Source organism: Polypterus senegalus, chromosome 17 (assembly GCF_016835505.1).
Source record: "Polypterus senegalus isolate Bchr_013 chromosome 17, ASM1683550v1, whole genome shotgun sequence".
Lineage (NCBI taxonomy): Eukaryota > Metazoa > Chordata > Cladistia > Polypteriformes > Polypteridae > Polypterus > Polypterus senegalus.
In genome coordinates this window covers 26,460,028-26,581,923 of record NC_053170.1, presented here as the reverse complement: position 1 = coordinate 26,581,923, position 121,896 = coordinate 26,460,028, and the positions used below count along the sequence as shown (strand labels likewise).

The 121,896-nt window shown below is 40.5% G+C and overlaps 1 long non-coding RNA gene across 1 annotated transcript; it reads left to right on the top strand.

The window, feature by feature from the left end:
* The first annotated feature begins 3,066 nt into the window (after window positions 1-3,066).
* LOC120517755 lies at window positions 3,067-64,047 on the top strand. Its single transcript, XR_005631098.1, has 3 exons — window positions 3,067-3,389; window positions 16,808-16,918; window positions 63,392-64,047. It is a non-coding gene; the product is annotated as an uncharacterized LOC120517755 (long non-coding RNA).
* The last annotated feature ends 57,849 nt before the right edge of the window (window positions 64,048-121,896 follow it).

Below are 121,896 nucleotides of genomic sequence, written 5' to 3'. Positions count from 1 at the left end.
TCTTGTTTAGAGCAACAAGAAGCATGCTGCTGTTTGTTAGTCCATTGTGTAGGTTTTGGCTGAGGGCAATGGGGAGCTTGGAGCTCTTAAGGTCCTACCTGCTGCTCCAGCTTTCTGGTGCTGATAGTTTTGGTTAGGTGCTGGAAGCCAAGATTCAAAGAATGGAGATCCCTGTACTTTCTGCACACTTTGTGTTGTACATTTAATTTAAAAGGGACACATTTGCACCTCAATCTACACTCGACCCATATTGAGAAAGTGAAAACCTATTTTTGGAAAGGTTTGTAAATTTATTAACAAAAACCTGAGATCTCTTGTTCATGAAGTATTAAAACCCTTAATTCAGTACTTCATAAAAGCCTCCTTGTAAGCAATTCTAGCCTTTGAATCTTCTTGGTTAAGTCTCTAGAAGCTTTACACACCAGGATTTGGGCAGTTTATCCCGTTCTTCCTGGCAGATCCTTACAAGCTCTGTTAGATTGAAAATGAAGAATCTGTGAACTGCCATCTTCAGGTCTCTCTGCAGATGTCCTATGGGGTTTAAGTCTGGGCTTTGGCCCTGCCACTCAAGGGCACTCCAGCATTGTCTCATTTTATTCATGAATGGTGATCCTCTGCTCCAGGCTGAGGTTACATGCACTCTGGTGCAGGTGTTCATCAAGGGTCTCTTCTGTATTTGGCTGCATTCATCCTTCCCTCAGTTCTCACCAGTTTCCCTGTCCCTGATTCTGAGAAGCACCCCCATAGGATGATACTGCCCATCAACATGTTTCACTGTAGGGGTGGTAGTAGGCAGGTGATGAGCAGTGCTTGGGTTTTGCCAGACATTGTGCTTCGAGTTCAGTGCAAACAGTTCATCTTTTTCTCTGCTCTCCTGATGTTCAAAACAGTTTTCCTTAACCATTTGCTGCCAGTGGGGCACGGTATGCCTTTGTTGGTTTGCTGGTGGTTTGCCTAAGCATTGGGCAGCACTGTGGGGAAATGTCTCCCGATTGCTGCAGTTGGGTTGTCGGTAAACTTGAAAAGGCAAACGTGCATTGTGGGACTATAAAGGTTGAGAAACATTGCCTTAAATGGTGGCTGGCACTGGCCGCTCTACGATGAATACCTAAGTGAGGGAATGTTGCTGAGATGGTCATCCTTCCACCAGATTCTCTGATTTCGGCAGAGGTCTTCTGAAGCCCAGTTGAAAGACCATTGAGTTCTTGGTCACTTCCTTGCTCAGTTATTTAGTTTGGGTGGTGTGGATTGTGGGGCCTTGGTCTCTCTTTGTAAACTGTCTGTTTGTCTCAGGTAGCCTGCATAAGTGAAGTGGAGAATAGACATGATTTGAGAGAGAACAGTAGCTAAAGGTGACCAGCGCTGGGCAATTGCAAAAACGATATAAAAACAACCATCAGTAAATCACCTATTGTGTCATATAATCCACAAGACAAGTCATCCAGTGGCACACAAAATGCTTGGATGTTTTGCTATGTCATTGTTAACAGGAAGCCCCATCACAGGGGATTTGGAATTGAAGACCTGCCTCTCCTGCACAGACATTGGTTAAGAGGCTTGTCTTTAATTCAAAACTGACTTGGTGGGACGGAACTTCCTGTTTGTGAACTACTTTTATTTTCTAAATGTATTTATCTAACAGTATCATACCAAAACGAATACACACCAGCCAACTTAACGTGCCAGATTATGTAACATGACTAACGTCTGATTTTTCATGGACGTTTCTGATATTGTTTGCCGTTGTACAATATTGGTCGCCATTGGCTCCTGTTCTATCAAAATCTTTCTCTCTTCTCCTTTAAACCACAAGATTAAATTTTTTCTCACCCATCACTACAAACTAGAGGGGGTAAGTAACAAAATAAAAATATGGTTTTGGGTGAAATATTTCTTTAAATGGAAAATGGCAGCAAAGATTGGTGCCTTTTTCTTCCAAACAAGATGACTATCCTTTATTTCACTACACAATAATACACAAACTATCGCAGCAAGCTGAATTTAGTGGTCGCCCACCATTGCTGGCGAGAGGTTCTGTGAGGTCACCCATCAGAGTTGGGGCCGAGTCGCAAGTGTAAATCCGTTAATATGCGAGGTTCTTTGTGGACTTCACCTCCCAATGTCTGTGCGCCAAAAACTGAGGACAGACTGGCACACGCAACATTTGCTGAAACCTGTGACTCGCATTTTCAGTATTGACTCAATGTATAAAAAAGCTTCTAGTCTGTCCCAAGTACAATCCAGACGTTACTAGCTGTGTGGCCATTGTTTTAACTGCTGTTTGGCACTGTCTTTTAAATGTTATGTTTTCCAGTTCTTTGAGAGTAATTTTGCCCCATAAAAAAAATCCTAGTAAGCACTGAACCCTCAAACCAGAACAGACAATCCAGAATGGTAACTGCACAATAGGTGAAATGCGCACAGTCAGCCCAGCGGCCTCTGGAATAAGAAAACTAGTCCAACACAGCATCCCTCAAAATGGCAGAAGAGAAAGTCCATTTCTATGGAATCAGAATGTTGCTTGCTGCCTGCCTGCCTGCTTCTCCAGTCAGTCAGCACAGTCACCTTTACGCTGGCCGAGTGTGCAGCTTGCGAGCAGACCTTTGGGGCGACTCTGGATATCCTGAACACCCGGAAGGCCTGCCGCTTCCGTCACTTGCGATTGCGCTCATTTGTGCAGTTTAACGTGCGTCCGCATATACGGCACAAAGCACCTATGGCGACAGACCGACCTCTGTCTGTCGTCCGAAACAACACCGCCTTTATACAAACCCACACATACATACATACGTGGACCAATTTTGTTGAAATATGGCATGCTTATTCTTGAAAGAAATTTGTCCAACCTGTTCAATTTTTGTTGCGATATCTCAAAAACATCGTGTTGTATGCAGTTTTGATATTTCCCAGTCTACCTTTGTAAAGCAGGGGCAAATCTGCGAACTCGTCCATCTACAAATGAAGAAACATTCCGCGCAACATTAACCGGGAATTAGATTACTGCATCAGTTTTATCTTGACAGCGGTTTGGCCATCTTGTATATTTTGCTGTTGTATCACCTCAGATAGCGGGTACTGACTGCAAGCACCAGTCGGGGTCACTAGCGGATTGCGCAGAAAAGCACAAGGGCATCAGCACCTCAGTTTTCCCGATGCTTTACACTAACTTGTATATTTTGTTGTTTATCACATCCGATTGCTGCTGCTGACTGAAAACAGACTCCCAATACAAATTAACGAAGCACCAGCCGACTGCGTAAGGGAGTGGACAGCCGCTATCACGGGCTGCGCGGGACACATCCTGAGGTCGCGCTGCTTGGGCGCACACAGACGAGAAGCAGTGCGGTGCATGAACACCACAGTCCTCCGGAAGGTTTAAATTGTAACAGGTGAGTTAAATGGTCTTCTTAACAGTGAAAGTAAAAAAATACAAGCATGGAAAATAAAAGGTTATATAGATATGAATTAAGTCATTATGCACAGAGTACACAGACATTCACTGTGTTAACGTTACTCTAAGCCACCATCGCACCTCCGCTATCTGCAGATTGTGAAGATCGACTATTTAACTGACGCTGTAATTTACTCGGGTGACCTGACGGTCCCGATAAACAACTGAAAAATAGCATGATGTCCCGGTTTTAGCAGGCTACCCATCTAATAGTTTTTCAGAAAGTATACTTTTTTTCAGTGCTGCAGCCGTCGTCACGGCACGTTTACAACAGAACAGGAGCCCGGCTTGATAAGGAACTTGTGTTAAATTAAGACAACATCACGTGGAGGACCGATAAGCACACACACATGGACAAGTACGCTGCCATTTATTTGTTTCCACTTTAAGCCCACCGTGCAAACATACGTGTTTACTTGTGCCAATTTTGTTTTGTTCCCTGATCCCCCTCTAATGATGATAATGCGAGGCACTGAACAAACGAGGCTTTAGGACAGCGACGCGACACGACACGGCACGACACATGCTCCAGAGGACGCTCCTGCTACGCAAGCGTTGTACTGTTGATACTGGCGCGCGTACTTTACGTACATCTGGAAGAATCCACCAGGTGGCAGTGCGAGATGTCATCACGGTGAGAGCAGGTTCGGCTTCGCTGTGTTGTGAATTGCCTGAAACCCCCGTTAAATTCCGAGGACACCTTGCCGCGATATCTCTGAAAAGGATGTTTAATGATTACATCCATCAATCCAGGGATGTGCCCATTCCAGCTAGAATTGGGCACGAGACAGAAACAATCCCTGGACGGGTCATCATCTCATCGCAAGGTGCACTCACACACACACTGGCGTCATTTTAGTGTCACCAAATCTGCACATCATTGGAAGGAAACCAAAGCACACGGTGGAAACCCACCAGGTAAGCAGGCAGGGAACAGAACGGACGTGACCCCCTGCGAGGCCGACCGTGCGGCTACAACATGTGTAATTATTATCGGTATTCATTATGTAAATGACTGCGGCGGACAGGCGCCCTGCCCGGGGTTTGTTTCCTGCCTTGCGCCCTGTGTTGGCTGGGATTGGCTCCAGCAGACCCCCGTGACCCTGTAGTTAGTGGGTTGGATAATGGATGGATGGACGGATGGATTATTTAAATGAAGTTAATGATTTATCTGTAAAATGTAACATTCACACTTTGAAACTGATATCAAGTATAAATCTAAGGATCCTAAATGTGCAGGAGTTAGAATATCATACGTTTACTGTGTTCTGTGTGGTGGTCTATTGCTGCTGTCAGGTCAGGAGGAAGCCCCAGAGGCTCGTAGCGATTAACACCTGGGTCGGCTTTAAGATGAGCTTTAGGACGGTCTGCTTTAATAACAAAGTAAATTATGAGGTTAAAGTGGACATTTCGAGAGTGAAGCCGAAATTTCCACTTTAATCACAAAACAGACCTTTTCGCCATGTCCTTATTTTTTTTCTCTGTGGCTCAAATACTCTGCCATACATACTGATACTTATGTGAAGGTGCAAAACAAAAAAAGACGACACAGAAGATGGTATGTGAGACCTTTCAAATGTATTGTTACTTCTCCCAACCATCCAAGAACAGTTTGGTGACCAACAGTGCCTTTTCCAGCTTGATGGAGCACCGGCCATAAGGCAAAAGTGAGAACTAAGTGGCTCAGGGAACAAAACATCACAAGTCTAGGAAACTCCTCAAATGTTAATCTAATTAAAAACTTTTGGTCAATCCTCAAGAGGCGGTGGACAAACAAAAACCCACCAATTATACAAGAATGGGCTGCCATCATTTAGGATTTGGCCTAGAAGTTGATTGACACCATGCCAGGGAGAATTGCAGAAGTCTTGAAAATGAATGAAGGGCCAACTCTGCAGATATTGACTCTTTGTATAAACTTCATGTAATTGGCAATAAAAGCCTTTGAAACTTATGAAATGCTTGTAATTTATAGTTCAGTATACAGTGGAACCTCAGTTCACGACCATAATTCGGTCCAAAACTCTGGTCATAACCCGATTTGGTCGTGAACTGAAGTAGTTCCCCTCATAGGATTGTATATAAATACAATTAATCCGTTCCAGACCGTACGAACTGTGTGTAAATATATATTTTTTAAAGATTTTTAAGCACAAATATAGTTAATTATACCATAGAATGCACAGCGTAATAGTAAACTAAATTTAAAAACATTAAATAACACTGAGAAAACCTGGAACAACAGAGAAAACTAACACTGCAAGAGTTTGCGCTATAGTGATCCATCGCTATATCACGCTTCGACTTTCACAGCTTCACACTAAATGTAAGCATATCTAAATATATATCACGGATTTTTTGCTGGTTCGTGGATTTCTGCGGACAATGGGTCTTTTAATTTATGCTACACGCTTCCTCAGTTTGTTTGCCCAGTTGATTTCATACAAGGGATGCTATTGGCGGATGGCTGAGAAGCTACCCAATCAGAGCACGTATTACGTATTAACTAAAACTCCTCAATGATATAAGATATGCTTCCCGTGCGGTGCTTGATTGTTTGTTTGTCTCTGTCTCTCTCACTCTCTCTGCCTGACGGAAGGGGTGTGAGCAGAGGGGCTGTTTGCACATAAGATACGGACACTCCTCTAAAAAATGCTGAAAGACTACCTTCACATTGCTCCCTTCTTTGCGGCTGCTTTATCGCGGTGCTTCGGCATACTGAAAAGCACGTATTGATTTTTGATTGTTTGCTTTTCTCTCTCTCTCTCTCTCTGACATTCTCTGCTCCTGACGGCGCTCCTTTGAAGAGAAGATATGTTTGCATTCTTTTAATTGTGAGAAAGAACTGTCATCTCTGTCTTGTCATGGAGCACAGTTTAAACTTTTGACTAAAAGGTGTTATTTCATGTCTAGAGGGCTCTAATAATGTTAACAGTGTGGGAGAGTTTATAAGGGCTTAAAATATATAAAAATAACCATACAAACATATGGTTCCTACTTCGCGGATTTTCATCTATAGCAGGGAGTTCTGGAACGCAACCCCCACGATCGAGGAGGGATTACTGTATAGCGCTACAAACCGCTTGCTAAAAACACTTTTTTTATGAGTTTTAAGCACAGGACAAAAAAATGAACATTTGAAAAATCCGTAATTTAATAAACCACCAAGAAAAGTAACATTGCAACAATACACGCTACGAAGCGATCGCTGTAAACAGAAGTGAAAACCAAATCAAGCCCAGTGCATTCTTTAACTTCCTTCCTACCTTATGCGTCCGGCTCTCGCTCTCTCTCTCTCTCGCGCTGCTTGTGTGTGTGTGTGTGTGTCGCGCTCTCACGCCTGTGTGTGTTTCTCTTTCTCTCATGTGTGTCGCGCTCTCTCGCTCTCTCTCACGCCTGTGTGTGTGTCTCTCTCGAGTGTGTGTGTGTCTCTCTCTCACGCCTGTGTGTGTTTCTCTTTCTCTCATGTGTGTCGCGCTCTCTCTCATGCCTGTGTGTGTGTGTCTCTCTCTCACGCCTGTGTGTGTTTCTCTTTCTCTCGTGTGTGTCGCTCTCTCTCACGCCTGTGTGTGTCTCTCTCTCGTGTGTGTCGCGCTCTCTCATTCTCTCTCTCTTGCTCGCTACACAGGAAATGCACAGGGAGAGACTGAACACGTACAAACTGAAAGGGAAACTGACTTCTTCGTATACCGAGTGTGTGGTCCTGAACCGAGGCAAAAGATTGTTGAACTTTTTGCCCGTAAACCGAATTGTACGTGTACCGAGACGTTCATGAACCGAGGTACCACTGTACCATCAAAACATCTAACAAAAAGATCTAAAAACACTGAAGCAGCAAACTTTGTGAAAACCAATACTTGTGTCATTCTCAAACTTTTTGGCCGCCACTGTATCTATCACAGATGGCTGGATATTAGTTTGCAGCGCTGCGTTATAAATCGACTGATTTGTGGTCCCAGCAGTCCGACATTAAACCTTAATCATGTACAGTGGGACTGATATAAAGTGGACCGATGCCACCTCGGATAGCTGAAAACATGGATAAAACGGATGGCCACTCCAATGCTGAGAAAGCTGGGTGCTGATGTTACCAGAGAGAGTGCGTGGCTCGCAGCGAGACAGAGATGGGCTCTACGCGGCTAAGGGATGAAGGTCTCCATTTAACTGACCCCACACGGCACATGCCTTTGAGCTGCGGACAGCGGGTTCACAGCTCAGCGCCGGCAGTTCACTAAAGCACAAACCCTGGTGGTGTGAGTCCGCAGCAATCCAGTTGGTGTTAAGGGTGGGCTCTGCACTCTCGATGGGTGACGTAGTGATGATGCGGCACAGAGAAGGTAAAGGCCGACAGACAGAGAGAGAGAGATCAGCTGACGACACCAGGGAAGTGCATCGCTCACATTGTGTGGCCTCTCGATTTAGCAGATGCCACAGAGCGCTCACCTCTGAGCCAGAGAACACGGGTACTCAGTTCCCACCAGCAGTTCACCACGTCGCTCTGAGATGTACAAACACAGAAACTGTAAGCGAACAGAACAGTAGAGGATATGTACACAGTTGATGCTGGTGACACGCTGACAATAGCCGACTCCGAGGGGTGAGACACAACCACATTTGTACAGTCGCCAGTTCCTCTGCTGCTTGCTTAGTGCAGTTGAGGGTACAAGTAAAGCATTTACCTGCTTGGTTCAGCATCCACGGTAAAGCTTTTACATTTTATAAGAAAAGCAGTTTATAACACTTACTGTACAGGTTCACCTCGGTAAGTCGGGGCACAGATAATCAGGGATGTTCTGTACCTTCTGTGGGTTTCTTTTTCTTTGAACCCTTGCGGGGGGCACGCTCCTGCCACGCAGTTAGGAGACCCTGGGTTCGCTTCCTGGGTCCTCCCTGCGTGGAGTCTGCATGTTCTCCTGGTGTCTGCGCGGGTTTCCTTTCACAGTCCAAAGACATGCAGGTTAGGTGCATTGGCAATCCTAAACTGTCCCTAGTGTGTGCTTGGTGTGGGTGTGTGTGTGCCCTGCGGTGGGCTGGCGCCCTACCTGGGGTTTGTTTCCTGCCTTGCGCCCTGTGTTGGCTGGGATTGGCTCCAGCAGACCCTCGTGACCCTGTAGTTAGGATAATGGATGCATGGATGAACCCTTGTGCAGCAGCAATCTTGCCATCGCAAGGCCCCACGAGAGATAGTGAGACAGAAGCAGGCAAAGGAGGAAGGAGAATCCGTGTGCTTTCTCTCATCCGTCAAACCAACGCTGTTAAATAAGCCTACAATGAAATGAATCCTAAAGCCGACCACCACCGCTCCCGAGTGGTTCATTACAAGGCTATTCAGTGGTCTTGCCAGCTCATACAATGCTCTGTTTCTTTGGAAGTACAAAGTGAAGGGCTTGATAGAGCAGCATCTGCTGGCCAGAAGTGGAAGTGCAGTGGGGCTTTAAGAAAGTAAAACTGGAAATTTAAACCCCATAGAATGATTGGTTGTGTGATACACTAATATACATGCTTTGGGTGATGGACCCCACTACTCTCAATTGTCTGCATTTTAAGACAGCAGAAGCAAATAAGATCAGTGAAAAATACAAAAGAAATATAAAATCTTCTAGAACTTTCAGTCAAATTCATTCATAATTTAAACGGGTTTTGGAAATTTCTCACGTTTGGTACACCATGAAGTTAGAGTTAAAAAGTGACTTGAGCAGCGGCAGCCACTTGAACTCCGAGCAAGAAATGAGCTCCTCTTCAGATCCTTCAGCTGCGGTTCAATGTCTGTGTTTTCAGAGAGTCGCAAATGACAGGATGTGGACTTCTTATTCAAATGGGAGCTGCCTGGCAGGTACAACAAAACTTAGAAATCGATGGCAATAAATTGCTCCGGCCAGGATTGTGAATAAGTTTCGGAGGTTGAGAGGTCAACGCTGGAGCTAATGGGGTCTCTAAGTGTCTATTACACCTGTGCGGATGGGCAGCTCCGCCAGAGCACCATCAGGTTGTTGTGATCAGACGGGACTGGGCTGCTGACTACTTTTCATTTCAAGTAATTTATTTGAGAGGTCACCTTCTCCTCCTGATGTGATTTCTTTCATAAATCAATTTGGAACAATCTGAAATAAATGGCTCATGGACATATTGTAGCTCTGCCCTGTCCAAAGAAAATCCCCGAGGACACGAGGAGTCCTGTGACGGAGGACAGACTGTCAATTATATCCGTCCATTCCTTTTCATGTCACTTCTCATAGTAATGGACTCATTTGGGGTTTCTGTTATATGTAAATCAGGTCGACTCTGGTCCCCCATGAGTCTGAGTGGAAGAATGTTGTGCTATTATTAAAATGTAATTATCATTAATGACTATTATCATATATGCACTTCACGTGATTCATGTCTCTCAATGTGTTTGGCCGCTATGCTTCACTGTGGGAGTTGTATCGTGTAGGTGATGAGTCGGGCCTGCTTTCGTCCAGACGTGAGGCTGATCTTTGTTTCATGAATGAATTGCAACATTTTAGACCTCCCTGACTTTTTCTCATACGAAGTATAGAAAAAGTATTGGAATCCCAAAAATTCCATTTCAAGATTTTGATGAATCTCGATGTTTTAGACCTCTCTGACTTTCTCGCTTACAAAGTATAAGGAAAGTAGTGGAATCCTCCAAAAACCTCCCTGAGTCCTAAAATACAATTTCTGGAATTATGTCTGAGTGTCCATCTGTGTCTGCGTATGTAAACACGATAACTTGAGTACACTTTCACTTCGGTCAACCACATTTTGCATACAAGTATTAGGTACAAAACGTAGCTTTCTATCAACTTTTGGGCTTTTTCCGCTAACTGAAAGTGATACTTTACCTTTTATTCATGCAGCTGCAGAGTCTGATTTATTCAACTTTACTTTTATAATAATTGTTCAATATTTTATTGATTTGATTTGTTGTTGATGGTTCTTTAATGTACGTAATATAAAAATATAATCATTGCCTTGTAGTTTACTCCTCAAATATCCATCCGCATATCTAAGTATACGAGAAAGTCTCGGGGAGAGCACTCCCGATTTTTTTCTATGTATACGAGCGGCCTGTTTTATGCTCTCATGTAGTTTGTAGATGGTCCCCCAAGAGGCGGGACCACCTGTCAATCACTGCCAGTAACCGCCTTATAAATGTGAGGATTCGTAGAAGTTTCGAGTGCTCCCAGACAAAGACGTTTTCCAATGCAGACGAAATCACGTGAACAAGTGTGCACAGGACAGGAACATAAATCGAGAGAAACTGTAATCTGATGGGTGTAATTGTAATCCAGTTGTGCATTGAAACAATGAAACAAAGAAACACAAGACACAACCAATTGCTATTCCGCCAGCTTCTTATTGCCTGCTTTTAAAACTTGCTCCCTCAGTCCGTGTTTTAAACTAGCAGAGGTGCCCAGCGTTGACTTTTAAAACTAGCGCCCTCATCTTTCTGGCAGCGGCATTTGCAGCAACTACCATAGCTTCCCAATGATGCAGTACTCCCAGGGTTGCTGGGATTTGCAGTCCATTTAAGTAGCACTGCTACAGCGTCATCTGCAGTTTTCTGCAATACTCACAAAATAAGTTCCTTATGATTATTAATTACAAACCCACAAATAGCGCCAACCTGTATACACTTAACTATATAACATTAAGTTTGGCCAAACCTGGACAGTGTGCCAAGTTCATTACCTTCGGCTGAACCACTTTGACGTAATCTATCTATCTATCTATTATATAGTGCCTTTCACATCTATCTATCTATCTATTATATAGTGCCTTTCACATCTATCTATCTATCTATTATATAGTGCCTTTCACATCTATCTATCTATCTATCTATCTATTATATAGTGCCTTTCATATCTATCTATCTATCTATCTATCTATCTATCTATTATATAGTGCCTGCCTATCTATCTATCTATCTATCTATTATATAGTGCCTTTCATATCTATCTATCTATCTATCTATCTATCTATCCTTTCACATCTATCTATCTATCTATTATATAGTGCCTTTCACATCTATCTATCTATCTATCTATCTATTATATAGTGCCTTTCATCTATCTATCTATTATATAGTGCCTTTCATCTATCTATCTATCTATCTATCTATCTATCTATCTATCTATCTATCTATTATATAGTGCCTTTCACATCTATCTATCTATCTATCTATCTATCTATCTATCTATCTATCTATCTATCTATCTATCTATCTATCTATTATATAGTGCCTTTCTCTATCTATCTATCTATCTATCTATCTATCTATCTATCTATTATATAGTGCCTTTCACATCTATCTATCTATCTAATAACACAGTTCGGATTTTGCACATCACCTTCCGCCATTTTAACCCTGTTTCTTGAGTGAGCTTTTGATAGGCTTTTGATAAAATCTAGATTTGAAGTTGTATCAACAGTAAAAGGCGTTCTGTATTTCATGAACTTTGCATCAGAGTGATGCATTTTTTTGTCTAATTTCCATCCCCATGACAGAAGGAGTCACATCTTGCAGTCTTGCTGCAGGTAAGAAAACTTAAAAGATAGAAAAGGAAGCTTCACTTTTTAGAAAGTATAAACCCAAAGGAGGTAAACCCTCCATCACAGTAAGGAACACAACAAAAAAATGCAGAATTTATAACAAATGACAGACTTTGTTTCAAGGCTTTAAACCAGAAGCCAATAAATGTGGCATACAGCCACAGCGTTCTTTTTTATTTTTATTTTTCACAGTGATTAAATGGAGTTAGGTTACATTTGTCATTTTAGTAGTTGTGTGCACAAAAAGAAAGAAAAAAGTCATAAATACCAGCACTGTTGTCGTCGAAGGCCTGGGTGTGATGGCGCATCACTTAGGTTGGTGCTGGCAGTGCCAGTTTGCTTATTTCTTTGCTCTGCCATTGACTTCAATCAAGAAGAACTCTCCTTTGTACTTAATGGATGTTGGACTCGGACTGCAATGTGCAATAACAAGCAGCTCTAGTTTGTTTGCTTCTGCCTTCACAGCTTACACCAGTGTGAACATACATTGAGATGAATGAAGAAGAGACGATCAGGCCTGAGCTTTTTCAGATGGACAGGCCGTGCCTTCCTTGGAAAACAAACAGATTTTTACCTCCAGTGGACATGGTGCTTGTACTCCACTAACCCGACAACCCGCAGGATGGCCGTTCCAGCCGGGGTGTAAACATGGCAAGACGCCACACTGACGGATCTCTTTCAGTATAATAAGAACATAAGAAATTTGACAAATGAGAGGAAACCGTTCAGTCCATCAAACTCAGTTGTTTAGCTGATAGCTGACCTGCCCCAATATCTCATCCAGGTTCTTTTGAAAAGTTCTCAAAGCTTCTGCTGCAACTCCATGATTCAATAGTTTGTTCCAGAGTCCCACAACTCTTTGTATAAAGAAGTGCTTCCTGGCTTCAGTCTTATATGCACTTCCACTTAATTTACCCTGATGCCCTCGAGTACATGATTCACTCTTAAGACGAAGGAATGTTGCTGGATCTACTTTATCAGTGATGTTGAATCACAGACCACCTTAATGTGACATAAACTGCTCAAAAAATTTAAGGAACTCTTTGAAAACACATCAGAACTCAATAGGAAAGAAATCCTGCTGGCTGTCTCTACTCATATGGACGGTGTAATGTGTTAAAAACGACAGGATGCCACATCGTTTGATGGAAATGAAAATCCTCAACCTACAGAGTGTAGACTTCAAAGACACCCTGAAAATCAAAGTGAAAATATGATGCGGCAGGCTAGTGCATTTCACCGAAATTGCATTGCAGCAACTCAAAATCGTACTCAGTAGTATGTATGGCATCCACGTGCTTGTATGCATACCTGACAACATCCTAATGAGACGACGGATGGTGTCCTGGCGGATCTTCTCCCAGATCTGGACCAGGGCATCACGGAGCTCCTGGACGTCGGAGGTGTTGTATTGAATTAGGTCAGGTGACTAAGTGTGGGCACCAGTCAATGGTATCAGTTCCTGCATACTCTCGCCACATGGGGCCGGGCATTGTTGTGCACCATCAGGAACCCAGGACCCACTGCACCAGCATAGGGTCTAACAATAGGTCCAAGCATCCTGATACCTAATGGCAGTCAAGGTGCCATTGTCTAGCTTGTAGAGGTATGTGAGTCCCTCCATGAATATGCCTCCCCAGACCATCACTGACCCACTGCCAAACCGGTCGTGCTGAACGATGTTACAGACAGCATAATGTTCTCCACGGCTTCTCCAGACCCTTTCACGTCTGTCACATGTGCTCAGGGTGAACCTGCTTTCATCTGTGAAAAGTACACGGAGCTAGTAGTGGACCTGCCAATTCTAGTATTCTATGGCACATGCCAATTGAGCTCCATGGTGCTGGGCAGTGAGCACAGGGCCCACTAGAGGACGTTGGGCCATCAGGCCACCCTCAAGAAGTCTGTTTCTGATTGTTTGGTCTGAGACATTCACACCAGTGGCCTGCTGGAGGTCATTTTGTAGGACTCTGGCAATGCTCATCGTGTTCCTCTTTGCCCAAAGGAGCAGATACCAGTCCTGCTGATGGGTTAAGGACCTTCTACAGTCCTGTCCAGCTGTCCTAGAGTAACTGCCTGCCTCCTGGAATCTCCTCCATGCCTTTGAGACTGTGCTGGGAGACACAGCAAACCTTCTGGCAATGACATGTAGTAATGTGCCATCCTGGAGAAGTTGGACTGTCTGTGCCACCTCTGTAGGGTCCAGGTATCGCCTCATGACATCAGTAGTGACACTGACCGTAGCCAAATGAAAATCTAGTGAAAAAACAGATGAGGAGGGAAAAATGTCAGAGGCCTCCACCTTTTAAACCATTCATTCCTGTTTTGGGGGTCGTCTTGTTATTGGCCCTCTTGTGCACCAAAGCAGCTGAAACTGATTAACAGCCCCTCTTCTACTTAACTGACCAGATCAATAGCCCACAAGTCTCATTGACTTGATGCTGTACTCTGATTAAAAACTGTTCGTAGAATTTTTTTGAGCAGTTTATATTTTAATGGCCTGGTGTCCTGTGTTGTGCTCATCGTTGCCTTGATAGCCTTACGGATTCCATAACCTTGAGTGGAAAATTTCATCCACCCATTATCAAACTCACTTCACTCAATTCAGGGTTGTGATGCCTTTGTCGGCAGCTTTGCAGCTGAGGCAGGAACCAACCCTGGACAGAGGGCACCATTTCATTACGGGGCAGACCCAGACTGGGCCTTTTTAGACTAATATGTATGCCTTTGGGATGTGCGAGGAGAAACCAGAACACTCCGAGGTAAGTCCACGTCAACAAGTGAAGAACATGCAAAATCCAACACAGGCAAGGACCAAGTCCAAAGGTTTGAAGCTGCCAGGTAGTAGCGCCACCCACTATTTAAAGATTGGAAATAAATTGGCACTAATTTAGCTAATAGGGGTCGGAATACCAGAGATAGAAAGAAGACTAATAAAGGCCAGCCCTGACACAGACAGACGTAGGACACGGTTCAAAGCGCACAAGCGGTTTTTATGTTCTTTATCCCTTGTGGGAAACACCTTCCCCATTCCGCACAAGTATAACACACAGTTCCCAGCACAACACAATACTTTTCCTTCTCTTTTCTCTTTCTTTCTCCTCCACTCTCCCTCCAGCAGTCGTCCTAGTCGTCGTTGTCCTCGTCGTCGTCCTCCTCCTGACTCTGGCTCTCTGAGTAGTGGCTGCTGGCTCCTTTTATAACGCCCCCAGAAGTGCTCCAGGTGCTCATTGACCTACTCCTGGCAGCTGTTGCAGCACCCCCTGACCACACCCCTGACCACACCCCCTGACCGCACCCCTTGGTTCCAACAGGGCTCTAGATGACTCCAACTCCCATGAAGCCCTTTGGGAATCTGAGGCACCACTGCAACCCATGGGTGCTGCCATCTAACGTCCCGGGGGAGGTACTGTTCTGCCCACGCTTGCTCCTCTGGTCCTCTCCGTGAAGAGGCGTCCTGGCCAGATAAGGACCCTGGCCGTCTGTGACATCTATTATATCACAAAGTTTGTTATCTCTGTTTTGCATGAAAACATGAGATTAATTTTCTTCCATATGAAAAATAACATTTTAGGTGGAATGTTCCCTTAAAGAATATAAATTATTTTAATTTTTAACAGACTTTTTCCACATACAGTAGTTCCCTTTTGACGTAAATATTAATCAGCATATTTTATACATAAAAAAATTAAATTAAAAATTAAATTAAATGTGTGCCTAGCAACTGGGCAGATAGACATTTCCAAAAGGATTAAAATTAATAAGTAACAAATGAGTTCAAACTTTTATGTCAGTCTGGGCAGGAGTGTCCCAGCTGTCATCGACTCTTGAGGCTTCCTTCAGGACTGCACTGCCTGCCACCTTGTCAGACTCTCCGCTACAAGGATTGTGTGGTGCCAGGAGGTGCCCTGACCTGCCAGTCATTCACATAATCTTGTTTAAAGGCAAATCTGCAGCTGTGAAGTTAAAGGAGGAAAGACTGGGAAAAGTAAAGTCAAAAAAAGAAAAATGGGGTGCAGAACTGATGATTTGTTTGGTCATTGGATAGACTGATCAGGTTGCTTTTTTAAACAACATGTACTTCGATAGAACATTTTTAAGGCAGTGTTGTGTAGTGTTTAAGGCTTTGGACTTCAGCTCTTGATGACGTGGGTCCAAAACCTGCTACTAACACTAGGCGACTGTGAGCAACTCACTTAACCTGCCTGTTTTTCCAATTTTGTACCGTTTCAACGATGCTTTTTATGAATTCCATACCAAATGGCATATAACAGAGACCTATGGATTGCATTTGTCATTCCAACTGATGGTGCATCACAAACATTAACACTGCTTTTATGAATCCCATACCAAATGGTAAATAACAGAAATGTATGCATTGCATTTGTCATTGTAACAGATGGTGTAACACAAACATTTGTACTAATGCATTTTATTACTACAAATGTGATGCATGCCCTGTTGGAATGGCAAATACAATGCAGTTACTGTGTTTACTACCCACATTACAAGTACATTGCAATAGATGGTTCACCACAAATGTTAATGCTAAAGTCCACGTTGATTATTTAGCTATCAGCCCATCTTAGAAGGGTATCACAGCTAGTTAAGTAATAATAATTCAAAACATGTAGCTCAAAGTACTTTACAAGAATTTAAAAATGTATAAAGAAATACAAAAATAATAAAAATAAATACATGAAATCAGTTTGGTATGTTATGTTAATGATAAAGAACTTGGTAGAATGACAACGAAGGTAACTGCTAACAAACTCTGCTGTGTGCTTTTATTCCTTTTAGCAGCCTGAGGCCTGGAACTACAAATCACAGCGATGCCAATCATCTCTGCCACTGCCTCCCTGAATGAGCCACTGAAGCTGGCAGCTCACACTGCAGTGACATAGAGACACGGTAAGTCTACTGGACCCGGTGGTCTCAGGATTGAATGCTAAGTCCAAAGGTAATTCACTCCGATAGCCGTTACTTTTAAGGACAGTCAGAAGTATTACTATCTTCTACTAAATTTGTAGAAGTGGTCCCCTGAAAAGGAAATTTAAGAATGAAGTGTTATTAATCACCGAGTTTGTAAGAAAGTGTTGTAGCTCAGAAAACTCTTCACATGGAAGGCAGTGGTCTTTGAGTGCGGCACATACTGGATGGGGTTAAACGCTTGAGCAGTAGAAGCCCCTCAAGTATGGGAGGGGAGCGCATCCTCTAAATCCAAGAAAAAGATGGTGGAGACTTCCGTAGGAAATGTGATGATAAAGAGTGATGATGGTGATTGCTCATCTCGTGATTCTGACAGTATTCAGGATGGCTGGCCATGTCTTCTTCCCAGTTTGTATTTGTTGTTTTATTCTTTTCCATGAGGAAACAGGAAAGTGAAGTCCTCAGTCTCGCTGGGCTCTTCGGATGTGCTGTCACTCTTTGTTTTTGTAGTGGTGGCCACATACATCAGTGTTGTCATCTTTCCCAGTTGTTTGACTCCCCATTTGACTGTGTTTACTCACCCAAAGTGGAGGTTAAAATCCTGCTCCATTAATGGAGGACATGTGCTGAGGACTTTCAATTCAGAAGCTCGATCGTGACACCCGCTTCGATTCTCCCGATGGCTGTGTCTCTCTGTAGTTTGCATGTTCACCAAGCGTCTTCAGGAGTTTTCTCCAGGAATTTCAGTCCCCGTCATATCGTAATGATTTGCACATTAGTTTAATTGGTCACTCACTCCAAAGTGGTGGGGAAGTAACCCCTGAGGAAGACAGGAATAGTTCAATCAATCAGTCTTTATTCAGTCACAGATGAGAACGTGGATTCATGCTTTGCAAAGCAGAAGAGCCAAGTTTTCCGGTTTCAATTGGCTTTAATATTAATTTTTCTCCTTCCCTTTACTTATGAAACAGTATTTCATCAATTCGGCCAACCGTTTCTTTTTTGCGTTCGTATCAAGAGGGGCCCCAAAGAAGGAAAGGTCACCTTCCCATGTCTAACGGACGCGTTCTTACAGGAAGTTACCCAAATTCAGCTTACGTCACCTTATCTTATGACAGATGCCTGTATGAATAACCTGTCATTGTAATAAAACAGCTTTTAACCCTCAGTAGCTTGCAAGCAGTTACATTTTCTTTCACAGTGGTCCGAGGGGGTCTTGGTGACTATGCCCGGCAATGCCAGACCCCATCATTTGGGTCTGCTTATGTATGTGTGAATGTACTCTGCACTGTCACATCATGTGAAAATAAGCTGCTTTGATAAAATGGATGGATGAATCTATAGATGGATATGTGATTGAAATGATTTATTAGGCTTAGCCAGATGTGCGTTGGAAATAGAAAAGACAGTTCAAGGCGGATCATTTATATGCTGTCTGTCGGTGGTGCTGTTTACCTTGGAAAAGACGGAGAAGCTGCTGGAAGCTGATAAATTACTCAATGCAAAATCTCAACATTTCGTTTTTTTTTTAAGGCGCTCATAACAGCTAGAAAAGACAATCCATCAGTTTCGGGTTCTGGAAGAAAGAAATCAACATTTGTGTTAGTTACACTGCCTGACTGAAAAAACAAATAAGAGCTAAAGTCTGTTTATATGACAAGCAAGCAAAAAAAAGTCAGAAAATAAGACGATTGTGAATGTGTGCCCACTTTGACAAATGACTGCAGAATGTGTGCTGACCACACATAAGGGACAAGTGAAGTGATACATATATATCACTAAAAAATTATATACATATATATCTGTAAAAAATGAACAACTAGAAATGGTCTTCTAAACAGTGCGACAAAATGCGCTTCGCTGTTCATATCTGCCGTTTCTGACAAAGGCACATTATAAATTCTTCCTCTTCCTCTTCTTATTAAAATAGATTGCAAGTTTACAGCTTTGTAATTTTATTCGCACCAATCAAGCGCTCTTCTTCAACACCCTTAGGGTTACGTTTCACACTCATTAAGTTTTAAATTAGGTTTTATACCTGTTACCCTTAGTACATACAGTATGTTAACAGGTAACAGCTCTAAGTTTCTGGTTTTTTTTTGTCATTTATGACTATGAAAGTCCTCTCACTTTTTTCTTGATAGTCGGAAATTATCCAGTCCAATTACAGGTAGTCCCCAGGTTATGGACATCCGACCTACGACTTACGAACGAGGCCGCAGCTGCGACGCATGCGCCTCAGTAACTGCCGCTCCGTCATCTTCGGCCTTGGGACGCTGCAAGCGGTGGCTGGATGGGGGCGATTTCGCTGCTCGCACAGTGTAGTGTCCCTCGGGCGGCTCCTGGCGGCAAGCGGTGACCCGTGGTCCATAGTCACCGGGGCCACAGCTATCGCTCTTGTGCAGGACGCTGGTTCACTGCCCGCCCACTGCGCCAACGCAGCTGCTGCTCCTGACTGGATGCTGTCTGGATGGAGCGGAGGGGGGGTTTCACTGACTGCCCATCACGCACGGCTGGTAATGCTGCAAGCGGTGATCCTGTTGTGGCTGAATGGATGCCATTGAGGGTGAACGGGGCGGCGGGGGTAGCATTGTAGTGTGCCTCGGGTGGCTGTCTGTTGAATTGGGGTTGGGAGATTCACTACCCGCCATTGGCCATGGTGGGCAGACGCTGTAGGCAGCATACTGTAGTGGAGGTGACTGTGTGGTGGGCGAGTGATGAACCCCCCCTTGCCGCCCCCGTTCTATTCTCAATTGCAGGCCTGCTTGTACTGTTACGCACATAGCAGGAAATTCTCTTGTTAGTACATGAGACGTGTGGACGACGGGTGCCTTCCTGCTGTGATAGCGTGTACAGTGCTGTGCAGAAGAGTTTATCTTAACCGTTTGTCTTCACCCTTCAAGAATGTCTCTGAAACACAAATCTGATGCAAGTGCTAGTGATACAGTAAAGATGAGAAAAATCAACACCATTGTAAATAAAGTAGAGAGAGGTCAGAGAGAGGTGAAACTCCATCATTCATTGGCAGAGCACTTGGTTACAGTCGGTCAACAATAGCATTTTTAAAATAATGTACTGTTCTGACTTACATACAAATTCAACTTAAGTACAAACCTACAGTCCCTATCTCGTACGTAACCTGGGGACTGCCTGTATTTCTTTGTATCAGTATACTGCTGCTGGATTATGTGAATTTCCCCTTGGGATTAATAAAGTATCTATCTATCTATCTATCTATCTATCTATCTATCTATCTATCTATCTATCTATCTATCTATCTATCTATCTAATAGTGCTTTTCATATCTATCTATCTATCTATCTATCTATCTATCTATCTATCTATCTATTTAGAAATCCATCCATTCATCCATTATCCAACCCACTATATCCTAACTACAGGGTCACAGGGGTCTGCTGGAGCCAATCCCAGCCAACACAGGGTGCAAGGCAGGACACAAATGGGGTGCCAGCCCACCATTTGACATACACACACACACACACACACACACACACACAAGTACACACTAGGAACAATTTAGGATCGCCAATGCACCTAACCTGCATGTCTTTGGACTGTGGGAGGAAACCCACGCAGACACGCAACATGCAAACTCCACGCGGGGAAGACCCGGGAAGCAAACCCGGGTCTCCTAACTGCGAGGCAGCAGCGCTACCACTGCGCCACCGTGCCGCCAATATTTAAAAATTGTTCTCATTTTCAGGTAAAGAGCTATGAAGAGAGCCACAGAGTCAGCACCCCTGAGGCTAACGCTAGAGAGACTCAGCTCAGAGTGAGACTACAGTCACACTGCTACATTTTTGATCAAAAACGCCACCATTAGTCTCTGTTTTCGCCCTCCGTCCACACTTCTCCTGCATTTTTAACCCCTGAATAATAATGAAAGCGATGCCTTAGCGTCGCAAAGTGGATGTGTGAAAATGAACAGTTTTAAAGACGCAGACTCTAATTGGTTCATGGCCCTTCCCTGATTGGATCCTGCTTATTACAGCTTCTCAGTCCCTGATTGGTCACACTTCACAGAAGAAAGCTGTATTTCAACACAGAGGAGCTGCTTTCCATGGAGTTCGTTGTGTTGCTTATCGCCAGGCGTCTAAATTGTGTTTTGTAGTTTTTAAATGATTCTTATACACACAAAAAGCAAAGAACTTCCAGATTTCCTGCAGCCTTACCATCCCTTCAAGGCGATCACTACCTCTTCATGTTTCTGACAGTTTGCAGATGCCTGTCGTAGGTGAACGGTTATGTCACATGTGTTTTCGGGACTTTTAGTGTGGATGGAGATACTTTCATTAACAACAAGAAAATGCTAGTGAGGACAGAGATCATTTACGTTTAATTTTATTGTTAAATGAAAACATAGTAGTGTAAGTGTAGCTTGAAAGTGTTTACAAGTGAAGCCCCAGTCCTGCTACACTCCCCCCAGGACAAGTTCAAGTCAAGTCAAGTTGGGCATTATACACTGGTACAGCGCACTGCCACACCCACCACACGACAAACAGCTTGGGATCCTGGTTGGCAACCCCCCAGGCAGACACGCGGTTCACTCCCACCCTCCAGAAAAGACCCTCTATCTGCCGCAGCCAGGTGTTACGTGGGCGACCCCTTGGCCTGGTCCAGCCACTCGGGTTCCCAACAATGATCAATGATCACCCTCACATGGCCGTAGTGTCATAGCTGACGCTTCCTCACAATGCAGGTAATGTGCCTCATTAAGGACTCCACAAGAAGTGCTCATCTGACACAAAGTCAAACCAACGGTACCCAAGGATGTTCTGAAGAGACACAGTACTGAAGGAGTCCAGCCTTCGTCTCAGGTCACTGGATAGCGTCTATGTCTCTCAACCATATAACAAGACAGGCACCATCAGGACTCTAAAGACTTGTCCTTTTGCAGAGATAACTGGAGCACCACACACCCCTTCTAACGACCTCATGATCCCCCCAAGCTCTCCCAATCCGTTTACTGACTTCATAGGAAGAGTCACCAGAGACATGAATATCACTGCCCAGGACACTAGCTGTTATTTACTGCCCATCCTTGTTAAGGGTTTTCCTTTTTAAAACTGGGCTATCTTGACTTTGGCACAAATGTAACATGGATATTCATGCAAAACTTCAAAATAACATAACCTTCTCAGCCGTTCTTAGTCCAGTTCAGGGTCATGGTAAGGCAAAGCCTACCAACTGAAAAATATTTCCTTACAATAGACATACTAGACACATAGTCATAAAACTGGTCATGAAAAATAAGCTTAATTATGTTGGATACTGTGATGGCATGGTGCCTATTGACTTGTGGCCAAACCGCTATTAGTGTGGACTCTGCACAAGTGCCCGTGTATCCCTAGAGGTTTATATTTTCCAGTAATGTTGTCGTTAGTTTTGTCCCCTTCTTTTTAATTACCGTATGTACTCACGTATAAGTCTGGACTTAAAACTCGAAACATCGATCATAAAATCAGACCCTGACTTATACATCCGTTTAAAATGCGACACTTCATTTTTTTTTTTTTACATCTTCTTGCCTCCTTCAATCTCGCATCAGTTTCTCAGACACATCTAATTTTGTTGCAGCAGCACAGTTACCAATTTCTTTCACTACTTCAACGACTTTTAATTCGTTTATTAATTAATTTAATTCAGTCTCTTGGTCTGGAATCCCTACAGATTTTATTTTTTTTCTCCAGCCTCTGGAGTTTTTTTTTGTTTTTTTCTGTCCACCCTGGCCATCGGACCTTACTTATTCTATGTTAATTAATGTTGGCTTATTTTTATTTTTTATTGTGTCTTCTAATTTTCTATTCTTCATTTTGTAAAGCACTTTGAGCTACATTTTTTTTGTATGAAAGTGTGGTATATAAATAAATGTTGTTGTTAAAACCAGCGTCTGATTGAGACACATTTCTCTTAATATTACATATTTAGTATAAGACCTGTGAGGCCTGCATATTAACAAGTCATTTCACTATCATGTCAATTGGGGAAATTTGGCTTTGGAGGCTCCGGATTTAATACTTTTTATATTATACCAGTAACGGCGCACTGCATGATGACATGCAGTGAATACACTTCTGATCCCTGCATTTACCCCTCCCACTATGACCAGGACTGTTACCATATGGCCCGAGGAGGCTTCCAGAGAACCGGCTGGGAGGTTTTTGATCACCAAGACTTGGAGAACCACACTACGGCAGTCCTGGATGACATCGGGTTCTGTACGGACAATGTCACCAAGGACAGACGCATAAGGATTTATCCCAACAGGAGGCCCTGGATGACGAGGGAGGTCCAGAGTCTGCTGAAAATCAGGAATACTGCTTTCAGGTCTGGGGATGGGGCTCTTTACAGTGTAGCCAGAGCGAACCTCAAGAAGGGCATCTGAGAGGCCAAGGCAGCATACAGAAGGAGGATAGAGGACCATCTGAGGAGCAACAACACCAGGCAGGTGTGACAGGGTGTCCAGCACATCACCAGCTACAAATCCAGCAACTCCTGGGCGGCTGAGGGAGGCACATCTGTGGCAGAGGAGCTGAACATCTTCTTTGCCCGCTTTGAGGCAACACCAACAGCAGCTCCATCACAGCCGCCTGTTCACAACAGTAATATACTTATGGTGAAAGAGTGTGAGGTGAGGTGGGTGATGAGGAAGGTGAACCCAAGGAAGGCTGCAGGACCCGACAGTGTGGCTGGACGGGTGCTGAAAGACTGTGCGAATCAACTGGCCAGAATCTTCACTAGGATTTTCAACCAGTCCCTGTCCAAGGCCACTGTCCCATCCTGCCTCAAGTCCTCCACCATTGTTCCGCTGCTGAAAAAATCCATCACAAACAGTCTGAATGCTTTCCGCCCAGTGGCACTCACATCCATGAGATGGAGTGGCTGTCAGAGTGATGCAGAGTTAATAACCTGCTCCTCAACACCACAAAAACGAAGGAGCTTGTTATTGACTTTAGAAAAAACAAAACTGACATCCAGCCACTCATCATTGGTTGGGGCCTGTGTGGAGAGGGTCCGGGTGTTCATTGAACTGGAGGATGACCTGACTTGGAGTGCCAACACCAAGGAGGCACAGCAGAGACTGTATTTTCTGAGAATCTTCAGAAAGGACCATCTCCCCAAAAATCTGCTCCTTGCCTTTTATCACTGTTCCATTGAGGGTGTGCTTACGTACGGACTATGTGTGGTATGGTAGCCACACTTCCTCTGTAAGGAAAGCACGCCACAGGGTCATCAGGACAGCGGAGAGAACAATTGGTTGTACCATCCCCACGCTGGAACAAATCTACACCTCCCGATATCATCGCAAAAAAGCAATAGACATTTCACAGGATTCAGCACATCCTGGTCATTGCCTCTTTCAGCTTTTGCCATCGGGCAAGAGACACAGAGCAATGAAAACCAGGACAAACCGCCTTAAAAACAGCTTTTATCCAAAAGCAATCATGGCCATGAACTCAGAATAAAACTCAGCCATATCATTCTCCCAATGTGCAATATAGACCTTAAGTCAACCAGTGCAATTTGTATATTTTGCAAAGTACTTTTATTAGTATTCGGTTTGCTCCTTTGTTAAAGTGACAATGACAATAAAGATCTATCTATCTATCTATCTATCTATCTATCTATCTATCTATCTATCTATCTATCTATCTATCTATCTATCTATCTATCTATCTATCTATCTATCTATCTATCTAAGTGGTGAACATAGAGGATTTTGCAGTAAGTAAAAAACCTTCTGGGTTAAAATGGCACTGCTAGGTGTTACTGGGCATAGGAATTGAAAATGCCAAGGGCTCCGTGGGTGTAGAAACACCGAAAGTACAGGCTCTGTCACTTCAGCCCTTGTAAAAAGAACCAATATGGTGCTCCGCTGGATGATGACCCATGCCAAGTAACAACAGCGTTTCAGAGTTCTGTGCTCCTTCAAGTAATGAGTCGGTAGTGCAGTGCACTCAGGTACCACTAGTAGGCAGTGCAGTATATTAGCCTAGAGGAAACAGACCATTGCCTTTACATATAAATGGCCACCAAATCAGGAACTAAGTGTAATTACTTTGGGGAAAAGATCAATAATGGGGGCTGAAGAAGACCTGGCAGTGTATTGAACTGAGAGGGAGTTTTAAGATTTTTTTTGTATGTCTGGATGCAGTAATTGAGCAGATCAGGTGTAACAAGTAATTGTCATAAGAAATTTAAAACAACCTTAAAATGTACTTTTCTCTTTGTTAATCTCCTGTGGATGAGACTTGAGGTCATTGGCAGCTGCAGTACAAATGCAACAGTAAAACGTATGTTGCTGATGGCCGTTTGTCACCCATGGTTCATTTGTTTTTTATGTATCTAATGGATTAGCTGAAAGCTGTCAATGGTAGTTATCATGTCATTAGAAAGCCTGTTGGTTGCTTTGATTGATTAGGAATACAGGATACTTCTGAGATTCAACAGACTAATTGGAGGTAGTGGATGTCCGATATTATAGAATATCCTTTAAATCCCTTCAAGTGTCAGTGAAGTAGCATCCATATCAGGCCTCTTAAACAACAAATTAAATATTCTGAAGCACAATAGTAGAAAATGACCATTTTAACTATGTATGTGACATATGCTTTTGAAAACAATATGAAAATAAATAAATAATAATAACTTTCCCACCCTCTTTTTAAACATAGAAAACAAGCTGAACATCGGGTAGTCTGCTCAGTAGAGTAATCAGCCACTGTGCTGCTCTTTTACGTTTATTGCCAGTCAACTGTCATGTGGCTAGCGTGTTTGCCACAGATTTTAATTCTATGTCACGTACAATATCACTTCATTAAACATGTCATTTCAACATAGCGTCTACCAATGAGCACTTGGGTTCCATTTTCATGTTTTCTTTGGATTATCAAATCACTCATTAAAATAATCTCTTATTCTGCATTCAGGCCCTAAAGGTTTTGAACCTTATAAAAGCAATACCCCAGCCTCCAACTGAACTGCATTTAGACCTTGATACTGTATCTGATCAATAATCATGACCACCTGAAGGCAAGTTTCAAACTTGTGAGAAGAACTTAGCCAATCAATAACTAGAATCTATATACAGTACACCCCCAAAATTCATGGAGGTTACATTCCTAGAGCACCCGCAAATTGTGAAAAACAGCGAATTTTGGATGTGTTTAAAAAAATGCCTATTTTCATAGTTTAAACCCTAAATATGCCCCCAAAACACTTTAATTTAATTTCAAACTCGTCCTTTGACCAGCACCCTCAGGAGAAGACCAATAAGAGCCACTGCAGGGACTGCTGGGAGTTGCAGTTACAAATTCTATTGGCTACTTTCACCATCCCAAGTTGCGGTTTTCTCTACAGCTGCTTCCTGTTCTCTCTACAGTACAGTATTGCCACAAAAAAGCCGTAAAAATTGCGGAGGATATTTGCAGTTTCCGTTAACAATTATTAGTTAGGTTCTAAGAAAAAATACGCAAATGACTGAGGCCACAAACTCTGAACTGCGACTTCGCGGGGGTCTACTGTATCTCTCTATTATATAAAAAAAATCCTGGGACGAGACGAGACTTTTTAGTGACTTTTTCAGAGGGACACTTTCAAGTCCTGCGAAACTTTGTGCCAAGAGATTTAACCACACCTGGGGCCGGAAATAAAAGACAAAGAGTAGATGACAAAGTAGAATGTCGTAAAGAATTCAAAAACGTTGGCGTGATACACATGCAGAGCAGGTTAGAGATAATGAAAGTAATAAACTTCGAAAGTCTAAAAAAAATGATAGTAAAGATTGCATTTAGAGCAAATAAACGGAAATTATTACTCGGTAAAATAAGGAAACAGTGAAAGATCGAATATATTGTTCAGGTTTAAACTTTAAGTCGGAGACTCGTAGATCGTCTAATTCATGTTGCCATCAGGGACAAGCAGTGTTTCTTCCCAGTGAAGAGGCATATCTGTGAGAATTAAAAGATTTTTTGTTTGGTGAAAGTGAAATCCGCGTACGTGAGCGGCAGAGATGAGAAGTGGCTGGCGCGTAGCCCCCTTGTATATACTGTATATATATTGCTAAAATCTGTCCTTTTGTTGTGCTATTACCCGAGGATAACTCCGGCTAGAACCTTGGCTTTAGTTTTAATCGAAAGCTTATGACCTGATACATTCTGGATATTCAAAAAGTTTCAGGTAGTGACAATTTTGGCAAAGTGACCTGTGTTCATGTGTTTATTACGGAAAAGCGATCGCAAAAGCAAGTGACATGGTGGAAAGAAAAAGAAGAGCAGTGACATCTATGGGCAAATCACAAAGGATGATTACATGGTGAAGAACACCATAACAGTTAGAAGAAGAATAACAGCAGCACCGTCTGATGAGCATCAAGTGCAGGATACAGAATGCAAGAATGACAAAGATGAAGAGATGCGTGCTGACAATCGTGTAGGGAGTTTACTGTTGTTTATGTCTAGACTTTAGTTGGGTCACACATCCCCCTTCCATAAGAAGACAAGACACTCAAATACATTGAACAAGCAAGAAGTAATTCTGAACGTGGGGTCGTTTAACAGCACACAAACACAATGGCTCATGGGCACGTAAGACAGAATTCAAGATGCAGAATGCAGGAACTCCCCAAAGACAGAAATGCATGGCAGCAATCAAGAAGATTATTGGTTAGTCAAAATGTCCAACCATATGAAGGCATTGCTTTGGCTGATCCCACTCTACAATGATGACATATTTTTTTACTCCAATGCATATGGTATTACTGTTTCTTATGCTTTACTGTATATTTAACCTCTCCTATAATTTTCAAGTTACGCCCCTATTAATATGACTCCCCAGTGCCGTTACGTAACCCCTACGTACATTGGATACCTGTAATTACACAAGGAGAAGGCACAGGAAGTGCACAACACTCAGGCTGGTCAGTTATCAAATCAGCAGCATTAATCAGTACGACGGTCCACTCAGCCATCCTTTCACCAAAGTAATCTAAAGTGATTAAAATCCCCTGGCTGTTTGAGTTGTGAGCAGCTCACTGTTCTCACTTAGGATCTGAACATAACAACGTATTGTCATTAACACACAATTTCATTTCATCCCAGGCCTGTTCTTTATGCCTCCTCTGTTTGAATTAGTCACATTGTTTCATTTATGACCTTCCTGAGTAACCCCAGGCTCATCTCACTTACATACAATAACTCCCACATAGTGAAATTAAAGACGGCCTCTCGGATTCCTTAGAGCTCCATCATGAGACTATTAATGATGTAGAAGTCATCACTTGCTTTTTGATTAGGCCATAAAGAGGATCTTCATCAGGGACAAAGCATTTTAAATTAAAAATTGATTTATAGCTTTTACATGATTTTTTTTTTCCTAGCAAGCAAAGAAATGGAGAAATGATTTTAACAGCTTCCAGGATAGTGGGAACCAGGGACCCTGACAGTGGTGGCCTCAGCCTTGCACCCAATGTCTCCCTAAACCCTAACACTGGATTAGGTGAGTAAATGGGTCCCACTGTGATGTTTCACAGTTTGGTTTGAATTTACCAGTTAATATTTTCATGGAGTTTGTGTGTTCTCCTAGTTTCTCTTTGGGTTTCCCACCACATCCCAATATTGGGTTAATTGTCAACTCTAAACTGGAATAGTATGTTTGATTGTAGATGTGTCCATGAGTGTGCCCTATAACTGACGGGCATCCTGTGAAAATATATACGAGGTCTGACACAACAAGACTAACCGTATAGCTTGGGAACCAAAAGTGGGAGGGAAGGAACAAAGAGATGGTTCTAGAACATTTTCTACCCTGTCACAGTGATAACTCGATCACTTCACTCAGTGCGAGTGGACATGTGTTCAAATATAGACGTTTTATTATCTTTGTTCAGAAAATGTCAGAGTACAAGAATGAACAGCAAGTTAGCATCAAGTTTCTTGTGATACTGAAGAAATCCACGACGGAAACGTTTCAATTATTGACTGGGGATTACGATGAAGAGTGCATGTCTTGTGCCCGTGTTTTTGAATGGCACAAGTCGGTGCTCAAAGGAGCCCATTTAATTTTCGTAAAAACGACAGAGATCCTCAACAGCCTTTCGGAAAAGGATTTGCAGAATTGCTTTGAACATTAGAAGCCTCGTATGCAGCTGTGTATCAGCTCAAAAGGAAACTATTGTGAAGGGCATCATAGTTAATTTTCTTAATTTGTTAAAGAAAAAGAGTTACAGGCACAGGCTTGTTTTTTTTTTTTTGTCAGAACTCTGTATGTTAGGAATTACTCGAGATCAAAACTATCAAAACACAATAAACTCAAATTAAATGTAGAACTTAAATAAAGAATTTTAGAAATGCAATAAAAACTCAAAGTCCAAATTTTTAAAAATCAATTTTCAAAAGTTAAATCTGAAAAAAAAAACCACAAAACTAAAATCAGAAAATTTCTAAAGAATTCCAAAATGCTTCAAATATAAAATTAACAAATATACAGTATGCTATCAAATTAAAAGAAAATATCCACATTTCAAAGTGCAGTCTTCTTATATAATGCGCTACCGTGGCTGTCTGTTAGCCTGTCCAGGATTTTAAATCACCTGAAGCTCGCAAACCGTTTGAACTATTCACCTGAAATTTAGTACACATATACTACGTGACGTCTACTATCTGCTGTTGGGGTGATGATTGACCTCCAAGGTTATTCCTCTTTTTATTTTTATTTTATTTTATTGTAGAATCAACTCTCGGCAGCGGCCAGCAGGGTGGCCATGTGGCACATGTGTACGGGTGCCATTCTCATTCCCTACAACCTTCGCCTTCACTAACCCCAACCTCTTCATATCTTAAATCATTCTTGAGGCAGGTTGAAGACTTAAGTGAAAAATTAAGGAAAACGTACTACAACAACAACAACATTTATTTTTATAGCACATTTTCATACAAAAAAGTAGCTCAAAGTGCTAAGTACTTGCAACACAAACACTGACTTACCGAATATACTCGCGGATTAGTTGGGTCTTGATTTTACAGTACAATTTCTGGTATTTTATAATGTCGGTTGTATAAGTCGAATGTGGAAAACTCACGCTATTGTTTCAAGGGATTACGATATGCTAACGGCCACCTGAGAGAGTAACCACGGAGCACACTGCCTATTTATGAGGGTGCGGCAATGCGCTGTATCAGTGTGTGCTCCTAACTTCTCTCTGTCTCTATTGTGCCCACGTGACCACACGGTAATACCTAAACTATTCCGAAGCAACGTTTGCACTGATTTGTGTTTTTTGTATCTCACACCCTCATACACTTTTATCATAACAGCATCCCTTACCTACGATGGAGCGTTTGAATAGAAGAAAATATGAAGCTGATTTTACAAAGTAAATTAAATGAAGTAGTGAAAAAATTACAACAAAATTCGATGCGTCTGAGAAACTGATGAGAGATTGGAAGAGGCAAGAAGATGAAAAAAAGAAAAATGAAGTCTTGCATTTTTGAGCGGGCGTACAAGTCGGGTCCGATTTTGTGATCGATTTTTTGGGTTTCAAGACCCGACTTATATGTGAGCTTATATATTGCAATCAGTTTTATCGTGAAAAGATGCTGACGGAAAAAGAGAAGAAGCGGGCCGCTAGGGTGGAGAAAAGAAGAGCTGCTCAGAAAGCAACAAGCGCATCAACCTCTGAGCAAACGAATGCTAAACATACAGAGAAAGAGGATGAAAACTAGGAATGCTCAAGTCAAGTGTAATCATTGCACATTACCATGCAGTACACCGTTACTGGTATAATATAAAAAGTATTAAAACCAGAGCCTCCAAAGTGAAATTTCCCCAACTGACATGATAGTAAAATGACTTGTTAATATGAAGGCCTCACAAGTCTTATACTAAATATGTAATATTAAGAGAAATGTGTCTCAGTCAGACCACCTCAGACCACTCCAAAGTGAAGTTTTGTTAGCAGGTCACATTGCAGAGTTGAACAAACACTTCACTGTTGCTCTGTAGGTGTTACGAAGACCCAAAGAAGTGTTTGTTAAGGTCTTGTTATGTAAGAGTAAGTGAGTGATAGGTACAGAACCCAGACTAGAGTGTTACTTTATGGTTTATTGTCCTTTCTTGTGTTCACATCTTGAAAATGTTTAACCCGTCCTCCGATGCTGTGGTTGCCAGTGTATGGAAACTGAAGTTGTGCAGGAATGTCAATCATTTGGATTTCCTCCTTCACAAGAAATGTATTTTGCACATATTAATGCCTGACGGGGTACTTCAGTTTCACACACTGAACTGTGAACATCTAACTAAGAATGGTGAGAATCATTTTTTCATTCAGTTTGCAGATTCTGGGCATTTAATTATTGGAAAGTATTTTTTTTTCATAACACAAATATGCTAATTACTTTTGGAAAGTAAATTTAAGCCAATATGTATGAATTGTTTGATGACTGTTCATTTTATTAAATATCTTCTAGTGTCCCATCCGTTATGTGTGGCTCTTGCTGTGTGAGTGTTCGCCCTAGTTCAGCTTTGATTGATGCATCTCCTTCATTAAATTATCATCACTGTAACAGAATGATGAATGCCATCTGGCTGGCTGGCTGTGGTTTTTGTCGTGAGACAACAAATCTCTTCAGGCATTCCCAAATGGAATGGGGTTTTAATCAACGAATGCGTTCAGTGAAACAGTTTCCTCAGCAACAAATTGTGATAAGGACAGTTTTAAGTATTTTCTCCTCTTCCTCTGACTGTAACCTCCTCTAACCTCTGTCTTTGCACTCTTTTTGAATTACCGTCATACACCGTTATTTATGTGTGTAGTCAATCAGTCAAGCAATCTTTATTTTATGTAGTAAGGACGGATACAACTGAAAATATGATGGTGTCCCAAGTGAATTTTTTTAATGCTGAGGTCCAGTTGAAGGATAATAATAATATTCCCAGCTTAGTATAACAGTAGCAGAGTGAGTACAGAGGAATATTTTGGACAAAATGAAATAAAAGAGTAAAGTTGCAAATATAAAAATATAGTGTGAAATGTGACAATAAATAAATAAAAACCTAAGGGCATGAATAAATGTTTCATGAAATGCATTTTTATGTTTCTTATTTCTTTATACATTTATTTGTTTATTTCAGTAACACTGCACACAATATGAAATATGCAATGAAATGAAAGCGGTTATTGTCACCTGTCAAACGTCCCGAGGGTGGGCTGTGTTTTGATTGGTGAATCATCGGTTGAGTTGGTGTAAATCTTCGAGCATCAAGGGCCACATTTACAGCAGACACTTCAGATGCACAGTCTTGACGATGAACTTTGAGCTTCTCACTTCATTCTGGCCAGCTTTTCCAGCCCTCATGTCACAGACATGCACAGTCTTGACTTTGAGCATGTGCATCACTGAGGATCCACCAATCAAAAAACAGTACTCTCTAGAGCCCGCCCTCTTCACTTTGGTGGGGGAAAAAGACAGTTTTCATATCATTACATATTTCATGTTGTGTGCAGTGTAACTGAAATTTAATTCTCACATATCATTTTATTGTGTACTAGCGAAACAGGTGGACTTATGGTTGTAAAATAAGGTGAGCAAGCTGACGTTTTCCATGTTGGCAAGACGTTTGTTTTCACCATTAAAAAATACATCTTCACAGTGATCACATATTTGATGTGATATATTAGTCTTCTTCAAACAAACAAACAAAAAAAAATCAGTCTAAGGATGTCAAAGCAATGTCTGCATATGCTCAGAAGTTTTGAGTATTTGACGATTTCACTTTTCTACTGTATTTTCTTTAAGATATGCTTTTGTTTTCAACATTAAAAAAATAAAGCATGACATTGATCATATCCCAGATGTTACCTTGATAAGTATTGCTCTTCACAAAGACGTTATTTTAAGGATGTACTGTAAATCATTGTTTTCATAGAAATGAAATTTTCTGCCTTTTTCGTTGTGAATTTCTGTGTGTAAAAACCAAATCATAGAAAAGGAGTTGTTGACACTTCTTAGATTTTGTTAATTGTTAATACCAAAGGCTTTACTTGACGATCTTCTCGATTGTTGCTGTGTATTTCTCTCCCTGAAGCATTTGTCCATGCTGTATCGTAGGCTTTGTCTTGCATGCCTAGAAATCGTCATGTCTGTGTGCTGCTCAGTTGTTCTGTATTTAGAATTACTTATTGCTTGTCAATGTGGTTCAGCGTTTTATGTGCTTATCACCTGCTGTGTTGTGCTTGACGGTCAGCAGATGTTGCTGCTCTTCTTTATCTTTTCGCCTCATCACTTGATTTTGGGCTCACTTTGTTTACAAAACATGACCACAAAACACTTTGCTGAGGCTGCTGCTACTTAAAGTTTTTTTGAATTTCCAGAACAGATCAGGTCATAAGCTTTCGTCTAAGACTAAGATCGAGGTTCTAGCTCCAGTAGTTTGTGAGTTATCTTGTGAGAAATAGACATACCTTGATATTTTATTATATATGATTTATTTTCACATTTTGTATTTCTATTTATTTAGATAGATAGATAGATAGATAGATACTTTATTAATCCCAAGGGGAAATTCACATAATCCGGCAGCAGTATACTGATACAAAGAAACAATATTAAATTAAATAGTAATAAAATGAAAAAATTAAAATAAAATTAATGTTCGCATTTACTCCCCCGGGTGGAATTGAAGAGTCGCATAGTGTGGGGGAGGAACGATCTCCTCAGTCTGTCATAGAGCAGGACAGTGACAAAAGTCTGTCACTGAAGCTACTCCTCTGCCTGGAGATGATCCTGTTAAGTGGATGCAGTGGATTCTTCATGATTGACAGGAGTTTGCTTAGTGCCCGTCGCTCTGCCACAGATGTTAAACTGTCCAACTTTAATCCTACAATGGAGCCTGCCTTCTTAACATGTTTGTCCAGGCGTGAGGCGTCTTTCATCTTTATGCTGCCTCCCCAGCACACCACCGCGTAGAAGAGGGCACTCGCCACAACCGTCTGGTAGAACATCTGCAGCATCTTATTGCAGATGTTGAAGGATGCCAACCTTCTCAGAAAATTCATTTATTTAATTTTGTCCAAAATATTCCTCCAAAAGAGAAAAGTCTTCTTATTGGTCATCAGGGAGAAATGTGAACCATTGTGGACATAATTTTGAATGGACCAGTGGTGAAAGCGGGAGTAAGCGATGTGTTTTGCAGAGCCAGAGGGGGATGAGCTTATGGATCTTCTTCCAGGTTAGTGACTTTAGAACTGTAAATGAAGCAGTAAGACACACTGCTATGATTCTGTCTACTCACTGGACTCAGAAAGATGAAAGGCAACAGGAATGAAAGTCATTTCTGCACAGGCCTAATTCAGAACTGCAGACCTCACCACTCCAAAGCAGCCTAGCCCCAAACTCAAGACGCAGACTTTTCCAGTCTTCACAGGCCCAATAGTGGGTGAAAATAATGCACAGAGTTAGTGGAACAAAGTAATAATAATTAAAAAAAAATCTTTGACTTGCAAAAATTAAACAATGTTTCTTGAATATTTAAAGATGTATTAAGAATTGAAGAATTATACAAAGGAGAACACAGGAAGGGTTTAAGACAAAAAAGAAAGCAAAAGGCTTGTACAAATCCAAGATGAAATCTGGAAAACAGTACCTTAAAATGAAAGGCAGAAATCGATAAACAAAGAAATGTAACCACAAAATGCAAAATTTAAAAGCTAAAGAACAGGAAATAACCACAATGCTAAAACAGCCATTTAATGTGCTGCTAGCTCACAATTTGGCCTGGGGTGGCCCCACCCCCCTGGGCTACTCATGAAGAATACAAGGAACAGAATTTACAGAATACTTAAACTCAGCAGTCATAAATAAATAAATAAATAAAGAAAGACAATTTTCAAAACATAAAAAATAAATTACATCCCAACCAGGGAATGAGCCCTGGTTAAACCATAATCTCGGACGAGTCCTAGTGTGCTTGTGTGGATTATAACACCCTCGATTAGGGCCACTCATCAAAAACGCCATCATAAGGTTATCTACAGGGCAAAGGACACTTTATGTTACACTTCAGAGGTTGATTTTTTATTCCCAAATCTCATGTTTTGTGTGTGTATGTTTGATGATTCTAAAGTAGCTCCAGTGTGAGTAAGGCTGATGATGGGGTAGGCTCTGGCCTCCCATGACCCTCAGTTAGGTTAAGGGGGTTGTAAACTGTGTACATTATGTGTAAATTAGTAAGGAATAGCTGATTAGTATTGTGTAGCTTGGCCCAGCAGATTACAATCAGGAGTAATAAAGAATGGAATCAGAATGCAAGACAGAAGAGGTGAGTCTTTAAACCAGAATACAGCCCCTTTCTTGACTATAAAAATTCCTAAGCATTTGACATTTTTTAATAACTGCATCAGTAAGCCAGAGGTGACATTTGAATTTATGGCCACTAGGTTCAGCTTCACAGCGCCTGCTTAATTCAATTTCTGGGGAGCAACCAGACTCATTTAATTGATTTGCAGATTTGCCTTCATAATAGCCACATGGTCAATATGTTCAGGTTTATGCTTCTAAATTTCTGAAAACATTTGGAGGTGAGCATCAATGCACCAAAAAGATGCTTGAAATGCCTTTAATATTTATATTTAAAAATTAGAATAATATCTGTTTTTTCAGTATAGTTGGTAATACAATCACAACCTACTGGGAAAGAATCCAATTTTAGAATGAAAAGGTAATGCAGCACTTATCAATTTTATATTTATTAAAGGTTTCATTTAATGTACTTTGCCACAGAAAATAGTTACTGTGGCAACGGGATATGTGGAGTTACTAATGAGCAGTTAATATCGCAATCTGGATTTTAACTCTTGGTTGACACGTACTGTACATTTGGGAGAGGGTCTCAAGCAAACTCATGGCACACAGCAGCAAGGCCCACAACTAGTATACCATATGTGACAACAGCGGGCACGTCAGACAAATCATGCCCTGCACAGACAAAGTCTTTCCTTCATTTTGATTTTTTTTTTCAATTCCCAAGGTGGATCATGCACACTGTGGACATTGTGAGGTGTCTCAGACCCCAAATCCAGACCACAGCTACACAAGGCTCTGGTTCCAAAGACTCTTTTATTAGAATAACCTTTCCCAACCCAGGATTTTTTCACAAATGTGTACAACAGTCATTATAATCTTTATCATTCTCTTCTTTCTCCACCTCCACTCCAGATGAGCTTTGTTCTCCCCGACTCCCACCTCTCTGACTCACCGGACTAAAGTCAATTCAAGTCAGGTCAGGTTTATTGTCATGAATACCAAGCAATGAAATTCTTACTAGAATATTACTGTCAGCTGTTCTGAGGAACTATAATACAAAAAAAGTAAATTAATATATAGAAAGTATATATAGCATGCAACATTATACATATACTCACCTAAAGGATTATTAGGAACACCATACTAATATGGTGTTTGAGCCCCTTTCGCCTTCAGAACTGCCTTAATTCTACGTGGCATTAACTCAACAAGGTGCTGAAAGCATTCTTTAGAAATGTTGGCCCATATTGATAGGATAGCATCTTGCAGTTGATGGAGATTTGTGGGATGCACATCCAGGGCACGAAGCTCCCGTTCCACCACATCCCAAAGATGCTCTATTGGGTTAAGATCTGGTGACTGTGGGGGCCATTTTAGTACAGTGAACTCATTGTCATGTTCAAGAAACCAATTTGAAATGATTCGAGCTTTGTGACATGGTGCATTATCCTGCTGGAAGTAGCCATCAGAGGATGGGTACATGGTGGTCATGAAGGGATGGACATGGTCAGAAACAATGCTCAGATAGCCCGTGGCATTTAAACGATGCCCAATTGGCACTAAGGGGCCTAAAGTGTGCCAAGTAAGCATCCCCCACACCATTACACCACCACCACCAGCCTGCACAGTGGTAACAAGGCATGATGGATCCATGTTCTCATTCTGTTTACACCAAATTCTGACTCTACCATTTGAATGTCTCAACAGACCAGGCAACATTTTTCCAGTCTTCAACTGTCCAATTTTGGTGAGCTCATGCAAATTGTAGCCTCTTTTTCCTATTTGTAGTGAGATGAGTGGTACCCGGTGGGGTCTTCTTCTGTTGTAGCCCATCCGCCTCAAGGTTGTGCGTGTTGTGGCTTCACAAATGCTTTGCAACATACCTCGATTGTAACGAGTGGTTATTTCAGTCTAAGTTGCTCTTCTATCAGCTTGAATCAGTCGGCCCATTCTCCTCTGACCTCTAGCATCAACAAGGCATTTTCGCCCACAGGACTGCCGCATACTGGATGTTTTTCCCTTTTCACACCATTCTTTGTAAACCCTAGAAATGGTTGTGCGTGAAAATCCCAGTAACTGAGCAGATTGTGAAATACTCAGACCGGCCCGTCTGGCACCAACAACCATGCCACGCTCATAATTGCTTAAATCACCTTTCTTTCCCATTCCGACATTTAGTTTGGAGTTCAGGAGATTGTCTTGACCAGGACCACACCCCTAAATGCATTGAAGCAACTGCCATGTGATTGGTTGATTAGATAATTGCATTCATGAGAAATTGAACAGGTGTTCCTAATAATCCTTTAGGTGAGTGTATATTTCATCACGTAAATTCACTGAGCTTTCGGCTGTTAAGCTCTTAGTTATAAATGCTGCTGTATTTACTTTATGTTACTTATACAAGTACTTATTAGTGTTTGTTTGTATTTGTATTTACAGTTTCACACCATTTTTGTAATTAAACATTGTCAACATCACTTCGTGGTTCTGAAAATTATTGCATGAAGGTGTTTAGCTTGCTGGATAATTGAACGGGAGGTTCAGTGAGGCCAGTACAAGCTCTTTGGGTCAGATGGATTCTTCTTCCATCATCTTCCTTCAGTGGTACTCAAGGAACCCAACAAGGTTGCACATTGGAACTATAACTCCCATGCTGCCCTGTGGCAGCGTACTGTGGGAATCCATATCTTCTTTCTGTTACAGCAGATAAATCAATCAAGCTGTTTATTACATTTCACAGTGCATATCATCACCAAGAGGTCATATAAATGCAGAATCAGATCTTTCCGTCAGTAGGATGTTGTAGGACTTCACAAAGGGAACATGCTGGTTGCAATTTATCACTTCCTAGGTTCTCCTGGTTGAATTTATTAGCCTTCAAGGGTCAGAATGATTCATCAGTACAGAGTTGGTAACCCAGTGAATTATTTCTGTTGTTGAGTTAATAGACATTAACTAAAATGATTGAACTAATTTCTGAACTTGTCTCTAAATGTCTTTCTTACCAGCTGAATAATTCATTGGCTGAAAGTCCTCAGTGCTAGTGTGCGAGAGTCCAGAATTGTTCAAATTGTAGATAGTGTGACAGATTAGGGTTTTCTCGCACCCTTGTACCCTCAGACCACACGTTAGACCAGATAAAAGTCCAAATAATTATTTATTATAATAATAAAGTGCACAAAGCACACTCTTCTCCACAATTCTCCAATAACAATACACAATAGCCAATCCTCCAAACTCCCAGATGCTTAGCCACCCTGCCTCCCAACTCAGCTCGTCCGTCTGGGATCTCCCACAGTCCTTTATACTCCTTGGCCCAAAAGCGTTTCACCCTCTCTGTCCATGTGACCTGGAACACGTCTGGGTCAGATAAAAATCCTTCTTTTTCCTTCACCCAGGAAGCACATCGTTCCCTTTGTCCACGTGACTATGACGTACTTCCTGGGCGTAAGGCAAATAGTCCCTGGGCCTCCCTGCAGCGACTCTTGGCAGCCCCCATGGTATCCAGCAGGGCTGTGCATTAAAAGTCCATTGTCCATAATTCCCTGCTGGCATTCAGGGCACCTCTATGCTGCAAGGAGGGCTCCATCTGGCGGCCTGGGGGTATTGGCCGGGATGAACGGCCGGCCATGTACCACAATAGATAGATAGATACACAACCAAAGGTCCCGGCACATGCCGTAACTGTCTTAGATTTTATTTATTTTTTTCTCCAGCCGTCTGGAATTTTTTGTTTTGTTTTTTCTGTCCACCCTGGCCATTGGACCTTACTCCTTTTCTATGTTAAGTAATGTTGTCTTATTTTAATTTATTTATTTATTTTTTTTTCATTATGTAAAGTACTTTGAGCTACTTTTTGTATGAAAATGTGCTATATAAATAAATGTTGTTGTTGTAGTCTCACTAAGATTATATACAAACCGGATTCCAAAAAAGTTGGGACAGTAAACAAATTGTGAATAAAAACTGAATGCAATGATGTGGAGATGGCAAATGTCAATATTATATTTGTAATAGAACGTAGATGACAGTTTAAACGTTTAATCCGAGTAAATGTATTATTTTAAATGAAAAATATGTTGATTCAAAATTTCACGGTGTCAACAAATCCCAAAAAAGTTGGGACAAGTAGCAATAAGAGGCTGGAAAAAGTAAATTTGAGCATAACGAAGAGCTGGAAGACCAATAAACACTAATTAGGTCAATTGGCAACATGATTGGGTATAAAAAGAGCTTCTCAGAGTGGCAGTGTCTCTCAGAAGCCAAGATGGGTAGAGGATCACCAATTCCCACAATGTTGTGCAGAAAGATAGTGGAGCAATATCAGAAAGGTGTTACCCAGCGAAAAATTGCAAAGACTTTGCATCTATCATCATCAACTGTGCATAACATCATCCGAAGATTCAGAGAATCTGGAACAATCTCTGTGCGTAAGGGTCAAGGCCGTAAAACCATACTGGATGCCCGTGATCTCCGGGCCCTTAAACGACACTGCACCACAAACAGGAATGCCACTGTAAAGGAAATCACAGAATGGGCTCAGGAATACTTCCAGAAACCATTGTCAGTGAACACAATCCACCGTGCCATCCGCCGTTGCCAGCTGAAACTCTACAGTGCAAAGAAGAAGCCATTTCTAAGCAAGATCCACAAGCTCAGGCGTTTTCACTGGGCCAGGGATGGAAAAAAATGGAGTGTGGCAAAATGGAAGACTGTTCTGTGGTCAGACGAGTCATGATTCAAGTTCTTTTGGAAATCTGGGACGCCATGTCATCCGGACCAAAGAGGACAAGGACAACCCAAGTTGTTATCAACGCCATTTCAGAAGCCTGCTTCTCTGATGGTATGGCGTTGCATGAGTGCGTGGCATGGGCAGCTTGCATGTCTGGAAAGGCACCATCAATGCAGAAAAATATATTCAGGTTCTAGAACAACATATGCGCCCATCCAGACGTCATCTCTTTCAGGGAAGACCCTGCATTTTTCAACAAGATAATGCCAGACCACATTCTGCATCAATCACAACATCATGGCTGCGTAGGAGAAGGATCCGGGTACTGAAATGGCCAGTCTGCAGTCCAGATCTTTCACCTATAGAGAACATTTGGCGCATCATAAAGAGGAAAGTGCGACGAAGAAGGCCCAAGACGTTTGAACAGTTAGAGGCCTGTATTAGACAAGAATGGGAGAGCATTCCTATTTCTAAACTTGAGAAACTGGTCTCCTCGGTCCCCAGACGTCTGTTGAGTGTTGTAAGAAGAAGGGGAGATGCCACACAGTGGTGAAAATGGCCTTGTCCCAACTTTTTTGGGATTTGTTGAAATTCTGAATCAACATATTTTTCCCTTAAAATGATACATTTTCTCAGTTTAAACTTTTGTTCCGTGATTTATGTTCTATTCTGAATAAAATATTAGAAGTTGGCACCTCCACATCATTGCATTCAGTTTTTATTCACGATTTGTATAGTGTCCCAACTTTTTTGGAATCCGGTTTGTAAAATACGACTCTGACTAAAAATGACTGGAATAACAGTGGCTCAGGTCTTGATGTTTGCTCCTGTGTCCCTGGCCAAACTGTAAATGTACGTCAAAAGAGATGCCCCAGGAGATTGAAAACATCTTGAGGAACTATTGCTGTCACCATCAGAATCTCCAGTTGACATTACGGTGGGTTTTTAAAATTGGAGAGAAAATCCAAATACAACAAGAATATGCAAACTCCACCCAGAAGGCTGCCCTTTGTACCGATGTGTCACCAATGACTGGTCTTTTTTTGGCTCAGTTAACTCTGAATAGATGAATTATTTAAATTTGATATATTCCTAGACACTGCCAGTTCACCTCCCACACAGAAATGAGCTTATCACCCTGTTAAAAACGTAGCGTATTTCCTGTCATTAATCGATTCAAGGTCAAATAAAAGGCACAAAGGCGAGGCGCACAGAGTTTAGTTGCTGCTTAATTATTCAGTTTGCTCTCACACATACAGTACTCATGTCAGGTAATTAACTCTACATTTCCTGAGAGGCAGCTTCATTAGCTTTGTTTAGAAACGGTTCCATGAAGAGTAAAAAGGCCCCTGTGAGGATAGATGCTTCTGCTTACAAATTACATACAAGAAAAACATTTCTTTGCTTCTGTTGGTAAGGAAGAAAGGACTTCCTGGAAAACAGCCAAAGGACTCAAGGCCGTCAGCTAGATTGAAGGTCCATTGTCATCTATGTAAAATGGCCCTATGGAAGAAGGAGGCTGACAGTGAAGAGTGCTGCCCCCAATCCCACGCCTTGTAATGATGTGCTGTCACTCAACATGTGGAAACACCCGCCACTTTCAAACAAAGACCATCAATGTGTTACTACTGAGCATATTTTGTGTGTGTTTTTCCTGTTTTCTGACACTACTTTCCTTTAGTTTCTTTAATTTTTAAAATTTGGAGTCATTGGGCTATGGCATCATGTTGTATTAGAGTTTTGGGACATGTCTACGTGAGTCAGGATGTGCCATTGCCGTGGAGGTTTTCCTTCAGTCTGCAAATGGTGACAGTTGCTAGACTCTGATACATTTTAAGCAATGCTGGATACGATTTGACTACATTCAGACTGACGTCTATGTCTTTGTGTGCCAGGATGTGAGTCTGGGGACATGACAAGTGAAAAACGAATCACTCAATCGAAAAGAAACATGGCACTAATTAATATTAGTAATACAAAATGCTGAAAACCTGTTGCTTTTGATCAAAATTGTTCTAGTAATACTAAATAACAGCTTTATTTTCAACCCTCGCAAACATATGCAATTTTTAATGTCTGGAAAACATTTGGGATTAAATTACTTAGAGATCTGTCCATAGACAATCCTATGAAAAATTACATTCTAAATTTAACTTTTCAGCATCACATTTCTTTCACTATCTTCAAATTAGAAACTTTATTAAACAGAACCTGCCCAATTTTCCTCACCTCCCACCTCCCTCTATGCTGGAAAAAATATTGATCAGTTTTAAGGACTTAGATACCATCTCTACAATATATAAAATCATTTTATAGTCCCTACCTTTCAAAGATTCAAGAGGACGGTGGGAAAAGGATCTCTCACTCAACACATCAGAAAAGGAGTGGAAGGTAGCGCATATGTGCAAAGCATACAATTATTCAACTCAAAATGATACAGTGCATCCGGAAAGTATTCACAGTGCATCACTTTTTCCACATTTTGTTATGTTACAGCCTTATTCCAAAATGGATTAAATTCATTTTTTTCCTCAGAATTCTACACACAACACCCTGTAATGATAACGTGAAAAAAGTTTACTCCAGGTTTTTGCAAATTTATTAAAAGTAAAAAAAACTGAGAAATCCCATGTACATAAGTATTCACAGCCTTTGCTCAGTACTTTGTCGATGCACCTTTGGCAGCAATTACAGCCTCAAGTCTTTTTGAATATGATGCCACAAGCTTGGCACGCCTATCCTTGGCCAGTTTCGCCCATTCCTCTTTGCAGCACCTCTCAAGCTCCATCAGGTTGGATGGGAAGCGTCGGTGCACAGCCATTTTAAGATCTCTCCAGAGATGTTCAATCAGATTCAAGTCTGGGCTCTGGCTGGGCCACTAAAGGACATTCACAGAGTTGTCCTGAAGCCACTCCTTTGATATCTTGGCTGTGAGCTTAGGGTTGTTGTACTGCTGAAAGATGAACCGTCACCCCAGTCTGAGGTCAAGAGCGCTCTGGAGCAGGTTTTCATCCAGGATGTCTCTGTACATTGCTGCAGTCATCTTTCCCTTTATCCTGAGTAGTCTCCCAGTTCCTGCCGCTGAAAAACATCCCCACAGCATGATGCTGCCACCACCATGCTTCACTGTAGGGATGGTATTGGCGTGGTGATGAGCGGTGCCTGGTTTCCTCCAAACGTAATGTCTATCATTCACACCAAAGAGTTCAATCTTTGTCTCATCAGACCAGAGAATTTTGTTTCTCGTGGTCTGAGAGTCCTTCAGGTGCCTTTTGGCAAACTCCAGGTGGGCTGCCATGTGCCTTTTACTAAGGAGTGGCTTCTGTCTGGCCACTCTACCTTACAGGCCTGATTGGTGGATTGCTGCAGAGATGGTTGTCCTTCTGGAAGGTTCTCCTCTCTTCACAGAGGACCTCTGGAGCTCTGACAGAGTGACCATCGGGTTCTTGGTCACCTCCCTGACTAAGGCCCTTCTCCCCCGATCACTCAGTTTAGATGGGCGGCCAGCTCTAAGAAGAGTCCTGGTGGTTTTGAACTTCTTCCACTTACGGATGATGGAGGCCACTGTGCTCATTGGGACCTTCAAAGCAGCAGAAATTTTTCTGTAACCTTCCCCAGATTTGTGCCTCGAGACAATCCTGTCTAGGAGGTCTACAGACAATTCCTTTGACTTCATACTTGGTTTGTGCTCTGACATGAACTGTCATCTGTGGGACCTTCTATAGACAGGTGTGTGCCTTTCCAAATCATGTCCAGTCAACTGAATTTACCACAGGTGGACTCCAATGAAGCTGCAGAAACATCTCAAGGATGATCAGGAGAAACAGGATGCACCTGAGCTCAGTTTTGAGCTTCATGGCAAAGGCTGTGAATACTTATGTACATGTGCTTTCTCAATTTTTTTATTTTTAATAAATTTGCAAAAATCTCAAGTAAACTTTTTTTGACGTTGTCATTATGGGGTGTTGTGTGTAGAATTCTGAGGAAAAAAATGAATTTAATCCAATAAGCCAATAAGGCTTTAACATAACAAAATGTGGAAAAAGTGATGTGCTCTGAATACTTTCCGGATGCATGGTATATCGAGCACATCTGTCTCGTTTAAAATTGTCCAAAATGTTTCCAGGGTAACCAGCAAACGTTGCAATCAAGTTCCAGCCTCACTGGGCCACATGTTTTGGTCCTGCACCAAATTAACACCATTCTGGACCAAACTTTTTAAGTGCCTTTCAGACAGCCTTGGTGTCACAATCTCTCCTAATCCACTAACAGCCATGTTTGGTGGGCTCCCAGAGGAGCTTAAAGTGGAGAAGGACAAACTGTAAGTTGCTTTACTACACTATTAGCACTTATGTAGACTTATCTTCCTCACCTGGAAGAATCCTAACTCTCCTCTTTTAAGTCAGTGGGTAATTGATGTTTTATATTATTTCAAATGGGAAAAAATAAAATTCTCACTTAGAGGATCTATGCAGAATTTTTTTAAAACCTGACATGATCTAATCAATAACATTCTAGAATAAGTTTTTAAAGCACTGAGGAAGCAGATTCTCTCCCTATTTTCTTTTTTTCTTTTTCTTCTCTTTTCTATTATCTATATTCACTTATTAATTTATCTAGTTACTTATTTTTACTAGGTTTAAGTTTTTTTCTGCTGCCCATGCTCCCTTTCTCAAAGGTCGGGGTTGATTTGTTTTTAATTCTATTCTTGTAAAATTGATCTGTTTGTATGGAATGTTGTGTGATTTTAATAAAACAAATAAGGATAAATAAATAATAGCTTTACGTAGGAAAATTCATGCGTAGGACCTATCACTTCCTCTGTGCATGTGTGTGTTTTACACATTATTTTGAGCTTCTGGCTTTTGTATATGTTTTGTCTTCGTTTCTAGGGGCGGAGTCTGCAGGGTTGTAACCATGACTTAATCAGCAACCAGCATAATAGATCAGCCTTGGCCATGAAACTTATCCGATTTGCAGATAAATCCTTGCCTCCTTTTGATTGATTATGTATGTAATCTTCTAGTTTTACCTGGTTTTCAAGTCTTATTGCCTTTTTTTTCCTTTTCTTTTGCTTCTTATCTGGGTTTCGGTCACTACGGTTTATTTTTATTTTCTTTTGTTTTACCTTTTGCTTGCTTCTCCCGGTTTACTCAGAAATTAGTTATCCTGTTTTCATGCCAAGTCAGAGCAGTTAGCATCAACTCCCTAAAGTGGAGAGTTTTGAAAACGCTCCCCAGACCTGTATACTTCTGAAAATGTTGGTTTGACATTGAAATGTTGGATGGGTGAAAATGTAGACTTTTGAAAACACAGACTGCAATTTCGCTCTGATTTGATGGAGCTCTTCCCTTATTGCATCATACTTATTACAACGTCTCATATCCTGACTGGTCACCCCTCACAGAAGAAAACCATAATCCAGCATAGCAGTCATGCAGTAGAAGAGTTGCTTTCCATGGCACTTATTGTCTTGCTTACCCATATAGATAGATAGATAGATAGATAAATACTTTATTAATCCCAAGGGGAAATTCATGTACGCCAGCAGCAGCATGCCGATAAAGAACAATATTAAATTAAACAGTGATAACAATGAAGGTATAACAGACAGACAATAACTTTGTATAATGTTAGCATTTACTCCCCCAGGTGGAATTGAAGAGTCGCATAGTGTGGGGGAGGAACTGATCTCCTCAGTCTGTCAGTGGAGCAGGATGGTGACAGCAGTCTGTCGCTGAAGCTGCTCCTCTGTCTGGAGATGATCCTGTTCAGTGGATGCAGTGGATTCTCCATGATTGACAGGAGCCTGCTCAGCGCCCGTTGCTCTGCCACAGATGTCAAACTGTCCAGCTCTGTGTCTACAATAGGTCCTGCCTTCCTCACCAGTTTGTCCAGGCATGAGGCGTCCCTCTTCTTTATGCTGTCTCCCCAGCACATCACCGTGTAGAAGAGGGCGCTCCCCACAATGTTTTTAAATTATGTGCTGTATGTGTCTAAATTATATTTTGTACAGTTTGAATCCTGTATACATGCGCCGAAGGGAATTAATATACTCACTGCTACAGTTTTGCAGTACATCTTGTGGCCAGTGGCGTTACTATTCCTTCAAGGATTTTTCTCCTGATTTGCTCAAGCCAAGTGTAGGCAAAGGTCTATATCATGTACATTTCATTTTAACGTGGGCAGGAATTCTGTTGTGAAAGATGTGAAACCTATGGTGTAGAGAGAGAATCTTTGTGTTTAAAATGAAAATGCAGTAGTGAGGATAAAGCCTTAGTCTTAAATAAGTTGATGTAAAAATTATTTATATGACTCCATTCACACAAAATAAATTATTTGAATGTTATGTAATGAGACACACTCAAACATGACCAAGCATTTGAATTGCAGGCCCACCTCTCCTCAAATTCCTTGGACAAAAGTCCAGCCCAGTAAGAGCATCTCCATCATATCCATTTTGTGAATTTCCCCTTGGGATTAATAAAGTATCTATCTATCTATCTATCTATCTATCTATCTATCTATCTATCTATCTATCTATCTATCTATCTATCTATCTATCTATCTATGATATAGTGTTTTCTATCTATCTATCTATCTATCTATCTATCTATCTATCTATCTATCTATCTATCTATCATTGGCTAATGTTGAGCTTCACAAGGAACGAGTACAACTAAAGATTAAATGTTAAGGAAAAGTGAGTGAATGTATTATCAGGAAGAGAATCTGCCTTGGACTTGTGAATATCTGAGGTGCTTCAGCAGTCAGAAGGTCAAATCACCAGTACAATGAGCATGCGACTAGATGAATTGCTGTGTTATTTTATGGATACATTCCATATTGATTCTTATCAGAAATGGCAATCACTATAAACCACTTAGAGTAAATCATGCCGTGTCATTTCCTAACCTTAGCAATCCAGACCGGTATGGCTGGAGCCTATACCAGCTAGCATAGGGCACAACGCAGGAAATAGACCTGGGCAGGGTGAACAAAATCACACACACACACACTACCGCCATTTTTAAATGTCACCAAGTCACCTAACCTGCATGAGTTTGGACAGTGGGGAGGAAACCCAGACAGAAGGTACAAACTCCAAACAGGGAGGAAACAAACCTGGACCACCTAACTGCGAGGCAGCAGCACTACCACTTTGCTACCACCCATTAACATACATTCTGCACTTTGTTATTACTGTAGAATACCTATGGCTCAAATTAAGAATTGTAATAAAACAGCATAATTCAAAAGAGCTGGATGTAATTAACTGTTACAGTTTTACTAAAGTGGAAAGGCCAAAACCTTATTAAAAGCCTCCCTGAAACATAGCTATAATTAAAGTTTTCCTGGTATGCTTCTCTTTCTTGCCTTTGTCTATGTGACGGTTTATTCTGCATATTCTGATCTTCCACATTCCTAGGATGGCCAGGTTAGTGTGATTGGCAACACTACTAGGTATACGTTTGTCCTACAACTAACCGAGTCCATTCCAGGTTTGGTTCCTGCCTCTATCCCATGCTATTGGGCAGGAGATTCCCCACAATTCTGAATAAGCAGGTTATAAAGTGAACAGATAGATGGTGCTGTATATCCTTTATGTCAGTATTGCATTAATAAATGCATTAGAATGAAGAATCAGATTGTGTCGCTTCTGTAGGGCTTGAAGCTGTGGCCTGGTGGCTGCTTGACTAGCCATACAGTACAGCCACTGTGTTCCACTGGCTTCCTCACCCCAGCCACCAGACAAAAACAAAGCACAGCATCGCGTTCCCAAAATGAATATTAATGCTTTTTCTGTGGTCCCATTGAGCACGATAATAACTGCAGCATGTTAGACAGATTGATAAAGCAGAAATGGTTTCAGCCTCAGGGCAAAATTGCTTGGTGGTTTTCAAGCCTTTTGTTTATTTCCTGTGTTACAGTTATGTTCACAATTTTTGTACTGCAAGGATTTCAACGTCTCCTGCTCACCCTATCCCGATCAGTAGTGATTCATCCCATTACTTTATTTAGTTGAAATTCATATTTAAAAACCTGAGGAGTTAAGAGATGAAAATAGCCACAGACAAAGAAATCAAAGCATCAGGCTTGGCGTGACTGCACTCCATAATGAACTGGCATCCCATCCAGGGCTTGTTTGTGTCTTATGTGAGTTGCTGCTGATGATATTTGGTTTGAAAAATAACTGGATGAAGGAAAATACAATGTCCTGTGTTACACGTCTGTCGAGGTAAGTGGTGCCACCACACGATGAGAGGTCTAACCCACAGTTTTGAGAGAGGAAGACACCTAGAGTCCGCCCTCAACCCCAAGTTGGCCCCGCCTCTTCCATGTGGGACATGATAGCAAGAGGCGGTCCCCAGAACATGGTGCTCTTTATTCGTAGCCTGTCCATGAAGCCACAGCTCCTGCTGACTAAACCCAATTTGCTTGTTGTCAGAACGGCTTTGATTTTGTTTAAGTCTGCTTGCTCAGACTTAATTTCGAGAGACCAAAGACTGGAGATACTGAGGAGCATGCAGAGAACTGTAGGTCAAGACAAGAGTTTTGAACTGAATCTTCACAGCAACAGGAAGACAGTGGAGAGACCAAAAGAGAGGCGTAGTAGGAGTGAAATAAGGAACTGAGAACACTAGCTCCATTTCAGAAGAGCTGGAGAGGTTGGATAGCAGTCTGTCTACCTGGAGAGAGTAGGAATAGTCCAGCTGAGAGAGGATCAGTATCTGGACAATTGCGTGGCATAATTAGCTAGACAGGGCCCAAACACACTGGAGGGACTATGTCTCCCAGCTGGCCTAGGAACGCCTTGGGATTCTCCCGGAACAGCTGGAAGAAGTGGCCGGGGAGAGGGAAGTCTGGACCTCTCTGCTTAAGCTGCTGCTCCCGCGACCCGACCCCGGATAAGCGGAAGAGGATGGATGGATGGATGGATGGATGGGCTGGAATCCACTGAAATTATGAATAAAGAAACTACATGTCTGAAGAAACAGAAAGTGAGGAGTCCAGAGTTACGATGAGATTCCTGACTGTGACTGATGTTGGAAGGGTGACATCTTCAAGAGCAATGCTTAGTGACAGATCTGAGGAAGGAGAATCAGAAGGCGAGTGCTGGATATTTGACTGTGAAAGGTTAAATTTAAGGTGATGACAGAGAAACAGCTGGAGATTTGTTCTGAAACCTGAAAGGGGGAAATGTGAGGGAGATCTGTGCATCATCAACATAGAGGTGGGAGAAGAAGCCATGAGAAGAAATTACGTTCCCTAAGGAGCAAATGTAGAGAGAAAAGAGAAATGGACCCAGCACTGATCGTTGAGGCACACCTGTGGACAAGACAAGGAGTTAGACCAGGAGACACAAAAGGATCAGTCAGACTAGTAGGACCTGAATCAGTCCCAATTTATCCCATTTAATTAATTTATTTTTTTAATATATTTATTATTATTTTAGTACCATCTTACTAGAATCTTCTTTTATCTTTAAATCTATTTCAAAGTAATTGGTATTGTAATTTCTGTTTAGTGGAATTAATTAATTAAATTAATTGCACAAGTGCATTCAAAATCCACGGAGGGTTTGGATAAAAAATGTTCCCCGGCTCTGTATGCTCCTGGTAGTGAATCTGCTCACTAATAATACGCTATGATTCACTTTTCTTAGTCCCGCAGCACTTTCACCTTGAGCCGCCAGTGGTTTCTCTTTTATGAACTCTTTTTTATCAGTATTTTTCTCTGCCTGAAACTATGGGGTCTTATAGACTCTGATGCTTGAAGTTTTATTATTTATTCAACAGCTGACACAAGCAGAGAAAAAACAGGATTCCTTAACACTTTTTACCGTTGGCAATTTTACAAAGCATGCTGGGACAAGTATTAATACATAATACCCTGATGTATTCAAACCCCTTCACTTTTACACATTTTACTGTATGTTGCTGCCTTATGTTAAAATCAAGCAACACTCAATACCCTAGAAGAACAAAACAAAAACAAGATTTTAGAAATGTCTGCACATATATTAAAAAAATTATTAAGACCCTTTACGCAGTACTTCATTGTATAGTGGTCTAAAACCCAGATAAAATTAACACCGCCTGAAGACTGTAATTTATTCATTTTTTCTGAGGGGATCCCAAGAACGCACCCACCCTTGGCCCGAGTCACACACACTCCCTCACAGAGATAAAAAGCAAACTGAATTAAAACAAATTCACGAATGTATTAAACAATAATAAAGAACATCTAACCAAATGAACCAAAACAATCCCACTCCAGTTCCCTTTCTAGCGATACACAATAAACACAAATTAAGCAACAGCAAACAACTAACGAAAAACACTCACGATGAAGTCCATAACAAAGTCCACAAGAAACGGCAATGTAGTGAAATGAAGTTTGAATAATTCAGAGATCAGCTCGCTGTAAGAAAATGTAAAGAACAGTCCTACCGGTATATCCTGATGATGAAGAGTGATGGGGTCGGGAGCGCTCCTTCTCTGAAGGTCAACAAACAATCCAATTCAGTCCTCGCGCAGCAGGCAGACACCAGACAGTCCACACACACGAACAGGAGATAATCCAGGATAAGAACAATAATCTGTAGGCCATGAACAGGAAGACAAAATAGACGGGTAACTCCAGATACAAAACAACCTGTCTTCTCTGTTTAACCGCCTCCCTTTAACCGCTCGTCTTCTTGTCCACAGCAACCCCTGCACCCTTAGCAGGCATCCAATCAGATCAACTGCAGGGACTGCTGGGAGTTGAAGTTTTTACTGCCCGATAGCACTGTTACAATTGAACCCGTTTTGGCAGTAGTTCCAGGCTGGAGTCTTCTTGGGTATGATGCCACAAGCATGACACACCTAGATTTTGGAAACTTCTGCCCATCTTCTCTGCAGATCCTATCAAGATCTATCAAAATGGATGGAGATGGGCAACGGTTTTCAGGTCTCTCCAGAGATGTTTAATTGGGTTGAAGTCCAGGCTCTGGCTGTGCAACTCAAGGACATTCATAGAGTTGTCCCTAAGCCAATCCCGTGTTCTCTTTGCGTTGTGCTTAGAGTCTTTGGTCACCTCTGTTTTAAAGGCACTTGTTCGATGATTGCTCGTTTGACTGGGTAGCCAGCCCTAGGAAGAGTTCTGATTGTTGCAGACGTCTTCCATTTAAAAGTTATGTAGGTCACTGTGCTCTTGGGAACCGTCAATTCTGCAGGTATTTTTTGTATCCTTCTCCAAATCTATGCCTCAGCACAACCTTGTCTCTAAGGTCTTCATGCAATTCCGCGAATCTCCTGGCCTGATTTTTGCTCTGATGCACATTGTCATCTGTGGGACTTTCTACAGACAGGTGTGTTCCTTGCCTAGTCAGGTCTATTCAATTGAAATGACTACAGTTGTTCTCCAAACAGGTAGTAGAAACACCTCAGCGATTATCAACACAATGGGATGCTCCTGAGCCAAATTTCAAGTGTCATAGCAAGGAGTCTGTGTACTTGTGTCAATGGGATATGTTATACATTTGCAAGCTTTTTTTGTTGTCAATTTATCATTATAGGTTATTAAGTGTAAATTGAAGGGGCAAAAACTGCAAACTAATCCATTTAAAATCAAATCTTTAACAGAATAAAGTGTGCAGAAAGTGTAGGGGACTGAATACTTTCGAAATCCAGTGAATACACTTTATATTGTTATCTACACATAAGTCCATTTTCTGCACCACTGTTTCCACAGTGTGCCTACCTTGTGGCATCAGGTGTAAGGCAGGAAGCAGCCCATGGTGGGAAGTCATATTAGACAGTTATTCTTTTTTTTGCTTTGTGCCTTAGCCCACCATAACCTGTCATCTGTGGGGGAGGAGCGAAAGCTTTAGATTCATCAAAAATTTCGATCTCAGGTTTTCAACGTATCTCGACGTTTTAGGTTCCCTGATACCGAAAACATTGATATCTCGATGATGGGTGTGTATCTGTGTGTGTATCTGTGTCTGTGTGTCACTAGCTAAAACGGCTGGATGGAAAAGTACCAAACTCGAAACTTGAGCCTGTTATGAGAAGACAATATGCTTATTAGTATTTGAGCGAAATCGTGCAAGAGAAAGAGGCACATTAGAGGAACCCTCAAATGAATTTCTGATAATATCTTGAGAATTATGGCAAATACCACAACTTTGCAATTAATTATAAATTCTTCTCGTCAGTTGCTATCGTAATGACCTATTTTATGATCATAAAGATCAGCATCAGAGTAGTAAATAATTACTGAAATGTTATAGTATAGTTCGGGTAACTTGATTCTAGGGCGCAAAGCCTACTGACACCGACATCCAATTTTTTTTTTTTGAATTAGAGGGAAACGTTATAGGCAACTACTGACCATGGCACATACAGTATTACTCTTCTCATCTACCACATTCTTACAAGTACTTTTTCTTTGATTATGTCTGTCCTCTTTTCCTCCTACACTGAAGAACTTGTCCATCTCTGAATAATTAATCCAAGTTATACATACCTGTAATGTGGGTACCAAATTCTAGTGGCATCCTCTACATGTCAGATCCCAGGCATGGGTCAGTTCAACCTACCTTATTTCTGATGAAGTGGCTCACTCAACTAAGTATAATTTACTATTGTCAATATCAGTCACTCTTATGTTACTTTTATACTCTTTAATTAAATCAAAAACTGTTATTAATAGTTGCTTTAAGACACACATCTAACTATTTTAATAGAAAGACTTTTTTTTCTGGTCCCTTTTTGGTCAAAACATCCTTAAGTTCATAATAGAAGAAACCAAAGAAGCATGAAAGATGCTAAGGCTCTGAATAGCTGGTTGTCATGGCAGCTGAATAAAGCCCTGCAGATGTGTTTGCTCAAACCACAGTCCAGATGTACGAAGAGACAGATGCTGTAGCAGCAGCCCCAACATATTGGAGAAATGAAATGAAAATTTAGAATTCTTTACATTCATTTTGTAAGACATAGAGGGCAGTGAGGAGCTGAGTGGTGTGATGCTTGGTGCTGCTACAGAAGCCAGGGCTTCTTCATTCCTGCGTAACTCACTGGCATTCCACAGGGCTATGTCTGCTTTTCTCCCATATACCAATGACATCTAGTTTAGTTTATTTGGTGGTATATAAACTAGTTTTTGGCGTTAGTTTGCAGGCTCTGTCCCAATGTGTTTATTCCAACTATGATTCTATTTAACATTAAGCTTACTTTACAGCTGCTGCCGTCATATTCCATAGTAAGTTTGAATTGTTCAGGTCCGTACAGTCAAAACAAATTCCAAATATTGAGTTAATGTGGGCATTATACTGTATATCCATTGCTGCGAATAGATGAGTTTCAAGATTGATACGTTTCTTGTACCCACAGCCCAGGGGATATGCTCTGACTATTAATTACATTGCAATGGAATTAGACGGTCCAGAAAACAAACAGACATGAGGATAACTGGATGATTAAATGGATAATTGAAGGCCTCCATCAGTCGAAGGTGACTTTGGAAAGGTGTGCTCTAGTTTCCCATGCTATTATTTTTGTTCATGTTGCAGTGTTGTTTATGACTGATGAAGCCAATGTGGGTGTGGCAAGCTCTTTGGCAGAGGTCACACTTGTAGGTGGTCTCTGCCGTGTCTGTGGGGCAGTGTTTCTGTAGGCTCGCTTGTCTGCCACTACTTTCTGGAGTGTTTCTTCTCCGGAATTGAGGCGCTACTTCAAGATGCCTCTCCACATTGAATGATGAGCTGCAAGGACTCTGTGCTAATGCCCAGGGCATTCACATAGTGCCTGCAGATGTCCCAGTAGTACAGCTGTAAGCGGCCTGCTGTTCTCTTTTCTGATGTCAGCTGGTCGTAGAGAATGTCTTTTGGGATGCAGCCATCATCCATACAACAATGACCAAGTCAGTGCAGTATGAGTGCCTGAGCAAGCTGTTCATGCTGGCTAAACCAACAAGGAATAGAACCTCAGTGCTGGTCGCTTTGTCCTCCCAGGAGATGCCCAGGATGTGGCAGAGGCATAGCAGGTGGAGGATGTTAAGTTGTTTCTCCTGCCTGGCGTATGTTGTCCAGGTCCCACTGCCACACAGGAGTGTGCTGATCACACAGGTGCTGTAGACAGCCATCTTGTTCTTGATTGTCAGCTTGGTGTTCTCCCAGACATTTTTTTTGAGACTTTAAAAATTTTAGTACTTTCATAATCTCTAACCTGATCTGCATGTGTAACGCGCCGTTTTTGAACGTCTTTACAATGTTCTACAGTACTTTGTCTTCTACTCTATGTCTTTTCTTCTGCTACTGTTTGTCTTTTATTTCCACCCCGCTTGGCCCTGTTAGGTTTTCAATTCATCTTTTGGCACAAAGTCTCGTCTTGTGGGACGTGAAGTTATCTCTCTGAAAAAGTCTTGTCTCGTCCCAACATTTTTTTTATATAATAGAGAGATCTATTTCTAACTTGATGTTTTTTTCTCTGGTTAAGCTTCTTTTATATTGTGTAAAGCGCTACATTCCTTGTAGGAAAATGTGCTATAGAAATAAAAATGTTGTTGTTGTTGTACAGGGTTTATCCATTGTGAGCACAGGCCTGCTGTCTGATGGGCCAGGTTAACAAGCACACCATCACTCTTTGTTGTTTAAATCCCTGCCCTCTTTGTTAAATGGCTGACTGTTGAGCCTGAACTGGTGCAGATGTTCAGACAGACCTGCAATTTACTGCTACACTTTCTAGTGATATTTTTAAACCTAGTGAAATATATAAAAACAGGAAAAGAATAGGTTTGGGAGATCTCTGGCTGGGTGGGTGGAGAGTGTAATATATATTATACTCAATTCCCTCTATGGTGTCCAAGCTAAATACGTTTCAGTGATGGATAGCTATAATAATAAACTATAAAATATAAACCTGCCTATCCTGAGAGACAATACAAGGAATTATAGAGAAGCTTTTGAAAACTGAAATTGGCGGATGCTGAAGGTGTTTAATCCTTTACAGCTTGAATTGAGACACTAAATGGTGCATTCAGTGAAGAGTAGTGTGGAAACTTCAGAGAATATGGAAAGGGTCAAACCTACAAAAGGCATCTTTAATTATTGTGGAACTAGAATAAATTATATCGGAAAGGTGACATTCAGATAACTAGCCATCTCTGCTGGAGATGGGATTATAGGAGAGAGAGCGTGACAGATAAAAAGATAAAGAAAACCCAAGTGGGGAAGTAAGATTGCTGCTACTTGCAAAATTAAGTACTCAAGGAAGGTGAAGGAATTTGCTACATTTTTTATTAGTAGCTTGAAAAATTGAAAGGATTAGTTACTGAATAAATATTAACAAAAAAAAAATGCAGAAATGATTGAGAAAAGAGAACTTTTAAAGGGAGATTATTTATGTGGATGGGGTTGGTGGTGGCAGAGGATGATTGTGGTGGTGCATTCTTTAGAGCATAGGGTCAAACTATGGGTCACGACCTGATTTTATTTCTTATTGTGTCATGGCATAATGTTTATTCTATCCGTCCATTCATCTACCCGATTCATCTGTTCGATTTTATTTCTTCAATGGGGAACCCTCCCTCAAAGGATGACTGTTGGCAGAGATTCTGGGACTCGAAGATGCAAAACTGGGTTATTAAAAAAGAAAGTTTAAGGACCACTGCTGTAGAGAGTGAGAGCTCTCAGGGCAGACAGAGGAGATCCCTCGTGAGGTGTTTGTAACAAGTGCATAGGTTGTTTGTACCCTGAGGGTTCTTGGGTGGTTCTCCTTGAAGAAAGAGTGACGTACTTTACTCAGCTGCAACCAGGAGCTGCACTGATAAAAAAAAAAATCAAGCAAGGCTGTTTATGGACCATCATGCCATACATCCTCTGCATCCTCCCTAGTTGTGCCTCTGGTTAGAATTGTTTTGCATCTTTTTCCAACTCCTTTGCTTTTGATGAACACCGCCGTTTTGGGATGTTTGTTTGCATCAGCAGTGCAGAAGTATTAAGGTTGTGCTGTTCACATCCCCTTTATCCGAGTTTGATGGATAATCCCTGTTGTCATGTCTCAGCCATGAGGTTCATTTTCAAGTTTTATGTCTCTTTTGTTCATTCTTAAATCTCAGACTTAAGTTGTTTATGTACATCATTTGATTTTGTCTAAGTATATAAGGTGCCTTTGTTTTGATGTTTTGTGGATTGTCCAACAAGAAGCAGAGCCAACTGCCAATCACCACCAGGAACAGCCTCCGCCGCCTATAAATCTGGTGGATCTTCCACAGCTCTTGGTAGTTTACTTCAAATGCACTTAGAAGTGGTGGAAAATAAATCCTTTATTTTATAAAGACTAGGGGGCTTTGCTCCCTGCTCACTTCACTCGCCAACCTTCAGGCCGGCACTACGCACAAGCCACTTTGCGGTTCTGCCACTCATGTATGGGGATGCGGATGTACAATTTGATCAGATTGTTAGTTTCATGGGAATTGTTACATATGCATAATAGAGCTATTTTACATTACAAAAATAGTAAAACGTAATAATTTGAAAGTAAATTATGTTTCATGTTGTGTTCGAGTTTTTCATTCTGTTTGGCTTTGAAATTAACACGCAAATATATTTTAAACTTGCACTTTTACTGTAAAACTTCAGTAAAAAATATTTTTTTAATTACATTTTCGTAAATATTGAATTTTGATTCTGTGTTTGGACTTACATTGTGACAACACAGCGTATAACTGCCTGTGAGAGAATATCGTTTCTTTCTCTCTACTAAATAAACGACTTTTTTGAATGTTTGTCTCTGTGATTTGTTAATTTTCTTTGCAAAATCTATTCTAACGGGAAACTGTTAACATTATAATACGAATGGCATATCAAGATCTCCTTTGTTGTCTAATGTTATCCAGGGAAGATGTACAAGATTACCTTTCTTGGATACATCATTCTTTTAACAGATTTGGACATAATACGTCTTCTTTACTTGGGATCGTAAAGTGAGGAAAATGTAAAAATTTATAAGAGCTGAGAAAGCAGGAACTGTGTCTGTCAAAAGCATTCACACGAATGAGATGTGAGTGGACCGTGTGCATGTTTGAATATGGTTGAGAGGAGGGCATGACTTGAAATCATCTCATGTCAAAAGTCTCATGTCACGGGACTTGAAAAAATCTCCTCCAAAAGGTCTTGTCTCCTTGCAGGAAGTTTTTATGTAATAGACAGATTCTACATGTCTCTTTTTGTCTAGCCTGGGTTTTTTGACAAGAGTTTTCCCCTCTAGTGGGCATGTTTGGACGTACTTTTGGGAAATCAATATTAAACTTTTTTTTGAACTTTATATCAAATTTGCTAGAGATGGAAAAAAGCATCCAGGTTTTGTGAATTTCAAATGCCATACAGTGAATTCTTTTTATACATCTCTGTGGTGCACCAAGGCCTCTGTGAAGGTTGTAGGACTTATTGGTAGTGCATGAAGCACTGCTGTCAGTGTGAGATAATAGTAATAATAATAATTCTTTCTTTTAATAATAATAATTATTTATATAGCGTTTTTCTCACTACTCAAAGCGCTCAGCAATTGCAGGTTAAGGGCCCAACAGAGTAGAGTCCCTTTTGGCATTTACAGGATTCAAACCGGCAACCTTCCGATTGCCAGTGCAGATCCCTAGCCTCAGAGCCACCACTCCGCCCTTGTATAGATCTATAAAATAGACTCAGATCAGTAAGGAAAGGAAACAAAATGTGGCAAGGCAGAAGTTGTCAGCTAGAATACACCACATGCAAGTAACAACTTCACTGTACTCTGTGTGCGAGACAAAAATGGCCCTGTAAACCAGAGTGGCCGTCCATCACGGAGCTTCAGGCCAATATTAAGTTGACAATCAACTTAACACTTATGGCTTGTGTGTGATTAAATGCCAAGTACTTGAAGAGAAAGGGAAGAGGGAAAGGAACAATTTGTTTAATGTATGTGATTCTGCTGCATGACGTGTATTGGAGTAAGCTTTATAGAGGCTTCTTATTTAGAGTTTTCAGGTAATCCTGAAATATATCAGCTGAACTTTCTTCAAAACACTACATCATCATGGCCTGATACCAAAATACTCTATTCCTGTATGTGTTACTTGAATTTATAACTAATAATGTCTGTCCCTCTTTTGCTAAAAACTAGTGAAAGACCTTTCATGTTGCAAAATAATCAAACAATGGGTACTTGGTCTGTTTTTTTTATTTATTTATTTATTTATTTATTAATTTTATTACAATCAATACATAGCAATCAAGTTTTTACAAAAAAAAAAGAATTATGCTAAGAACAGATCGATCCCCACCCTTGAGAGAGAGAGCAAGCCAAACGTGTAAAATTTAAGGCTTTTAAAAATACCTAAATCAACAAATTCTATGTGCTTTATGAAATCATTTCAAAATATTACTGATTAGATCCTGCCATGTTTTGAAAAAGTCTGCACAGATCCTTTAACTGAGTATTTGATTTTTCCAATTTCAAATAATATAACACATCAGTTTCCCACTGACTTAAAAGAGGAGAGTTTGGGTTCTTCCAGTTTATCAGAATAAGTCTGCGTGCCAACAGTGTAGTGAATGCAATCACAGTTTGTTTGTCTTTCTCCACTTTAAGACCCTCTGGAAGAACCCCAAACACAGCTGTTAATGGGTTAGGAGGGATTGTGAGTCCAAGACTGTCTGAGAGGTAATTAAAAATTTTTGTCCAGAATAATGTTAATTTGGAGCAGGCCCAGAACATGTGACCTAGTGAGGCTGGGGCTTGGTTGCAACGTTCGCAGGTTGGATCATGTCCTGGAAACATTTTGGAGAGTTTTAGTCGAGACAGATGTGCTCGATATATAATTTTGAGTTGTATAATTGTATGCTTTGTGCATATGGAGCTCGAGTGAATTCTCTGCATTGCTACTTTCCACTCCTTTTCTGATATATTAATTGAGAGATCTTTTTCCCAGTGTTCCCTTGGATCTTTGAAAGGCCTGTGTATGTTCTTCTATTTGTGTCCAGGTTCTCATCGACTGTATATTTGCCGCCAGTAATAAAACTGGAAGTTAGGTAGAGCCATGCCGCCTTCTGCCTTTTGTCTTTCTAGGGTCGCTCTTTTGATGCGTGGATGTTTAGAATTCCAAATAAATGAGGTTATTGTTGAATCTAATTGCTTAAAGAACGATTTATTAATGTATATTGGTATGTTTGGTACTTGGTCTGTTTTGACTGGCATCAGGTTATTGTGGTACTCTTTGATGTCATCATCAGTTCACATGACAGAGACGTATACTCACTGATAAAACATCTTAGAACCGATATACTAATACTGGGAAGGGACTTCTTTTGCTCTCAAGGAAGCCTCAGTTCTTTGTGGCATGGATTCCACAAGATGTTGGAAACATTCCTTTGAGATTCTGTTCCATGTTGACACGATTTCACCATGCAATTTCTGCTTATATGTCAGCAGCACCCTCTACCGAATCCCATAGGTGTGTTATTAGATTGAAATTAGGTGGCTGAACTCACTTTCATGTTCATGTAACTAGTTTCAGATGACTTTTGCTTTGTGATGTGGTTCATGGTCGTTCTAGAAGTAGCCATTAGCAAATGACAGTTGTGTCCATGAGGGGATACACATGGTCAGCAACAATACTCAGAAAGTCCTTTTCACTCAAGCATTGATTGATTGGTATTAACTGGCCCAAAGTGTGCCAAGAAGACATTCCCCACACCATTACACCATCACCTCCATTCTGGACAGTTGACAATGGTAGGTTGGGTTCGTGTCATTGGCACCAAACTCTGACCCTATAATCTGTGTCTCTCAACAGAATTCAAGATTCGTTAGACCAGGCTACATTTTTCAAGTCCTGAACTGTCCAGTTTTGGTAAACTGTGTGTCCACTGCAATCTCAGCTTTTAGTTCTTGGCTGACAGGAGTGGGACCTGATACGGTGGTCTTCTGATGTAGCTCATCCACTTCAAAGTTTGACGTACTGCTTATTCTGAGATGCTTTTCTGCTCACCAGAGTTGTACTGAGATGTTATCTAAGTTACCGTAGCCTTTCTGTCAGCTCAAACCAGTCTGGCCATTCTCCTATGACCTTTTCCATCGGCAATGTGTTTCATTCCACAGAACTGCTGCTCATGGGGTATTTTTTGTTTTTTTACCATTCTGAGTAAACTCTACAGACTGTTCTGCATGAAAATCTCAGGAAATCAGCATTTACAGAAACACTCAAACTAACTTTTCTCCTTTCTGGTGTTTACTATGAACATGAACTGAAGCAAAGCTCTAGACCCACTCTCCATCCGATGGTCCGAAGCAGCCAACAGTTTTAACCTTGAGACTTTAACAGGTGTTATCACTCTGTTCTTTAAGAAATTTGAAGTACCATTAGTCACAGAGCCTTTTCAATAAGCAACTAACAATAGCACATCAATCGACACCTTTCTCACACCCCTTAAATTGGACTCTTCTGTTTATGAAAGCTGTTAAGCCACCACAAGCCCATTCAGGCTACATTTTGAACTGAATGGCATTGTAAAGGTCTGTTAAAAAGCGCTTATTTAAAGTACCGTATATACTCGCGGTTAAGTTCTCCGGTGGATAACTTGGGACTTGATTTTTGTCGTATAATTTCTGGTATTTTATAATGTTGGTCGTATAAGTCGAATGCGGAAAACTCACGCTATTGGTACAAGGGATTATGATATGCTAATGCCCACCTGAGAGAGTAACCACAGAGCACACTGCCTATTTATGCGGGTGCGGCAATGCGCTGTATCGGTGTGTGCTCCTAACCCCTCTCCCTCTCGTGCCTATGTGACCACACGGTAATACCCAAACTATTCTGAAAGAGACTTTTGCACTGTTTTCTGTTTTTTGTATGTCACACCCTCATACACCTTTATCATAAGAGCATCCTTTATCTACGATGGAGCATTTGATCAGAAGAAAATATGAAGCTGGTTTTAAATTAAACATTGTTGAAGTAGCGAAAGAAATTGCTAACTGCGCTGCTGCAACAAAATTTGATGCATCTGAGAAACTGGTGCGATATTGGAGGAGGCAAGAAGATTAAGTGTCGCATTTTTGAACGGGCATATAAGTTGGGGTCTGATTTTATGATTGATTTTTCGGGTTTCAAGTCCCGACATATGTGAGTATATACGGTAGTCTACTAGCACATGTAATTGCATTCTATAATCGCTAGTCATTTTTAATATGACTCATTATTACAAAAATATTTAATAAACAAAAATGTGACAACTGACTCTAATGAAGTAAGTCAAAAAATTTTAAATGCTCCCCAGTGTCACTCAGATGTCATGCCAGGAGTACGTTTTCTAACCTGTTAGGTAAAGGTGCCGTGAAGATTTCTCATGAAGCGACAATGACTCCAGTCAAGGTTGTGTGTGCAACCTTAGATGGCTGTGGGGTCTAATCCTCATAATACAGACCTTGGAAGAGTGGAGTAGAACGTTTCGGTTGAAGGCAGCTTCTTCCAATCTTTATTCTCCTTCTCCTTCTCTTCCTCCTCTTGACATCACCATTGTTTGATAAGATTGAAAATGAAGAACAACTTGATGTAATCCCAAGTAGCATTGGGGTCTCCCAGGTAGTAATGTTCTAGACTTTAATAAAATGGGCCTTCAATGGGTCTTTTAAAGTGCTTGTTAGCAGACTTAGCTGGAAATTAGTGTATTAAATGTTCATGTGGTTCTAAGTGGAGTTCAGGTATGGTACTGTATATGGATGGATGAATGAAATCTGGTGAGTTCTCCTGCTCAATTTACCTGCCTTCATCTCATCCTGACTTTGAAAGGCCTAAGGACATCAGGAGTCACGAATTTGATGTTTACAGCACCTCAAAAGATTGTATTTTTATATCTCAGGCATTGTATAATCAAAAAACACACCCATTACTGACTGCAAAGAGCACCAACTCATTTCTGGAACAAAAAAATTAATTATCTGAAGCATGTCTCCTGAAAGAATACAGTGGAGAGATTTCTTGAGTTTAAAATTACAGCTGGATTTAAAAATGAATCAGACCCAGCCAATTAAACTGCTTAGAAAATTGCATATGAAAAATAAAATATTCATTGAAACACATGAAGGCAACACAAACAGATTGATTGCTCACTGATGGCTTTGAGTGTAATCACCTCACCAAAAATCATAAAAAGGGAGCTTTTGTATCAAACAAATCAACCATCCAAACTGGGCTTTATGGCAGAGTGGCCAGACAACATGTGAACATCTGCTAGGTGTTTGGTCTGATGAAACCATGCTTACACTGCTTGGCCTCAATTTTAAGCATCACGTCTGAGGGAAACCGGGCACCGATCTGTGGATTTCTTGAGTTACTGCCAATGTCTGGTCAGAATTTCTTTGTGAATATCCTCATTGGGAATGTAGTTACTGAAACAATTGTTGACATGTTCAATACTTATTTCCCCCAGTGTATCCTCTCAAGCTCTGTCAGGTTGGATGGAGACTATCAGTGGACAGCTATTTTTAGGTCTCGTCAGAGATGTTTGATTGGGTCCAAGTCCAATATCTGGACATTTCTAGAGTTGACACTAAGCCACTCCTGTATTGTCTTTGCTTTGTGTTAAGTGACATTGACCCATTGGACGGTAAACCTTCGTCCCAGTTATAGGGCCAGAGTTCTGTGGAGCAGGTGTTCATTAGGGGTGTCTCTGTACTTTGCTCCATTTTTCCTTCGACCCCTTCTAGAACCCCAGTCCCTGTTGCTGAAACATAACCTCATCCCATGATTCAGGCATCACCATGCTTCACCATTGGTGAACAATTGTGTGGGAGATGACCAGTGCCAGGTTTCCCTCAGACGTAACGTTTATTTGTGGATTACTTGAGTTCTTGCTGTTGTCCGGTGAGAATTTCATGTGAATAACCTCATTAGAAATATATTTAATGGAAAAAAATGGATGCGTTCAATACTTATTGTCCCTTCTGTGTGCAGAGAAGAATGGCAGAAAATCCACAAATCCATGTGTGCAAAGCTTCCCGTATCAGTGCAAGAAGACTTCAGGTTGTAATCACTGCTAAAGTACTGAGTAAAAGGTCTGAATACTTGTCAATGTGACATTTCAGTTTTTTATTTATACATTTTAAATCGTTTTAAAATCCTGTTATCGCTTTATCGTTCAGGGGTATTAAGTGCTGCTTGATAAGGGGAGAAATGACTTTAAATTAAATTTTAGCCAAATGTGTAAATGAACGAAATACTGTATATTTCTCTTTAAAAAATATTAATGGTTGGGCCTTTGAATAGGCATGGACCCCTGAGGCCCCTTCAGAATGACAGATCTGATTTGTGGAAATGTAATCACTGTGTCTGGTCTTTTGGTAAAGGACTTATATCTCCTTGGCTGTTTTGTAGATGGGTTCTCACTAAGAAGGATGAGGAGGACGAGACTCAAATGTCAGGGCTGACAGAAAGCTAAAGCTGCATTGGATTGCCATAAATTCTAAGTGTACACAGAAGAGAGGAAAGAAAGAAAGCCTTAACTGGACATTTGCAAGGTCAGTCTGTCTTTCACTTCCAGCCATTGACTTTTTTAGGGACTTTACAAGTTACTTATCCCTTGACTGATCCCTCAGCCCCAAAGCTATGGGCCACGAAAGTCCACCTTCTTCAAATTAAACCATTTAAAGCAGCCAATTTGAAAAATGTACAGAAAAAGACATTGCAGTATAACTCTGTAAAAGCTGAAAGAACCAAGGAAGACCGAGGCTTTCTCAACAGGAGACATGACTGATTAACTCATCTGACAAGTGAAGAAAAATGTACAAGTGAAGTCTCAGAGGGGTCGCTGCATATCACAAGCAGTAAATTACACCGCACTGGAGCTCCATGAGATAGAAAAGGAATAAGTAGCTGATGCATGGATAAATTACTGTTCAATATGATTGGCATGTGGTTCTTTTATTAAGAGTACTTACTTAAATATGCTGGCCTGAGAACACACTCGGGTGTTTCAGCCTTGGCTGATTCAATTCATTAACTGCGTCTTTTGATTTATTGATGTATTAGTAAGCCCGCACTACACCATTAATTTCTCTTGGTATATTGTGGTTGCTTGTGCTTTAGTGAAGAATATTAATTATTTGCATTGAAACTTAAATCTTACATTCTGTATTCTTCTTTATGAATAGACAGTTTTATATGTTTAGTTTTATATTTGCAGCCATAGACTGGCTACCCGTCTGGGGTTGATTCTTGCCTTTGTGACACTGAACTGTATTAAGCAGGACTGATAATGGATGGATGAACATGAGCATGGAGAAAAACATGCATAGAGTGTTTTGGAGTTTGTAACATTCAGGTGAAAAATATGATTGTTACAGCACATCTAACAGGCAGTGGTGGTCCTGGGTCATTTGGCGAACACAAAAATGATAGCAAGGATTCCCAGTACTGTTATGGTGTCTGTAGCTATAGGACTGTGTTAGGTGATTAGGATTGTGTGGTGATCCTCTTTTGTCACCCTCTCCAAACTACCCCTCTGACCCACTGCGGTTTGCCTATTGCACAAAAATTGGAGAGGAAGATTTAATCATCTGCCTGCTCCACATTGCTTACTGTCATCTGGACAAAGCTGGTAGGACTGTGAGGATTATGTTTTTTTGAATCTTCAAGTGCCTTAAATACCATCCAGCCATCCCTGTTAAGGGGCATACTTTGAGATATGCAGGTAGATGGAGCCAATGGCTTCCTGGAATATGGACTGTCTGTCAGGCAGACTGCAGTTTGTGTGTCCGATGTGGATGTGAGCAACACTGGAGCACCACAAGGAACAGGCCTGTATCCTTCTCTCTTCATTCTATGCACCTCCGACTATAAATACACCATCAGGTCATCTCAGATGACTCTGTACATATGGGGTGTATTGATAAAGGGGATGAGACACAGGAGGGGAGTCAGGTGCAGAACCTTGTTTCTTGGTGCAGAAATAATTGTAACAGGGAACTGGTGATTGACTTTCACTGCACCAAAGAACCTCAAGAGCACTGCTACAATTACTTGGGGGTCCACATCAAACATAAGGTTGACTGGTCACGTAACACAGAGAAACAACAGAAGAAAGAGAAGAGCAGTCTTAGTTTCTTTAATGTGGACAGTGTCATCCTGTACATATTCTACATGTAATTCCGTAATGGCCAGTGTGATTTTCTACACTGTGGAGTGCTGGGCTGGTAACATCACTTCACGAAAGGCCCACCAAATCAACAAGCCGATCAAGAAGGCACTCTGGACTCCCTGGAGGTAGAAGTGGAGGAAAGAATGAAGACAACACTTAGTGTCATTATGAACAATTCTGGACTCTCACACACTAACACTGAGGACTTTCAGCCAATGAATTATTCAGCTGGTAAGAAAGATATTTAGAGACAAGTTCAGAGATTAATTCAATCATTTTAGTTAATGTCTATTAACTCAACAACAGAAATAATTCACTGTGTTACCAACTCTGTAATGATGAATCATTCTGACCCTTGAAGGCTAATAAATTCAACCAGGAGAACATAGGAAGTGACAAATTGCAACCAGCATGTTCCTTTTGTGAAGTCAGACCTACTTCATCCAAATTTTAATGCCTTGTAAACCTCTGGTACGATGGGGCAGATCTGACTACATCTTACTCTCACCTGTAGGTCTGTTATCAGATGGCAGCTGCTCTTTTATTAATCAAGCCAGAAGTTCTTTTCATTCTGTGTTGCCATATTCTTTTTTATAGTCATCTTCCTTTGTGATGCAATTTTCCCAGAGTTTTATTTTTTTAGTGCTATCAGCAAAAAATGTTTTTGGTTGAGTGCGTAGCCACTGATGCACCACTGCTTTCACATCAGGGTTCTTTCTTCAGTCCACATGGTCGTGGCTGTATCTGGACATCCAGAGCACACTGCATCTGTCACACTAGTATGGCTATTTTTGATCATTTCAATCCACTCATAGATGACTCTATGACAGAGAACTTTATCCCCAAACTGAGCACACATGCGGAGATGAATTTGTGTTCCTGGCACACCTTCTGCCCACAAAACACATATGACAGAACACTGTTCCTCTTTGGTGCAATTTACAAGTTTCACAGCCATCTTCACTACAGGGTGACAACTCTTATACAACTCCTAAATGCAAGGGCAGGTGGCTTGCCAGACAGAACTAGTCACATGACACTCTCAGACATGACCAATGACTACTCTGCTGGCCTTCTCCGTTTGCAACGAAAATATAAAAGTGCAGAAACTTTTTGAACATCTATCTATCTATCTATCTATCTATCTATCTATCTATCTATCTATCTATCTATCTATCTATCTATCTATCTATCTATCTATCTATCTTATTGTGCCTTTCATATCTATCTATCTATCTATCTATCTATCTATCTATCTATCTATCTATCTATCTATCTATCTATCTATCATCACCAACTTAATCTGTCAAAGAACGAGCTTCTTATCATCCCAGCATGTCCTTCCATTCAACATAACATCTCTGTGAAGCTCAACTCATTAGTACCTGCCAAGTCATCATGTAACTGTGGGGTTGATGACCAGCTAACTTTTGCTAATCACATTCCAGCAGTTTCCTTTTTATGTATAACATCTGCAAGATCCAACAATAACTGACAGAGTATGCAACTCAAGATCTTATAGAGTCATTGGTCTTGTCACACCTAGACTACAGACTTCTTACTTGCAGGAGAACTGGCATGTACTGCCAGGCCACTACAAATTGCTCCAAAATGATTTCCTTAGCATGTTTAAGGAGCGTTTGAAGACTCTCTCCTACCGTTCTAACGGCTAATGAGTATTGAAATTACAGTAAGATTAACTAGTCTTGTGCTTTATTGGTTCTGTTGATTGCTATCTCAAAAATGTCTTGAGCATTTTTGCTTAATTTTTATAACCATGTCTTATAACACTACTTTCAAAACAGACCCCTAAATGACGCCAATTACTCTGACCACATTTGTAAGTGACTTTGGATAAAAGTGTCTGCTAAATGTATACATTTTAATGTAATAAATGTCTGCTTTTTCTGAGTAGTCTGGTTTCTTCCCACACCTTGGTTGGAGGGTATGTCAAACTTGACAACTGTCACCTGTGTGTGTCAGATTATATGACTAGAATTTGTTGTGGATGTCACATTAAGTGGACACATAATGACTTTCCAGAGTTTCACATTCCCAAAGTATCATGTGATCAGCCTTTTTTCTGTGAGCCAATAATAACTGCATGATGGAGCTGGTGCCCACGAGAAGGCTTGGCAGGTACTGTAAGATTCGTTGCAATTTTGGCCCTTTTTTTGTATTTTTTCCATTCTCTTGTGGCACATAAAACACAAAGACATCAGGCAGACAACCCTTTCTTCTGTGTGTGAGGTCGAGAACCCCGTGTTCCTTATTCCTCTCCATTATGAGGCATCTTATTAGTTATCAAAACTTATGCACACAGAGCACCTATGACTTATGATTATTTTTATTGGGGTTTGCAATGAGGCGCTGGATAAGTCAGACTACATGACTGGCGGTCATGACTGCCTCTGGCTCTATAAGATTATGTAAATTAAATCTGTGACAAAGTGGCTTATAAATCATGTAATGTGACATGGCCTTTAATCCGACTGACAAGTTCTAATTGTTCCTGTGTCAAGAAATGTGTCTTTGTGGCTTATAGTTTGTGTCAGAAAGTGGTTTATCCAGCCAAAGACAATCAAAATGGAGAAATAAAATAATTCATGTCAGGTAAGCAACGAAGGATCCACAGACATTGATTTAATAAACAGCTAAAGTTCAAAGCATAATAAACAACACTGAGTGAAAAAGTAAACTAAGATGAAATGAAGGGCCGCTTTATTACGACGCTCTTCAAGTTATACAGGCGATGATGTTAATTAAGGGCTCTGTCATTGCCACAAAAAAGGTCCAAAAGCCTTCAAAAGACATCTGCAACCTTTATAATAGATTAAGAGAAGGAAACAAGGAAGAAGTAAGTGATACAGCATGACAAATGGATGTTTAGACAGCAGAGCACTCATCTGCAAGGCCCGGCTTTTTCTTTAAACTAAGACTGGATTGTGCTGACACTGCTGGCAGTTTTCCTCTGTTTCTGATTTACCAAAGTATTTCTTGGAACATTCATTGTTTGGAAGAGTTTCTGCTTATCTATTTGGATATATGTCCCCACTGAGTATTTTTCTGTTTGCTTTAAATCCTAACTCTGTCAAAATGGACTATTTATCTGTAGATTCTTCGAATGTTTAATGTTAATGCTAAAATGCACTTGGAGTGTTTGCTTTATTTGTTTAGAATGTGAGTTTCTGATAGCCACACAGATAATGGACAATTCTTTTTAACTCCTAAAGGTAAATTGCAATGGAACTTCTTTTTTGCTCATCTTTATCTGAAATCCAGTAATAGCATTTTGGTCGGACTTTAATTAGCTAGAAACGGAACTGCTTTGATTTGCATTGTTTTCAGTGGGGTAACGATGGCCTTCAGTTTTATGATCATTCATGTTGTAGGATGTTTTGATGGAAAATAATCAATAACATGCCCATCCAGGAGGACACCACAACAATGTAGGATTTTTAGTTGGTTAAATAATTATCAGTTTATTTGAATTTCAATTATAAATTAAATTTATAATAAATAATTGAGTATCAATTTATTGAAAACACAAGAATTATATAAGTATGATAAATGCATATATATATATATATTGTTAAAGATGGGTGGGACACTTCCATGCTGGGAGGACCAGGGGAGCAAGTCTGGCCACAGCGTTACCTCCTCCGGTGCGCTCGATGGCAGGTCCCCTGGGCTACAGTGGGAGGAAGTGGACAAAGATTGCAGGAGTGGAGTAGAGGAGAGAAAACAGAGAGAGAGACACAGAGAAAGAGAGAAGAAGAAGAAAAGGGAAGAATTGTGCATTGTGCTATATCGTGCTGGTGGGACTGTGTTATACTTGTGGGAAACGGGGAAAGAAAAGTAACAATAAAGTCCTGTGTGCTGGTATTTGTACCTGCTGTTTCTGTTGAGTGGGGTGGCTGGTATGCCCCCTGTTGGTGTCACTATATATATATATTTTCACATGTGGCTGGGGGGCCACCCGGCCGGGACGCCCCGGAGGACCGGAGAAGGGCTTAAGCCTCCCTCAGACCACGTGGGGGCGACCGCCCTGGTGGGACCACGGGTACAGAGCTTTGAAGTTCAACCCTGTAGGGGCACGTGGTCACCGCCAGGGGGTGCCCCAATGCCTATGGAGCCCTGGACCTTGAATATATAAAGTCAGCGACAGAATATTTAAAGTCAAAACTTGAGCATATAAAGTCAGTGTCAGAATATATAAAGTCAAAACTTGAATATATAAAGTCAGCGTCGGAATATATAAAGTCAAAACCTGAGTATATAAAGTCAGTGTCAGAGTATACAAACTCATTCCTGAATATATAAAGTCAAAGTCTAAATATGTTGATTGAAATGACTCAGGCACATTTTTAGTAAACTAAAAAAACTGAAATAAGTTAACAAAAACGTATTCAGAAAAATAAATTAAAAAAACACTGTTCGGTTAATGTTTTGAAAATGATGCATGTGCCCGGCATTTTGAACACTATATTTATTTATTCTTTTTGTATGGGCTCATTTTTGGACGAACCTCACAAGCCCAATTGACTCTGAGTGGCTACTGTGGAAGTTTACCGCCACCATTACTCAAAATGAAAGATTTCTTTCACTAGTACGAGTAAAATGATAAGCACGGAAATTAGAGAGTATTTGATGGAACTAGACCATTTTATCTGTGAACTGTCCCAACGTTCCCTCGATCTAAATCGTTTAGAGCGCATATCTAGATGTGCCGAGGAACATCTTCGCATCATTCTTGCATTTATCTTGGCCATTAATATATTCCGACGCTGACTTGATATATTCAAGTTTTGACTTTATTCCAACGCTGACTTTATATACTCAGGTTTTGACATTATATATATTCAAGGTTTAACTTTATATATTCCAGCGCTGACTTTATATATTCAGAAACAAGTTTTGACTTTATATATTCTGACGCTGACTTTATATATTCAGAAAATCAATGTATTTGGCACCCTATAATATATATATATATATATATATAGTGGAAGACTGCCGGCTTCCGAGGCCGGTCCGCACCCCCAGGCCGACAGGAGGAGCTCTCCCGACAGCGGGATCGTGCCCCGAGGTCCAGCAGGGCCTTATGGACTCTGTGGTGTTTATACACAGCCCTGCTGGATACCTTGGGCGCCACCAGGAGTCGCTGTGGGGGGACTTATGGGCTCTGTTGTGCCTTATGACCGGGAGTACGTCACGCTCACGTGACAGGAAGGTATGGCGTGCTCCCGGGTTGAAGTAATAGACTGATTGCCCTGACCCGAAGGAATAACAGACTGCTGGGACAGGAACACCTCCGGGTCGGGGCCTATAAAAGGACGGTGCCTCAGTCCAGACACTGAGCTGTGCTGGGTGGGAGAGGAGCAAAGTGTCTGGGCGAGGAGGAGAGGTTATTGTGCGTGTTTAAAGAGATTTGTGAGGAGTGTGGTAGGTGCTTGGTGCACTGGAAGAAAATAAAAGATTCTTGGACTATTACCTGGTCTCCGGAGTTGTACCTGAGGGTTCGAGGGTGCACTACTGCCCCTACTGCCACACTGGCGTAGCCGGCAGGATTCTCTGGCCGTCTGTTGGCAGAGGACATGCATAAAAAACAAATTTCGTGTGGGCAGACAACCCTCGGTCGATTCCCCATTTTTACACGGAGGTGCACAACACCACCCGCTGCCAAGGAAGCGGCAACAGTGCGTGCTATCCCGCTCTACAGGGCCATGGGAAAGAAAACGGGAAAAAAGAAGGTCAGTCCCAGCCGCCTGCAGGGCATGACGGACGCCGCGATGTCCTGGACCCTCCTGACCGGGAGCGAGGAAGACAAAGCGCTGATACGGGCCAAACAAGCCCGGGCCGCGAAGGACCCGGACACGGACAAATGCCGAGCGATCGCACTCCTTAGACGGTCCGGGGTGCCGATTCCGCTACGGAGGCGGCTGCAGGTAAACCGCCCGACGCCCCGCCTTTGTTTTATCCTGTTTTGCAGACGCCCGCCGGAGGATTGCAGCGGCGTCTTGACGACGGCCTCATGCCTCGGCAAAATGGCGCGCTCCCAGAAGGCAAGTCGCGTGAAAGACGGCTAGAGACAGCCGCGGTCGGCGACAACAGACTGGTCACCCGCGGGGGATGTCGGGACGGTGGAGGAAACCCGGAGTCCGCCGACGAGGCCGGTCGTCCCCTAACGGGTCCGAGCCTCCTCGAAGGAGGGGAAGGCGGCGCGCGCCCGAAACAAAAGCCACCGACAAAGAGGGACGGGTTGTGGCTGACGAGTCTGCCGGGTAAAGGAAAAGGCAGACCGCAGCCGGCTTGTAGTAGCCAGCCGTCCCTCTGAGGACTCTAACTCCCAGGAGCCTTTGCGCGACCCAGCGGAACACGTGCCTGGGGCGGCGTGCTCATTGGTTCCCGGCCGGAGGTAAGCACAACGCGAAGCGAAAATGCAGCCGGCCGTAGTAACTAACTGTTTGGACTTACGGGGTCTCGAGAAATACCTCGAGCCCCTGCACCGTTTCTTGCAGGGTGTCGAAGACCTAAAAGAACGAGTGGAGGAACTAGGAGCGACGGCAGCAGCACCTGTAAAGGCGCTGAAGGATTTCGTGCAGGCGCGCCGGGAAGCTCGGAGATGATCGATGCGGGAGTACAGGTGAGTCCCTCCCGTGTCGTAGAGTAAGGGGACACAGTGCGATCGGGCACCGCTGGAGAATGAGTAGCGCGTGCCAAAGCACTGTGTGCCCGACAAGAGACTGGGGTACGATGACCGAATGGTCGGGGACTGGAGCATACAGCCCGGGGCATGCGCGTGGCGTGGCTTTCCGGGGCAGTACGGCTCACCAGGACCCGACCGGTCTTAAGTGCGGGGTAGCGCCGGTGGTAGGAGTGCCGGGGGATGCACCACTCGTGCCGGTGCAGCTGAATAGTGCTGTTCATCGGTGCGGGACGGTGCAAATGACGCCGACTCCCAGTAAGCGGAAGGTAGCGGGTGTGCAGACAGCACAGAGGCTCTCCTCTTCCCATGGAGGGCCTCAGGCTGAGCGCAAGCCCACATTAAGCGGAAATCCCCAAAAGGAATGGTGGGTCTCCCAACAGGATGGAAAGAAGGTTTGAGGCGCCAGGCGCCATGATGACTTCCCTGGCAGGTGAAGGGCGGAGACGACGCTGACGGAGTTCCCGAGATGTTTTTGGTCCCGCAGAGGGGAACAGCCAGGAGGACTCCGTCGGTGCTATAATTGCCGGCGACCGGGCCACGAGAGGCGCTATTGTCCCCGGGGAGACAGGAAGTACACCGTCCCTCCAAGGTTCGCCGAGGACAGGGACAACGCATTTAAGGCCGGATGACGCGTCCTCCTGGAGGAGGACGCCCCTCTCGGGCCGGACGCCCGCCCAGAAGTCGCCTACTAAGGGGGAACTGTGGAAGACTGCCGGCTTCGAGGCCGGTCCGCACCCCAGGCCGACAGGAGGAGCTCTCCCGACAGCGGGATCGTGCCCCGAGGTCCAGCAGGGCCTTATGGACTCTGTGGTGTTTATACACAGCCCTGCTGGATACCTTGGCGCCACCAGGAGTCGCTGTGGGGGACTTATGGGCTCTGTTGTGCCTTATGACCGGGAGTACGCCACGCTCACGTGACAGGAAGGTATGGCGTGCTCCGGGTTGAAGTAATAGACTGATTGCCCTGACCCGGAAGGAATAACAGACTGCTGGGACAGGAACACCTCCGGGTCGGGGCCTATAAAAGGACGGTGCCTCAGTCCAGACACTGAGCTGTGCTGGGTGGGAGAGGAGCAAAGTGTCTGGGCGAGGAGGAGAGGTTATTGTGCGTGTTTAAAGAGATTTGTGAGGAGTGTGGTAGGTGCTTGGTGCACTGGAAGAAAATAAAAGATTCTTGGACTATTACCTGGTCTCCGGAGTTGTACCTGAGGGTTCGAGGGTGCACTACTGCCCCCTACTGCCACAATATATATATATATATATATATATATATATATAATGTTATTTAGATGCTGTAGTTCTCTTCTTGAAGTAATGACTTGTCAACCTGGTCAGACAACTGGCACACAGCTTTGGCTTCACAGACTGGGGCTCAGCATCAGTTTCACAAAGGGAAGAGAACACCTTTTCAGTTCCTCATGGAGAAGGGTGGCTCATAGCTTCATAGACCAGGTTTCAGGAGGTCATTTGGTATATTTCCCCATCCCCGAGAGAGAATCCCTTGGGAGTGTCTAGTGAGTATTCCAGAGAGCTTCTTCAGGATGGTGCAGAGAGTTTTAAGGGAAAGTTGAACTTTCTCCTGAATGGATTAAACTCACTTCCAGTTATAAAAGCTGTGTTTTCTAACAGGCAAGTTCTTCTGTCTATATTAGTTGTCATCCCTTGAATTATTGGTCTTTATCCTGACTTTAGTCCATTTTGGGTCTCTGGAGAGATGTCACCTTTGTTATCAGATGAGGTCCAGGCAGATCCTGGTACAAGCTGGAGTTCAACCACTTAGTTTAGAATGCAGGTAGGGGTTTTATGGAGCTGGATGCTGGCATCCTTGTTAAATGTGCTTTCTTAACAGACCTGGTATGCCATGAACGTCTTGCAGAATGGGCAAACCCCACTTTGTCTTACTATGTTTCAAGTCTACATGCATGATGTATGAACTGTGGAAGATCAGCCCTTTAACACAGACAGACACTGGACACACAAGTCCAAAAAATACACACGTTTTTATTTTTTGTCCTTAGCACCGCACACAGTGCACAAATCATCAATCAAATAAGCTCACGGTCCTTCTTTCTTTTCCTTTTCTCTCTCTTTTCTTTCTCTTCTACTGCTGCCTTCACTCCTCTCCCACGAGCTCTGCCCCTTTTTCATTGTACCTGAATGAACTCCAGGTGCTCGTTGGTCCTCCAGAAGTACTTCCTGGTATGGCGAAAGTGCTGCAATCCAGGGCTTAACAAATGTCCAGAAACCTCTTATGTAAGGACTTTTCTTTTGTATTATCAATTTCTCCCTTTATTTTTGTGAAAACTGTTTTGCTTTGAATATTTGTTAAATCTTTTAAAACAAAGACACTTGAACTGTGGAATTATTTTCAAGCATACATGTCGACGAGTCACACTCATTGCCTAAACCCCCATGAGAAAACAGAAGCTGTGGAATTTTTGGAAATCAGATGAATGTCAATTAGCCAGAGAGAGAGGGAGGTTAGGAGCATGAGCTGATACAGGGCATTGCCGCACTCACCACACGACAAACCACCTCAGGATCAGGACCCAAGTACAGCCATGCGACGGGTGACACCTCAACACCACACTAGTTCAGATGGAATGGAACAGTGTGAGGTTTTTATATGGTGGCTGGAGTGCCAATTCTGCCACCAACCCCCAGGTTTTTCTCTGCAGGTTGGAGGTCCTGGAGGTTGGAAGCAGATTAACGTCATACCCAGGACGGAGCAAATGCAGGTTAACGGCATTGCTCAAGTGCCCAACAAAGTAGAGTCACTTTTGCCATTTACGGGATTTGAACCTTCTGATTACCAGTACAGAGCCCTAGCCTCAGAGACACCACTCCACCCAATTAGCCACAGTTTTAAGAATTCATTAATGGACAAACATTGTTTGGCTAAATTTATATGAATTTCTTTCACACTGCTTTGTTTTTCTGTCTGTTATAAACAAATTTGTATCTTTCTGTGTAATCATTATTTAAATTAGCAGTTTGAAATATTTTTTATTAGCTTGTCTCAGCACTCAGTGCCTGCACATATATTCAATGTCGATTTGCTTCATACCACAGAATGTGCTAGCTTCTATGGGAAATGTCTACCATGTGATAAATGAATATTCTTCCATCTCTGTATTGTAAGCCAAGTGCCCCCTATGTGAGAGGCAGGCTAGCTTACGTCCTGTTTGCAACTCTGGTCACACTACCAGGGTTTGGATCTATAAAAAGGCTGATGAGAACTAATTAATCAAATTCTCTAATTAACAAAGCTAATAATATTTACAGAGTGGTATGGAATTACCATTTGTATCCTGCTTTTCCTCATTGTTTCACAAACTGAGATTTGTGCTGTCAGCAGAAAAGTCCTCTGTCCGTGTACAGCCGGGGTGCCCACACTTTTTCGGCTTGCGAGCTACTTTTAAAATGACCAGGTCGAAATGATCTACCTACAATAAAAATGCTATATACTGTATATATATATATATATATATATATATATATATATATATATATATATATATATATATATATATATATATATATATATATATATATAAATATATATATATAAAAGATACCGAGTATACTTTATACATTAAATATATGTTGTCGTACCTTGCATAACTGAATAACCTTTATGGCACAATAACAATTCAATACATTTATGGTCACTACAGTATTTGGATTTAATAATCGTCATGTGAGAAAAGGCTGACTCGCATAAATAAGTAGAGCTGAATAATGCAGTCAAGGAGGTAGCACATTTCCTCATGTGTGGGTACTTTTCCTCTGTGAATAAGTTCCAAAACTGTCCAAGTGACTCATCCGGAACAATGCTTCGGTGTGTCTGCCTTTGCTTTTGAATTCAGCTGAGTGAAAAATAATAATACATTTTATTTATATAGCGCCTTTCCCATGCTCGAGGCACTTACAGAATATAAGAAAGAACGGCAGGGTATACAGTAAATAGCATTGTACAAACCAGATAAATAAATAAAGAAGATTAAGACAGTAAATTCAGAGAAAGCCTAACAGACAACCTAATTGATGGTCTAGCACACACACACATACAGGTTACCTGAGCATCTTGACAGAGAGGTAAACTGACGGCTGTCTGATTAACTGCGATTTTAGTTCCCTCTCCTTTCTCTTTCTCAGATCGCTTCTGGGAAGGAAGTCAGTTTCGTAGTTTTTATGAACAGTTCGAAAGTGCCTTTCCACATTTTCCTTCTTTGGAATAGCAATGATAGATTGACAGATCAGACAAACACACTTCGATTGTAATATTGTGAGAGAAAAAAATCCTCTTCCAATTCCACATCCAGCCCATACCCTCCCCAAACATTTTTTTTTTAAATCCCTTCTTTAGTCGATATAAATTGGAAAGCTAACTAGATCACAGCTGGAGTTTTGCAGTAGTTTGATCGTGCGTGCGAGATGACCAGTGTGTTAGAAGAAAAGAGATCTCAGACTGGCCGCCCTGTATGTCAATCAAGTGGCAAATGCCATAATATGATAGACTAACGTTTAAATTTTTTTTTTGAATGCATCGCAATCTACCTGCACTACCTTTCCCATCTACATCGCGATCAACGTTACGAGCACCCCTGGTGTACAGCATGATGTAAGTCAGACATGGGGGGAGTTTGGGTGGATTTCAGTGGATGTGAATACCTTTGTATGTTAGAAACTGAAGAAAGGATTTACACATAGATGCACAGTAATACCATTTGTTATTTTTTATTACATTTCCTTCCATAATTGTCATAATCTTCATAGTAGCTCAAACATGCCAGAGTCATCTATTCGTCAGTTTTTACTACCTGCTTAATTAATTTCATATTTGTGAAAGAGAGGACCTATTCTAGCAGTGTATGGTAAAGCAGGGCCAAGATAAAATTTGGAAAAGAAAGTTATGAACTTAATTTTTTTTTATTGCACATACATTTTTGAAGGGTAATAGGAAAACATAAAAATAAGTGTTCTCTGTACCTGTCTGAACGATTCAGACACTTAACTTGTTTTAGCTTCAAGATGTTATCTAAAGGTGTTGTGCTGTTCTTTTCAAATAAAGCTTTTGATTATGTTTTACCACCAAAGTGAGAAATAAGAAAATTATATTGCAGGCTAAAGCATTTTCAGCTACTAAAGAAACAACCCCTCTCCCCTTTACCTAGTTTGTATAATTTATTTTTTTTGTGATCAGATTTTTTCTTTTGAGTTCAAAAAGCAAGAACAACGATCAGCAATCACAGAAAAAAAATGTATTGACAGTAGGCAACCCTAACCCAAGTGGCGAAACCTGTCCTATAAATGGGGTCCCTATAGGATTAAAAATTACTGATGCTTGCGTACACTGATAAAAGGCACGGTGAACCCAAGAGGAGACAGAAGAATTGGAAAAGGGAAGAAATGAGGATTAAGATTAATTGTATAATTCATCCATCTCCCTACCAAACTCACAACAGGTTGCCACTTTGTTACAGAGTATTGGAGCCATATGGTCATTTGATCCACATATTAGGAAGTTCATTACTGCTAAGCCAGAGCCCTTAAATAATATCATTGTTTGTCAAAATTGCAGAGTGCCACAATAACAAGGAAGATGTGATTAAAGAGGATTTTCAGGAGTTTACAGGGAGAGAATCAGGCTGTTTAGTTTTGCCGAGATGATACCCAGAATAACCTCTGCTGGACAGAAGTCAGGGTAAGAGAAGACAGGTACAGATGAAGAAATATACAATATCCTGGATATTTTTACATTGCATTGTTGTGCTTTTTTGACATTGATTAGAAGAAAAAGACTCTTTAATGTCAAAGTTAAAACAGTTCTCTGAAAGTGGTCATCTGAGACATCTAATAGTCATGAACCAAGATGGACTAGAGCTAGTGAGAAGACACACAAGTCTTTACAGCCAAAAATGTACAGAAGTGTATTTAAAACAACTTAAATGACACGGTGCAAACAATTGTTAAACAGATAGTGGAACTTTTAAAAAGTGTGCCCATAAAATAATTGTCTATAAATTGAATGTGCCTGAGATGGAATCAGAGATCAATATGGCTGGTAGAAAATAACAAAGCCCAGAATGGGAGATTTTTGAATGCAATATTGAAGGCATTCATTACAAGCACATTATCTTGGAACAGGATATGTTGTCTGCTGTAGACATTTTGAGTAAAAAACCCTCAAACCTTAAAATTCATCCAGGTTTTATTACAAATTGGTCTATTCTGGGCAATAAAAGGAAAAGATAGAAAGTGCCAACAGTCAGTGCAGATTTGTTCAGCACAAATGACACAGAAAATATTTTAAAAATGATAAAATTGTGTAAAATTGTTCATATTGAATATCTGTTTTTGATGATGCTTGTTTTTATCAGACAAAAACAAAACCAGATAGTAAACCATGTAGTGTAGTAAACTTCCACTAACATTAAACTCATATCCAAATCCGTTAAGTGTACAGTTCTATCTGATTGTGAGACAAAACTAAACTCCATTGGAGCTCCATGCCATAAGTACTAAAACTAAAACTGAAACTAATAGATATAAGAATAAAATAGAAATGTCTTTGTGAAATAAAAACTAAATTAAAACTAAAAATACACGATGAAGGAAAACTAAAACTAAATTTCCAAGTAAGGTCAGGAAAAATATAGAAATAAAAACTAATAGAAAAAGGCAAAACAGTAATAACCTTGGTCAGGACCCAGAGACACATCTCTAATGCTCTCTCTCTTGTCTCCCAGTCCCCTTAAAAACCCCATTGCTGGGGTGTTGCGGGGCGTTACATCAGTGGGCATATGGACAAACCTGATAGGAAGGGAGCCCTGTGCACACAGACTTGAGGCTAAAGGTGCATTTAGCTAAATACTGACTTAATGCAATCCATTATTTTATTTTTGTTTTATATTTGTAATTAATTTCGAGCAATTTTCAGAGATCTGTTCTCACTTAAACGTTAAAAAAGTCTTTTTCTGTTGATTAATTTCTGAAAAGGCAAATTAAATCTTTTGTGGTACAGCGTTGTATAATAATGAAATGTGAACATTTCAAGAGGGTGAATACATTTTATAGGCACCATGTGAGGCAAAAGAAGATTAATAACTGAGAATCCATGAAAATCGCAAATTATATGTGCCAGGGACATTTAAAGGATACAAGTGGCAGATGGGATCAGCGACCAAATGAATCAAGTAAAGTTTGAGTGGTGAGGTACAGGTCATGTACAAGTTTAAGCTGAGTATGCTGGTAAATTTGGGTTTTGCACTGTAGAGGATGCAGATATTTTGTTAAGTAGTCGTACTTTCTTTTTTAATTTACTTTCACTTACTTCACCCTCTTTGGATTAGCCCACTGGCTGTACTGAGGACTCTGTTTGGGTGCCGATGATTTATCTTGGTTTACATTCTTCATCTTGGTTTATATTTTTATGCCAAATGTCTTTTCTGCTGAACCAGTTATTGCTAAATCAGATAATTATGTTTTCTAAAAAACCTCATTATCAGAAGTATACAGTTCATCTTAAAAGTTCATAAACCTCTTACCTTACACATGATAAAATCTTTCTTGTGACTCCAGTGTCCACCTTTTCAATGTTTCATTTCAGAGCTCTACGGCGGCAACATTACATTCAACGCTATCCATCAAGTTCAGCACTGCCAGATTTCATAAACGTATTCTGACTGACAATCTGTGAGGTGCATGAACTTGACATGCTGACCTTAAGGGCCTTCTCCATTAATCTGACAAATATGTCAATGCTTTGTTTGTATTAAATTAGCTGTTTGGGTGCTGAGGGGGAATGATATTTACTCTTGACCTTATGTTGCATGGGTGTTTTATTTATATGAGATTTACCAAATCTAATTGCATGCGACCTACGTTGTTATGGTAATAAATGTATATCATCTTCATTTTTTGTCAGACTCTCTTGAAGCAAGTCAGGGTCACAGGGGATGGAGCCTATCCAAACGTAGTCTCACAGAATCAGACATATAATACATACATTTGGAGACAACCACATGGTAATTTTACTTAAAAGTGAGTGGGAACAATTAGACGTCCCGCTGAGCGTCACTTTTCAAAATATATCCAACCACTCATGAAGGCAATGCTCACAGCAGTGGCAGTGATTTTAAACTGCAAAGAGCAATGGGGTTCTTGTTAACCTGGTCTGAATGAGAATAAGCTTCTAATTATCTAATTACCATCTACAGCCAAAAAGTCTCTTAAAAAGATTTAACATATAAATGTGTGTCGCGTGTGCGGAGAGCACATTAAATGTATTAAAAATAAGCATAACGTGCTGCAAGGGAAAAACCTTTCTGTAGCATCAGATTATATATTGGCATTTGAAGACATCACTGGACTGGTGGCAAAAGTGAACGCTCTGTTGTCACATTTGCTGTGTGTGTGTCTGTTGTTCAGTTACGATGATAGCATCGGCGTAGAGGTTTAATGAACAGGCAGCTATGTTTGTGAAAATAAGAATTGAAAAATATGTGTTAAAAGTAAGTGGTGTGTCATGCCTCATTAAAGGACCGCTGTTAAGAAAGCTGATTATAAAAGCCACAGGAGATAAATGTTTTGGTTCTCAAAACACCTTCATGAGTAAATAAGCCAAATGACACCAATAAAACATGGACAAGGCTACACAGCATCCATCTTCGGACTGCACTTCTAAACAAATAGCTAAAATAAGTTAACATTACTATCCACAGTAGTTAGAAATGCAAATACAGTATGCCATGCCAGAATGCGGCCGCAACATTTTAACACGCTGCATATCCACAGAAAAACAATGCTTATCTAAACCTATTTTGCTAGGTTATGCCATACAGTGATGTGAAAGTCGAAATGACAGAAAGACATCGTAGAAGACAGAAGCACTTCTCAAACACGTGGGCCAAGTACCTGCAGTGGTTCACGGTTGTGTGTGTCTATCTCTTCTGTCTCTGTAATCATTTAAAATCATATAAATTATTTTATTTTTTTATTTTGTGCTGCTGAGCTCATAAACTTACTACAGCAATTATTTTTCTCAATGTTAAGTCACTTGTTCCTCGCTTTCCAAAGATATTTTACATATTTGTCTAATACATGAGTAGAAATGGGACGCTGCAACCCTATCTAAATGTTTAAAGTGCACAGACTGGAGTAAATGACGGCGTCTTTTTAGGAAGGAGCCTTGTGTGTGGAGCCATTTCAGCAGCTGATTTCACCGCTGCCCACTACAAATGTTTTAGCCAGTTGTCCTCAGACGTGTCCTCACATTCTAGAATCTTGTCTGGCCGTGCAAGAACTATCCAAACAGCAATGGTTGGCCATGGCAGGGCCCACTCAGCCATACATCCCAGTCTGAAATCTCCATTTCCAATTAATAAAATCAAAGCGCATTTGGCACTGTGGGAGGAAAACCAAAGCAGACAGAGCATATGCAGACTTCGACATCGCAGGACACAGCGTTGATGACGCAGCCATGCCACCCTTATAGCATCACGAGACCACTGTAAATATTGTATTCATTTAACAGTTCACCTCATTCATAATGTAAATCTCTTTCCATATCAGTGACAAATTAAGTATGTCACAATAAAACCAAATGAGCACATTTATTTATTTTTTTTCTTTTGCTCTCTTTTAATCATGTGCACTTTTGTGCACTGAACGGTAATAAAATTAATTGAATGTGTTTTATACGTGATGACTCTACAGAAATATTGCTTATATTATGCTTGCGTTAACTGAATCTGAGTACTAGTTTATTAGATTAATTGTTGGATTCTGCATTACTTTCGCATATTATTTATCCTGAGTGTTGTTCGTTGAATTACAATTATATATATTGTTATGAATGCAGGCAGTTTAAACCATTTCTTGATTTTATGCTTCTTCATGTTGATGCCAGTACCCTGCTGTCTAACCTGCGGTGAACCAAAAGGAGAGTAACTGCTTTGAACTTTTCTTTTAATTTTTTTCTTACTGAGCAGTTAGTTTAAATGTTCTCCAATCTTTTAAAGTGGCATTTAAAACTTTTCTTCACGATTCTGGGCCATTTTATTAAAATGAGAAAGATGACAGGGAATGTAATTAACATTTAACATTTTTTTCTATGTTTGACCCATAACCTGCGTCCATGCATCACAAAATTTCACATTTCCTGACTTTTCCAATGTCCTTATTTACGTGATGCTAAGTGAACCAGGCGCAGTCAGAGCTGATCCATCAATTAAACTTTATTTAAATTGCTGCTTTTCTCAAGGTGTAACATGAGATTCTTTATATCTGATGCAATCAGGTCTTCTAATCTGACTGGTTCATCCCAACATCTGCGTAATGACATTTTGTGGAAATAAAGGCAACACTTCAAAGCAGTGGAAGTGTGACAAGGACAAAAGTAAGAGTAAAAGGAGATGACACAATATGGTGTTGTGATGTTGGGTATTTAAGGTAACTGCAGGAAAGTACAGTAAAGCTCAGGTCATAGCTGGGTTGGTAGTGTAATACTGTGCTGCAGCCTACAGTGGCAAAATGCAAAAAAAAGGATTAAAGTGCAAAATAAAAATGAACGGGCAAATAAATTATTAAAGTGAAAACAAATGAAGGTGCAAACAAAAAATGAAAGCATAATAAACAACATCCATCCATCCATTATCCAACCCGCAATATCCTAACTACAGGGTCACGGGGGTCTGCTGGAGCCAATCCCAGCCAACACAAGGCGCAAGGCAGGAAACAAACCCTGGGCAGGGTGCCAGCCCACCGCAGTAATAAACAACAGAAGAGCAAAAAAGAATTAAAGTGCAAAAACAGCAATGTAAACTGAAAATTTAAGTTCAAAACAAAAAAGAGGGATGCAAAAAAACAAAAAGCACAAACAAAAAAATTAAAACCGACAAAAAATGAAGGCACAAACAAGAAAATGAAGGCACAAGTAAAGAAATGAAAGCAAAAAATAAATGGAAGCACCCAAATATTATAAGAGCAAACCAAAAAATGCTAAAAAACATAAAAAGCAGAAACTTGTAAATGGAAGCACACAAACAATTAAGGAGCAAGCGAAAAAGTCCAAAAAACAATGAAAGCACAAGATGAAGGCACAAAGGAAGATGAAAGCATAAACAAAATAATAACAGCATACAAAATGTGCAAAACAATAAAATAAACAAAAAAATGAAGTTACAAACCAAAAAAATTAAAATGCAAAAAAATGAAATGAGAACGATGCCTAAGTGGGTGGATTTTGTGCTGAGGAACAGAAAAAGCCCAGGAATTTCCTTGAACTTGTGTGGTCTTCTAAAGAAGTTTTCCCCACTTTGCCAGGTTGCCACTTGAACTTTAAGCAGTGGCGCTCCTTGTTGACAAACAGACATTGGCATTTGTCTGATGGCAGCGGCGTTGCTTCAGAACGGACTCATTTATCTGCTGCACCCATTCTTGCAAGAGTCTGTGCTTGTGGGAGGGGAACAGGCCTACTTTAAAACATTCCAGCTGTCCTTGCGATTGGTATGTGTTCTTTTTAAAATGGCAATAAATAAAAAAGCAGCACCTAACACGGTATCACACAAGCAAGCCTCGTGGGCAGAAACGGGTTATTGCTCCTCACTGACAGGGTAGCTTTAGTGTACAACTAGCAGGGGATTAGACTACGTTTACCTGATATGCAGCTAGCCCTACTTTTGCTGTTCATATTTAATTGCTTGCCTGATTTTTCACTCAAAATTAGTAGGCTTTACTCTATTAATGTGCCTCACAGATCCACAATCCTTTGATTGAATCTGGTCATGGGATCTGCCTGCGTGAATTCTGCATGGTCATCCGATGTGTGCATGAGATTTCATCCGGTTTGCCAGGTACAACAGGGTGTGTGTGGTCTCACCCAATAACTTGTGTGTGTGTGTGTGTATTCTGTGATGGACTGATGAACCATGTCTGGCTTAGCCACAGGCTCCCTGTGACCTGGAAATAGAAATATAATGCAAGAAGCACCTACTGTGGTAGCTGTATCTTTCTGTCCACATGAAACAATTCAGCTCTCAGTGGACCAATTTTGTTGAAATTAATTCTTCAAAGAAATTCGTCAAGGTAGGTCCATTTTTGTTTTAGATATCTTGATAAAAGCATGCTGTACATAGTGTATTTTTGAAATTTCAAAATCTCCCAATTGAAAAGCATCAATGAATTTGCAGACTCATCTATCTTAAAACATAGAAATATTCAACTCCGATTAACAGCCAGTTTACTGTTTCAATTTGAACTTGAGAGTGGTTACTTCAAATTGTATATTTTTATACTTTTTCTTTTATTCAGTTAACAGTCGCTCTTGACGGCAAAACAGTGAATTGCCTACAGTTGCGCATACTGGAGCAGGTAAACCTGACAGCAGGAAAAAGGACGCATAAGGAAGGCAAGATGTTACATTTGTATTTACTTACTCAATTTGCTAATAATGACATTCTTTATTTCTTAAATATTGTAGTAATGATTTTGTTTATTCTCTCATTTATCCATCAACATCATCCTCATCTATTTCTGTCTCAGAGTGCCTGGGTAGGTCTCATTATACACAACAGTCTGCTTCAGCCTCCTCCTCTGCCAGTTCTTCTCTATACGGCTGCACCGGGTCTTCCATCACAGCAGCTCACTTCTCTTGCTCCTTGAAGATGAAGCAGACAAGCAGAATGATGTTCATGTCCAGAAAAGTAAAAAAATAAAAGCAGGTGAACTCATTCATAAATGTATGTAATATGGCTTGGTGATGATACTACAGTGATTGAATCTGTTCTCTGTATTTCCATCACACTAAAACAACCTCACAGCTGCATTATCTATAAATATAAAATAGAAATGTCTGTCTGTGTGTTCCCTATACAATTCTACACCATTTGACCCATCTAGACCAAATTTTGTATAGTTGCTCTTTAGAGCCATACAGATAAGACAAACTACTTTGGACCCTGGGGGTCCCGGTGTTTTTTTTTTTGTTTTTAGTTTGAAACCTAAAATTTTGACCCTGGGAGTCCCAGTGTTTTTTTTTTTCTGAGTGCTACAGAAGTAAGTGAAATATCTGAACACACTAAGCCAGACTAGTAGACAAAATGAGCAGAGCTTAACATGACTTACCCAGACAATGCTGTGTGTTGCTTTTATCTGCTATAATATAAATTGGAGTATAATGTGCTTTTGCACGAGGGATGTTGGGTGAAGCTTGATCGAGAATGAAAATGCAGCACAACACAAAGGAGAATCAAAGGAGAATCAAAGAATTGAGGTTTAACTCCTGCTTTGTTGGCTTTTCTTCATAATTTAAGCATTATGATCTATCCACCTTAAACTAAGAGGACAAGTCAGATAAGGAGTTACCGTAATTCTGGAATCCAGTCGGACCAGAAAAGAATCAGTTCTCAAAAAAGCTGCGTGCTGCTTCTGACTACAGTACTATAATATAAAAGGCAGTATCTTGTGCTTTTGCAGGGAAGGTGTTGGGTGAAGCTTTTCTTCATAATTTAAACACGCTGAACTGTTAACTCAGAATTAAGAGGACAAGTCAAACATGACAGCGCTCAAGATTACAACCCAGCAAGGAGTTACCGCAATTCTAGAATCCAGTCAGACCCACGAAGATCAAATTGTCGACTCACGAGAGCAGAGACATTGACAGAAATGAAGTGTGGATGCTGGAAGAGGCAGCCATCAATAGCAACAGGGTCACAATATAAACAAAAAAACACATAAACAATTGCTTTCTTTCTTTAATCCATTCTAGAGATAAACATGAGCAGGTTTGACTAGTTTAAATATGATAAAGGACAATAACCAAAGGAGAAAATGTAACATGAAACAGAGAAGAAAGTCCTTAATACAGTAGAGCCCACCCTAGGGCTTGCAGTGGGCACTTCTCCATTTTTTTACAGCTGTATACTGGTAGTGTTTGATGTACACTGGCATGCATAGAGCACCCCAAACCCCCCGCACTGATCTCTTCTCAAATGTACGCAAATATTCACGCTAAGAGATACAGTTGGACCCCCCGCCACTCCTCAATCTAATGTACATAAATCATGGCACTCAAATCTCCAAGCCCCCCTCCTAACTTTACAATCTCCCCCTTCTCTTAAGTAATCCCACCTAAACAGAGTAGACTGCCAGCACTTACATGTCTCCACTTCTGGCACTGTCCCACTCCACCTCACCCCATTTGGAGATGGCTGAGAAAATAAGAGAAACCAAAAAAATGCCACCCTATACATCCTGATTAGAGAAAAATAAATGATTTTTAGTAAGTGCAATATCTTTTTCTAATGATGATATAGTGGATGGAAAAGAGAAATTAATACAAGCAGCTAAAAGTTCTAAAAGAACTAAATTATAAAATAAGTTCCCCCCAGGCATTTAATTAACATTGGTCTTAGTTTTTCCAGCGAGATGCCAGGAGGATCCTAGAAGCTAAAGAACTCACTGAAATCAATTTGCTATAAATGGATGGAAAAAGAGTACAATGAAAAATTGAGATGTAGAAAAGTTGCAGAGAAGAAGAAATAAAAACAACAGTACCATCCAGGGGTTAAACAGATGGCTCTTTAGTTTAACACCCTGGGAGGACGTCTGATTTGGAGGTTGCAGGTTTGGCTTTCAGTTGAGGATGGAGGCAGCAGGCATGGCTGATGAGAAATCTGTCACATTAGCAGGAGGCAAAGGTCTTAAATTTAGGGACCATACAAAACTACTTTTCAACACACATTTAATTTTTTGTGAATATTTAATGTAGTGTGAGGCATCATGTTTCTGCCTACTTTAGATCTGCAAAAAATGAAAAGCTATAAGAGCTCAAGAACCGTCAGAAAGGCGGTTGACAGCTTTTCATGGTAATTAGTAAGGTACAGTGGTCCCTCACTTTTCAGTACTCAATGGCTGACTAGCGTAGTTTGACCAGAATGTGACATGCTTATTGTAATTTCTAATTTTTTATCTTCTGTATTTGTGCAGAACTGTGGTCCTGACCTTATGTAAGTGAATGTCATTATTATTCTGAGCTACACTTGACATTTTTCATCCAATAGCTGTGGCGTCTTTTTAATTTCATTAAGAAAGCATTGCTCTACATTGTCGGAGTGAGCTGCATATAAAATGCCAGGCTCTAGTTGGGTACCAAGATTGGTCCTGAATGAAATGCCACAGCTGTACCCTTGATAATGTTTTGGAACTGTGTGTCTTTTCAGAGAGATCTACAATAGAAAGCACAGAGCAGAACTGTAGAGTGACTGAACACTCGGCAGGCTGCCATGTCCTCCACAGAACAGATGGAACCTGGCAGACACTGGTGTCCATATGTATTATCCTGGGACCAAGCGTGTGACTGCACAGTAAAATTATGCAAACACCAGGCTACTAAAGGCAACCGAAAATGTTAAAGAAGGAGCATCTTTACAGAAATGCACTCCAGCCCCCCGAGAACAATTAATTACAAGCATAGGATTTTCATTTAAGTTTTTAGCTTTGCTAAATTATGCAGAGCACCTCTAGGGATAAATCTGCAGAAACTGGAAATATTTAGGATATCTGGTGAGTGCCTCTTAATAATAAATGGATATAAGATGTAAGAAGTTAGTGAGAATTCAAAGAGGCTGTGTTTGTAAAATCATCCTAAGATATTATTGCAGAGTTAAAAACGGCATATAACATTCAAACCATTGACAGGTGGAGTGGATTACGTTGATGATCCCATTACAATGGCCCCTGTCAAGGGGTAGGATATATTCGGCAGCAAGTGAGCAGTCAGTTTTTGAAAGTGATGTGCTGAAAACAGAAACAAATGGGCAAGCGTAAGGATCTGAGTGACTAGATGGCTAGATGTCTGGGTCAGAACTGAGAAATGAAATGCTGGCTACTAGATAAAGATGTCAAAACACACCGTCTGTCACAGCTTGGTGCTTATGGGGCTGCATAGCCACAGACTGGTCAGAGTGCCCATGCCGACCCCCTGTTCACCGCCAAAAGTGCCCACAATGAGTGTGAGAACTGGACCATGGAGCAATGGCAGAAGGAGGCCTGGTCTGTTGAAATATGTTTTCTTTTAGATCAGGGATTTCCAACTCCAGTCCTGGAGAGCTACTGTGGCTGCAAGTTTTCATTCTAACTGTTTTCTTAATTAGTGACCAGTTTTTGATGCTAATTAACTATTTCCCTTAATTTTAATTGACTTTTCTTAAGTCTCTGAACGCTGAATTGATTCTTTTTTTTTCTTAAACTGCCCCTAAACATAAATTTGATGTGAAGTGAGCCAACAGATGACCAACTAAGTTGAGGCCTCAAACCCCAACCAGCTTCCCTTCATTGAGTTTCTTAATTTGAAGCTGATTCTCGTTGCTAATTTAACCTGTTATTTAATTCCATGGCACTCATTCTGCCATGGCAGACATTTCCAAAACTGTTGATTTTCTTTTTTAAGAGTGCTGTCAAAATGTTTTGTGGACCTGAGCAGATCAACATTACTGAGGCCTTCACCTTTCTTTATTTTCAGCTATTGTGTGATGGACACGGGTTGTTGTTTTTGTGTTGGTTCATTTTGTGTCTTAATATTGTTTGATAGCTAATTAAGGAAAAAAGAAATAATTAAGGGGCCTGAATCTTAAATTGTGCATCGATTAAAATTAAGGCAAAGACTAAATTAGCAGCAAAATCTGGTGACTAATTAAGAACAGGGTTAGAATGAAAACCTGCAACCACTGTGGCCCTCCAGGACTGGAGCTGGAGACCCCTGTTTTAGATCATGTGGATGGCTGAGTGCGTGTGTGTTGTTTACCTGGCGAAGAGATGGCAACAGGATGCACTGTGGAAAGAGGAAAGCCAGCAGAGGCAGTGTGATGCTCTTGGCAATGTCCTGCTGGGAAATTTTAGGTCCTGGCATTTATGTGAATGTTACTTTGATGCGTATCACCTACCTAATGATTGTTGCAGGCCACGTACGTGACTGTTAATAGATCATTATCCTGTCCTGGCTGGGCATTATTACTTTACACAAAGGCAACACTTTAATGACCAATTAAATAAAGATTGAATCGAGTAATGACAGGTTTTCAGAGGGTAAAGCAAGAGGAAAGTCATTATTCAGGCAGTGATCTGAGCAAGTTTAAAGAGGAAACGTTTATGTCGAAACAATCTTGGGTTGAAAAGTCCTAAATCTGACTGGTTAGCCCTTCAGTCACTAGCATGAATACTTTATCATGTTTTGGGTCTTCAGTCTAAAGATTGGACGGGGGTCACGTAGGCCAGCTTACCAACAGGGGCACCGGATGAACAGCCACCTCGGCTGCAGCTCCAGGAGCAAATCCCATTATCTCTGTGTTAGGTAAGGTGCAATTTGAGTTTTTAAAGAACTATCAAGAGAGTTTAATTATCTCTACTAATGGAAAAGTCAAACTCCTCAAATATGCTGATTACACAACTATCATTAGACTCATCAGGAATGGAGGTGAAGCTGCATACAGATGGGAGGTTGAGTAGATAGCCCTTTGGTGTGGCCGGAACATTCTGTAGCTGAGCGAGCTCAAAACTGTAGAGATGACTTTAGGGGTCCCCCCCCCCCAATATTGTAGCCTCTCATCATACAATGTGTCAGTTCTGGAAACCCTCATGAATCTGAGTTTCATTCTCTCATATGTCTTGACGTCAAAGACTACTATAGATTTCATTATAAAAAAGGCACAGCAGTACATATTCTTCCTGCAACAGCTGAGGGAGTTCAATCTCCCATTGCAGCTGCAGATTCAGTTCTACACAGCAGTTATTGAGCTCTTCCATCGCAGTAACTAAATATGACAAGTACAGGCTACAATGAAGAGTCAGATCAGCTGAAAAGATCATTGGTATTAGTCCTCTGACCTTTCAGGACCTGTACAATTCCAGAGTCATGCAATGGGCAGGGAGAGTCATCACCCACTCCTCACGTCCAGGCCACATTCTCTTTGAACTTCTTCTGTTTGCTAGACATTAAAAACTAAGCTAAGCGATGCCAAAGCAAGCAACTATAAGAACAGTTTCTTTTCCCAGGCCATCAAGCTCATAGATGGTTAATTCGGCTCTTAGCCCCACACTGCCCCAAATATCTTGCAGTATTCTTTTGACTTTGTATTGAACAACCGGCTGCTCCCAGAGACCTGAATGAGGCACATTACCTGCATTGTGAGGGAGCGTCAGTTACGGCCATGTGGGGCGATTCCCCAAGGGTGATCGAGCACACAGGATCCAAACGGGAATCAGCAGTAAAACATTTTGAGCTCAGCTGAACGTATATTGTGTGTCAGCATCATTAAGTGATTAAACACACTAAATTCAATGAAGGTTAATTTCATGTTTCTCCAAGCTCCTATATGATATGGCCAATCTGAAATCACAATTGTGTTCAGCTTGAAGCTGTCTAGTATGATCAGCAGAAACCTTTTCAGGAAACAAAACTTTTGAAAAAAATGTGTGGTCCACTGCTACCAATAAATGTGTCAATGGCAGCTTCCATTGTAAACCTTGAACCTTCATGCATTTAGCTGTCATCTAAAACAGACTAAACCTCATGTCCAAATATCTGGCCAGTGGACTAAAGCCTGGGATATACAGGAAGCTTTGATGAACTCCTTTAGCTAACTCTGCATGACTCCCGACAACATAGAGAAGTAGTCAAGGCCATACAACGTAACAGTCACAAGCTTAACTTCTTATTATAATAAACTGTTTAGAAAAATCAACATAATAAATTAACAATTCCGCAACAGAATAAACAGAAGTAGAAATCAGAAGGATCCCAGTTATATTTTGAATGTGTGATATTGTAGACTAGTGGGTTTAATTTAATTCCCTTTACCTACTCATCCATAGCCACTATGTTCTCATACAGTATACTTGTTTTTTTTGTTCTTTAACATTAGCTAAACTCTTCCTTCTGTAGTCTTTTTGAAAATGATTGGTATTTAAGTATTGATTTACAAATCAATACTGAAATGTGTAGTGGTTAAGTCTTTGATGGCTGAGATTTCAAATCCCACTACTGACACTGTGTGACCCTGAGCAAGTGCCTGTGCTCCAATTGGAAAACCAAAAGAAATGTTACCAGTTGTGTCATAAATGTTGTAAGTCATCTTGGATAAAAGCATCGGCCAAATAAATAAACGTACACCTCGGGTCAGCAGTGGGTATTAAATAAGTGCTGTTATGAAATGGTGTCATGGCTAAAGCAGCACCGCCAGTCTGCCTCCCTGTGTGCCCCCCAGCACATCATTTAACCTTCCTGTGTTCCAGCTGAAAAATGATCTCTAAGCACATAAATCTTAATCTTGTAAGTCACCTGAGTTAAAGGTGTCAGCAGAAAGCGTACAGTATATATTTTGGTTTTTTCCTGTAAACTCCATATTCATTATTTGGTTTGGTGCTCACTTTCCTTAAGGTTTCCAGTAAATTATTTGTAAAAGTAGAAAGGGTTTTAGCCTTTAATTTAAATTAAATATGCAAAACTAATTACTACTTCCTTTTAGTTTCAGAAGTATATATGAAAACATCAGAAAAAAAAAAAATCCACGGTGGAGTGTTGAGGGTGTGAAGAAAACATAATAAAAAATCTGAGCCCCAGATACAAAATAATACATAACCATATTAAACACATTTACTTTTTGTGCACTTACCAAATGCAGGAATTTATCTAAAATGCAATGATAATTTATGATAATGCCTGCATAATGTGAGAAAAATGACATGCATTAATAGCTCTAATGCACTTCCAGAAAATAAACCTTATGATAAGAACATTTTCAGTCAATGCTCTAATGAATAGACTCTCCATTTACAGGACCATTTCTCGAGACACAGGATATAAAGTATATACTTAGCAAAAGGCTTTTTTTTTTTTTTTTGCATAGGTTATTGAATGCTTTCAGCTGAAATAAATAAGCTGGTGGAACAGCTTGCTGTTATGATAGTAAAAGTCGCTTTTCAGAGATCACTTTGTGTGTCTGTAAGTGTTGCATGTCAGGATATCATTGGAAATCTGTGCATTAATTAAAACATTTAACCACCCACGGGGCTGTGCTTAAACTACAAGGAAATAAAAAAGGGGCTTTAAATATACAGATATAGCAGCTATTTACACAAGACCTTATGTTAGTCGTACTGCTCGATATAAGCCTCATTTATTCAGAGATGGCTGTGTGTCCTCAGGATGATCACCAGGTGGCATCTGCAATATTGAGGACAATAGCTACATGTCACTTTGAATTATACTCTTCATGAGCAGAATTATAAAGGAAGACATCAGGGCCATTTGGTTTTCTCCTTTTTGTGACTCCCAGAGTGTACTAGGCTAACCAACGGACTGGACACAAGAAATCGCACTGAAACCCAACAAGGCTGCTGGGGTTTATTTCTCTATAATGTGTTCTGAAACGCATAAAGCCGCCAACACATTCCAGTATGGTTTGCTGAAATGTGATACTGGGACTCTTTTTGTTTCCCACAACCTTAAGGCCATGTAACAACACCTCAGTTGTTCTTGTCTTCACCGTAGCCATTTTAAATAGGCACCTTTAAATATGGCGATGCTACTTTATTAACACCATACAACAACCAGTTAATGTAACAATGCATGTGGACTGAGGTTCAAATCTATCTATCTATCTATCTATCTATCTATCTATCTATCTATCTATCTATCTATCTATTATATAGTGCCTTTCAAAAAAATCTATCTATCTATCTATCTATCTATCTATCTATCTATCTATCTATCTATCTATCTATCTATCTATTATATAGTGCCTTTCAAAAAAATCTATCTATCTATCTATCTATCTATTATATAGTGCCTTTCAAAAAAATCTATCTATCTATCTATCTATCTATCTATCTATCTATCTATCTATCTATCTATCTATCTATCTATTATTTAGTGCCTTTCAAAAAAATCTATCTATCTATCTATCTATCTATCTATCTATCTATCTATCTATCTATCTATCTATCTATCTATCTATCTATTATATAGTGCCTTTCAAAAAATCTATCTATCTATCTATCTATCTATCTATCTATCTATCTATCTATCTATCTATCTATCTGTAATATAGTGCCTTATCTATCTATCTATCTATCTATCTATCTATCTATCTATCTATCTATCTATCTATCTATCTATCTATCTATCTATCTATCTATCTATCTATCTAATCAAACCCTATACTATTTATTGGAGTATTCATTCACATCTGACCCATTTTGAACAGTTTACACCAAAACTCCCAGCAGGCACAGCACAGCCAGGCTCAGTGTACAGTTAGTACAGAAGAGTCCAGATTGAAAACATGTTAAATTTCAGGATAGAAAAAGTGAGCCTTTAAAGCATGTCTCCTCCAGTCTTGATCTTCTCTAATAAGAATCTTTTTTGACTGCTACATCCTTCTCATGGTTGGCTGTGTTTTCCACATCAATGAATGAGTCGCCAGCCAATGGAAACATAATCATGTGGCTTAAAAAGAGATTTAAGCTCCATTGCGAGCTGGGTACATTGTGCAGTGAAATGAGAGAGGACAATATAAGTAATACAAATAATAAAAGTATCACAAATTCTATTGAAATTGTATTTTATAAGCATGACCCCGAAAGTGAACTGTCTGATTAAAAACAAAATATAGTAATTAATTTATTAAAAGTGCTAATAAAAGTTCTTTTTGCCTTGGTATCTTGCTGCACACATTAAGTTCTTAATTAGAGGGACATGTTTGCACATGAAGGCGCCAGGCTGACCTATCAGTCAACCACAGACTAAGTGAAAAAGAGGGGAAATTATCCTCCTGATGTTCTGTGGTAAGATCAATAAAAAGAAGAGACAAGTGAGAGTGGAGAAGAATTAAAAATGCTATGACAAGAGTTAAAGCCTTCAATGAGGATGTGCATCAAAAGGCATCTTGTAAACAAGCAGCAAATAATTGCTGTTCAGGAGTCATGCTGCCCTCGGCAGATCAAAGAAAGCTTACACAAATTTCCTTCAAGTGGATTGCATCATGATTAATTTGCTTTAGTCTGTTTCGGCACAGGTAGATTAGGACATTAATCACAACAATATCTCAGACAGAAGATACTGAATACAGTATGGCTACCTGAGCACAGCAAGAAGATGTTGCATTTAATCTCTTTAACTACTGTGCAACAATTTGTAGGATAAATGAAATATGTTAAATCAGCTCCTCATTCTCGGACCATTCATAAGACAATGTCTCTCAGTGGAAATGAGAATTCAGTTAAACTTGCAATGTTAGCTGTTACACGTGAGGCTGCTAATGTCCAGCTAACAAGTTTTTGAGACCAGATGATTAGCATCTTTTTATCTACATCGAGGTCATTCACAACAAAGCACTGTTTGACTTGTTCTCCTCAATTACTGGGTCAGAGATTTGCAGGAGAGCTGCACAGCTTCAAAGATGAGCAACTCACCAATTTTCAGAAGTCTAAAGATGATTAGTTTTGATCAATTTGTCGTAGCTCATATCCTTACATGCATTTTCTGACCCACTTGTTTCAATTATTAGGTCATGGAGGTCTTAGGAAGCTTTAGGCACAAGGTAGGAGCCAAGCCAGGAGGAACTGAATTCAAAGGTGTACAAAAGGTGGAAGGAGATGTGAAAGGTTTAATCTTATTTTTGAACCTTTACCTCCAAAAATTGCTACCCTCCTGTATTATTACCTTTTAGTTATAATAATCCCTTTGTCTTTTGTTTATATTTTTGGTTCTTGGGATTGGAGTCTGTGAGAGCAGCATTTTCTGACCACAATACAAAGCTGCAGAAGACATAGAAAAGAACTAAACTCTCAAAGACAATGGTACTTCATAAGCACCACAAGACAAGACACAACATGTAAGTTCATACAGCATCGTACCAACTCTTGCAGGAAACACACGCCATCTCAGAGCCATCCATTAACTTTAACTGCATTTGCAAGTCATCATCATATATGTTCAGGTGAGTGAAGCAAACCTTTGCAGACTCTACCTACATTTGGATCTACAGATCCATTTCTGAAATTTGTTATGTCTTTTTTCAATATACTCCTGGCAATCTATATATAGAATCTGGGGTTTTCATATATAAGGTCAGTAAATATTTGGTCAGAAGTGGTATATCTGACTTATTTTAGAAGTACTAGGGACCTCTGCCCTCTGCTCCCTTTGCTCGCCAACCCCTGGGCGGGTGCTATGTGCTAGCCACTTCCATATGCATAACAGACCTAACTATTTAACATTGCAGCAAGTAATTAACCATAGTTAAAAATAGTCAAGGTAATAAATTGAAAAAAAATTATGTTTCATGTGGCGTTAGAACAGCGTTTCTCAACCTTTAAGTATTTGCGACCCAAGTTTTCATAACAGTTTTAATCACACCCCCCTAACATTTTTTTGAAATGTAGATGCATACTGTATTTTATTATACCTACTTAACTTTTATCGACATTTATCTAACTCTATATTTATTGTTCTACTGTAGTATCAGAATGTAGTTTAAGTTAGTTTATTTTGGTTTCAACAGATGTTTTTTTCATATTTTTGATTCTTGTTTTCTTTTTTTCACATCTTCGCGCCCCCCTTTTTATTACTTCGCGCCCTCCTAGGGGGGCCCGCCCCACAGGTTTAGAACCACTGCGTTAGAGGTATTCGCTGCATTATACGTTTTCATTCTGTTTAGCTTCAAAATTAACACGCAAATACCTTTTAAACTTACACTTTTACTGTAAAACAATATTTGGCATTAACTTTTTGTCAATATTGCAATGAATTTTGATTCCGTGTTTGGACTTTCACCACGACAACACAACGTATATCTGCCCTTGATTGAATATCGTTTCTTTCTCTCTAATAAATAAACCGACTTTTTCACGTTTGTCCCTGTGATTTGTTAATTGTGATAGCAAAAGCTATTCTAATGGGAAACTGTAAACGTTTTAATACGAATGGCATATCAAGATCTCCTTTGGTGTCTAATGTTATCCGCGGAAGATATACTACATTACATTTCTTGTCGCCTGTTAAAATTTTACATGTCAGAATTGTTCGACCAATTTTGAATACAGCTAATCTTGTCCTATTGCATAACCCATTACTCATACATAAATTACGCAATAACATTACGAGACATCCTTCTTTCAAAAGTAATTCGGCCGGTGGAAGACCGGACACTGTTAATGTTTGTAGATATTCTACGGGATATTGTAAGTTGATGTTTTCATCTTCTACACAATCACCACCAACAGTTTTAGCATGTTTTACACATTTAACCAATTTGCAGTGTAACCGATCGACAATTTTCGCATTAATTAATTTGACTTCTCTCTTGTGTTTCTCTGTGCTAGGATTGTCCTTGTACTCATTTCTTCTGCTGATAATCCTTGGGGATGAACGTCTTCAATAAGATTTGGACATAATAAGTCTTCTTTTATTGGGAACTTAACGTGAGGAAAACATAAAAATATATAAGAGCTGACAAAAGCATTCACACGAATGAGAGATGAGAGGACCGTGGGTGTGGGCCATTAACCTGAAATGGTTGAGAGGAGGGTGGGACTTAAAAAAATCTCTTGGCAAAAGTCTCATCTCGTCTTTATAATAGAGAGATATATTTTGTTTAAGCTATCCTTAAACTTTTTTTAACTTTTTACTTTTTAAAAGTTTAACTTTTACTTTTCCCATAAACACCACTATTTTCAAGCATTTTCGATGTCATGAGAGTTTAAAGGTCACCCTCAATAGTGTTGTGGTATCTGAATTTGATGGGTAAACCTTTGTTTTGCTGAGATAGTGGATATTCATTTCTGCCCTTCCAGGATTCTGAATTGCAGCCCTTGTTTCATGACAAAATTTTTGTTTCTCGTTTTGGTTTGGAGGCTCGGTCATGTTGACACTCTTATGTTTTTATCTTTTGCCCATTTACGACTACAATTCCTTTGATAATTTTTCATTTTTTCTGTTACTGTCTCTTGCAAGTTAGTGCAATGTGAACTATGTAGGATAAACTGGACATTGCCCCATTTTATTATTTAGCTTTCAGTTACACACAAGTAAAACAGATCTGACAGAGATTCAGCTGGCCAGTGGCACTTCTCTACCTGATTGGACGAGCTGTGCTCTGGCTCTTCTAGTAGCCAATACGAGGTCACCTTGCTGTCCAAATTTCATCTGATAACCAGACATGTTAATCAAAGATGGCCTGACATGTAAGCAGACTTCTGCCAGACTACGAAGCACCTGGAATAGCATTCATCTTATTCTTATATAACCACAAATTGAATTTTTGTTTACACTGACAGACACTCTCATGCACCTGTGCATAGGTAGCACTCCATGGCTGGAAGTGGACTCTGATCAAATCAGCAGAAGCTGCTACACCTTCTACTGAAAAAAAACAACACTAGGTGCATGCATCTTGCCATTCTCTTTTTGGTTAGAAAGCTCATCCATTCTCTTTGGAGACTATTTTTGATCGTACCCTCTTTGGACATGGACATTTTTCTGTCTTTAGAGCTCTTGGAGCTGCATGATCTGGAATTTTCCCCACACAGTCTTTATGAGATAAGCAATCAAACCTCTCTTGACAGTGTCTCCAGTTCACTGGGTTTTGTGGGGACTTAATAAATATTACAGAAGAAAATAGCATCATTGTATGTCTAATTAAAAGAAGGCAGGCATGTCATTGAACCAGAGTGAAGATGTTCAGATTTTGTTTGATGTTTAGAATATACTGTAAGTGAAGGAAAATTATGCTCAGGCTATATAATGCACTAGTGAGACTACATCTGGAGTGTCATGTGCAGTTCTGGTCATCATGCTATAAGAAAGACATAGCAGCACGTGAGGCATCCCAGGACATAAAGTCGTGTCCTACGGTGAAATACTCTGAGAGTTAAACCAGTTTAGTGTCGAGCAGAGGAGACTGCGTGGAGACCTAATCCAGGTCTTCAAAATCCCCAAAGGTGTTGGTAAAGAAGATCCAGCAGAATTCTTTCAACTTAACGGAGAAGAACATTCTCAAACGCACCAATGGAAGTTAAGGGAAAGTGCATTTAGGACTTAAGCCAGGAAAGAATTATTTACACACAGAGTTGTTGTGGGAATCTGAAACAAACAACCAAGACATAAAGTTGAAGCAGAAACCTTAACAACCTTCAAGAAGATTCTGGAGGAGATTTTGGGACAGCTTAGCTATTAACAAAACAAAAAGGCTTGATGGACTGAACGGTCTCCTCTCGTTTGTCAAATTTCTTATGTTCCTATGATGTGACCATTACTGCCATCCAGTGGATGGGTATGCCTTTGAAACTTTAAAACAATGATTTCAAACTCAAGTCCTTAAAGGAAGAGTTGATTAAAGCCAATCTTTTAGACAAGTCAGAAATTAAAGCAGTAATGGAATACAGCATGCTTGCCAACACTACTGGCCTTGTTCTAACACATAGTTGTACTCTGGGCATAATATACTTCTTTGTTATAATATCATTTCTTTTGAGATTAACGTGGCACATTTGTATAAATTTACTTCTAACTCAGTAAGTCTGCTCTTTCAGCTATTAAACAACACAGAGCATACAAATTAATGTAAGAATATTAAATTAAAATGAATAAAGAGAACAATGACTTTTCCAGGCTCTTTCATGACTCATTATGCTCTGCATCTTTTGCTAGCAGGCAGCCTTCTGAAAAATACATTTTCTTGAAAAATAAATAAATAAACTATTGCTAGATCACCTGTCAGAAAAAGAGTTATGATGAAGATGCTTCACATTTAGAACTGTTCCCCTTTCAATGTATAAAGTCAGATTAGTTGTATTCGGTGATACAAACCTTGAGATGGGCACCATGGCAATGTGGTCTCCTTGTGCCTGTGTGTTTGGATTGATCACTGGCCCAATGAGGGAGTTTAGCTGGTGGCAGACTAGTGCCTGTCCAGGACAGGCTCGTCCCTTGTGACTTATGTTGCTGGAAGAGGGTCTGACCTGCTATGACCATTTACTGCAGCTAGTGAGTCCAAAAATGATCACAGAAGTGAATGGATGAAGCAATGAATGAAAGACGTCCATTATGTAGAGAACTTGCTGCTGGTTTTTGCCTGATATTGTAGAAGAAGACCCCCGTGGTCCATATTGTATTGGAGCAAGTGGGCTCAGAAAATGAATGAATGGTGGAACGAATGTGTGTTTTTTTTCTGCCCTGTCATAATCCTTTATTAGAACAAGCTGGTTTAGAAAGTGAATGAATGAATGAGAACTGTTGCCTGATGTTGATGGGAAAGGCTTTGTTACACTGTGATTCTGGATTGTATCAGACTGATTCTGAGAATGAATGAATGAATGAAAATGCTAATCTATTACTTCCCAACCCTGGTCCCTTCCTTGTGCCAGAGGTTGCTGGGATAGACTCTGCCCCACCATAATTTTGTATTATAACAAGTGAATTTAGAAAGTGAGTGAATGAAGTAATGAATGTTCAAGATCCATTAACTCCAGGATTGGTTTCTGCATCGTTTCTAATGTTGCTGGAATTTTTCCCGGACATCTGTGATTCCATATTTGATTAAAGTTGTCCTGAAATGAATGAATAATTGCATGTCTAATGTTATTCCTCACCAGGACTGGTTCTTCTTTTGTGCTCAAGGTAGCTGGGATATGATATGCCCCACCATTGTCTTTTACTGGAAGAAGTGAATTTAAACAATGAATGAATGAGATCCTTCCTCTCCAGGGCTATTCTTATGAAAATGAACAAACAAATAAAGGCCTGATCGTGTAAGTGTGTTTGTCTCTAGCTTGGTCCCTGCCTTGTGCCAGAGATTGCTGCAATAGATTCTGCCCCGTTATCATCCCATCTCACTACCATACAATATTAAAACAAGTGAATTTACAAAATGAATAAATAAAATAGTGACAGATTCCTGCCTTGAGCCAAATGTTGCTGGAATAGTCATTGGGCCACTGTGACTCCATGTTTGATTAAAGTTGTCCTTGAATGAATGAATAAATTAAATGAACGAATTAATGTTTGATTTTGTTACTCACCAGGACCAGTTCCTGCCTTGTGCCTTAGGTGGCTGGGGTAAGATCTGCCCCACCATTGTCCTATTCTGGAACAGGTCAGTTTAGAGAATGAATAAATGAATGGCTGAATGAATGAATGAATGAATGAATGAATGAGATTAATCCTCTGAAGGACTCGTTCATGCCTTTTACCTGATGTTGCTGAAGTTGTCATTACCTCTGCAGTAAATCAGTTTTCTTCTGAAATGAATGAACAAATGTTAGAACATTTGAACAGTTTAGACAAGAACAGGCCATTCAGCCCAACAAAGCTCGCCAGTCCTATCCACTTAATTTTTCTAAAATAACGTTGTTGAGTTTTGAAAGTCCCTAAAATCCTCCTGTCTACCACACTACTTGGTAGATTATCCCATAAGTCTATGGTTGTCTGTGTAAAGAAAATCTTCCTAATGATTGTGTGAAATTTACCCCTAACAAATTTCCAACTGTGTTCTTGATGAGCTCATGGTAAAATCACACTGTTGATCAACTGGACTAATTCCTTCTGTTACTTTTGAACACTTATAATAAACTGAAAAGTCTCATCTCTTTTAGTCTTTCTTCATACTTCATCCCCTGTAGCCCTGGACTCGGCCTAGTTGCTCTTCTCTGGACTTTTTTCAGCGCTGCTATGTCCTTTTAGTGACTTGGAGAAGGGTTGCAGTTATTCCTCCCATTTATTTCACTCTGCAGTGTTTACTAGACTTTACTCATTTGTTTAGGTATCTCCTCATACCAAATTCATCTACTCTGACACCATGGCTTTGACACAATTGGTATTGTCTACAGCAGGGGTGTCGAACTCCAGGCCTGGAGGGCCGCAGTGGCTGCAAGTTTTCATTCTAACCCTTTTCCTAATCAGTGACCAGTTTTCACTGCTAATTAACTCCTTTTCTCTTCATTTTAATAAGCCATGTTTAAAGGATTCAGTCCTCTGAATTGATTTGTTTCTTCATTAAATGGCAGCCAATCAGAAATGAGATGTGAAACGAGCCAACAGATGACCAGCTCAATTGGGTCTTCAAACTCCAACCAATTTCACTTCAACCACTTTCTTAATGAGAAGCAGATTCTTGCTGTTAATTAAACCCATTATTTAATTCCATGGCTTGTTGCTGCTCTCATTCTGCCACAGCACACATTTCCAAAACTGCTGTTTTTCTGCTTTTTCTAAGAACACCATCATAATGTTTTGGTGACTTTGGAAATCAGCCTTACTGAGACCGTCACCTTTCTTTATTTTCAAATATTTTGTGATGGGCACAGGTCAGCTGTGTCTCATTATTGTTTGGCTGCCAATTAAGGAAAAAGAAATAACTATGGGGCCTGAGTCAAATTAATTAAAAGAAGTAATCAGCACTAATAAAAAGATGGTAAGAATGAAAACCCGCAGCCACTGCGGCCCTCCAGGACTGGAGTTCGACACCCCTGGTCTACAGGCTACTATACTGGTGACAAATGCCACCCTAACATTTTGTATTCAGAAAACGTTCTGAATAAAGTGTGGACAGCAGAAGTATAAAGTGGTGTATGACTCGTTCCTATAGTTGGGTCACAGGATCCATTTTTTATGTGTCTTAGTCCCCTGAATACTCGTGCAGGATGTGAAGCCTTCCTACTAGCAAGAAAATGGGTAGATTACATAAAGGGCACATGCACCTTCTGTTTTTAAGCAATTTGTAAAAGACGCAATGATAGCTTCAGCTACTAGCCAGTGTTGCTTTTCTTTGGGGTCCATAAACCAGCTGTGAACGAACCCCGAGTCCAGGCTGGGATAAAAGCGTCCACTTGTATCTGTGATCTGAAATAGGAGGCCAGTAAGGTAGCATTTTATTGGCCACACTGAATCCACATTGGCATTAAAAAATGAGAGTTTGTGAAACCAGTTAGGGGGAGAGCTAGTATTTATTATGTCTAACTGTAATACGCCTCTGCTATTTGTGTGTGTGTGTGTGTGTACAATGTTTAATGAAGCAGGAAACACTCTACCAAAATATTTACCTTAGCAGTATCATTGCAAATTACTCTGGATAATAACTTGTGATATAAAATAGTACATATTCTTAGAACTGTTAGAAAAGCTTTTACCCTAGAGATCCGTCGGCATCACAGCATGGTAATAAGGATTTCCTTTAGCGCAACGCCTTTTGTGCTAAATCTTCTGATCTATTTTCAATGCTCTGCAGTGAAACTACTGAAGCACTTAATAAATCAGCCCCCTTTTCTCAATTCCTATTAAATCACAGCAGCAAGAGTCAATAGTTGAAGGTAATCTTGGCTTCCTAGGGAGAGCTCAAGACATCCGCATTTTCTCTGTTACTTACTCTAAAATGCGATCTCCCATCGCTTGCTTTTAAAATGACTCTCCTCCAACTTTTCTCCCACAGCCGCAGACCTTGTTGCGTCAGTCACTATTGCCTTTTCCTCAACAGGATTGACTTTTAAAGTGCCGCTTCACTCTGTCTCTGTAACGATTTCACGTAAAAGCCTTGGGCCTGAGGAAATGCTTCAGAGTGTGAGTGTGTTTTTTTAAAAGAGCATTTCCTGCATTGTGCTTAGCCTCTTTTATAGCGTAAGAGGCATATACCGTACAATGCAAGAAAGCCTCTTATCTCATTAAATGCTCATTATGGTCTCTGTGTGTGGGTGACGCGAGCCGCAGTGGAAGTGGATGTGATGGCATATTTCAAGTGCCATACAGTGTGACAAACAGGCCATTTGGCATGCATTTCGTGCTCCCAGTTTCATAATAGAAAGGATTAGTATGGCAGTTCTTTTCAGAACACTAAAATTAGAGAGCGTAATGGGGCAGACATTTGCTTCTAAGTCCTGAGCTTCACATATTAGTCATCCGTCCTTCTGTCTACTCACCTTTTTTAAAGCTCTTTAATCCAAATTGAAGATCGCCCAGCCTGTGCTGGGGAGGCAGGAAACAAACCTGGAAAGCATGCTGGTCAATTATTAGTTGTCAGGTCGTCCATTATGCATACTGTTTATACAATACAATACAACATACAATTTATTTTAGTATAGCCCAAAATCAAACAAGAAGTGCTGCAATGGGCTTTAACAGGCCCTGCCTTTTCACAGTCCCCTAGCCTTTACTGTCTAAGAAGACAATAAAAATCTCCCCAAAAAAACCCTTGTAGAGAAAAAAAATGGAAGAAACCTTGGGAGAGGCAGTTCAAAGAGAGACCCCTTTCCAGGTAGGTTGGGTGTGCAGTGAGTGTAAAAAAAGGGAGATAAATACAATACAATACACAGAACAGAACACACGTAATCCTTAGAGCAGAATTTAGCAGGAGATGATACCACATAATATGATTTGGATTTGTTCAGAGTCCTGGAGACCTCGGCCATTCCACAGCTGAATCAGTGCTGGGCCAGCCAATGAAAGGACCCCTCTACCCAATGAGTCCTGCGATCCTCCATCAGAGATGACTTTACCTTAGGCAGGCAAAACAACTTGGCAGGTGGGCCGTGGCACCAAGTGCCACATTTGAGTCCAGAGAAGAGAAACAGAATTGGGGAGGGTTAGTAACATTACCGCTGCTCCCTATACGCAGAGTACGCAGTCTCCCAGGGGGGCACCATCTCAGCTGTTCAAAAAAATCATTTTTATATATTATAATAATAAATTAATATTAATAATATACATAAACAAATAAACAAAAATATAAACGTATATATTGCATTTTACGGTGAACGCAGAGTAGGCTAAGCACGTGATGACGCCCTCATGTATTTACTTTTATTTGAATAAAGTTCTATTTTGGCCCCTATAATAGGTGTTTTTTTATTATTTTATTTTTACTTCCGTAATATTTGGGGGAGGGGGCACAAAAGTAAATTTCTGCTTAGGGCACCCATTTGGCCAGCAGCGGCCCTGGTTAGTAACAAATTATAATGATCATGTTACTTATGTTTTAGTGCTAATGACTAACAACAGAGATGCAGTCTGTACAGTTGTTATACTACATTTTTCTTTAATATTAATGTCACTGTCTCTATGCTCACTGGTATGGATTTATTCACATGTGCATGTTAAATTTGGCACACAGGGGCTCAGCAGTTAGAATTGCTAGCCAAGCATTGGATTAGATAGCCAAAGACAACTGGAGGATTGTATAGTCATCTTAAACACAGAAGAGTGTATTTCTGTCCTCTGTCAGTACAAAATCTTCTTTCCTTATTGGGAGAATGAGAACTGGCATGTAAGCACTATGATATTTCTGTATTTTATGGAGGAGGAGTTCAGCCCTTGTTTGGAGACAGAGAAGACCAGCAAGTGAAGCAAGACATTATTTAAAGGCTTGGACAACAGCCAGACCCTTTGAGGCACGAGTCGGCAAAGTTAAGAAAAACCTCCCAGCGTGGGGACGAGAAATGGCTGACTGTGTTGATCCAGATTCCCACCTGGATAAAGTCTGTCCATATGTCTCCCGTCTGTAACCGCGTTAACCGTCAGTAAATGTAAGCTAAAGTATATTTTTTCTCATGTGATTCTTGTACCGCCGTAATCACGATGGGAGGGATATCGCCTTTTCTGGTATATTACTATATTGTTTAGTTGCTTAATATGCCGCAATTTCAAAAGAATACATTTCCAAGAGATCTAATGCCTCTTCAGGAAACAACAGTGTGGAAAGCATACCCCCGGACACAGACAGACAGACGCCAGAATGTTCAAAACACACTTCTTTATTTTTCTTTACAGCACCACAATGCCTTCATCCACCAACTCTCTTCCTTTCTCTCTTTCTCTTTCTCCTCTTCTTCTTTCTCTCTTGACTTCCTCTCCCCTCCTTACAAGCTTAATCTCCTTCCTCCCAACTCGGGCATGTCTACTGGAGGGAGGTGGCCCCTTTTATCATGACCCGGAATGAGCCCCAGGTGCTCCACCTGACGTCACTTCCTGGTGTGGCCGAAGTGCTGCCATCCAGGATTCCCTAACTGTCCGGGTGCCCCCTGGCGATGGCCACATCCTCCTGTAGGGGTGAGCGTCTCAGTTCCATTCCCGTGGCCCCCAAACAGACCCGAGCGGCTGTCCTCTCGTGGCCCGTCCATCTCAGGGACTGTCCAGGTGTCCCAGCTGGGCGGGGTCCCCAGTCATCTGGGACAACAGTTAATCAGCAGCTCTAGTCAGGTTATGCTAAACTGAAGTAGTGAGTCTACAGCCGGGATTTAAAAGGCTGAGACCGAAGGGGCATCTCTTAAAGTAGCAGACGGACCAGTCCACAGTTTAGGGCCCTTTAACTAAAATCTTCACCTCCCACTGTTATTTTATTAATTCCTTGGAATCATAAGCAGACCGGCATCTTGAGATCATAATGTACATTATGGTTTGTAAGTCGTGATAAGTTCAGATAACTAAGCAGGGCCTTGGACATTTAAGGCTTTATATGTTAAAAGGAGAATTTTGAAATCTGCCCTAAACTTGACCAGCAGCGAGTGTAAGGATTTAAGTTTATAGTCACAAGGAGCCTATGTCTGTCCTGGCAGCACTGGGTGCAAGACGGACATTTGCACTTACCTGCACATATTTATACAGGCTCAGTTTGGAGTTACGATGTAGCCCTAACATTGGGAAGTTGACAGAGCGGAACTGTAAAATATACAGACTGAGTGTAGGGAAACGTGACTCCATTGTTGTAGTAGTTGTTTTATTTCTTGTTAATGTATTAAGAAGGATTATAAATTATGTATTTGTAGTAAAAAAAAAATGTTTAAAATGCAAGTACTTGTGACCTCCTGATCTCTATAACAGTTTAGCTAACCTTATTAAAAAGGAAGTGTTTAGTAGAGGCAGTAGACCAAAGGCTAAACTAACAAAAATTAACCTTAACCGCTGTAAAAGAGCAATCTAGCAAGATTAAAGGGCAGCGCTTGAACTGGTAAACCGGTCATTTTTCTGGACTTTCCACTTACATAAAAGTGAACCATTAGTTACCTTTGTGCGTGCACACCATGTAAACATTGTCAAACATGCATGTCTAGAGGACACCTTCAGAAGACGTCACTTCCAGTTCCTCCTGATTGACATTCTTTCCTCCCACCTTCCCTGTATTATTGTTTCAGTTCTGTATTGGACTCTTGTCTGTAAGGACTATTTCCTCAACTTTTACGTCTGCACCCAGCTTTCAAGTGTACAGGAGGCTGCCACAAACCTTTTTTATTATGTTGTGAACGTGGCTCCAATGGGATGCGGTCTCTCATCCGAAACCCCCTCTTAAACAGTGATTCAATGGGAAACAAACACAGCTTTTCATCTCCTCTTTGTGGGATCTGCTGCTAGCCTGCTGTTTGCTGGCGTGCCGCACAATCTGCATCTCGCCACGGCTGTCCTAGTGTCCCACTGCCTTGTCTCTCTTTCCCTACAAGCCCTCTGCTCCGGTCGGGGCTCCCGAGCTGCTGCGCCTCATCGAGGAAGGAGATTTTGTGTTCTTTTGACCAAGAGGCAGAGCCAAGGCAGCCGGTTTGACAGTTGTACTTTGTGCAGCCAGATCGATCCTGTAAGAGACTTGTGTTTGTTCTGCCTGTAGTGGAATAAAGTTTCTGTCTCTTGGAAAACCCAGAGTGCAACTTTGTCACCTAAATGTGACAAGGTCAAGGCTTGTTTATTTCCCACACTATGTATTATTTGGTGGCACAGTTGATAGCTGCACTGCCTCATAGCTCTAGACGTCTCGTTTGTCTCCTGGCTCGAATACTCTGTGTGTTGAGTTTGCATATTTACTGTAGATTTTTTTTATATCCTGAAACATGAACAAGGTGGATGGCACATCGCCATCTTATATAGGAACGTCTGGCTGTCACATGGCAAGCAATCGGACATTGTTAAAAACAACAAAACAGCCCAAAATGGCAACATCTGTAAGAAAACAATTGTGAGAATTAAAATACTGTATATACTTACATATAAGTTGGGTTTTGAAACCTGAAAATCGATCATAAAATCGGACCCCGACTTATATGCCCATTCTTAACTCCTTCGATCTCGCACCAGTTTCTCAGACATATTGAATTTTGCTGCAGTAATGCAGTTACCAATTTCTTTTGCAACTTCAATGACTTTTAATTTCAAACCAGCTTCATATTTTCTTCTGATCGAACGCTCCATCGTAAGGTAAGGGATGCTCTTCCAGTAAAGGTGTATGAGGGTGTGAGATACAACAAACACAAATCAGTGCAAACATTGCTTCGGAGTAGTTTGGTATTACCGTGTGGTCACGTAGGCACAATACATTGAAAAAAAAGGCAGTGTGCTCCGTGGTTACTCTCTCAGGTGGGCGTTAGCATATCATAATCTCTTGGACCAATAGCGTGTGTTTTCTGCATTCGACTTATACGACTGACATTATAAAATACCAGAAATTATAAGATAAAGTCAAGTCCCGACTTATTCGCGAGTATATACGGCACACAAAGATATCATTTTTAGTTAATGGTAAACTTTACAAAAGTAAAATAAAAAAATCAATTCTTTATTCACAGAAACTCAAAAAGTGATCACAGCTTAGATTGAGGGGACAGAGATTTATTTTGTATATTCTGAGAACACCAGGTGCTCCTATTCCCAGTGTCTTCAAGCAGTCAGCAGTTTATTTTGAAATGTTCAGTGAATATACGACAACTTTTGCAGAGAATAAATAAAACGGAACTCTTAGTCAGGCACTAACTAAAAGATGACAGAAGAATGTGCACAATGGACAACTCAAAAGAAAGACCCCTTCAAATGCTGCTGCTGCTTTGCCATTGATTGATTGATGGGTTCTGCATGGCCTTCTGGTTTCCTCTACAGAGTGCCTTGTGATGGTACACAGTACATAGTGGATTTAGAAAGTATTCAGGCCCCTTCACTTTCAGCACACGTCATTATTTTATATACATTTAATTTTAAAAGGATACATTTGCCACTTTTGCCAATCAATCTACACTCTGTAACCCAGCGTTTCTCAACCTTTAAGTATTTGCGACCCGAGTTTTCATAACAGTTTTAATCGCGCCCCCCCTAACATTTTATTGAAAGGAGCCCACTAATACCAATTTGTTCTATTTTAATTAATGATATATGATAGATGCACATTTTATTATACCTACTTAACTTTTATCGACATTTATCTAACTCTATATTTATTTTTCTAGTATCAGAATGTAGTTTAAGTTAATTTGTTTTCGTTTCAATAGATGTATTTTTCATATTTTCGATTATTGTTTTCTTTTTTTCACATCTTCATGCCCCCCTTTTTGTTACTTCGCGCCCCCCTAGTGGGGCCCGCCCCACAGTTTGAGAACTACTGCAGTAACCCATAATGACAAAGTGGAAACATGTTTTCAGAAAGGTTTGAAAATGCATTAAAAATCAAAACTGAAAGTACTCATTCATGTAAGAATGCAGACTCTTTGCTGTGGCACTCCAGATTGTGGTGAGGTAAGCACGTTTGCTTTTATTCCTCTCGAGATGGTTCTATAACTCGATTGGAGTCCACCTGTGGCAAACTGAATTGATGGGACATCATTTAGAAAGACATACATAACCTGTGTCGAGAAGGTTTCACAATTCACACTGTACTTTATGCCAGGACTAAAACCAAGCCAAGAAGTCCAAGGGACTCTCTGTAGATCTCTGTGATCAAACTGTGGTGATGTCTAGATCTAAGTAAGGGGGTAGAACCATTTCTAAACCTGTGAGTGTTCCCTGGAGCACAGTGATCTCAATAATTGTGAAACAGAAGAAACTGGAACCACCATCTGGCAAAACTGAGTAACTGGGTAAGGAAAGCTTTAGCCTGAGCGGCGACCAAGAGCCCAATGCTTACTGTAACAGAACTTCAGAAGCTCTCTGCCGAGATGGGAGAACCTGTCAGTAGGACGACTATCTCAGCAGCAGTCCCTCAATCAGATGTTTATGGTACAGTGGCTAACGTCTGCTTGGAGTTTGTGAAACAGCATTTAAAGGACTGTGAGAGCATGAGAAAAAAGATCTTCTAGTCATATGAGGCAAAAATGGAACTCTTTTGGTAGAAATCCAAGCACTATGTCTGAGGGTGTCACATCATGAGGGTCCTCAGTGACAGGGACTGGGGGACTGGTCAAGAGTGAGAGAAGGACGATTGCAGACAAATACAGAGAAGTCCTTAAAGAAAACCCACTACAGACTGGGAGACAATTCACCTTTCAGCATGAAAATGACTTGAAACATTCAACCAGGACACAAAGCCCAGACTTAAATCCAGAGCTGGCCAATCCATTAGGCGACACAGACAACTGCCTAGAGTGCCACCATTTATGAATGCTAAGGGGCGCATGCCATGAACACTGGGGGTGGGTTTAGCCAGACTCTGATAATACTAAGTGGCAGCTGTTACTCACTGGGTGCTGTTTATAAAAGTAAAGGGCATGCATTCTTTAAAGTCTATGGTATATACATAAAGGGTTGGCATGTGTGCTTCTGAAGAGGTGCACACTCTTAACTCTGGACATTTAGAAGAAAAACTCCCCCACCCCACCACAGGTCATCAACCTCTAATAATACCAACTACTTACTATGGACAACTTAAAGCTCCCAATGGGCTTTGACCGGTTCTGCTTTAACCCCATAGAGCATCTGTGGAGAGACCCAGAAGATGGGAGATAACAGACGCTACCTGTCCATCCTAACGGAGCTGGAGAGAATCTGTGGAAGAACAGGATAAACTACCCAAATCCAGGTGGGCAAAGCTTGTAGAGACTTTCCCACGATGACCCGAAGCTGTAATTGCTGCCAAAGGGGTTACTATAAAGTACTGAATTAAAGGTCTGAATGCTTAAATGAATGAGATACTTCAGTTGTTGGCCCAATTCGGTACTTGGATAAGCACAAATAGTGGATTTTTACGAATATTTATTTTGTACAAATGTTTTGCCATTTATTTGTATTCATTAAAAATAACATAAAATCAAATAGGCACCGTCTGTGTCTGCCTGCTTGTGCTTAAGCTGCACCCCCACTGACACAAGCACGCGGTGAAGCTCTGCTTTCGCTTTTATGGAAACATTGGACTTTGTGAGGCCACTTTATATTTTTCCCCATTAGACATGTAATGTGTAATGCAAATTTTGACCGGCAGCGTATAAGGTTAGTTCACCTACATGCTGGTTACACAGTCATCATTTGTGTCACACAGTTGGAAACAGAGTGGTAATTTATATGTGTACCTGCATCGATTCATTTTTTTTGACCAGGAGGATATTAGCATTTATGGTTATACGTGTTTGTTGCTGGGTATAACTCAATAAAGTGTATTTAAATAGAAAAGTCTTCATTATTATTGTATTTTATTCAAGAACACTGTAATAGATCAATATAAGGCATGCAAAATTGAAAAAAGTAAACTCATGGGTCATTTATTCTCACTCCTTAAAAACTACAAAATGAACTGAACATGAACTAGTTCAAAATTGAAATGGTGAACTATGAACATAAATTTATTCATTTTAATCTGTGTGAACTGAACTTTGAGCTAGTTCTTGTGAGGTGTGAACTTGCACAACACTGAGTTGCAATGCAAAAAAGGCAAATCTATCCCTTTAAGATGTAATCTACAACACGATGAAGTGTGCAGAAAGTGCAGTGCCTGAATACTTTCTAAATGTAAACATTGGTTGATGTGGAGTAAAGGGTCATGTGAATTTTATATGCCATCATCTTCTTTCGGCTACTCCCTGCTGTACAAGCTTTTAATTGATCGGCGGTCAACACGACAAGCAGAACACGCACCTCAGCTGCAGAAGCACAAAGCCAGCAGCTGATCCATCTGCATCTCCTTAGCGAGCGTTCAGCTCCCCCCCTTCACAACGTGAGTGGGAGTGGCAGGAGCGTAGCGTGCCTCCGGGAGGGAGTGGCCGAAGCGATCGAGACGTGATCATCACGGAGAGACACTTTGATGTCACGTGAGACTAGACATTACAACCCTAGGAAGCAAGACCTGTGAGACGGTGACTTTTGCACGTCACGCCCTACTTACAAACAATTTAAAACAAGTTCCCATACATCTAATCGAGCAGTTGTTGGAATGCTTTTGGCAGACACACATCATGTGCTCCCAGCTGTTAAAACAATGACAAGCGACAAGCAGAACACGCAGCTCACCAGCAGCAGCAGTAGCAGCAGCAAGCCAGCCGATGATCCGACCGCATCTCCTTAGCGTGCGTTCTGCCCCCTCCCTTTCATATCGCAAGCAGCGTTATACAATTGTGCTTGAAAGCTTGTGAACCCATTAGAATTTTCTATATTTCTGCATAAATATGACCTAAAACATCATCAGATTTTCACTCAAGTCTTAAAAGTAGATAAAGAGAAAACAGGTAAACTATTATACTTTGTCATTTACTTATTAAGGAAAATGATTGAGTATTACATATTTGTGAGTGGCAAAAGTATGTGAACCTCTAGGATGATCAGTTAGTTTGAAGGTGAAATTCGAGTCAGGTGTTTTCAATCAATGGGATGACAATCAGGTGTGAGTGGGCACCCTGTGTTATTTAAAGAACAGGGATCTATCAAAGTCTGCTCTTCACAACACATGTTTGTGGAAGTATATCATGGCACGAACAAAGGAGATTTCTGAGGACCTCAGAAAAAGAGTTGTTGATGCTCATCAGGCTGGAAAAGGTTACAAAACCATCTCTAAAGAGTTTGGACTCCACCAATCTACAGTTAGACAGATTGTGTTCAAATGGAGGAAATTCAAGATCATTGTTACCCTCCCCAGGAGTGGTCAACCAACAAAGATCACTCCAAGAGCAAGGTGTGTAATAGTCGGCAAGGTCACAAAGGACCCCAGGGTAACTTCTAAGCAACTGAAGGCCTCTCTCACATTGGCTAATGTTCATGTTCATGAGTCCACCATCAGGAGAACACTGAAAAACAATTGTGTGCATGGCAGGGATGTAAGGAGAAAGCCACTCCTCTCCAAAAAATACATTGCTGCTCGTCTGCAGTTTGCTAAAGATCACATGGACAAACCAGAAGGTTATTGGAAGAATGTTTTGTGGACAGATAAGATCAAAATAGAACTTTTTGGTTTAAATGAAAAGCGCTATGTTTGGAGAAAGGAAAACACTGCATTCCAGCATACGAACCTTATCCCATCTGTGAAACATGGTGGTGATAGTATCATGGTTTGGGCCTGTTTTGCTGCATCTGGGCCAGGACGGCTTGCCTTCATTGATGGAACAATGAATTCTGAATTATATCAGAGAATTCTAAAGGTAAATGTCAGGACATCTGTCCATGAACTGAATCTCAAAAGAAGGTGGGTCATGCGACAAGACAACAACCCTAAGCACACAAGTCGTTCTACCAAAGAATGGTTAAAGAAGGTTTTGGAATGACCAAGTCAAAGTGCTGACCTTAATCCAATCGAAATGTTGTGGAAGGACCTGAAGTGAGCAGTTAATGTGAGGAAACCCACCAACATCCCAGAGTTGAAGCTGTTCTGTACGGAGGAATGGGCTAAAATTCCTCCAAGCTGGTGTGCAGGAATGATCAAAAGTTACCGGAAACTGATACTGAATACTGAAAGCAAAGGTTCACATACTTTTGCCACTCACAAATATGTAATATTCAATAATTTTCCTTAATAAATAAATGACCAAGTATAATATTTTTGTCTCATTTGTTTAACTGGTTTCTCTTTATCTACTTTTAGGACTTGAGTGAAAATCTGATGACATTTTAGGTCATATTTATGCAGAAATATAGAAAATTCTAAAGGGATTCACAAACTTTCAAGCACCACTGTACGTCACGCAAGAAAGAGATTTAACCATGAACAGGGCCATTAATAAAGTACAAATATTGTTTTTACAAAAGTTTTAAAGTAAAAGTCAAAATAATGCATATGTAACAATTCACGTGAAAATAACAATCTGTTTAAATTGTATATGCAGTAAACCAAACCCGGGGGTGGGCGAGCGAAGCGAGCAGGGGGCGGAGCTCATTAGTACTTCCATAATATTGAAAACGTCTATATTTGTTGAATAATATCAGTGTTACTTAAGCTTTGAATGCATTTTATTATAATGCCATTTTTATGCCCTCTCTAGATTGGCATGTTTCTAAAATTTGAATTAGCTATTTACAAACCAACTAATTAATCTCAAATAAAAATGTAGAATTTAGTTTAAACTAAATGTGGATAAAGTTTTTTTATCCCCACAGATCTTGGATATTTTCCAGCAACTCATCTCCTGGTAGATTGCCTGTCACCAGAATTATTTCATGGCCCCTTAGCTTGCAGAACATGCGATTCTGCCTACACAGCATATCAACTCCATTTACTAACAAGGAGAGCAGTGAAAGCTTATCATGCGCTTTAGAATTGTTGTGACTGATAAAAAATGTATTATATTACTTGAAACTGAAAGAAAAAAAAAATAGCCCAATAACTGCTTTAGAGAAACAAGTACTCTAATTAAGACTACAGAGCTCCAAGGACTTCTGACTGAACTGCTCTTAGTTTTATAGAAAGTCTTTTAGCATCATTCACAGAAGACTATATGTAACGAGAGTACAACTTCATGTTTGTACTAAAATTTTCAAAAGAAATAATTATAAACATTGTAATTGATAAATAATGGATTGATTCAGTAAACCTCCAAAACAAGCCATGTAAAGAATTTGTCATTGGCACTGCAGCCACACGCTTTTCCCTTAAATGCATATCTTCCATATAGTGTATGGTTTAGTGGCCATCCATCCATCAGTTATCAAATTTGTTTAATCCAGTTCAGGGCCACAGGGGCGAATCAGCAGCATTAGGTACAAGATAATACGGCGCTCCAATGAACTTGTTAAGTCAGATGTCAGGGCTGGGAAAGACATCACACCGACTTGACCGCGCTCCAGTAAAACTTTTGGAAAAACAATACGGATGCCTCTAGGAGAACTTTGTTGCGTTATTTTGACTCTGATAAATAATCATTTTTCTTTTGTACATTTACAGATTTTACTAATATTCTGGCCGCAACTGGGGGTTGAGCACCAAAGGCGACAGGGGGCTTGGCCCCCCTAGTTGCTTTATAAAATATTTTAAAATTTATTGTAGAGGCTCTTATTGTGCTGCCTGATAAGACTGTCACAAAAGACTCATTTTTGAACCCTCATCCATTTTGAGTTGGCAAGTGTGGTAGGGGCAAGGTGGGCACCATTTATTAATGTGGTTTATTGTCTGTGCTTGAAAATGTTATAAAAGATAAACCTCAAGACTAATTATGAATATAAAGCATTTATTGAAGATGAGCTTTTTTCCTTCACCAGTTTTATTTAAGAGTTTTTAAACAGACCATTAGGATGCTTAGCTGCACTAATAACCTGAGGTATTCATTCTTTTAAATAAAAGCATATTATTAAAAGGCTGCTTTTTAAACTCCAATATGTAGATTTCTTATGGAAAATTTGCTGCAGCACTACAGTAATTGTGTTGGTGAAATTGATGGGCAAAAGGATTTTCAATGAATGCTCCGTCATTTTCATTAAAGCTGATGATGATGGTGCACTGGCCAAAATAATCTTTAATGACAGTAATGACAACTAAATCTCTTTTGCATTTTTGTCTGGTGAAAGAAGATGAGAACATATTTAGATTTTCTTAAAAGTTAAATGAAAAGTGATTTTTTCACTGGTGATTCACTGGCACATTATGTCCCATTTATGCCCCCCCCGATACTAACTGTTCATGCTTGTTTGCTTCTGCTAACACTCTTTGTAATTACTGGAAATCCATGAGAAAAGAGATTGGCAGCCACCAGACATTTTTATTATGGGTAAAAAAAATATTTTTTATGTATTTGTGAAAATTGTAATTTGAAGTTCCATGGTTCCATTACAAAAGCTGACTTTGAATAATAATAATAGAAATGAAAAAACAACTTCTTTCAATTTTATGGCTCGATCAAAAGTAAGAAGGCTTTAGGCATGCGTGAAAAATGATCTGCAGCTTTACTGACAGTTAAGGAGTTAATTAGAAATGGGTGATGATGATCAGTTAAGAGCTACAGACGGAACGGAAGTCCAATACAAGCAATTGAAGCAGAGGGTTAATAAACTGAGGAAAATCCTCAGTGGCAGCAGCAGGTCGGTGCACAAGATGGCTGCTCCAATCTTCAGCTGTCTGAAGCAAACCATGAAGTGAAAACAAAGCCAAGACTGAAATCTCAAACATTTCCCTAGAATAATTTCATTCAGTATAAATTTTTCTATCAAGTCTTTTCTTTAAAGTTCTAGATTTAGACTTTTGTACTAATTAGAGGAATAGTCAGGATATTTTATGAAAGAACCAGAAAAAAATCGTAGTCTACAAAGAAGAAAGCAAGATCGGTAGTAGAAGATTAAAGAAACTCACCGTCAAAACCAAAACGCTAACTGCAAGAATCAAAGATTAAAAGCAGGGCTCAATAACAAAGTATGTTACTCGCAATCTCCAAACTTGGATAATATAGAAAATCTTTCACTGATCTTTATACCATTGCAAATGATGACATCACCAATCGCACACTCCAAAGGATTATGGGAAATTGTCATAGCTGTGAGGAACACTAACTTCTGAAGATGGCAATAACAAAAAAAAAAAAAAATGGAGTCCAAAATGATGGTTAAAAAATCATTAACTATTAAGTAAAGTAGTAGATCACAAAACAGATTGCAGAATTTGATATTTCTATATAAGTAAACCCCAGGACAATTGCAAATGATAATGTGTTTATAGTAGGAGGCCATCTTATATAAAGCTGTTGCTAAGGCTTACACACAACACAACATGCACATTAGAACCATTTGGATGAGAACAGGCCATACAGCCAGACAGGCTCGTCTATTCTGTTCACCTGGACTGTCCAAAACAACATCAAGGCAGGAGCTGAAGGTCCCTAAAGTCCTACTTTCCACCACACTACCTGTTAATTTGTTCTGTATGTCAATACTTCAGTCTTTGAATGAAGAAAAGCCTTCTAACATTTTAGCAAAGTGTACCCTTAACAAATTACCAATTGTGGCCTTTTCCTTGTGTGTTCGATCACGTTGCCTCTTAATCTCGATTTGCTTTAACTGGAAAGGTTCAGCTCCTTCAGTCTCTCTTCATTGCTCAGACGTTTTAATCCCGTGATCAGACTAGTTGATCTACTCTGGACTTTCCCTAATGTTGCTGTGTGTTTTTTGTAATATGGAGGCCACAACTGTACACAGTACTCCAGGTGGGGCCTCTCTAGCATGTTATATAACTTAAGCATAACCCCTCTTGACATCATGCTACATTAGTCTAGCTCCTGTTGACCGTCTTGACTGTTTCTGCACACTCTCTAGATGTAAATAGTGATCAGTCCAATATGACCCCCAGGTCCTTCTCATTAGGGGGTACTTTCAAGTTTCTATGTGTAATTACCACTAACAACAGACAAAGTGTACAAAGTGAAACAGTCACATTTAAAACATGTTCTTCACATCTACCATCTCAATATAATAACAAAGCTTGTTTTGAGGCCAACAGGACCTGCGTGCCTTTTAATCACTGAATCCACCATGGACAACTCTTTATATCACACTATGATACAAGAAAAAAATGAGGCTATCAGAGCTAAATTAGTTCTTGGAAACAGAATAGAAGACTACCAGCAAATGTCTGAAAAGAAAAAGAATTAAGCTAATCAGAGCTGAACATACAAGAGTGCAATCAAACTTTAATAAACTGAAACAATTTTTAAATAAACTGAATTTTTAAATACATTTAAATAAATAAAAAACAATTTTTATTTATTAATTTATTGAGCTTCTATAAAAAATAAATGTTTCCTTGGGACAAATAAAATGCTATCTATCTATCTATCTATCTATCTATCTATCTATCTATCTATCTATCTATCTATCTATCTATCTATCTATCTATCTATCTATCTATCTATCTATCTATCTATCTATCTATCTATCATATAGTACATCTCTAGGAGAATGTCAGAATTCTTATAGTTTGACAGAAGAGGTGGATAGGCTCGTGTAAAAACATTTCTGTCAGATTATTGCTACTAAAGGTGATTCTGCGTGCTACTAAGTTGGAATGGCTGTAATTCATTTAACAGGGAAAGCTTCTTCATTTTGGCTTTAAAAAATGATACATTGAAATCTGTTCTATGATGTTTGTCTCTTGTGGTAAGAAGAACGTAATTTTAGAATCAGGTGAGGATGAGGACTACAAGACTTCCATTCTGATAGGTAAAACCTTACTAGTCCAGCCCATAACACACATAAAGTGTGCTGATTCCAGAGTTACATATTACAGAGGCATCAGCTAATTTCAAAAGAATTACTCAGTGTAGGAGATGTAGACCTGACGTATTGGAAATGTTATTGTAGAAAGTCGATTGCTTCTTGCAGAATGTATTGCCCTGCTGTGATTACTACTGACCGCTGACTGACTGCCATGAGCTGTGCTCACTGTGCTCTCTGCTGGTGGCAGCCTAGTTGAATGTTTCTGCACTGACATTCACTTCAGCTTACACACATTTGTTTATAATGCACTCATCCTTACAGACCTCACTGTACACAAATATGCTGAGGCCCGATACAAGATGTAAAACACGAATAATCCAGTAGCAAGCTAGCGCAGAGTGTATGTAATTTTAGATTGATAGGGAGGTAATGGACATACTTACTTGCGACCCAATGAAACTCTCATGGAAAGGAATTAATTTTTTGTTTTGTTTTTTACTTTTGTCTCAGAACAACATTTGAGTTTGGCTTAATAGCACCCTCTGGAGACCACAGTTAACATTTGTAGCATGTAAATCAAAATAGAAGTTACTTACTTACTTACCTACCCAGTAAAACAGTCATGTACAGGAATAGATCATTTAAATAATGCTAAGAATAATTTTGAAATTACTGTGGTTAAAATGTAACTCTTCATTCACAGTAGCAGTTTCTAGCCGGCCATTGACAACAGAAGAGCATGTTGCCATTGTGGAGTGAGTAGTAATGAAGAACCAAAGAGTGGCCATTGTGATATAAGACAGTACAAGGGCTTAGTTATGTCCACCCATCCTTCATGGACAATTAAATGTGAAGCAGGGCCTGGGCAGGTTTGGGGTTGAGAATGTTAACAGCTGAAATAAAACTTCACCAAATGTGAGATTCCATGGAGAATCTCAAGCTAACAGTGTAGCGATGCTACTGGGGATTGAAACTTCAACTCCCAGCAGTCCCTGCAGTGGCTCTGATTGGTAATCTGCTGAGGGTGCAGGGGCTGTTGGGTACAATGAGGCCGGCATGATATTTATAAGGGGGCCAGTGATACCAAAAGAAAAGTCTTTGGTGTTTGTGACTGGTGTTTCCTGTCTGTCTGATACCTGTGGATTCTTGTTTTGTCCTGGATCATCTCTTGTTTTGGGCTATGGTCTGTCTGGTGTCTTCCTGCACATGAGGACTGTCTGAGGATTTGTTGTCATCCTGTGAAGAAGATCGCTCCTGATCCCATTCACCCGTCTTCATCTCATCAGGAAATACTGGTAGGACTATCTTTACATTCCCATTCAACGCGCTGATCTCTGGACTATCTCCCTCCATCATTGCATTTCATCAGTTGCCCTTTTCCATGGACTTTATAGTGTGTGGTTTTTGTTTTGTGGTTTGTTTGTGTTTATTGTATAATCGCCAAAAGGGAACAGAGGTGGGATCGTTTAGCATGTAGTTATATTCCATTTACTAATATTTAATACATTCTTTAATTGTTGTTTCATTACCGGTTGCTTTTTTGTCTCTGCTTGTGAGTGGATGCATCCCTGGAATCACCACCACAAAAATAAATAAATCACCGTCTCTCCGACGGTGTGAATCTTAGTGACACCGGACCAATCAATCAACAGTTTCAGTCTGGTATCACGTTAAGATTTTGAGATGACACTTGTATGCATTGCAATGACACAGAGTAATGAAAGGTTGATGATTATTTAACACTAAAGAAACTCGGGGTCCAAACCAGTGTGGCAGTTTCATGAACTGAAACCCTCAAAAATGACAAAAATGTTGAAGATACATTTTACAAACATGATATGGTGTTACAAATCACTTAGTGGCCATTAGTTGGTTTGTGAGAAGATGGACTAAAAACCTCTTTGGAATAAGACCATTATTAGGATATTTCCATTTAGCCCTCTTCACCCTTTAGTGTTTTGCTTGTGCCATAGTGGGTGCTCATAATCCACTAAAGCTACAACCCTAGTCTGTGCTAGGGAGATGCTAGTGATGTTTTGTTGCATAGTGCAGAATACAAAATCAAGTTCTCTGCTTGTAAAGTTTGGATTTATTTAAAAAAGTAATCAAACAGAACAATGAAAATGATAAAATTTCCACTTAAGATTTTATTGCCATCGAAGCGAGAATGCTGCACTGCTATGGTGTGCAAGTTGACACGTGGATGCATCCCAGTGAATGAAAGAATTGAAGCTTGGTGATGATCTAATGAGGAGTGCATGTAACAGCTGACCCCTTTACCCAGACCGGCAACTACACTCCCAAGACTATAGCCTTGGCTAACCTGAGGCTTCTCAAGATTATAACAAGCTGTACTCCTTACAAATCGTCCTTTTTTACCCCAAATGACAAAATAACAGGTACTACAAGTCAGCAGTGTAATATTAAGTGCAGATATATTGACAGTGGATAAATATATGCAAGGACAGACAAATACTTAATACTATATATGTGCACACAATTCACACTAACCCAAAGACACCAGTGAATGATTATATATATACTAATTGTTTATATTGTGAAAAGGAACAGACTCGACACACGTAAAAAATATTTGGGGCAGCCACCCGTATAATATTCCAGGCTGCAAATGGTTTTTTCAAACAAAACAGAGTTGTTGATAGTACTGAGTCCAAGATAGAACTCCTGAGGGTTGGGAAAGATGGTGGCTTTAAGTGATCAGACCGGAAGTGATGCAGGGTAACCGGAAGTTATGTTCTTCTGACATCAGCCTGTGTGCCAGAACCAGAAGTACCGTTCTTCTGGGCACCGGAACCGGAAGTGCCTTTCTTGTGGGCGATGGAACCGGAAGTGTCATTCCTGACTCAGATAGGTTTTCCCGCGGCTGGTCTGTAGAGATAACAGGAGAAGGTTTAGTGCACCCCGCTCTCCCCTGGCCTGCCGTGGAATTACCTTTACTTGGTCCACACAACGTCCCCCTGTTTGCACATGTGTGACAATATGAACACATGAATAAATAATAATAATATTTTTAAAAATCCTCCCTTGCCCCTAAATAATAAATGAATAAACATGGAACACAAACACAGATTAATGATAAATGATAGTAGAAATGTATATGGTAAATGAGTCCAAAGCTAGTAAAGTCCAAAGGTAATTGAATATTGGCTGCAGTGATATTTTGACCTCCCCGTGAAAGTCCTTGGCAATGGCTGGTATGAATCCAAATCCCGGGGTTTCTCTGCGCTGGTTGTCGTGATGATGATCCAGATACTGAAAAAGCAAGCAGTGGAATTGTACAATGAACAGAAGTGTTGAGCTGGAAAATGAATGTGTAAATCGGCTCCTTTCTTCTCTTGATCTCCTTTCTCTCTCCTTCTTTTCCGCTCCTCTTGTTTAAAACGGAATGTCCCGGATGTCATTGAATGACTAAACAAGAAATTCCCATGTTGGGGTTGCAGTCTCCCTTCATCGTCTTTCCCCATTTGACTTACGGGGACAACATTTATGTACACACACATCCATGATAGTAAACAAGACAACAAATACAAAACGCAACTCAGCACAGCCACATAAAAATAAAATTCCCATTATTATGTAGCCCCGCTACAAGTGTCACAAACAATGTGGGATGCTGGTCAGATATACAGGGTGTTGTGACTTTCGTTTATAGATCGCGTATCCGTGTGTAATCCAGTTATTTATTTTCTGAGGGATACTGTTTTATATATCTAATTGTATATTCAGCTGTACCAGGGTTAGATTTCAGTGGAACCCCAACAGGGTCGTTGCTGTTGAACATTATAACAGTGAAATGGTGTTCATGGGGACTATCTTGAACTTATTTGCTTTGATTGACGTTTCTCTTAATAGTTAAAGCTCACATATGGTTTTCGTTCAAGAGAATCACTAAGTAATGAGCCTGTGTGATCATCTTTGCAGCACGTTGTGGCATTTGGTACCAACTGGAAAGGCGTTCTCTCAGGGTGAAAATGCCCATGTGCACAGACCATGGGAAAGAAATTGTCCATATGGCCTCTCCAATCTCATTCACCAGACAAGAGCTCACTCAAACTTCATACGACAGGCAGGTGTCTTTTTAATTTTGTGAAAAACGTGAGGAATACAATTGCTCTTCCTCTTGTTCCCCAATACAATTCTAAACCTTTAACTTTAGGTACTCTGCTTATAATTAAACTCAAGTTTTGATTGCTGGTCAAAAGTGAACATTAAAATTAATCCCATCCAATATTCCAATATCCATAATTTTTCCTAACCTATTCTTTACTGTGGAAAGAAAATACCCTATTGATATGGATGAAACAGAAATAAATGAAAAATGCCTATCAGATTTCTCTATTAATCTCTGCATAGCTGTTCACTCAGGGACATTCCCAGCGGAGCTGTAGGCCAGTTGCTCTTTGAACTCATCCATTACAAAAAGTCCCAAGCATCCTTTAAAAAGAGAGAAGCGATCAGCATGATACTGGAATTATTTTATTATTATTTTTAATCTTGGCCTTTTTGAGTACATGTGGATCTTCAAACTGAAATTGTGTCAGAGCAAAATTCAGGAATTCATGAAGCATAATTAATTATTTGCTCTGATTAGGTGGCTCATAATTCACATGGTCATGTTAATTAAAAAGTTTCCCAAACGAGGGCAGGAGAAAAAATGTTTTAAAATTGAATCA